At 36.7% G+C, this 144179-nt stretch overlaps 1 pseudogene; it reads right to left on the bottom strand.

Annotated features, from left to right (window-relative positions):
* Positions 1–41389: 41389 nt before the first annotated feature.
* Positions 41390–41507, bottom strand: LOC145049156 (5S ribosomal RNA; annotated as a pseudogene).
* Positions 41508–144179: the final 102672 nt, after the last annotated feature.

Raw genomic sequence — 144179 nt, 5'->3', positions numbered from 1 at the left:
TTAAGAAGATTACAGCAACAAATGTGAAAATTACGATCACATTAAACGTAAACTTGCTGCTGTAACCGAAGAACTTGACACTTTGAAAATTAAGTGTGGAAAAACAGATGTTAGTTTCAAAAATTATACTGCGTCAAGTAAGACAGTCGAGTCTTTAGTTAAAAAACAATTGAGTTTTAAAGATAATCAAACCAAGGGTTTAGGGTATCACAGTGTGCCCCCTCCTTTTAATCACAACTATAACCCACCCCTTGAGACCAATGATGAAGAGATGCCTGCTCAGTATGGCCAAACCCCTACTCCAGATTCAGTTAAGACTGAACAATCAAGGCCAACTGAAGGTGTTGAGATGAAAGATACTGATGCTTCTACTTCCTGTCCAGGCAAAGTAGTAGAAGAAGAGAACAACGAAAGAACACTTTTGAACAATCCAATGTCTCCTTGAACTCTGAATCTATTGCTTCGAACCTAGCTGCCTCTGATCAACCTGCGGTTGGTAAATACATGCCACCAATTCCAGCGAATTAGGGTGCCTGCTACAAGTGTGCATGTGCGAACAACAAGAGACAAGACATGGATATACCAAAAGGGACAGGAAGAAACAACTCCACAGTGAAGAAAAAGACATGTTTTCACTGTGGAACACCTGGACACATTGCCAAAAATTGTCCAACTCGTTCTTACGTTCCCTACTACGCACAAGGATGGCAAAATGCGCCAAGAGGGAGATAACCCAAAAGAAGCCCTTCGAGGTCACAATCATGAAATAGCGACTGGAATGCCAACAAGGACAAGAAATCAACCCCCAAGGGCAAGAAGGGAATGTCGGCCCAAAAGTCAAGCTCAATAGATGCTCCTATGAAGCCAAGACCGTTTAGGTCAAAGTCATCTCGACGATCGACTTCAAGTTCAAAATCAAGTACTGAGCCACCCATCAGATCGAAAAAGAAATGGGCTAACCCAACTACAAATGGGTTCCGAAGGCTCAATCCCAAATCTTCTAACGATTCTAATATTTATACATCTTATGTTTGTGATAAGCTGGATATGTCATGGGAGAGAGTATCGTGCAATGATGACAAAGGTCGACCCAGTTTCAAAATGGATTGGGTTCCAAAGACCAACTGATACCGCTCAGTGTCAGAGCAGCTATGGAGGCATATCATCAAACTTTGGTTTGTTAGTAGTGGCCGTTCCAGGCACTTGATATGGGACATCTCTCAGCTGTGCAAAACTAAGAACTTTGTTTGAGAGTACGTGTCCTTTGCGAGAGAAAAGAAGGAATGAGAGGATCACATGGGGTTTGTGCTTAACGAAGTGAAGAATTTTCGGATCTGTTCAGAGATTGTGCGTGCTATTCTCAGACCTTCTGGATGCAAATTCAATCGGTGACTTATGGTTTGAGTTTTCTTCTCTATACTCCTGAGTTTATCTTACTTTGATTCGTTTTAAAGACAATTCTTCATTATCTTAATATTTTTTCGTTAGTAGTTATTATTGGGAAGTGATATCAAAAGGTGATAACAGGCAATCTGGATCTGTGTAAAGTACCATAGCTGAATTGTCTAGGCTCAGTGTTCGATGCGCTGGTAGGCACGAAGAATTTAATGGACTTGACTAGGCAAAGATGAACCTAAGAAATCAAATGACTTGACAAATCTTGACCTAGATAGATCCGTTTAGCCTGACAATATGATGCTCGGATAGGTTGATCAGGGAGATATACATGAGAACCCACTAGTTACACTAAAGAACCCGTATCTAGAACTGTGGTTTAACTTTTCCTTGATGTACGGATTATGTCCTTAATTCCGACTGGGGAATTCCGATAAAGTAGGTATGTAGAAACTTATTTTCTTTCTTTCTTACTGTTAGTCGTATGTTGCCTCCTTTACGTGATTGGAAGAGATCCGACCTGGACTGCAACATATGCAAATCTATTTCTCTGCATCTAATATCTATGAAATTCTTCCTATCTGTTAGCCATATGTTGTCTCCTTCGTGTGATTAATAATCCGACCTGGTACACAGCATATGCAACCTTCTACTTCTCAATCCCTCTAAAAAAACTATAATTAATAATAATCTAAATCTATCCTCTCTATGAATAATAGTCTGCTCACCTAAAGTAAGGAGCATCTCGGAAGTTCTTGATTATTAGGGTATATCAGGAAGCGTGAAACATGTTCTAGTACACCTAAAATTGAACAATTCTAGATTGTCTGTAGATCTCGTTGCTCAATTTAGGTGGACAACAATATCATTGTTCGTCGTCAGATAAATGGTCGTTAGGAATTTTTATCTAGTAACTTAGGATCAATCTGTCCTGTCACTGATAGCATTCCTAAAATTTGTTACAATTTTTGGTGCTTAAGTGGACCACAATACCGGCGATCGACCAGATCTATTCATGAAAGGAGAGGTACTGACAAACGGATTAAGACTGTCTAATAACTTTGATCCAAAAATATTTTTGTTTTTGTTAAATTTGTTCATAGTTTTCCTCTATGCACAAATTTAGGGGGAGAATTAAAAAATATATTAAAAAATCAGACATAAATTAGAAAAATTCAAAAATCAAACAAAACTCAGAAAAACTCAAAAATCAAACAAAATAGTGTTATTTATGTTTTATTTTTTTCAGAAAATATCAAAAATCCAAAAATATTTTTGTGTGCTAATTTTTCTTTTAGTTTTGTTTTGTCTTGAAAAGTGATCTCAGGTGTAGATGAGACTCATGAAGTCTGTATCAAGATTTCTGAGCCGAAGCTTCATTCGTGAGCATCGAAGAATTTTCATTCGAAGGACCAAGAAATGAAGATTATTCTTTAAACATCCATTCCTTCAACCCCAGAAGCATGGTGAAGTTGTGCTTGAAGATTATGTGACAGATTGCATTGAAGCCTCCTCAACCAATCCGTTTCTATCTATAAACTTGCGGAAGTGATCCAGAAGATTCGTTCTCTTTGTTTTCTCTGAAGATTCTAAAGTTGAAAGCGCCATCTTTCATGAATCTCTGTAAGAAGCCTCCTCACCCAATGTGCGTTGAATGTCAAATTCTGCAGAAATCCCAACTACTCAAGATGAAGTCATTTATTGAAGATTCATATGTTCATCTTGATGCTGTGAAGAAATTTGAAGATTAATGCTGAAGCCAAGCTCCCAATGAAGATTAACAAGAAAAGCCAACTACTTTTTAAGGGGAGTTTTTTGGGCCAATTAGAAAAGAAAGTTATAAACCAAGGGGGAGATTGTTGGGTCAAAAATATGGTTTATACTTTGCTTCTCTAGGAAAATATATTTTTCTATAACGTAATATGTAATTTTGTGGTTGTGTACGGCTGCACATGTGTGTGCGGCCGCACACCTTGTGTACGGCTGCACATGCGTGTGCGGCCGCACACCTTGTGTACGGCCGTACACGCCTGTGCAACTGTACACTCATGTGTTGGTGGGAGTGCTATAAATAGAGGAGGGCATGTGAGAGTGTACGGCTAGAGAAAAAAGAGAAACTAGAGAGGAACTAGTATGTGAGAGAATCTATGTATATGGAGCATCACTCAATTTATTGAATACATCATTATATTCATCTTAATTCTTCTTCTCCTTCTCTTCTATTTGATCTGACATCATCCAATTGATTGGGATTCCGCACCATCAATTGGATCTGATTGATACACAAGCAATTTTGGTGGTCTTACAGGATACAAGTCAAAGTCTTGTGTAAATCTTTGTATATTTGCTTGTATGTACATGTGTTTTATGATATGTGTGTTAAATTTTGTGAAATCCATGCTAAAGTACTAAGAACTCGAGATTTTTGGTTAGATCTCAAGTTGTTGGGCTTAGTAAACTAAATATGTTGTTAAAAATGAAAAACTAGTTTCTACATGATATATATTTCCTTTGTTGCATGATAAACATCTCTAGGATTACTCCCAAAAAATATGTTTAAACAAATTATGACAAGAAAACATGGAAAAAGGTAAAATGGAAGTTTTCATTAACAAGGGACCATTTTTTTGGTCATTTTGGTAATGTGGGCTGAAACTAGGCCTTCTTAGTAAATATGGATCATTTTAGATCATTTTGATAAACTTGCACCTTTATTGAACATTTTAGAATAAAAAGGGCCGAAAAAGAACATTTTAATAAACTTGGGACATATTTGAGGATTTTAGTAAAAATGGGCCTTAAATTAATATTTTTGTGAAAATGGGTCATTTTTGACAACTTTAGTAAAAATGGGCCATTTTCGACATTCTGGTTATTAATGGGACATTATTGACATTTTGGATAATATCAGGACCATTTATGAATATTTTAGTAAAATTGGGCCTTAGGTGACAATTCCATTTTTATTGGGCCTTTAGTGAAAACAATTGTATCAATGTAATATTTTGACACTTCCGGTAAAAACGATTATATTTTCTTTATCAGCATTGGTTTCTAGTCAAAATATACTCTAGTAACATTATTTAAAACTTTCAATAATGAAACTCAATGTTAGCATAAATTCTGTTAAAGCTCTTGTGAGACATACATTCACCGTACCAATTTTAGTGTACACCGTAAGTCATGTAGTTGTAGTTATAACCAGAGTCTCCTAGAAGGAGAGCGGGAGTTTGCGTATAGATATATATGGGGTTGACACCCCACACCTGAGATGCTCGCTACAGCTAGACATGCCAGTCTAGGGTGACAAATATCTTCTTAGAAACCGACGCCTGAAGATCGTCAAGACAGGCGCTCCGTCACATTAGTATGGTTATAAGGAATCATATAGAGAATAACAATGCTATTATAAAATTTACGTTGAATATACTTACCTCTCATTTTTTTCAAAGTACGAACATTATGTCGAATATTTTGTAACTAGCCACATCACTCCGGTCTTAGGGTTTAATGCAACAATTTCTCATAAAAAAGAATATACAGGATTTTCTGGGAATCACCTTCTATACATTTTTAAACAAGATAAACAAAGAGTACATATACAATTATACATGATTTGAAACGAGACTTACAAACTATTTCTACAAGAAAATATTGGATTTTCTGGAGGTTTGCAAACTATTACAAAGTTTTCATACAAACATTCTTATGAACTCACCAACATTCTATGTTGATGCTTTTCAAAACGACTTGTATGCTTTTCAAGAAAATATTGGATTTTCTGGGAATCACACTAAGCAGTTTGGTAGCTATGTACTTTTTGGATATTTGATATATTTTTGTTGATTTATCATACATTATGTATTTGGATGTAATTTATGAACAAACACAATGATGTAACCTATGTATGTTGGTATCGTAATGTATGATCATGATGGTGTCTATATTTAAGTTATATACATTGTTATGATATTACAAGATGAACTCAATCTCCCTGTGATGTTTCTGCCATTCTGGTTCGGGGGTGTGACAGATTGCTATCACAACATTGTTTACAGTGAACTAGCATATCTAATCCTATAATATATGCAACTATAAATACAATGGGACTAAAACACTCTGAACAAAAATAAGAAAACAATTAAGAAGCGTTAAAGGAGTTGAACGTCGCGGTTAAACTCAGGCAGTTATGTAATCATATTGGGGATAACTATAGGATAATCAACTATATTTTCTTCAAAATACGACCAACATGTGTTTGGGAGTGATTGTGGTGGGAGACGAATCTAGGATTTACCAAATTTGTGTCCAAAAGTTTTAAGGAACCAAACATAACCAGATTAAAATACTATAGGAGTATTTTAGGATATCATATAATCATAAACCTTCTACACGTTTCTCACATCTCTATTCTCGCGCAGACAATATGGATGGCTTTCATCTCCATGGAGACCACTACTATCAGGCCCTAGTGGCCAATAGATGGATCTAAAGGGAGCTGTAAAAAGTTCAAGAGGAAAACACCGAAGCTTGTCCTGAAGAATACCAGGAAATGAACTACAAATGGGGAAATTCTGATGAGGAGTTAGACAAGTATAAAGGCACCAAAGGGATCCATAGCGATCCTTACCCATCACGAGCAATACCAAACTAGCACACAACACAGGAGGGCCCTACCGAACATCTATGCTCTTTAGAGGAGGAGGTGGCCACCCTAAAACAGCAGCTCTTTGCAGCCGAAGCTAGGGCAGTTCAAGCAGAGCATAAGGTAAATGAGACCACTCGTGAGATGAGTGAATTGGCTGAGCTCCTTGTGCGTTATTTTGACATATGAGTGTTTTTACACTACTCGCACTATGTCCTAGGTTTACTATGTATTTCATTATAACTAGTGGTAGTAGAATCAAGAGTGGTGCACCCTCCCAAAAACCCATGTAATCCAAATTCACTAAATTATATTGTTAGTAGTATTGTTCTATGAAAAACTTGGCATTTGTGCAATGTCTATTTTTACTCTTTATCATAAATACATCATCGGGATGTAGGTCGAAGCATTGAGCATTGTACAATCACACGTGAAATTTATATGTGAATATACATGGATGGGTACAACTAGAAGTAACCATGGTTACTCACGCGCTCGTTTCTCCTCATGCAACAGAATAATGCCTTCCTATGGAAACGATCAGCCAACCAGTGAAACACCGATCCTATGAATAGACTCCGCTACTTTCCAAGCTGCGGTGACAGCTGTTATGACACAACTCAACAACACAAATGGGAAGGGAAACAATGTCGACAATCTTACCCGCAACAAGGACCCAAGGCACCAGCAAGTTTCAACCTGCAGGACTACCCTGAACCACAAATCCAAGAACAAGAAGCAAAAGTGTTGTAACAAGAGAGGGAGCAGTTCAACCCCAGGACTTACCAAAAGGCAGCAAGCTGTAGCATCCCCTACCCCCACTGACTCTGCTACCTCAATGTCGAAAACCCCATATGTTGGGATTTGGCCAAAATGCAGCAAGTGCAGTTTCCATCACTATGGATCCTTTTGAAAGTTACACTACAAGAACTACATAGGTAGGGACACACTACCCCTTTCTGTAGGACACCAGTACGAATGATCTCCCAAACCCCCAGTATCAGTATAAACTTGACCTGTTATGAGTGTGAGGAATCTGGACACTTTAGGAGGAACTTTACAATAACAAGGAACACTGATAGGGAGGAAAGGATGCTGACAATAACTACAGGAGAGACCCTCCCGAAACCATCTGTGAGCAGTGGTATGTTTTTCCCAATAAAGATGTTTAAAGGCCTTAGGCAATAGTTATAAATTACTCTCGCATCCGAACTGAACATGCCATTCATTTATCAACTAACAGTCCTTACAGGTGAGCTATAATCGCTTTGTGAATACCTTAGGGTCATATATAATTTAGATTTTCAGGGCTTAGAGTGCGTGATTAGGCTTTGTTTCATGTTCCTTGTTTGGTTGTGGATTTAGGATAAAGTCCCTCAGTCGACGGTCTTACCAATCTTAATTGTACATGACTTGTATATACCAATCAATTATAGAGGGGCCTGGTGGGGTCCATACTATCAAATTTCATCACTAATACTCGAAGCAGTGATACTGCTAATACCCGCTAAACGTAGTACAAAAACGTTCATAATAGTGATAACAAGGACGACACTGGTAACATTATAAACGTGTACATAAAACACGCTATCATTTTGAACAATCATCCCTTTTCGATTAACCCAACATCTATTAAACATAATGAGCCCAATCGTGTCATTCGACATTGGCTGGCTTGATCCTCACGATACGAAATTCATGTACCGCATATAGACCCTTTGCCTTAACCAATCGATTAATGAAACCCTTACAACTCATAATGAAAAATCCTCGAATCATCCCTGGCATCTAGATTCCTAAGTACCTACGTAAGAAATACCACGCTCTTCTTAGTCGCAATACAATTTTGACACAAGAAGTGAAAAGAACCCAAGGTAACCTCAGAAATTCATAACCTCCCTAAGATGTTCCTGAACTCCCTTTAGGAATATCACCTATGTACCAAGATGGATTCAAAAATCAACCACAATTCATGGAGCCATTTCCATAACTAGACCACCAAGGCCAACGAGTACCAACATAAACCCGGAAAGAGTCTGATCGATAAAATGACCCAATGAGTGAAGGAATTATTAGACCAAGACTTGTACCTCTGAGAGCACCGATCCGACTAATAAAGAGGAAAGGCTAAGTGTCTATAGGACCAATGACTACTAAGAATCAAATAAACCCATCCTCAAGGATGGATATCCCCTATCACGAATCGAGGACTTACTCGACCTACCGTCAGAAACAAGCAATGATCGACATTCCATTAGTCAGAATCCCATAGTAAGAATCTAATAAAAATAGCCTAAGAGTTTTAAGACCGACCACATCACGCGACCTTAACCATAGTGGCAATAGTTTTGCCCTTGGGATAGAGGCACTACTTTTGGGGACGTCAGTAATCAATTCTCATTAACTGCAACCATCCACCTACCTCACCAAAGAAGACGTAAATGCAGACCGCCCCGTGTAGGCTGAGATAACTAACACACGAATAGCCAAAGGAGGAGTACCCAATGACATTTTTGCTGACCCTAAAATCACCGGAGAGACAACCGAAGAGATCATCCAAAATCCAAACACGACTAGAGGCATCTAGAAACTGGCCAAAGAGCCATGAATGTGAGCAATGGAAGCCCTTGGAATTCCCAAGTCAGTGATCGTGCACTGCTAAAAGTCCCAACTTGGAAAGAGATAATACGTTTTGGGGAAGAATATGAAATTGAACCCGAGATACATCAGACCTTTGAACGTCCTTGATAGGATTGGTCCAATGACTTATAAACTCCAACTACCGCTTGAACCCTGCATTGTATACCCTGTCATTCATGCATCCAATCTAAAGAAATTCTTATCCGACGAAACTTTCATTGTCCCGCTTAACGTAATAGAAGGGAATGAAGATCTCCATTCCATCGAAGAGCTCATAGAAGTAAGAGACCCAGGAAAACCATAAGAACCAGGCCAAATGCTAGAAGAAAGGGTCTGCTGAAACACTAAACAACTACCTAAATTATCCTAGGAACAAAGAGACTAGGCAAAACTGAGATGCCCATATCTTTTCCCTAGTGTTTGAAAGCTGCTTTAGAATGAATTTCAGGACGAAATTCCCTCTAACGAGGGGATGATGTCACAACTAGCAAATTAGGGTTAAGATGTTGCTCCTCGAACAAGATAATTTCCGTTGTGTAACATTGCATCATTTCATTTAGTAAAAATAAAACTTCAATGCTAATAAGTACCTACGTTCATGTAATGTGATTCTAGCCGAAACAACCTCGTACAAGTCCAAAACTCGATCCAATAAACCAAGTTCAATCAACTTTGGGCCTTAGCTCAAGCTTTCTCAGCCTAAAACTTTTATTAAAACAAGAATTTTTCATTGGGCCATATTAGGCCGATAATTTCTTCCTTTGGCTTTGTTGGGCCAAAAACCCACTTTTGGGCCATAGTTAGGCAGAAAATATTTATTTAATACCATATTTGGCCATAAGACCCTTATTGGGCCTTATTGGGCAGTGAAAATTCTTCTGAGGCTTTAATGAGCCTAAAACTTTATGGTTATCATTAATGGGCCGTATTTTATTATTAAACCTCCTAATGGGCCCTATTGGGCTGAAAACTCTTCCACATAACCGTGTTTGGGCCAAAACCATTCCTTTGGACCTAGTAATGGACCAAAATCATTCTTGGGCCCGATCCAAGCCCAAAATCTTGTGCAAACCGAAAACGGAAATGGGCTCAATGTGTACAACCATCCTTTAAAGTTTGAATGCATCTTCCCTCTCTTAATTAGCCCAATTCACTTTAAAAAAAAAGAATAAATGGTTTATAATTGTAACACCTCACAATTACACCACATATAAACATGTTAATTACCTCTCATGTAACCATGCATGAAAATTTTAACTAACATGCAAAAATCTACATTTCTCCTTTCTCCTCCTTATGTTTAGCCGATCCACCACCACCCTTTCTCCATTTTTAATTTCCAAATTACATTCCTATCTCATTCTCTCTCAAAACTCAAGAAAACTCTCTCATTCTCTCTTTAATTTTCGTGGTTTTTGTGGTGTGTTTCAATATGTTTTCTTCAAACATTGTACTCTTGGTAAGATTCCATCAAACTTAAGATGTTTTACTTACATAATCTATTAAGATCATCCTTTATACAACATAATTTTCCTGTTTTGCATCCTAGAACCACTTTGATCTCGAAAACTCTCTTCAAGGATACAAACTTGGAGCGAAAACCTCCTTCATCTTCCTCTCTAAAACCAAAAAGCCCCAAGGTGGGCTTCATAACCCTATATTCGAGTTTTTCTTTCTTTTAGGGGAGGATACAAGTCAAAGTCTTGTGTAAATCTTTGTATATATGCTTGTATGTACATATGTGGTATGATATGTGTGTTAAATGTTGTGAAATCCATTCTAAAATACTAAGAACTCAGGATTTTGGTTAGATCTTAAATTGTTGGGCTTAGTAAACTTAATATGTGGTTAAAAATGAAAAACTAGTTTATACATGATATATATTTCCTTTGTTTCATGATAAACATCTCAAGGATTAGTCCAAAAATTATGTTTAAACAAATTTTGACAAGAAAACATGGAAAAAGGTAAAAACGAAAGTTTTCATTAACACGGGACCATTTTTTTTGGCTATTTTAGTAAAGTGGGCTGAAAATGGGTATTCTTAGTAAATATGGATCATTTTGATAAACTTGGACCTTTATTAAATATTTTAGAATAAAAAGGTCCGAAAATAACATTTTAATAAACTTGGGCCATATTTGAGCATTTTAGTAAAAATGGGCCTTAAATGAATATTTTTGTGAAAACGGGTCATTTTTGACAACTTAAGTAAAAATGGGCCATTTTTCGACATTCTGGATATTAATGGGCCGTTATTGATATTTTTCAATATTGGGACCATTTATGAATATTTTAGTAAAATTTGGCCTTAAGTGACAATTCCATTTTTATTGGGCCTTTAGTGACAACAATTGAATCAATGTAATATTTTGACACTTTCAGTAAAAACGATTATATTTTCTTTATCACCATTAGTTTGTAGTCAAAATATACTCTAGTAACATTATTTAGTGTACACCGTAAGTCTTGTAGTTGTAGTTATAACCAGAGTCTCCTAGAGGGAGAGCAAGAGTTTTTGTATAGATCTATACGTGGTTCACACCCCACACATGAGTTGCTCGCTACAGCTAGACAGGCCAGTCTACACTCCTTTTATTCTAGCTAAAAGGTCGATTTTTAGGTAAAACAAGGCTAGGATCGAAGGTTTAGCATGTCCAATTAGATGATAGGGGCCAAACTGTCACTTTCGAGGGCCTTTAAGGTGTGTACGGCCAGCCTTATGAAGGTGTGCGATCGTACACCTTTAAGGGATGAAGAACAATGTTGAAACATGAAGAATCAAAAGGTCTTTCAAGTATAAAAAGATAAAGGATGAATTACTTATGTTTCTAAAGCCTTTGGAGGGTTCTTGGTTGAAGAATCTAGAGAGAGAAAGTAGTGGTGTGTAGCCAAGGGAAGAAAGGAATGAAGGAAGGGAGGTCTACTCATATATAGGGGTGGGTGGATCCACCACCTTGAGTGTGCGGCCATGAGGGGGGTGTTCGGCCGTACACCCATGTGTATGGTCGTACACTCCTCCTAAAGGAGTATATGGCCCGAAATGCTACTTTACGACTTTGTTAACTCATCCCTAATCTCAACCTTGGTTGTAATCAAGCTTAGAACACTTAAACGAACACTTAAACAATGTTAAAAGATAACATAAATGATTTTAGCATTGATTGAATTGAATAGTTATACAAGATAGAATTTTCGGGTTGTCACATTGCAGACCGCTCAAAGTCGGCAAAAGAGTTACGCTGATAGACGCCGAACAGATTTGGAGTTTCAGGTTGATGATATGGTGCTCTTGAAAGTCTCCCCATGGAAGGGCGTGATTCATTTCAGAAAAACGGGAAAGTTGGGTACCCGCTATATTGGACCGTTCAGGCTCGTCGCCAGGATTGGTAAAGTGGCATATAGGTTGGAATTACTGGATGAGCTCAGTCGAATTCACAACACCTTTCATGTTTCGTAATTGCGAAAGTAAATCATGGACACGAAGGTAGTGGTACCATTGGATGACATTCAGGTTGATGAGCACCTGAATTACGTTGAGAGGCCGATGGCTGTTTTCGAAAGAAAAGTGAAAGTCCTACAAAACAAGGAGGTCCCGTTGGTGAAGGTACAATGGGAGCATCTAAGGGGATCTGAGTGGACATGGGAGCCAGAGGCAGAGATTCAAGAGCATTACCCGGAGTTATTCACCACAGCATACTTTGAGGACGAAGTCTAAAATAAGTGGGGAAGAATTGTAACGTCCTAACTGTCAGGTATCATTATTATTAAATTTAGGTTTCATGTTTTAAGGCCTACTCGACGAGTGGATGATATGACTCGTCGAGTAGCAGCGGGATGGACACGTTATTTAATGATTTAACTCGGCGAGTCGGGAAGGGGACTCGGCGAGTAGGAGCTGGTGGGGGAAACCCTAAATTTCAGGGGTTTTGCACCTTATATAATGGACCATTAGTTCCTCCTACTGTCTTCTATCCCCCCCACCCCTTGAGAGCCAGAACCCGTGTGTGTGAGCCTTGTGAGCATTTTGGAGCTTTGGGAAGTGATTTAGTGAATGAAATTTGTAGACCAAGAGGCTACTTCAGTTTTGGCACATTTTGGAGGTAACCAGCTGATTACCTTGATCTCTTCCCTTTTAGAATCTCTCTTGTGTAAAGTTTAGGGTTTCTTTAGCTTATTTATGAAGGGATTATTATGTGGGAGCTAGATCTGAAGTGGAAACTTCAGATCTGAACCTCCCTTTGGTCCTAAGTTCATAAAGTTCTCAGTATTGTCATGAGAGAGCCCTTCCTTATGAGTAAATCTTCATTCCAAGCTTGGATTCGGATTTTGAGGCACACAAATACGTAAGGGTAGGAACTTTATGTTGCTAATACACTCTAGGGACCTAGATCTATTGTTTGGATCGGAGGAATAATTCAGAATCGCTTGATCATGGGAGTATTCGTATAGACTCGGCGAGTATGGGATATGACTCGGCGAGGCGGGTAGGGTTTTTGTTTGAGTTGGTCCCGCATGGACTCGGTTAGTCTGGGAGATGACTTAGCGAGTCAGTTTGCGTTTCCAAGCACTGGGTCGCATATTGACTCGGTGAGTCTGTTAGAAACTCGGCGAGTTGGGTCGAGTAACTCTTGAATCAAGAGGAACTCGATGGAGAGAAAGTTGCACTCAACATATAGGGCAACATGGACTATTGACCATTGACCAGTGACCTTGACTTTGACTAGGGAGTGTCTTGTGCCTTCCAAGGGCTTTTTGGTAATCTGAGTAATTATTGAGTGGACCACTTGTGGGTACAGGCGAGATGGTTGGAGCTATATCCGGAGGGGTGGACAGTATTATTCCGAGCTGCTAGCGAGGTGAGTTATCCTCACTACATGACAAGGGTCTAAGACACCAAGGCCGGCCCTTTAGGTTGTTATTCTGATTATAGTATGCTGTATGTGGTTATGATCTGTTAGATCGGTATCTGGATAGTCAGGATGTTATTATGCTTTATGATCCGTTAGGATCGGTATGTTAGTCACCTAGTTAGGTCGGTATTTTGGTTATAAGTGATTTCTATTAAAGATGATCTTTGAGATAGTCATATTTGATATATGTATGCCAGTTTATATCATTTATCTGCACATGATTATTTGTTTGATGATTAGGTTGAGGCGGTCCTGCTTTGTGATGAAGGCCAACACACCCGACGAGTGGTCCGGATAGACTGTGGGCCCTGCATGACGGTCCAGTCATACCGAAGGCTCGGGATAGATCTAGATAGACTATAGGCCTTGCAAGGCGGTCCAGTCAGGCTAAAGGTCAAGTATGCATGTTGTTGTTATCTGTTATTGATATGGTATTATTGTTGTAGTACTGGTATTTTGTGGGTATCTCACTAAGCTCTCGGGCTTACAGATCCAGTTTATTGTTTCAGGTACATCAGGAGATCGTTGAAAGGCAAAGGCGTGACCGTATGACTCCTTATCCTTATGATTTTGTTTCTGGGATACTCTGATGAATAATATTTTGAAAACAATTTGTATAATACTATTTGGTTTTAATGAATGGAAAAGTTAAAAATTTGGCTTAAATTTTTGGATGTTACAATCACAAACAAGGTGTAAATAACCAAGCAAATTTGCTTAGTACTCTTGAAGATGTATATCACCTAATAAATGTGCCGGTTAACCACACATGCTCCATTCATCTATGATAATCTAAGAACTACCCATAGTGATCCTTTATTGGACCCATATTAGTGTGTCGGTTAACCACACATGCTCCACTAATGACCAACAAGGTGTAATGTGCAATTTCATGGAGTAACACCAAATTCACATTTTTCCTAAGGTAACTAAGATTTAGGAATTTATAAAAGTGTTTAGTTACTTCGTATTACATTATACTTATAATGGAAAGTTGTGTCCTATCCTACCCGTTCGACTAATGAGCCTCCACTAGTCAAGGGTGTGATGGGTAAGAGTGGATACCCAATGACGGTCATTTTACATGCTGCTTCCTTAAACACCCCATATAGATCAGCTTCATGAATGAGGCCTACTAATGGTAAGACTGATATTTTAACTTATACATACATAATATCTTAGACTTTTAATTTTATATAGTATAAGGGTGCATTTTACACATTTAAAATACTAGGTGATTTAATCTATTAATAAATTAGACTTTTAATTTGATTAATTTTAAACCATATAATTTATGAATTTATTAATTATCTCTTTTAATTAAACACTTAATTAATTTATTAAAACCATAAGGGGGTGATTTGAATTATTCAAAATACAAGGGCTTTAGAATTTAATATTTGAACATTAAAACTTTTTAATCAAATTTTAAATTCCTAAACTTGAGGGAAAATTTTGAAACTTTTGAAAATATCTTTTAGATCAAATTTGAAAAATAATTAAATATCATATAATTAATAATTATAACATAATTTGACCTAATCTATTTTTTCTTACAAGATAATTCAAATCAAAATACAAATAATTAATCTTTATCTTATAAAACAAGTAGTTATCTTAAGTTGACAATTATCTATTTATTTGATTAGGATATCAATTACTATAATAGAATAATCTGATTTTTAATTTGAAAAAACAACTTATGGTAATTATCCAAATCAAATTAGTGCAAAATTTTTGAAATTCTGTTGTTAGACTGTGTTCACATCGTGAACAGACTATGTTCACGTCATGAGTCTGGTCCAAAAATGAAATTTGAAATTTTCCAGCTTTGAAAACATAACTTTTGCATCATATCACAAAAAACTACCCTAGGCTTAGATACCACTGATGGATTTTGAGCATATCATCATTCGTATGGTGTACATGCAACCTAATGTTTTGGATCTAAGTTTCCCTCAAGTTATACATGCAAACAATATTCCTAAGCATAAACCCTAATCTAACATGTATAAGAACGAAATTCATATGTAAATAAGGGTTTGAAATCTTACCTTACTTGTTATATAGCAATAACAAGACCAATCCGCAAAGACCTTGACTCTTGAAAGCTTTGGGAGCCTTTAGGGCTCCTTTTATAGTTGAGATTTCTAGGGTTATCAACTTGGAAACCCTATTTTCCTTGCTTAGGCCCTAAGCAACATATGGACTCCTCAATGGACAAGCCTTGGACGAAATCTTTATGGACTCTCATAGTGATTTCGTCCACCCTATACTAATACGGTCCATGAGCCCAAACTATAAATATTACTGATTTACATAATCAGTCCCGGTTAATTTAATCAGTCTCTTTTGATAACCAATTAATTCGAAATTAATTTCTGATCAATACTAATTAAATAATATGATTTCTCAATTAATATATTATTCTTATAATATATTAATAAACCATAATTAATCCTCTTTCTCCATAATTCACCCTATTAGTTGCTAAGGTGAAGGCAACCCAAAAGGACCATGCTCATAATCGGGTCAAGTACATACCAAAATAGTTATGGGCTTAGACACCTAATCCAACAATATTAACACTAGACAAGATTACAACTTTATATTTATATAAAAGGTTATATAAATAGTCTACACAAAAGCATACAAGGCAAACTATAATTGGTATAGTTTGGGAGTCACAAAACCACACTTTCATAATTTTTCAAAGGTATAATTATTTCATTATACAAGAAAAAGAAAGTCGTAGTTCACATAAATTTGCTAATGCTTTAGTGAGACATACTCTTTACCGTACCTACCTAGCGTACACTTTAAGTCCTGCATTATAACCAGAGTCTCCTGGAGGGAGAGCAAGATAGTTGTGTATAGATCTATACGGGATTGACATCCCCACACTTAAGTTGTTCGCTACAGTTAGATCGGCAAGTCTAGAGTGACAAATATCTATCGATTCCGATGCTTGAAGAACGTCGTTCAGGCATAACAGTCATGTTAAGCATAGTTTTAATAACTCACATAAGGATTAACAATACTACTTGGTTTATAGGAAGCTTACACTTCATTAGTTTCATAAAATAAGAAAACTACATACTATCTTTCAGTACAACATTTCTTACATTCTGGCCATAGGGTTTAAGACTGCAGTTCATATATAAGAAAATATTGGATTTATTGGAACATACATTATCATTTTACCAGGAAAAGATACAAAAGACATACATACATTTTTAGTCTTGGAGATAAGACTTACCACTCATTTTTATAAAAAATATCAGATTTTCTGAAAGTATACAAAACCATTTTAAACAAAACAGTTACAAACCCTTTTCATACAAAAATGTTTATGAACTCATCAACACTATTGTTGACACTTTTCAAAATCACTTGTATTCTCAGGAAACCATTAAACGTGTATCCAAATATTTGAGAACAGGAGTTGCAGAATCATAGGTTTCTAAATTTCGGTTATTTGTTGTTTATTTTTGAACAATCACAGTGTGTAGAAATAAGTAAACTTGTATTCTCAATGTATGATGTTTGAGTTGCTACGATTCATTTATATTCAACTTTTATGATACTATACAATGACGTCACCTGCCTCCGGACATTTCTGCAGTCCTGGTTCGGGATGCGAAATTTTTTTACCTTATAATCCACGTGCTTTAAGATCAAACGGGGACCTCGTCGTTTTATCGGACCCTTCTAATTCAACATCCAAAACATCGAATCTAATAAGCAGGTATCAGAGCACTTCTATCCACTTGGTTTACGTACTTTACTTCAACACCCTATTCACCATCTTTCCGATTAAGAAGCTACCTAAATTGGGGTGTGTTCAGGAGTGCTTCTTAATCTCTTATTGAATTTTTGGAAAACAATATATTTTTGGCTTTTTGAAAAAATTATTTTTGAGTTAGTCGTTATCACACTTTTTTAACTTACTGAGTTTTTGAAAAGTTAGCAAGTTAATAAGTCATTTTAAAATACACTTCTAAAAACCCATTGGACCACTCTCATTAACTTGTCAATGCCTCTTTGATCCAATAGCCAAGTTCTTTGACCTAATTTTGGAGAATTGAAGTTATTTTATTCACTTTTTAAGTTTTTATAAAATGACAACTCATTTTTAATACTTTTTCTCCAACACATATACATTTTACATTTTTAGAATGTTTTAAAAACCGGTTTTAACCGGCCGGTTGAACCGGTTAGACCGGAAACTAGGAGCGGTTCCACTATTACCGGTTTTACATCGATCTCTAAACCGAATTGAACCGACCGGTTTTTTGAAAAAACCGGTTGAACCGGTCAAAATAGACTGGTTAAACCGATTAAACCGAATAAAAACACTTGAAGAAGAATCATTTACATAATAAACTTTGATGATTTTTTTTTCAAATCTATTTAGTATTCTCTATATAAAAACATATGATAAATGTTATAAATTTTTTAGATGTGTTTGTGTTCATCTAAAACTATATTTTGTTTCCGTATTATACTTTATTTTATTTTTGACGTATATAGATTGATATAAAACACTAAAACTTATGGTTATCTGTTATTTTAATGTATTTGAATTCATCTACAACTTATTTTTATGTGTATTTTTAATATTTGAACTTTTAAAAATCAAATTCATGATTTATAAATGTATGTATGTGTTGAAAAATAGGAAAAAACATGAAAAATATAGAAACCGGTAGACCTGGTGGTCGAATTGGTTAAACCGGAAACCGATCACCATACCGGTTTAATTAAAAGAACGGGTTTTAAAACATTGTATTTTTACGGACAGATATATCATCCTCAAAACGCTAAAACTTGACTTTTCTCTAGTTTTAAAGATGCAATATATCCACAATAGAGGTCGATAATCAATTATAATTTGTTTGCTTGTGTCAATTATTTCATCTTTCCGCACTATGTTTGCTAGGTCTTTGAAAATCATTATCTTGATGCATTTTTAAATTCTTTAGCAGTGTTTTTGATAAGGTTATACGATGTTACGATGAACATACTTTGATTATTCGTTTTATTGTGAACAGTTTCTATTATTATTAAGTTTTAACAGTTAATTTTTTTTGTTTTCATTTGGTGTTTGCTATTTAAATTAAGATATCATAATGTCAATTCACTCACTTTTTATTTTATTTTAATTAATGTAGAAATTAAGACGGTTATTTGAATCAACATACAATATTTTTAAATTTTAATATCAAACGTGTAATAATATAATGATTTAATTGAAAATCAAGATATTTCCAAGCTACTGGTTGCGTCTAATCCAACAGACAAAGAGACTAGAACATTTAGATGTTTGTTTTTTGTCAGCGTATCATCTTGGCCTCTTTTATCTGCTTCATATATCCCATACGCAGATATTAGTATTCGCATACTGTTTGTTTTTCGAAAACTTCAGACCTAAAAATGTCCGTACGTCTTCTTCTTGGCACAGATGTGGACCAGAGTTTTTCAAATATTTTCAAACATCTTCTAGCCTAAAAATACAACAAATAACTTTATTTTTTAGTTGTTTTTAAAAATTTATATTTATTCCAACTTCATTAATGTTAAACAATTTAAAAAAAAAAAGTTACAATATTTAAAAAAAAGGATCGACGACACAAAAATGATATTTTTGATAAATTTATAAATAAGGTTTATTACAATAATGATCATTAAAGTTATTTATATAAATACGACAAAAAAAATTCATAATATATTCTTATATTTTTTGTGCCAAATTTATAAAATATTATTTAATATAATATCGCCAATTTCTTCGGAAAATATTTATAGTACGTTTTTAGTTGATTTAATTGAAAAAAATCGAAATTTATTCCCATCAATATATATGTCAAATACTTTTATTCGTAATTACAATATTTAGATATAAATTTGTGACCAAAATTATTGGTTTTTATCAAAAATATATGTTAATTCGTATCATTTTTATTTTTACTTTTTAGACAATAATATATAAAAGTTCACTAATTTGTTAATTATTTATAAGACCTTATAAAAATATTAAAAAATCACTTTAAAGTTTAAAAAAATCAATTTATTTAAATTTTAGTTTATTTTAGTAGTGTGTAATGTTAAAAAAAAAAACAAACAATTTTTTTTTCAGACGCCAAACGTTTGATCTACATCTTCTACTATAGATGTTTATAGCTGTAATTCGTAGACCGCAAACATTTTATCTTAGAGAAAACAAAAAACACCTTAATTAAATCAACATATATATATCTTTATATGCTAATTAACCATAATTAAGTAAAAATCTCTACCAGGATAAATATAGTAGTTATAATCATCTAAACAACCGTGTAAATAAGGATTTTATTTTCTCTTATAAATTAAATATGATATTCCTAGTAATTACAAATCTTGTATTTATTATTTTTATTTTTTTGAAAATAACTTAATGATATATTTACAACTCCTGTTTTTAACTAATTGATTATTTTAAATATATAGTTTAACGACGACTTACCCTACTATATCTCGGTTAAGACATATTGTTTAACCACGATTTACCCTACTACAATCGATCATTCAACTACAATGGTGATTTATATATTTTTTATTCAACACATGTAACATTATTTTATAAACTATTGTCATTCCATTCATACATGGGTGGTGTCCCACCGCAAATCCTCTCAACCTCTATAAATTGAACCCACCGCATCTTACTTCCAAATCACAACTAATTATCTACACTCAATCGAAATCGGATAACTCTGAATCTCCTAACCAATGGAAAACTCACTACGGCGCTTCATGGTAGTGGTGATCGTGCTACTAATTTCAACTGGACATGTTCAACTCGCACAGGCGACGTGTGATCCCGTGCAGCTCAGTTGGTGTCTGCAGGCCATAGTCTCATACCAGCCACCCTCCGCAGACTGTTGCCTGAAGCTCAAGAGTCAGGAGTCTTGTCTTTGCCAGGAAACGACTGACCCGACTTTTGGTGGCTATCTCTGTCTTCCCGGTGCAAAGATGGTCGCAACTGCATGTGGCGTAGCCTTCAACTGTTAATGAATCGCAAATGGTAGCCACTTTTGGAGAGCCTTGGTGCGTTGCTCCGCTGTTGAAAATAAATTTGTGGAACTTACTGCTACGTTCACAGATGGTTTTACTTCCACCTTTTCTCTTTCAAAGAAAATTATTGGTGCAAGTTTTGTTTTCTTATTACGTCTTTTGGATCTTGAGTCAACTTTGTTTAATTATAGTTTATCGTATCGATGTTTTTAAAGCATGAATCATCGCAACGGGTACGAAACTCAATGTATTTTGTAATATATTATACAACTAAAAGAAACATGAATCCATGGTTTGCTTCTCAACTATCAAAAGTAATCGAAAATGAGGGTTTTTTTTTTTTTTTTTTTTTTTTTTTTTTTTTTTTTTTTTTTTTTTTGTAGTGATAAGCTCTTCGGAATATTGATTTAATGTAACGTTTTATGTCTCTAAGTATCGTCCACACTTTCATTTTTTCAAATTCACCGTTTTATTTTAAGGAATTAAATATTTTTTTATATTTTCTTTCTACACATTTTCCTAAATTGATGACACGTTTCACATTAAATCAAAGAAATAATATTTTAATACACTACAAGAAGTTCAGGCAATAACGGCCACAATAGTCGTTGGAAAGAGTAAGCTAATCACCAGTAAAGACAATAGTGATAATACGTCGTTGGTAAAAAGTTGTCGCTACTGCTCTGTTACTATTGATCAGGTTATCATCGTTACAAAGAATTGTCGCCGTTCATGCTCCTGTCGCCGATAACACTTCGTATCGCCGCCAATAATGTCGTCGTCAGTTATAATGTCGCCGTTAATAACATTTTTCATTTTAAAATTTATTTTAATCAATGATTTAGGGTATAAAAAATCGATACATAACAATGTTAGAGAAAGAAAAAAATTACATAACAACATCCGATTAAATGTCAAATACTATTATAATTAATTCCATATCAAAATAGAACAACCAAAAGTTTTATAATTCTAACAAAAAACAAACTAACCTTTACAATTCTAACAAGTAGCAAAGCGTGACAATAAGTGTGACAAACAAATAAAACTCTTCCCTACATACCATCATCTCTGTTCCCATCGTTTCCTCATTGATTATACTATAGTTGAAATAATGAATAAAGCTCATCCCTAGATGTCGGGTCGTTGAGCATTGCCCGAAGGTTTTCAAACTACATAATAAATATCAACATATATAAATTTATAAGTTAAATTATCAAACATAAACATAAAACTACCAAATTACATTCCTATATCTTACACATAAATACAAGATATACCAAAAGTACATTGCTATTTCTTGTACTTGGGACAAAAACAAATTTACCACATCAACATGCATTTTATGATGCCCAAGTACATTGCTATTTTTAAACTAGAGACAAAAAACCAAAGTACTGTTGGGTTTTGAGCACTCTAACACTCCTAAGTGTACATGCAACCCTAAATACCTTGGATCTATGTTTTCTCTATTATACATGCAAATATGAATTTCCAAGGTATTGTTCTAACTAGCAGAATATAAAGTACAAATAATATAAAATCTAGTAGAATTACATACTTCTTTGTTGGTGCTTGATTCCATGTAGCTTGAGAGCCTAGTGCCTCAAGTGTGACACCTCAAATGGTTCACACAACACCATAAGCACTTGGAATAACTTAGAGAGAAATTCTACACTTCATGAAATTCGGCTTGCCCTCCATGTAATACAATAGTGCCGATTTTCCCAAGAAAGAGATCATTATATAGTGTGTTATAATTAGGGTAAACCCTAATTGTCATGCCTTTCCATTTCCTTGGATCCATGGGTTCAAATACACCATGGAGCATCTTATGGGTTTTATCCCAACTTGATAATCCATGGAGAATTAGCCCACTATATAAGTATGGATTATTTATACAATCAACCCATATATTTAATTAATCTTCTTTTGATCACTGAATTAATTTTAAATTAATTCTTGATCAATACTAATTAAATAATCTTATTAATATATTAGAACTTATAATATATTAATAAACCTTTAGTGTTATTTCTCTCATTTTAGTCTATCCAAGTGCATGATGCCATGCAACCCAAATGGACCATGCCGGGTCGAGTCAATTCTTACCAATTATAGTTATGGACTTAGACATTAATCCAACAGTCTCGCACTTGGATAATTCTAAAACTATTATTGCAAGTATGACTTCATAACCCGACTAGCAATCGTAGCTCTCAAAAGCCGCTGTCGAACTCTAAACAAATCAATGACGCGTCCATTAGATAAGTGATCATATATTCCTCCATTCTAGATATCATATGGACTGAGACATGGATTATAATCATTCTCTCTGTCCATTTGTTGTTTCCCGATTTCCGATTTATGACGACTGACTAATTAAACAAATCAAATCAGTCCAATCCCGACCGAGCACTTACGTTTTGTCATCACTAAACCATCGAGGGGCCCACAGATATCGCTTTTATCCCATTAAGGGTAAAAGGAATGGATAAACATTGACTCATATGCTTGTTGTACTAATTGTTGAATCATACACAAAGGCACGTTTTATAACATCGAGCTACCAATGCATTTACGTACAATCAATGTATAACCAACTCATATCTCTAGGTTTGAAGAATATAAGATATTATCGTCTCATGATTCACTCGTGATAAAATCCATGAAATGAATCCAAATGAGCATGGGTTGAAGCCAATACTTAGAACTTATGAGCACTCAAGAACATTGTAGCAACCATTTCTATGTCTAATGCACCTTAGACAAATCATACAAGCCAAATTCATGACAGTCTTAAATCAATACCTACTTCCAAAGTATGACTGACTATGGAGAGTTTAAATAACTTAGTCATTCAGGAAGAACGATCTAGTTATTCTGGAAGTCAAAACATTCAAAGTGAAACACAAGAAAAATACTTAATCCTATATGGCCCCAAATTCTTGAGTGTAAATAAAACCCTTTTATCTAAGCACCATATTGATTACTCATTATTCATGTTTCGATTAATCAACTTAATACTTGAATTAAAAACAATAGTCATGTCATGCTCCAAGCATGCACACTATGTTCATCCAAACAATAGCTATGCCATACTCCAAGTATGCACACTATGCTTACATGTGGTCCTCTCTTTGTGAAATAGATCGATTGACAACACTTCAATGATGCTCATTTCATAATCCCAAATCCTTTACAATAAATGTAAGAACATGTCACACCCCAAAACCAAGAACAACGGAAACATTCTGGGGCGGAGGACGTCATGTAAAGTATCACAACAATGCAAAGTAGTAAACAAGCAACAACATCATTGTCACACCCCAAAACCGAGAACGGCGGAAACGTTATGGGGCAGAGGACGTCATGTAAAGTATCACAACATAGTATAACAGTAAATAAGCAAACAACATCATCCATTACATTAAATATATAATTTTAATACAACTGTTCTATACAGTTATAGACACCAAAAAGTAAATCAAAATAATAAGATGAGTCTTGTATGCGCTCCATCTTCTCAAAAGCTGGCGTCGGTACCTGTCTACTGTCAACCTGAGAATACAAGTTATTTTGAAAGAGTTTATCAGCATTAAGCTGGTGAGTTCATAAGTATTTTAGTGTCGGTGTTTGTTATCAAAACATTTGAACATGGTTTTAAGTATGAGTTTGTAAAAGGTATGTAAATGTTTGTAAAAGTTTGAATCTCCTAGAGAAACCTATATTTTCTATTAAAGTAGCCTTCTACCAAGGCTTAACTATTCCGTATGTTTGTTTGTTGTAAAAGTGTGTAATTTCCCAAGTGTAACTATCATTAACAAAATATAGTTTGTACATTAATGTTTAATTGAAATGATCACTGAATGTATATAAAGGGTAAATTAATGTAGCACTGTAGTGTTGTATTATAGGAACTACTGCTGTACTAACTACCTTAAACCGGATTTATATTAAGGTATCATGTTATTAATTGTACCATACTATCGACTGGGTAAACAACGACAAATGTAGATCGTAAAAAGAAATGACGTTTGGCACCCTCAGACCTGCAGGTCAGGCTGTAGCTAGCAGTAAGGTGTAGGATAGTCAATCCAATATAGATCTATACGCAAACTGATGCTCTCCCTCCAAGAGACTCTGGCTACAACTCGGGCCATGACATTTAAGGCATGCTCCGATATAGTGGATCACAATTCTGTCAATGTATATATGTATATGTAATGTATTGTTACTCGTTCTAGTATAGTTGTATATGTTCTTCCTCTAGTATAGTTGTATATGTTCTTCCTCTAGTATAGTTGTATATGTTCTCTATCTAGTATAGTTGTATATGTTCTCTTTCTAGTATAGTTGTATATGTTCTCTTTCTAGTATAGTTGTATATGTTCTCTTTCTAGTACAGTTGTATATGTTCTCGTAGTAATGTAATGTATATGTTCTCATAGTAATATGTATTGACTCATGAATGAACTGACTCATTGATCTAGCAATAGTATAAGTATGATCCTGTGCTACCCCGATGGTAGTTTACTAATGATGTAACTAGTACGCATGAATATGGAAGCACTTTTATGTCTATATATGTACATATGATATATAATCACTATTGAAACGACCTTCGGACGACTACCCGATATCCCACCAGACCACATCCAAATCGAGGAAAAGGAAACAGGGAGGACGGCCTTCTTAAGCCTTTTAAACATTGCTTATATAACTATACATATACGGGCATGAAATTTATAATAAGTGTAACAAAGTTTAAGTAAAAGTATTTGATAAGTAAAAGAGTTTGTAAAGTAGTTTGAAGTAAAACAGTTTGATAAACAGTTTGAACAGTAATAAAATCGTTGGTTTTGTAGTTACTAATCACATGTGATTGATGTAATAACTATAAATATTCAACTTGTATTCCCCCCCCCCCCATAAAAGCATTTAAAACATTTAAAAGTATTTCAAAGGTTGATTAAAGGGGTATGAACCCACTTGTGGTGAGTGGATTGGATTGAAGTGTCGGGTACGGTGCTAGGTGACAAATGAAGACTTGTACACACGCACGAGCCTAGTTATCATATAATGAAGATATATATAACTAATTACCCAAATTATAACTAGCACAATAATTTGGGACACTCTACAACATGTAAACACTTTGATTCAAGTGTTAATGATCACAAGGATTGCATTCAAGTGTTAGCAAAGCAAAACTAGGGTGTTTAGGGTTCAAGGGTAAACTCCTTTGGAGTTTACGGTTTTGATGGTGAAGACCTAGGGAGTTTACGGCAGTAAACTCTAGAGTTTACGGTTGTAAACTCTAGTCTTAATGTCCAAGTGTTGTTTTGTGGTTTAGCAAGCCTTTTGAAGCAATTCTACTAAGTGGTTTGGTCTTTGGAAGGGACTAGGGCAACAAAACACCTCCTTTGAGGAGTTTACGGCCTAATGGCATTTTCCTTTGGGTTTACTGTCGTAAACCCTTATGGAGAAGTGTATTGCCATGTTTACATGTCCCTAAGTGTATGTGCTAGATTCTAAGCCTAAGGAAGGAAAATAACCCATTTAGACATACTTTAGAGTGTTTACGGTTTTGGGAGATCCCCAAACCGTAAACAACTATAAATGTTGGATTTTGGTGTTTTTCAAGGCTTAGATACATCAAAGGAAGGTTTAATCAATTCATGGAAGGCTTACACATCAAACTAGGGCTTAGATAAGGACTTAGGCACACTTTGGTGCACTTTATGGTGTTTACGGTCCAAGCATCTCCTTGGACCGTGAACACCTATATCTTTATGTTCTTGGCAAATTTCCTTGATATTCAAATGTAATACTAGCATAAAATCACTCAAGGATGAAAGCACTTACTATTAGAAGGCTTCATTTGAGCTAAAAGGCCAAGAACACTTAGTGTGTGTTCTTGGTGTTGGTGTTTTGGAAATCTAGTCAAAATACAAATATGGTTGGATGATTAGATGCACAAACACTAGATTAAGTGTTTTACTATGTGACAACCCGATATTTCAACTCTTTGTAATGGCCAAAATGGGTCAAGTATTGTAACTACTTTTGAGTAATAAAATTTACCTTCGTTATAAAATGTACAAATAATTCTATTTAATTTCCTTCTATGTTTAAATGTCTTGGAACCATGATCGTACGTGAAAAGAACGCCCAAATCCGACTTCATATAGCGAAGTTATAAAATTTTTTCCAAGTTCGGCTTAGCAACAGACAGCTAAAAACTCGAATCGGAGATCGAGCGACTTTTGGCCGGAATGACCTAAACGAGAATCGAAGGTCTCGTCAATGGTATTCCAGCGGTAAAAAGTCTGGCAAAAACCGACATCAGATAAAGAAGTTATGAATTTTCAAAGAAATTCCTTAAACACGATGAGTTTAAAATAAATATTAAAAAAATAATTTCGGAATTTGCCGACGGAGTCTAAACGAAAGCTGTAGAGCGTAGTCTCACCTACGCGTGGATATAAAGACCATCGAAAACGGAGTTCGTATGAAGAAGATACGAATTTTTGAAGTTTATTAAATAAATTAATTATTTATTTTAATCAAAATTCGGACATTATCCGAAGGGGAGTTAGCGTCCTCATCCGAGGTACGCGCTGCGTACCCCTGTACACCCAGCGTACCCGAGAGGATTGGCCTCTGATCGTCCACGTCGCCCTATCCGACCCGTCCGACCCGCTGTCCCGTCCGACCCGCCGTCCCATCCGACCCGTCTCCCCAGCAACCCATCCCATCCGACCCGCGTACCCAGCAACCCGTCCCATCCGAAGCCGAGGCAGTCGAGGCTTCGGTCATGCATGACGTATGCGTACGCGCTGCGTACGAGCGTACGCCCCGCGTACCGAGGCAGACCAGCCTTCCTATAAATAGGATGCGAGGGCTTCCGAGAAAAGGGCTCAATTCTCTCCTTTCTCTCACAATCTTGCCTCGTTTTCCGTGCCCGTTCAAACCCGAAGCTCTGGTCTTTTTGCTCAAGTCCTGAGGGTCAATTTTACTCCCGAGATTCCCGAGAATCCCGAGGAAAATCCGTTTCCCGAGACGAAACTCTGCCCGGTTTTCCATCTCGCTATCTTCAAACTTTCAAGTGAGTTTCATACCCCTTAATCAACCTTTTTAAATATTCTAAATGCTTTTATATGCTTTCAAGGGGGGGATTACAAGTAAAACACACGAGTATTATCATGTGTTACATAAAGAAACTCTTTTATATGCTGTTATATATCCAAATCACATGCGATTTATAAACCTTTAAGGAACTTTTATATATACATAATATATGATAAAATAGCATTCTATCTTTTGAAATATAAATTCGTTGTAATGCATGTATAAACTAAACTTTTCTTAGATTATTCTTGTCTATCTTAGACTCTACACCAAAAATCTATGCTTTCATAAACAAGTGATTCCTTTTCTAGGTATTTCTAAACAAACAAGACACACTTTTAGAAAACTATAATAGGTATAGTTTTACGAACAAATTTCTAACTCCTATGTACTAGAAACATGAATTTCAAGAAGTTTACTTTCGTATACAAGAACAAACGTAACATTTTAACAAGTAGATCTGTTTTTATACCACGGTTTTGTGAGACACTAACTTCATGTACGTTCGAGTACACATTTCAAGTCCTGTATTATATACCAGAATCCCTTGGAGGGGGAGCATGGTGTTTGTGTATAGATCTATACGGGCTTGACAACCCGCACCCTGACTGTTAGCTGCAGTCCACCGTTTGGGGTAACAAACGTCATAACATTCCAACGCCTGAAGAACGTTGTGTATAGGCATTCCGAGTCAATAGTATGGTTATAAAACTCACAAGGGGTATTAAAATGCATTGATTTACAAGGTTTTCAAACTCATTGGTTATTTTACACTTACATACATTTTGGAAACAAACATTGGTCTTGAGTGAAGGCTATTTTTATACTAGTAGAAAATATAGGATTTTCTAAACACAAACAAACAAAGATAAAACATTTCATTTCATTCAAACATTGTCACTTAAATACTTATGAAATTCACCAGCTTAAATGTTGATCTACTCTTTCAAAATTACTTGTATGTCCCAGGAAATCAGTAATTTCAGGTATTCAGTTCGCTTTTGATGAAGGGATGCTGCGGCGCCAGTTTAATCTCGTATTTTTGACATCATATTGTAATTGAGTTTTGAACATGTAACTTTTAACAAATGTAAACTTTCAGTTATATATATGATGGTTGTATTGCTTTCTTTACTATGTATTCATTTGTTACGTTACCACATGAAGTCATCCGCCCCCGAACGTTTCCGCCGTTCAGGTTTGGGGGTGTGACAGATTGGTATCAGAGCAATGTTTATAGTGAACTAAGTATATCGAACCACATAAGATATACAAACTATAAATGCTTAAGGGACTAATACTCTCTGACAAAACAAATTTTCTTTTTACGCTTAAGCAGCATTTCGTTCAACTTAAATTGATAGTTCATTTAAGTACAATTACATGCATACAACGAATTATTTTCATGTTATACAACTATACAAGTATTTAGACAAGTTGACACTACGATTGAGACTCGATATATGTAATCAGATTTTGGACAAATATAGCGTGATCAACTATATTTGCCCGAGATTGGACCAACGTATATCGAGGAATGATCGTAGTAAGCAACAAGTCAAAACTTACCAAACCATTACAAGAATCAAACACAAGAATTTAAATACTATAGGAGTATTTGCTATCTAAACTAGTTTAACTTACATGTTTTGCATGTTCCGACTTTATTCAATTCTTATAACCCTATTTCTCGTACAGTCAAATGGCTGGATTTCACCACCCTGGCGACCCCTACTTTCCCAACCAAGGCAACGGAGGATGGATCGAAGATGATCCCGAAGAGGACGAGGAACCCATAGAAGTGGGTGATGACTCCGGTACCGACTCAGAGCCGGAAGTTATCGATCCACCACCCATTCAACCTCCCGTCTTCGTAAGGAACTTTCAAGGACCGACTCCCGTCTGGGGAAGTCACCTCCACCATTGGAGCCAACAGCAAAACCTACGCCCTCCCTACGGCATGTGCCGGGACTTCTATGATGTCCGCGGTGGAGGTTCAGCTGATCGAGCACTCCTAGTAATGGTGGGTAAGTTAGCCAATCAGTCCTATCAGTCTGGAGTTCAAGCAAGTCGACTCCGGGATATCAACGTGGAAGTGCAGGTTCACACTTCTGACATCCGTAGGCTGGACAAGATGCAAGACAACGCTCAATTCCAAACCGAAGCATTTCAAGCGCAAATGATTGCAGCCCTCGCTGAACTGAGGGAACAACAAGCCGCTTTTGATAGGCGTCTAATGGAGTCAAAGCAATCAGATACGGAGTCAAGCTCCAAGCGCAACCTACGTCGCAAGTAGTGCTTGTCAAGGACTCAAATTTTGTTATAGCTTAGGACCTCGGCTAAAAGTCTTTAAATTTCTCGAACTTTGTAAACGGAGACCCTTATAGGGGTCAAATTTTCATGATCGTTGTAACAAATTTTATATTAATATAAGTGGCACTATTACTACTATGTTAAGTATTTCGTTCAAACCTTGAATGGTCTTTGAGAAACCAAATACTTGTTTCATACCTTCAGTCTTACAAATAACTTTCATTCTTCCATTTTAAGACTCATACTATCATCTGTTGTTGAACTATAGCGATTTAGTTCATGAGACACATACATTTTCTATTCTATGAAATTCTTATCCTTGTCTTTTCAACCTATAGTTGAAGGATGCCTCCACGTAGGAATCCAAGGCGAAACATTGGTGAGGAAACACCTGTACCACCACCTCCACCACCTCAATTTGATGCTGTTATGTTTCAAGCAGCAGTCACCACAGCGGTGGCCGCTGCCATGTCACAGATCAATAACTCGAGTACTCATGGCTCGGGATCTGGCACACACCCATCCAACCATGGCGAGAGTCATGGACCACCGCGAGAATGTACCTATAAGGACTTCACTAATGCCAAGCCCCGGATATTTTATGGAACTGGTGGTGTGATGGCCCTGAGGCAGTGGATTGAAAGGACGGAGGCAGTCTTTGAAATCTGCTCTTGTCTCGAGCACAGCAAAGTCAAATTTACAACTTTCACCTTAATTGATAAAGCTTTGACCTGGTGGAATGGCCACGTTAAAGTACTTACCCTCATCGTGGCAAACTCCATAAGCTGGGAGAGCCTGAAAGCCATGATGATGAGAGAATACTGCCCACGGGGAGAGATTCAAAAGCTTGAGCACGAGCTATGGACTCTCGGAATGGTTGGTACCGACATCGCTACTTATACCAACAGATTCTGTGAGCTGGCAATCCTTTGTCCAGATTTGATTGCTCTCGAGAGCAAGAAAATAGAAAGGTACATCTGGGGACTGACGCCCCAAATGCGATCAAGCGTGTTAGCTTCTAAACCTGACACCTTTGAAAGTGCTAAGGAACTGGCACAATCTCTGATTGACTACGGAGGTCATCAGAACTCAACCACTTTTGCACCAGCACCACAGAAAGGAAACAACAACAACAACAACAACAACAACAACAACAATGGCAGAAAGAGAGTGTGGAATAGAGGGAAGGGTGGGTCTTCCCAAGAATCCGCAAAGAAACAACTGGTTTCAGTGAATGCTACCACTGTATCTACTACAGCTCCTACAAATACCTACCCAACAAAGCCTTATATAGGTAACCTCCCAAAATGCACCAAATGCAATTACCACCACCATGGACCTTGTCGAGAAATGCAGTGCGCCAACTGCAACAGGAAAGGACACACAGCCCGTTTCTGCAAGGAACCCGCGAAGCCGATCACTCAAGTTCCCGGTGCGGGAGTAGGGCAGACTTGCTACGGTTGTGGCGAGGTGGGCCACTATAAGAGGAACTGTCCTAAGGCAGTAGGCACCGGAGGTGTGGGACGAGTTTTGGCGATAGGCCACGACGAAGTTGTAGCTGACCCAACTATAGTTGCTGGTACGTTCCTTCTCGATAATTCATATGCATGCATATTATTCGATAGTGGAGCGGAGAGAAGCTTCGTGAGTAAAAACTTTATTCATTTACTTAAACCTAAACCTAGCAAGTTAGAAAAATCATTCACTGTAGAGATGGCCAATGGAAAAACCGAAAACACTAATTGCATATACATGGGCTGTACGTTAACATTAGACGGCCATTCTTTCCCAATCAATCTCATGCCGGTTCAAATTAAAAGTTTCGACGTCATTGTCAGCATGGATTGGTTGAGTCTTCTTCGCGCCGACATCATGTGCTTTGAGAAAGCAGTCCGTCTCAATCTCCCTAACAACGAAACCTTAGTTATCTACGGCGACAAATCTAGTACAAACCTTCGCATCATTTCGTGCATCCAAGCTCGAAAGTGCTTGCGGAAGGATTGTCGAGCATTCCTAGCGCACATCGTTGATACAAGTCAAGAACTGAAGGACATCAAGAGCATCTCAGTAGTACGCGACTTTCCCGATATCTTTCCAGAAGAACTACCAGGATTACCACCGCAACGCCAAGTCGAGTTCAGAATCGACTTAGTTCTAGGAGCTACCCCAGTAGCGAAGTCGCCTTACCGTCTCGCACCAGCAGAGATGCAGGAACTTTCCAGTCAACTTAATGAACTCTTTCAAAAAGGATTTATAAGACCAAGTTTCTCACCTTGGGGAGCACCGGTCTTGTTTGTGAAGAAGAAAGACGGATCGTTCCGTATGTGCATCGACTACAGAGAACTGAACAAACTTACTGTCAAGAACCGCTATCCTCTACCCCGTATCGACGACCTATTCGATCAACTTCAAGGGGCGAAATACTTCTCCAAAATAGATCTACGATCCGGATATCACCAATTATGAGTCCTAGAGGGGGACATTCCAAAGACAGCTTTCCGAACTCGTTATGGACACTACGAATTTGTAGTGATGCCATTCGGATTAACCAATGCACCAGCAGTATTTATGGACCTAATGAATAGGGTATGCCGCCCTTACTTGGATCAGTTCGTCATCGTCTTTATCGATGATATACTTATCTACTCTCGAAGTGAGGAAGAGCATAGTCAGCACCTACGAAAAGTCCTAGAAACACTGCGAACGGAGAAACTCTATGCGAAGTTCTCTAAATGCGAATTTTGGATTCGAAGAGTCGAATTTTTAGGTCACGTTGTTAGCGAGGAAGGTATACACGTGGACCCCTCCAAAATTAAGGCTATTGAGAACTGGTCGGCACCAAAGACACCTACAGAAATTCGTCAATTTCTAGGTCTAGCTGGCTACTATCGCAGATTCATAATGAACTTTTCGAGCATTGCGAAACCTCTTACTACATTAACCCAGAAAGGTGTGGCCTTTGACTGGGAAGCGAAACAAGAGAAGGCATTCCAGACACTAAAGCAGGCCTTGTGCACCGCACCGATACTATCCCTCCCCGAAGGGATAGAAGACTTCGTAGTGTATTGCGATGCGTCAAATCAAGGACTTGGTTGTGTTCTTATGCAGAGAGGGAAGGTTATCGCTTATGCCTCCCGACAGCTTAAGACACACGAAGTGAACTATACGACACACGATCTCGAGTTAGGAGCAGTGGTATTTGCTCTGAAGATCTAGAGGCACTACTTATACTGAACAAAGAGTACTATTTTCACCGATCACAAGAGCCTTCAACACATTTTCGATCAGAAGGAACTCAACATGCGACAACGACGATGGGTTGAGTTACTGAATGACTACGAATGCGAAATTCGTTATCATCCTGGCAAGGCCAACGTAGTAGCTGACGCCCTCAGTCGAAAGGAATACACTGGTCGGAGGGTCAAATCTCTGACCATGACCATCCATTCCCACTTATCCACACAATTTAAGGAGGCACAAATGGAAGCTTTGCAACCTGAAAATGTGGCAGGTGAATGCCTGCGAGGAATGGAGAAGAATCTAGAAGTCAAGGGTGGCGGAGCCTACTATCTCATGGACCGAATCTGGACCCCGAATCATGGTGGTTTCAGAAATGTAGTCATGACCGAGGCTCACAACTCAAGATATTTCGTTCACCCGGGTTCAGATAAAATGTATCTGGATCTTAAGAAACTGTACTGGTGGCCTAACATGAAAGCAGAAATTGCTACCTTCGTGAGCAAATGTCTTACTTGCGCTAAGGTTAAGGTCGAGTATCAGAAACCGTCAGGATTACTACAACAACCAGAGATACCAGAATGGAAATGGGAGCGGATTACTATGGACTTCATAACCAAGTTACCCAAGACGACAAGTGGACTCGATACCATATGGGTCATTGTCGATAGATTGACCAAATCCGCGCATTTCCTACCCATCAAGGAGACTGGCAAAATGGAGAAGCTTACAAGAACTTACTTAAGGGAAGTAGTGCGACTGCATGGTGTTCCGATATCCATTATCTCCGATCGAGATAGTAGATTCACTTCAAGATTCTGGCAGTCACTACAAGGTTCCCTGGGAACTAGGCTAGACATGAGTACAGCCTACCACCCACAAACAGATGGACAAAGTGAGAGAACAATACAAACTTTAGAAGATATGCTGAGAGCCTGTGTGATTGACTTTGGAAAGGCATGGGATATTCATTTACCCCTTGTCGAATTTTCATACAACAATAGTTATCATACAAGCATAAAGGCTGCTCCGTTTGAAGCCCTCTATGGTCGAAAGTGCAGATCCCCTCTGTGCTGGACTGAAGTTGGCGATACCCAGTTAGCTAGAGGAAGAGTTCATGAAAGCACTCTCACCGGTCCGGAGATCATACGTGAAACGACAGAGAAGATCGTTCAGATTCGTGAACGATTGAAAGCCTCTAGGGACCGACAGAAAAGCTACGCTGACCAAAGGAGGAAACCTTTGGAATTCCAGGTAGGAGACCACGTCTTATTAAAGGTCTCACCTAGAAGGGTTTAATACGATTTGGAAAGCGTGGGAAACTAAATCCAAGATACATAGGGCCTTTCGAGATTCTTGCCAAAATCGGCCCTGTGGCTTACAAGCTTAACCTACCGCACGAACTTAGTAACATCCATCCAACCTTCCACGTCTCAAACTTGAAAAAGTGTCTATCCGACGAGACTCTTGTTATTCCACTCGACGAGATCGAGATCAACGAGAGCCTCAACTTTGTGGAAGAACCAGTAGAAATCATGGACCGAGAGGTCAAACAAACAAAACGAAGTCGCATACCCATCGTGAAGGTTCGCTGGAACGCCAAGCGGGGACCTGAATTCACATGGAAACGTGAAGATCAGATGAAACAAAAGTACCCTTATCTCTTTCATGTTCACTAGTATCTTTACTACTTTAAATTTCGGGACGAAATTCTCTCTAACGGGGGGATGATGTGACAACCCGATATTTCAACTCTTTGTAATGGCCAAAATGGGTCAAGTATTGTAACCACTTTTGAGTAATAAAATTTACCTTCGTAATAAAATGTACAAATAATTCTATTTAATTTCCTTCTATGTTTAAATGTCTTGGAACCATGATCGTACGTGAAAAGAACGCCCAAATCCGACTTCATATAGCGAAGTTATAAAATTTTTTCCAAGTTCGGCTTAGCAACAGACAGCTAAAAACTCGAATCGGAGATCGAGCGACTTTTGGCCGGAATGACCTAAACGAGAATCGAAGGTCTCGTCAATGGTATTCCAGCGGTAAAAAGTCTGGCAAAAACCGACATTAGATAAAGAAGTTATGAATTTTCAAAGAAATTCCTTAAACACGATGAGTTTAAAATAAATAATAAAAAAATAATTTCGGAATTTGCTGACGGAGTCTAAACGAAAGTTGTAGAGCGTAGTCTCACCTACGTGTGGATATAAAGACCATCGAAAACGGAGTTCGTATGAAGAAGATACGAATTTTTGAAGTTTATTAAATAAATTAATTATTTATTTTAATCAATATTCGGACATTATCCGAAGGGGAGTCAGCGTCCTCATCCGAGGAACACGCTGCGTACCCCTGTACGCCCAGCGTACCCGAGAGGATTGGCCTCTGATCGTCCACGTCGCCCTATCCGACCCGTCCGACCCGTCCGAAGCACCGACCCGTCCGACCCGCTGTCCCGTCCGACCCGCCGTCCCATCCGACCCGTCTCCCCAGCAACCCGTCCCATCCGACCCGCGTACCCAGCAACCCGTCCCATCCGAAGCCGAGGCAGTCGAGGCTTCGGTCATGCATGACGTACGCGTACGCGCTGCGTACGAGCGTACGCCCCGCATACCGAGGCAGACCAGCCTTCCTATAAATAGGATGCGAGGGCTTCCGAGAAAAGGGCTCAATTCTCTCCTTTCTCTCACAATCTTGCCTCGTTTTCTGTGCCCGTTCAAACCCGAAGCTCTGGTCTTTTTGGTCAAGTCCCGAGGGTCGATTTTACTCCCGAGATTCCCGAGAATCCCGAGGAAAATCCGTTTCCCGAGACAAAACTCTGCCCGGTTTTCCATCTCGCTATCTTCAAACTTTCAAGTGAGTTTCATACCCCTTAATCAACATTTTTAAATATTCTAAATGCTTTTATATGCTTTCAAGGGGGGGATTACAAGTAAAACACACGAGTATTATCGTGTGTTACATAAAGAAACTCTTTTATATGCTGTTATATATCCAAATCACATGCGATTTATAAACCTTTAAGGAACTTTTATATATACATAATATATGATAAAATAGCATTCTATCTTTTGAAATATAAATTCGTTGTAATGCATGTATAAACTAAACTTTTCTTAGATTATTCTTGTCTATCTTAGACTCTACACCAAAAATCTATGCTTTCATAAACAAGTGATTCCTTTTTTAGGTATTTCTAAACAAACAAGACACACTTTTAGAAAACTATAATAGGTATAGTTTTACGAACAAATTTCTAACTCCTATGTACTAGAAACATGAATTTCAAGAAGTTTACTTTCGTATACAAGAACAAACGTAACATTTTAACAAGTAGATCTGTTTTTATACCACGGTTTTGTGAGACACTAACTTCATGTACGTTCGAGTACACATTTCAAGTCCTGTATTATATACCAGAATCCCTTGGAGGGGGAGCATGGTGTTTGTGTATAGATCTATACGGGCTTGACAACCCGCGCCCTGACTGTTAGCTGCAATCCACCATTTGGGGTAACAAACGTCATAACATTCCAACGCCTGAAGAACGTTGTGTATAGGCATTCCGAGTCAATAGTATGGTTATAAAACTCACAAGGGGTATTAAAAATGCATTGATTTACAAGGTTTTCAAACTCATTGGTTATTTTACACTTACATACATTTTGGAAACAAACATTGGTCTTGAGTGAAGGCTACTTTTATACTAGTAGAAAATATAGGATTTTCTAAACACAAACAAACAAAGATAAAACATTTCATTTCATTCAAACATTGTCACTTAAATACTTATGAAATTCACCAACTTAAATGCTGATCTACTCTTTCAAAATTACTTGTATGTCCCAGGAAATCAGTAATTTCAGGTATTCAGTTCGCTTTTGATGAAGGGATGCTGCGGCGCCAGTTTAATCTCGTATTTTTGACATCATATTGTAATTGAGTTTTGAACATGTAACTTTTGACAAATGTAAACTTTCAGTTATATATATGATGGTTGTATTGCTTTCTTTACTATGTATTCATTTGTTACGTTACCACATGAAGTCATCCGCCCCCGAACGTTTCCGCCGTTCAGGTTTGGGGGTGTGACATACTAACTTGAAATGGTTAGAACACTTACAAGATTGAAGATTTGGAATTAAATCTTGGATGATACTTTAGAGAATATTTGGAGTTTAGTCTTTTGATATTTAGGGAGTAAACACAAATGACCTACTTCATAGGGAGTAAACTCATACATAGGTATGAGTTTACGGTTTTAGGTGATTTCCAAACCCAAAACATAAAAGTTTGGTTGGGTGTATCTAATACGCGAAATGTTTGCGGTTTTTAACATTCAAAACCCGAGACGACACTTTCTTTCACCCGTTCGTTTAAAAATAATATTAAAATCATCACGAACTTTATATTTCTTGAAAATAAGAAATAATGACATTAATTTATGATACGAAGTGGTTGACTTTTAGGGTTTGACCGAAAGGAAATTTCGGGTTGTCACAATGATCCATTGAATTAATAGTATAATTTTAATTACAAGTGTGTACCGTTCCGTCTTCACAAAACCTGGTCGTCGTACCTGTCTATTAGTGACCTGAGAATACAAGTTATTTTGAAAGCGAGTATCAGCCAAAAAGCTGGTGAATTCATAAGTATTAATGTGTCTTTGATTTGTAAAACTTGTAATGAAAGACTTGAAATTGTTTTGAAAGAAAGTTTGTATAAGTATGAAAATGTTTGTAATTAGTTGAAAACGTGTGAAAAACCCTAGAAATCCCTATGATTCCTATTAGTATAAAGGAGATCTTCTACCAAGACCTAACTGTTTTGAAAGTACTCTTCTACCAAGACCTAACTGTTTTGAAAGTAGTCTTCTACCAAGACCCGACTGTTTTGAAAGTAGCCTTCTACCAAGACCCGACTGTACGACTATTATTTTTATTATCTAACCTACCTCATCGATTATGTGAATAAGACACGTAGTAAAGGTATTAATAAAATATCGACTGGAGTTTTATATCCTTTTGTAATTGTCGTAAGTACTGTAGTATTTATTATAAGTGACTACTTTTGTACTATTTTACCTTAATTGAGGATTAAGGCATAATGTGATGGCTAGATCCCAGGCTAGACGCTCCCATGTCAAAGAGATTTTGGGACCCACACACGACCCCTACATGATTACAAGCCGCAAACATCCACATTACTATGATCATGTATACCCAATATAACTATCACAATGCGTTAGTGATTCATTGGTATAGTTAGATCCTGAAATCGTTCCATGCTATAGCACCTAGTTATGTCTGTTCTATTATCGTATATGTAAACGTACTCATGTAAGCGTATCTATGTAAACGTACTCATGTAAGTGTACTCATGTAAGCGTATTCATGTAAGCGTATCTATGTAAACGTATATATGTAAACATAATCATGTAAGCGTATTCACGGAAGCGTATCTATGTAAACGTATATATGTAAGTGTAATCATGGAAGCGTATTCATTTAAGCGTATCTATGTAAACGTATATATGTAAGCGTAATCATGTAAGCGTATCTATGTAAACGTATATATGTAAGCGTAATCATGTAAGTGTATCTATGTATTAGTATAGACTGATGAATGAACTGACTCTTGTGTGATTCCTTGTACTTGGAATGGTAAGTAGTATCTCGTAACTATACCTATAATAGTTACTAATAATGTACGTGTATAACTGAAAGTATGCCTTTGCTACCCAAAGGTACTGAACTGACTGAGGAAACTTTTATGTCTATATATGTATACATGGTATATAACTAATATTTAGACGACATTCAGACGACTAACCGATACCCTAAAGCCACATCCCAACGAGGAAAAGGAAATAAAGTGAACTAGCCTTCCTAAGTCCTTTAAACATTACTTATATAAGTATACATATAGGGGCATGCATTTGACAATATAAAAGCATAAAAGAAGTTTTGTAAAACCTTTGAAAAGTTTAACACTAAGAAACGATGACTTGATGTCAGTTTGTAAAACGATTTGAAATTATTTTGTTTGATAAGACAGTTTAAGTATAAGGAAAACCTTTGTTTGAAAACACATTTGTAACAGAGTTTGAAAGGAAACTTACAGTACGTATGACAGTTTGCTAAAGAGTTTTAGACATGTAAAAACTTTTAAGAAAGTCATTTGAAGAAATTTTTTTGGTAAGACAGTTAACGTATAGTAAATCCGTTTGCAGGCTAGTTATTAATCACATGTGATTGATATAATAACTAAACATGATTCAACTTGTATTCCCCCCATAAAGCATTTGTAAACATTTAAAAATTTAATTAAGGGGTATGAACTCACCTACAGTGAGTGGTTTGTTTGGAAGTGTCGGACAAGGTGCTAGGTCTCAAGGGAGGACTTGAACACACACAATGGTCCTAGTTATCATATAATAAACATATATTTAATCAAATTAGTCAATTAATAACTAAATAATCTAGTTAAGACACCCTAGGTCATGAAAACACATTGATTCAAGTGCTATAGGCACCAAAGGGTTGCACCTAAGGGTTGTATGACATGGCATTAGAGTTTATGGCCCATGAACCACCCCTTTATGGAGTTTACGGCCCATGACCATTTCCCCATGAGTTTAGGGCCGTAAACTCATGGTAATAAGTGCCAAATTGTGTTTTGAGGTCTTACAAGTCATGATTGGGCATCAAATGATCAAGTCCAAGCCTTAGGAAAGCATTAGGGGCATAATAAGACCACCTTGTGGAGTTTACGGCCAAATGACCATATTCTTATGTGTTAAAGGCTGTAAACTGTCTTAGGGACATGTTTTGATTGTTGTTTAAGGTCTTAAACACTTCTAGGAAGGTTCAAGGTTGGCATCCAAGGCTTAGGAAGGGACTAATGTCCATTTTACCACTTAAAAAGGGGTTTACGGCCCAAGAACATCCTTTGCCGTAAAATCCTTTGTTCTTGTGTTATTTGATGATTTTAAAGTGTTATCAAGTTCATATTAAGCACCCATGATGCTAGGGAAAGTGTACTTACAAGATAGAAGCTTGATTTGGGGTTTAAGGTCCAAGAACACTAGTGTGTGTTCTTGGTGTTTTGAAGATCTAAGTAAAACACAAAATTGAATGGATAAAATGATGTATAAACACTAGGTGTTATGTTATAAGAACAAATCAAGTCGAGAAACACTTACATTTTCGGGAGATCGGGTGAAAGATGGGATGATAGTTGAGAGAGAATAGAGGGTGTTCTTGAGAATGGAAGTGAAAAGTGAGGAGTTTGGGGAGTAAACTGATGCCTAAGGCATGAGTTCATGGCCACTAGGGAGTTTACGGCCCAAACTCTAAAAGTTTGGCCGTGAACTCCTTATTAAGGTGGTATGTGCGGTTTTGCAACTCCAAGACTCGAGACGGTACTTCCTTTCATTCGTACGTTTGAAGAATAAATACTAAAAACACTCAAACGGAGTTTAAATTGGCTAACAATTATTAGGAATGTAATTGAATTTTAATTTAAGTTCTTGACTTTAAAGTTTGAACAAATGAAAATTCCGGGTTGTCACATCATCCCCCCGTTAAAGGGAATTTCGTCCCGAAATTAAAGTCTAAGCAAATAAAGTAGTTACAGATAACTAAGCGAATACATGAGGATATTTCAATTTCATTTGATCCTCGCGCTCCCATGTGAATTTCGGTCCTTGCTTGGCATTCCAATAAACCTTCACAATCAGGATGCGACTTTGCTGCGTCTGCTTGACCTCACGGTCCATGATCTCTATAGGTTCTTCCACGAAGGCGAGGATCTCATTGATCTCGATCTCGTCGAGTGGGATTACGAGATTCCTGACGAAAATGTATGTTTTCAAGCTCGATACGTGAAGGGTAAAATGTACGTTACTGAGTTCACGGTGTAGGTTGGGTTTGTGAGTTACAGGGCTGATTCGGGGAAGAATCCCGAAGGTCCTAACTATCTTGGATTTAGCTTACTATGCTTTCTGAAGCGTATCAAGCCTTTCCAGTGTGAGGCCTCCAAAAGGATTTGGCCTCTCACTTGGATTTCCCAGGGGGTCACCTATCTTAGTACTACTCTCACCCAAGCACGCTTAACTATGGAGTTGTGATGGGATCCGGTGCATTAGTGCTGGTATGATCGCACCCGCTGAAGTCTGTCTTCTTGAAGAATAAGACTGGAGTTCTCAATGGTGAGGAGCTTGGTCTTCTCATTCTTTTGCTGAGTAGTCGTTAAGTTGTCCGGACGGTTCTCGTGTCTTCATTGGTGTGTGACTGTAGGGCGGTCGAGTTACAGGAGTCGTATTGGGTTCTAAGTTCGTTCGCATAACGATGCGAGCACTCGTAATCTTGGGCAGTCTCCGTCCTGAATTTCATACATGGTTCATCAATCGCAGTCTCGTGTATACGAGTCGTATATAATAAAGATTGAAAAGGTAGTCGAATAAATGATTCTTCTTTAACCTCACATCCCAACGAGGAAAAGAAGTTAAAGTGGAATCATCAATTCTAAACTTGTAGAACCTTGATTATATACCACTCCTATGTATACATTCTTTAGCGATAGATCCAATGTATGGGTCTTTGGATTGAACTTGACGTACTGTACGAGTGGTACTTTGGGGAGGTTTGCTGAGGTTTCTTCGGAAAAGATAAGAAACATGAGGTACTCTATGAATGAGCACTTCAGTGTTATGGAATGACAGCTTCGCTAGAAAGACGATTTCGGAGAAAGAGATGTGCGCACGAAACTGGTATTGTGTGAATCGAATTGACTCTAGTGGTATAATAATATCAGACATACTTGAAAGTAAAGACACTAGATTTGAACATAAGGCGTTACAGACAAAACACAACAGTGCAACTTTTAGCAGAGTTATTGTACTTTAGACTAACTACAGGAATGCTGCTGCGAACAAGGTATACTACAAAAGGCAAGTATACGCAGCATGAGGGTCCCTTTACTGATGGGATCTCGCAAAAGATAAGACTCGAGTTGTACTAATTTAAACGGTTTATAAGTCTGTTACAACGAAATGCCTTAATTACATTAACATTGGTTCGGAGTAGTTTCTCCTGCGGCAGTGATCCTTAGTATTTCCCCGTCTGCGCCAGAGTTCTTTGTTATTGGACAATCCTTCTTGAAGTGCCCAATTTCACCGCATTGGTGACATATCTGGCTGGTACTAGCATTAGTGGTGGAAGTGAAGTGTCGAGTCAGAATTATTTGGACATGGGTGCTTTCGTTGTTCTTTCCTTTTGGACAATTCCTATGATAATGTCCTGTCTCACCACAGCTATAACAAGCCTGGCTGGCTCCGGTGGTGGAGGTGGTTCTACAAAAATGAGCAACGTGCCCCAGTCTGTTGCAATTGATACATTGTAATACCCGACAGGCTCCATGATGATGGTAGCTACACTTGTTACACTTCGGGAGTGTTCCCTCATAACGCTTGACCGGTGCTGAAGTGGCAGGGGTCGTCACTAGTTGCTATCGCATGGCAAGCCTTTGAAATCGATTGCATTCCTTTTGGGCTTGACGCTTTCATTTCTTGAACTCTGAGTTGTTGTTTTGGGTGTTGGCGACTGTTATTATTTTTTGATTCCTCGGATCGTTACCACAATCGTGATGGTCAACCCCTTTGTCGGCATAGCTTGTGTTGATAGCGCTGTGGTTTGCAAGGATAGCTGCCACGACAGCCGTCATAGTAGTTGTGACTACGACTTGGAAAGTGGCGGCGTCCATAGGTAAGGCAGAGGTTTCGTTGTTCGGTTGTCTATTTCCGGGTGACGACATGATTCTGCAACACAAAGATAAGGTGTTCGTGAGCGATTATGGTTGAACCTAGATGTAGTTCAATCGTTCAAGTAAAGAATAGAAATATGTTGTCATGGGTTTGACCTACATCCCTATGATGCAGTCCTAGTAAGGAGTAGAAGTATGTTCGCGAAGGTTTAACCTACATCCCTATGATGCAGTCCTAGTACAGAGTAGAAGTATGTTTCTAAAATGGTCTCAAGACGTTTGACGTTCAAACCGGGTTATCATTGGCTGGTGAATAATGTGATCCAACCTTTGGAAGAGGCTTGAAGATGATTCCGGAGTTAAATTACTCTAGTCCAATAACTTGACTAGAGTGGGTTTCAGATAGACTCCTATGAAGGTATGATGAAAGTACTTGAACAAAGAGGGACATAGAATTTAGCCGACTGTTGATATCATTGATGTTTAAGATGTAATAAGTTCAGGAAAAATTGACCTTGTAGTAGGTCTTACATCACATCTGGAGTAGAAAAGTCTTTGACAACATAAAGACTTAACTAAAGTACTTACAATACAAGGTAGTCACATAGAAAAGTGCTACACAGAACATAGACAGGAACACGATTCTTTAAGACAAAGAAGGATGGTATAGTATCTCCTACTGACGACGGTCACCCCTATGGTGAACCCTTAGTTCAGCTAGTTGACGTTCCATATCAAACAAGTGTCTTTCGTACACTCTCTATAGTACTCGGAGCTCTGTGACTTCGGCTCGAGTTTCGGCTAGTCCTTGTAGCAGGGTCTCATGATCCCTCTCAGATCTCTCCTGAATGTCTTCAAGGCGATTGGTGCGGATGGTATGCATTCCTGCATTGGCATCAACTTTGGTGATACGATGAAGAGTCGTCCTGCCCTGAATCTCGTTTTGGGCAACTCTACGGACCAGGATTTGTAGAACTATGTCTGCTGAGCTTCTTTCACTTAAGTTGTAGAAGCTTCGATCTCCATTAACGACATAGGTTGATCTTGCTCTTCGCTCCATGTCTCCAAGAATTCTACCCAAGGAGGCTTCGGGCCATGAAAAGCCAGACGAGGGTTAGGATTTGGAATGGGAGCCACCGGGGGTAGGTTCTCAACTTCAGGTTCGGAGTTATCATCATCCGAAAGGTTTTCAGCATGGTGATCATTCAAAGGGATTGGATGATCATTCTCGGGTTCTTCTCCAAACCATCCAGCATTGCCTTCATTCGGAAGGCACGGTTTGCCGTGGGGATGGAGTCCGGCCAGGTTATCTACGCGAGAATTGCGGTCAAGAAGTAGTTATTTAGACGAACTAACTAGATAATTATAAGAAGATATTTATTCGTTACATCACTATTTGTAAAATGCATACCGATTATATGTAACCAAACAGGATAGGCCTTCGAATAAGTGACCTTAACTCCAAATTCACAAGGAATAGGGGTAAAGCAAAATTTCACAGATTCTGAGTCTATATCATCCTAGTTACATATAACCTTAATGTATTCAGTTAGCAATTATTGAACTAGTAATGAAGATCAATTTTAGTTCTCAAGAAAGTAATTATAGTAATACAAAATACTCCTATATTATTTTAGACTTATGTTTTGCTCTAATGTTTTCATTGTGATAGTGTTGGTAAGTTTTTAGACTTGTTGCCATATCACAACCATTCTTGGGCATGTGCTAATCACTCCTCGGACCATCATAGTTGATCAGGCTATGCCACTCCCAAGACTGACCATACATCCCCGAGCTTACCTGTGATATTCAACAATCGTAATACTTTTGTTCTTGTCATTGTGACACGGATTTTAGTATGAATACAGGCACGTATACTTAGTCAAATATTTTATTATTTAAAAGTATAAACTCTAGGTCAGAGTATTTTTTTTAATCCAATTGTATTTATATTTAGTATATCTTTTATGGGTTGATATACTTAATTCACTATAAATAATGCTCTGATACCAATCTGTCACACACCAAAACCAAGAACGGCGGAAACGTTCTGGGGTGGAGGACGTCATGTAAAGTATCACAACAATGCAAAGTAGTAAACAAGCAACAACATCATCCATTGCATTAATAGTATAATTTTAATTACAAGTGTGTTCTTTCATAGTATACAACAACATAATGAATAATCAAAATAAAAGACGAGTCTGGACCGCTCCGTCTTGACAAAACCTGGTTGTCATACCTGTCTATTTGTGACCTGAGAATAGAAGTTATATTGAAAGCGAGTATCAGCCAAAAAGCTGGTGAATTCATAAGTATTAATGTTTCTTTGATTTGTAAAACTTGTAATGAAAGACTTGAAATTGTTTTGAAAGAAAGTCTGTATAAGTATGAAAATGTTTGTAATTAGTTGAAAACGTTTGAAAAACCCTAGAAATCCCTATGATTCCTATTAGTATAAAGGAAATCTTCTACCAAGACCTAACTTTTTGAAAGTAGTCTTCTACCAAGACCTAACTGTTTTGATAGTAGTCTTCAACCAAGACCCGACTGTTTTGAAACTAGCCTTCTACCAAGACCCGATTGTACGACTATTATTATTATTATTATCTAACCTACCTCATCGATTATGTGAATAAGACACATAGTAAAGGTATTAATAAAATATTGACTGGAGTTTTATATCCTTTTGTAATTTTCGTAAGTACTGTAGTATTTATTATAAGTGACTACTTTTGTACTATTTTGCCTTAATTGAGGGTTAAGGCATAATGTGATGGCTAGATCCCAGGCTAGACGCTCCCCTGTCAAAGAGATTTTGGGACCCATACACGACCCCTGCATGATTGCAAGCTGCGAACATCCATATTACTATGATCATGTATACCCAATATAACTATCACAATGCGTTAGTGATTCATTGGTATGGTTAGATCCTGAGATCGTTCCATGCTATAGCACCTAGTTATGTCTGTTCTATTATCGTATATGTAAACGTACTCATGTAAGCGTATCTATGTAAACGTACTCATGTTAGCGTATCTATGTACATGTACTCATGTAAGTGTATTCATGTAAGCGTACTCATGTAAGCGTACTCATGTAAGCGTATTCATGTAAGCGTATCTATGTAAACGTATACATGTAAACGTAATCATGTAAGCGTATTCATGTAAGAGTATCTATGTAAACGTATATATCTAAGCATAATCATGTAAGCATATTCATGTAAGCGTATCTATGTAAACATATATATGTAAGCGTAATCATGTAAGCATATTCATGTAAGCGTATCTATGTAAACATATATATATGTAAGCGTAATCATGTAAGCGTATCTATGTATTAGTATAGACTCATGAATGAACTGACTCTTGTGTGATTCCTTGTACTTGGAATGGTAAGTAGTATCTCATAACTATACGTATAATAGTTACTAATAATGTACGTGTATAACTGAAAGTATGCCTTTGCTACCCAAAGGTACTGAACTGACTGATGAAACTTTTACGTCCATATATGTATACATGGTATATAACTAATATTTAGATGACATTCGAACGACTAACCGATACCCTAAAGCCACATCCCAACGAGGAAAAGGAAGTAAAGTGAACTAGCCTTCCTAAGACCTTTAAATATTACTTATATAACTATACATATATGGGTATGCATTTGAAAATATAAAAGTATAAAAGAATTTTTGTAAAACCTTTGAAAAGTTTAACACTAAGAAACGATGACTTGATGTCAGTTTGTAAAACGATTTGAAAGTATTTTATTTGATAAGACAGTTTAAGTATAAGGAAAACCTTTGTTTGAAAACACATTTTTAACAGGGTTTGAAAGGAAACTTACAGTACGTAAGACAGTTTGATAAAGATTTTTTAACATGAATTTTTTTTAAGAAAGTCATTTGAAGAAATCTTTTTGGTAAAACAGTTAATGTATAGTAAATCCATTTGCGGGCTAGTTATTAATCACATGTGATTGATATAACAACTAAACATGATTCAGCTTTTATTCCCCCCATAAAGCATTTATAAACATTTAAAAACATTTAAAAACATTTAAAAGGTTAATTAAGGGGTATGAACTCACCTACAGTGAGTGGTTTGTTCGGAAGTGTCGGGTAAGGTATTAGGTGTCAAGTGATGACTTGAACACACACAATGGTCCTAGTTATCGTATAATAAACATATATGTAATCAAATTAGTCAATTAATAACTAAGTAATCAAGTTAAGACACCCTAGGTCATGGAAACACTTTGATTCAAGTGCTATAGGCACCAAAGGGTTGCACCTAAGGGTTGTATGACATGGCATTGGAGTTTATGGCCCATGAACCACCCCTTTAAGGAGCTTACGGCCCATGACCATTTCCCCCATAAGTTTAGGGCCATAAAGTCATGATTGGGCATCAAATGATCAAGTCCAAGCCTTAGGAAAGCATTAGGGGCATAATATGACCACCTTGTGGAGTTTACGGCCAAATGACCATATTATTATCTGTTCAAGGCTGTAAAGTCTGTTAGGGACATGTTTTGATTGTTGTTTAAGGTCTTAAAAACTTCTAGGAAGGTTCAAGGTTGGCATCCAAGGCTTAGGAAGGGACTAATGTCCATTTTACCACTTAAAAAGGGGTTTACAGCCCAAGAACATCCTTGGCCGTAAAATCCTTTGTTCTTGTGTTATTTGATGATTTTCAAGTGTTATCAAGTTCATATTAAGCACCCAAGAAGCTAGGGCAAGTGTACTTACAAGATAGAAGCTTGATTTGGGGTTTAAGGTCCAAGAAAACTAGTGTGTGTTCTTGGTGTTTTGAAGATCTAAGTAAAACACAAAATTGAATGGATGAAATGATGTATAAACACTAGGTGTTATGTTATAAGAACAAATCAAGTCGAGAAACACTTACATTTTCGGGAGATCGGGTGAAAGATGGGATGATAGTTGAGAGAGAATAGAGGGTGTTCTTGAGAATGGAAGTGAAAAGTGAGGAGTTTGGGGAGTAAACTGATGTCTAAGGCATGAGTTCATGGCCACTAGGGATTTTACGGCCCAAACTCTAAAAGTTTGGCCGTGAACTCCTTATTAAGGTGGTATGTGCGGTTTTGCAACTCCAAGACTCGAGACGGTACTTCCTTTCATCCGTTCGTTTGATGAATAAATACTAAAAACACTCGAACGGACTTTAAATTGGCTAACAATTATTAGGAATGTAACTGACTTTTAATTTAAGTGCTTGACTTTGAAGTTTGAACAAATGAAAATTTCGGGTTGTCAAAGAACACTAAATTCTTGTCATTTACCGTAATCTTGTTAGATTCTGAACTTATATGCAATGATCCTCTAGTAATGAATATTCACACAAGTCACAAAGACTTGGCAACATACATTACAAAATATTTCAATGGAAAGCAATTCCATGGAGATGAAGTCTCAAATTCAAAGTACATTCCTTTGAACATCCTTCTTTGCATTAAGTTCTTTAATCTTACACCGATTCAAAGAATAACTTCCACCCATGGAATCAATTCCATATTGCCATTTTGACCATCACTTTTGAACAAGAGTTGCCTCTTTTCAAAATATGTCAGTATGGTCCTAACTCTATACTTCCAATTGTCCATGAGTAACCAACCTTTGGAGAACCCCAAATTGTTCTCGACAATTGCTTAATCATTTTATTCATATCCAGTTCTAATCCCTATTCCCTTCTTAATGCCCTAAGCATTAGAAAAATTTAGAATGGATGAATATTATAGCACATGCAATCGATCCTATATCCGAAGCATATGGGACACGACTCATGCTATAATTTTTTTTTTATTTTCCATGTTCTCACAATTCGAATTATGAAGAGGGATGTCGTAATCATAAACGAATTTGAGAACACAATTTATACAGAATTTCCTTATGTTGAACCATTCCAACATAACATTCATATATGTCCTTGACTAAAGTTGGTTAAAATCTCAATCTAAGCTTGTAGAAGTGGAATGAAGTATAAAATCTTCTCCCTTAATTATAAGAAAACAACTTTTCAAAGTGAATTGAAACTTTTGTTTTCTATAATTAACATTGCTAACTTGCAACATAATCATCATGCTCCCACTAGCATAATGATTATTATCTTACTAGCATAACACTTATTCTCCTACTAGCTTTGACATGTACTCAGAAATCAGCTGGACTTCTAGAAAACCAATACTTTATTGACTTTCTTACCAAAGTTCAGATTTCTGATTGCTTTGATAAGACTTTATCAAAATCATACACATTTCCTTATATAGCTCACATGTTTGTCTCGACCTTTTGCCATTCTCACTGGTTAGTGTGCCGGTTAACCACACACGCTCCACTAACGACATGAGAATGCAAATATCACAACTATTATCTACTAAAATCCATTTAGTGAAAGCGTTTCCTCACCATCTTTTTCATGAATCGAAGAGAAACCTTAGGACACTTAGATTTTTATGGTGTATGTGTTCCTATCCATGTGAGTTTGTCATAACCATAATCAAAAGACAAGGTTAGTGAAAAATCCAAACTCATATGGACTTGTTCAGTCTTAGCTTCTCGCCACCTGGCAGCTCAAGGGCCTGCCATTGTTTCTAAGTTGTTATGCAACCAGTTGACAACTCTCAGAACTCCTATTCAAAGCCAACTTTAACAAGAGTGGGCCCAAAATATGTCAACACGATAGGTTACAAACCTCAAATCGTGGGCTAGTGATTAACAAAACTCTTGATTAGTTCTTGAATCTATCTGAAGGTCCTTTAAAGACTCCCACTGACCTCTTGACATATAAGATTCACTTTGTCAAGAACCATTCCTTGACAAAACAAATATTCAAGAGTTAGTGCAGATTCTTATCAAGTTAAACACTTCTCACAATTGGTCTTAGTTGGTCTTTGTTTTATCCAAAACATCACAAGTTACCAATTTCAAATGTACAAGAGTAAGAACACATTTTACTCTACATTTAACAAGTATTTTAAACCTTTCTTAAGATTATGTCACTCAAGGCTCAATCATGGAGTATGACTCTAATATTTAATTTTGAAACGAAGTATGATTTATCTTTTGATCTAACCATTTCAACAATTCATGATTCCTCTACTTAGCCAAACAAAACGAACTAAGGTGTCCTTAGAGGATCAATTGTAACATGGTTTCATAATCACTAAGATAATCATAAAACAAGATACTCAAGTACTCTCCCATCTCTTCAGATTGGAGAAACTTTTATCTTTCTACCTTATTTGATTCTTCTTACTCATTCTGTCTATCATTGAACCTTCTCCAATGATCCAAAATTATACTTAAACTTTTAAGTATAACCATATTTACTAAACTTTAGTAAATCATAATGAATAATCTTATCAACTTTTGTGGTGGACCTGAGCAGCACACAACCAAGTGTACCCGATCACTTTATCCTTCACTTGACTCACATATACATGTGAACAAGGAATTAGACTTAATTTGCCAAAGATGAAAATTCTCATTCATCATACAATACAAGTTGCATGATTCCAAGTTTCTATCCAACTGAAACTTGGGTGATGAGAATCTTTCCTTATTTGGTAAATTATGAAACTACCACTAATGAAAGAATCAAATCCATTTACCCATACTGGTTGTCAATGGAAACATATAAGCAACAACCTTTTCACAAATGCCATTGTAAGGATACTTAAAATAAATAAAATCAAAACCATTTTCTTTTATTTTGAAACTTTGCGGAAAACTTCTCCTTACAATCCATATGGAAAACTTGTTGTTATCTATTCCTAAGCAATATATCATAACTCTTAAGTAACAACTCAAAATTCTGATCAACGAACCATGCGATCGAAATCCATCTTCACGATCAGAATCAACATATACTTCATTTAAGTTTCTTCACTCTTCTTTGATTCTTAAAACATCAATATGTGACCCAGTCACATCATGCAATAAGAATCTCAGAATAGAAACTTAATAAAGTTAGATAATGGACTTTACCTAAAGCAAAGTTTAATATTTGACTTTACTATCCTTATGGACTTTTAGGTAAATTTGGCAGCTTCGCAACCAATGCCCTTCCTTTGGCAACAGAAACATATGGACTCTTTGGAAGCAGTACACGGGACTATCAAAGACTTAGCCTTTCTCTTTACCATTTGGTCAACCGAGTTTACTATGGCCAATCCATTTCAATTGGGAAGAGAAAATTTTTCTGGACTTCCAATGTCTCCATTGTCAATGTCCAAATAGGTTTGGGAAGTAGATCTTCCAATCTAATTTGTTTTTCTAATGCTCCAAATCATTGCTGATTCAGCATCATCAAGCAAATAGGTAAGATCATTAAGGGTCATGTCGGGATCTGTTATTAGGAAGTGACCGAAGAACCAAGTCAACAGCTAGCTACCTCGAGACTTCGACACTCGACTCTCCCAGCTTGTCAATATATGACTTAATCCCCAAGATCTAAGAACATATAGACTTTGCTTGCCAGTAAGGATTGAGTAACTTAGAACTTATGAAGTCTTGAAACTTGTGGGATACGGAGATTTATTGGAGGGGTTGGAGGAAGTGAAGTATGATTTCCAGTCCCACAAATTCCCATCAAAGTGATTGATCTTTCACCTTGATTGACATTTGGGATATCATCTTCAAGAGGAAGCTTGTTCCTAAAGATTTAGGAAGACCATAGTTGTCTAAACTAGACATCTATAATTGGAGAAATTCAAGTTAGTTGATTTAAAGTCCTTAATATAACACCAAATATGAAATATTAAGGCTAGGACCCAACAACCTATTTATAACTGGAAGAGGGATGCCGTAATCCAAATTATAAAATAGTTGAAGGTAGGTAAATGACGATTTACCAATTTCCACCATGAAAAACAAAATGTAATTAAGTTTTAATTGGATTTGAAACTCCTAGATATTTTGAGATACATTGAACTTTTAATGGCATGTTTGAATCTCGATTGTGCCACATTAAGTTTGTGACTGGGATGCCGAGGATCACAAACAAGGTGTGAATAACCATGCAAATTGACTTGGTACCCTTAACTTTATCACCTAATCGATGTGCCGGTTAACCACACATGCTCCACCGATCTATAATAAAGTCAAGTTACCCCTTGCCACTCTTGCTAGTTCGTATTAGTGTGCCGGTTAACCACACACGCTCCACTAACGACTTGGTAAGGTACAATGTGTAATTTCATTGGTTAGCACCTATTTCACATTTTCCTAAGTAACTAAAATTGGGAATTTATAAGTGTTTAGTTACTTAGTATTCATCATTATACTTTTAGTGAAGGGAGAATTCGAGTCCTTTCCTACCCGTTCGGCAAACTACCCTCCACCAGTCAAGGAAGCGGTGGGTGAGAGTGGACACCCATTAAACTACCATTTTATAGGCAGTAACCTTATACCCCCTTATAGACCGGCTTCATGAATGTGGCCTACTAACGGTAAGAATGACTTTTATTATACATATTTATATAATTAAAAAATTATAATAATAGTATAAGGGTGTATTTTAAACATTTAAAATACTTGGTGGTTTAATCTATTAATTAAACTATACTATTAATTTAATTAAACTTAAACCATGTCTTTATGGAATTATTAACTCTTTTAATTAAACATTTTAATTAGTTTAATGAAGTCCATAAAGTTTGAATTTTAACTATTAAAATTGTAGAGTTTGGAATTGAAGCATTAATGTGTGTGAGACTTTACAAATTCCAAAACTTGAGGGCAAGTTTTGAAACTATTCAAAACCTTTCATTTCATAACTTAAGAGTTTAATGGTTCATTAAATATGAAGACTCTTCATTTTAATGTAACCCCTTATTCTTTAATAACAGTTTAACAAAGTGACTTTTCAATATCCATAACTTGAAGACAAGTTATGGAGTCATTAAGCAATTTAATGGAAAAACTCTTCATTTTTATGTAATCTACAACACTTTTATGAGTTTTAAGATTCATAAATATGACTTTTCACATAACTTGAAGTTACAAAAACATATTTTATGAACTTCTTTTAGATTAATATGGATTGAAATAAACAAAAACACAATTTTTTTTCATCAATCTAAACTAAATCATAAATCAAGGAAGCATAAAACACTTGGAAATTCATCACTTGAGGACAAGTTATGAACTGCATACAATTTTCATCAAGATCATGAATTATACTAACAAACAATTTGCACATAATTCCTATGATCTAACAAAACTCATAAGCATGGACATTCATAATCAACAATTTTCAAGAATAACATAAACACATATAAACTTGAAACTTTGATTATAGCATTGAAATTGGTTTAGCATAATCATTACCACATTAAAAATAGGTTTTATCAGTCCAAAACTGTTAAAGGTAATGATTCTAGATCAATTCCAGCACCAAAGCTCGAAAATCAGCACTCTAAGCTGCCAACTCGTCGAGTGCATGAACTGACTTGGCGAGTTGGTTGAAGAAAGGCATAGACTCGTCGAGTTCCATGATGGACTCGGTGAGTCAATTGGGCAGTGAGCAGAAAATCAACTTTTTTCAGCAATTCGCATCATGTATAAGTGAAAACAAGCCTAGGCTCTGATACCACTGTTGGGTTTTGAGCATTCTAACACTCCTAAGTGTACATGCAACCCTAAATACTTTGGATCTATGTTTTGCTCTATTATACATGCAAATATGAATTTCCAAGGTATTGTTCTAACTAGCAGAATATAAAGTACAAATATTATAAAATCTAGTAGAATTACATACCTCTTTGTTGGTGCTTGATTCCATGTAGCTTTAGAGCCTAGTGCCCCAAGTGCGACACCTCAAATGGTTCACACAACACCATAAGCACTTGGAATAACTTAGAGAGAAATTCTACACTTCATGAAAATTGGCTTGCCCTCCATGTAATACACTAGTGCCGATTTTCCCAAGAAAGAGATCATTATATAATGTGTTATAATTAGGGTAAACCCTAATTGTCATGCCTTTCCATTTCCTTGGATCCATGGGTTCAAATACACCATGGAGCATCCATGGAGAATCTTATGGGTTTTAGCCCAACTTGATAATCCATGGAGCATTAGCCCACTATATAAGTATGGATGATTTACACAATCAACCCATATATTTAATTAGTCTTCCTTTGATCACTTAATTAATTCAAAATTAATTCTTGATCAATACTAATTAAATAATCTTATTAATATATTAGAACTTATAATATATTTATAAACCTTAAGTGTTATTTCTCTCATTTTAGTCTATCCAAGTGCATGATGTCATGCAACCCAAATGGACCATGCCAGGTCGGGTCAAGTCTTACCAATTATAGTTATGGACTTAGACATTAATCCAACAAGTACATTTCTATTTCTTGCATCTGGGACAAAAACCCAATTAACAGAGATTTTAGCAAATAATCACCACAAACCAAAATTAACAAATCAACATGCATTTTATGATGTTTAAGTATTTTGTTATTTTTAAACTAGAGAAAATAAACCAAAGTACATTGTTATTTCTTGTACTTGGGACAGAAGCACAATTAACAAAGCTTTTTGCAAACAATCACTACAAACTTAAATTTCCTAATCAACATGCACTTTATGATGCCAAAGTACATTGATATTTTTAAACTAGAGACAAAAAACCAAAGTACATTGATATTTCTTGCACCTGGGACAAAAACCCAATTAACAGAGCTTTTAGCAAATAATCACCACAAACCAAAATTACCAAATCAACATGCATTTTTCGATGTTTAAGTACATTGCTATTTTTAAACTAGAGACAGTAAACCGAAGTACATTGTTATTTCTTGCACTTGGGACAGAAGCACAATTAACAAAGCTTCTAGAAAACAATCACTACAAACTGAAATTACCTAATCAACATGCACTTTCTGATGCCAAAGTACATTGCTATTTTTAAACTAGAGACAAAAAACCAAAGTACATTGCTATTTCATGCACTTGAGACAAAAACTAAAATTAACTAAGCTTTTAGCAAATAATCTCCACAAACCGAAATTTCCAAATCAACTTGCATTTTATGATGCCGAAGTACATTACTATATTTAAACTAGAGACAAAAAACCAAAGTACATTGTTATTTTTTGCATTTGGGACAAAAGCACAATTAACAAAGCTTTTAGCAAATAATCACCACAAACCAAAATTACCAAATCAACATGCATTTTATGATGCCAAAATACATTGCTATTTTTAAACTAGAGACAAAAAACCAAAGTACATTGCTATTTCTAGCACTTGAGAAAAAAACCCAATTAACAAAGCTTTTAGCAAATAATCACCACAAACTAAAATTACCAAATCAACATGCATTTTATGATGCCGAAATACATTTCTATTTTTAAACTAGAGATAAAAAACCGAAGTACATTATTATTTCCTGCATTTGGGAAAAAAGCACAATTAACAAAGCTTTTAGCAAATAATCACCACAAACCAAAATTACCAAATCAATATGCATTTTATGATGTCAAAGTATATTTCTGTTTTTAAATTAGAGACAAAAAAAACAAAGTACATTGTTATTTCTTCCACTAACACCCATACGTGTTGTGATCTATTAACGAGTTTTGGAATAACTAATTGGTTTTGTATTTCAAAACAGAACTTGCCAAAAAAAGTATTTTTATATAGAGGTAATTTTACAAGACTTCAAAGACATCAAAGGTCGACAAGTGCCATTTTTGTGATTGGTGTAAGATATTTCATATTAATTGTTTAGTTATTAAATTATGATATGCCATATCTTCGAATTAAATTAAAATTATGTCTGTGTATTTTGTTTTGGAGTTTGGGTTTCGGCCACATAATTGTACTACTTGTGTTTCGCCACTGTAAAGACCCCATAGTATTTTCTACATATGTTTATGTATTCTTAGTAATTTATCATTTTGTCTGATAACGTTAAACGTAATTTTTTGTTTTTGTGTATGGTTCCACATCAATATTTAGGGGTGGTGTTTCCACTCCTCGACTACATTCACCGCGTATGAATGGTTAGAAACAAGGAAGATAATACTTCATCTTTTAAAGACTAAGGGAATCACCAACGGAAAATGTAAAATCTTAACCAGTTCTAACAATTTCAACAAAACCAAACAAGTCATATAAACATTACATTTGGTACCTTTTATTGTATATACATAAGATTTTTATCATGCATAATATTACATCCCTCTTTTTGAAACTAAACCATTATTTGGTATCATTTTTCACATCAAGATCAAGGGTGAGCCTTATTATTACCATGAGCCATAAAAGTTGAAAGTGAAGGTGCAACGACTATCTTGCTACTCTAGTCTTCATCATAGGCTCTAGGAGGAATTAGGACATCACAACAGGAATAGTCAGGGACACAATAAACATCTTCTGGACGAACATCAAACTGAAACCGTCTTGAAATTGTTGTAGTAGTTCCCATAAGCACAAGTATGCTAATGCAAATTTTTATTATGTTTCTCATGACTCCCATGCTTGGTTCTCATTTTGATTTATACTCCACATTTATGGATGCCCGGTGAAGTTTTTTTATATATGAAATTATGTGAGATAAATGAGTCTACTTGTGAATGGCAAGACAACAGTAAAACTAAGTAACCATGTTGGATTTGTGGCTTGCTTGTGTTGTTTTTCTATCCAACAAATACATTCGATATAAGACAATTTTAGTTTTGTTGATATCATCTTCGATCGTGTGAAACATGATAACTAATTAACACACCATCAAAATTGTTCTTTTTGTAGTTCGTTTCAGTTCTGTTAAATCTGAAAACTATCTTGTGGAAAGTATTTACCGATTAGGGATGGAAGATTTTTTTGTAAAGTATTAACTCCATGGATCCTCGAGTATGAATTTTGTCCTATACCACCAACGGCCATTGCAATAAGAAACATGGCGACAAAAATTTTACATTTAGATTACTTAAAAGTTATAAAAATCAAGGGAAGAATTCATATATCATATGTAATGCAGTTCGGTTCCCAACTAAGGAACCGATTGGTATACTTTGTCCCCTTTTCAAGAGCGTTAATGTAAGAGAAAGTATTTTGATTTGGTTACTTTAATTAAAAAGGTAATGTACTTCTTTTTTCTGTTAAATTTGTCCCATTTTTTTAATCAGATTTATGATAAAATTAAGGGAAATTAAGTAATCTAACAATTTTTTTTGTGTTTATTAAAAAAAATAACCACCATAAAATCGATTTTGAAAAATAACCTTCGTGTCTGGAATGAGCCATTCCATAAAACCTTTGAGATTGTGTACTTGGCCCGACCCATTATAGATATTCCAGAATGCCTATTCCGGAGTACTCCGACATGTTCTAGAGAGCAATTTACAAAACGTGGTTCCAGATTTTATTACGACACATTTCATATAACAAACCACCAACCTTTTCGACACTTTATATCCCCTTCTACACATTTTAGACAAGAGAACCAAAGAAGATATGAAACACGATCTTGATGATTTGGTCGTTTACGGGTAAGTCATTCCCTCATACCATTGTTTTATTTTAAGATTACTGTTGTCATTAAGTAAGTTTGGAACACAATGAACATGTCTGAAATGCTAAAACACATTCTGGATCTATGGTAGATGTTTAATTTTGATTTATGAGCAACCCAAAAGTTTTATACTTATGTTAGGGTATTATACATTGAAATTTGGTATTTCGGAACAAAAAATAAACAGTTTTACAACATGTTCGAAATGTCCGAAATGCGAGGAACTAATTGGGAACACGAAGAACATGTTCAGAATGTGAAGAGTTGTGCCAGAGTATGCATCACATTTCGCTCCGGATCACAATTTAAAATTATGAATTACTTTAAAATTGTTTTTTTGCTTTAATTTGGAATATGCCAAAATTTTATGTGTTGACAGCTTTCAAGACAGATGCATATGATTGGAGTAACATGACTCATAGATCCATTTACCCACCTTGATCTGAGTGTTATATGGTATGATTGTGTTTCAATTACATTAGCTAGGTAATAGTCATTTATAGGAAAATGTTATTTGATGAGTACTTAATTCCAACCTATTTTGCACTTTACATCCCTATCAATATACCGATTACCTACTAGTCTTTTGGAGTTTTGGACTTGAAGACATTGACAATGACTATACACAATAGTCACTAAAAGAGCGGCCTTTTTTCGGAAGATGCATCTTGTTTGATAACTATGCGAGCCTGTATCCACAAAGTCATAGTGGATATCAATTATTGCGGTATGAAACCTACTGGTGTAATCTCTATTGAGAGTTTCAAAATCACTCTTGTAAATACCACAAACATACCATAACAGTCTAACATTCAAGGGATTATGGGTGTAAGATCCATTTTCAGGTATTAACCTTTTAGCATTAAATTTATTTAAGTTGTGATTTTGACTGGCCATGGCATGGCGGTTGAGGCATATCGCGGTGTAACCACGTTTATGCCTCTATTTCCATCTTGTTTTTGTTTTGTGCTCTCTTTTATGAAGATCCAAGAAGAATAAGCTTAAAGCAAGGTGTTGGTGTAAGATTCATTAGTGTTCTAGAAAAATTAATCATCTTCTAAACCTTTTGTGAGATTAAAGTTCTCACATTTATGCATTTTCATTATTTAATCTAGGTGTAGGTTGGTTTGAATATCATTTGTAGTGCCTTGTTCATGTATTCTTGGAGTTTGGAGAACTCCAGAACCTTGTGGTTACATTTTTTTGCTGTTGTACCTTGAACTTGGTAGTAATGAGTTTACATGTGATCTTGGTTAAACTTGTTGGATTAGATGTCTAAGCCCATAATTATTATTGGTATGTACTCGACCCAAGACTAGCATGGTCCATTCGGGTTGCATATCATCATGAGAATTTGTTAGAATGGAGTTTTAAGAAGAGGTTATATATGATTTATTAATATATTATAAGTTCTAGTATATTAATATGAAATCATATGATGTATTTAGTATTGATCAAGAATTAGTTTGGAATTAATTTAGTGATCAAAAGAGACTAATTAAATCTATAGGGACTAGTTATGGTAATTGGTTATATTTATATGTGTTGGGATGATGATCCATGTTGGACTAAGTTTATGTATGAATACATAAAGAGTTGGGCCACATGAATCGTGGATCATAAAACCAATGGGTATGGATTTGGGTTTTAACCATGACCTTTGGAATCCTACATATAAATATGTTACTTCATGATCAATTTCGTGTGTTGTGATTCCTTTTGAGGTGTAACACCTAGGGCACTAAGTTCTTAAAGGCCAAAGTCTTCCTAGCAACATCAACAACATCAAGAGGTATGTCTAAAGCTTGTTTTATTATACATATGTTATTTGTATGCTAGTTGTAGGTTTAAAGCTTTGGAAACTATATGCATGTATAATTACAGAAAACATAGATCCAAAGCTTTTAGGGTTGTATGTCATGATCAAACTGCTCACTCTACTCTTCTGACCGTCAAACACAACCAGAACATGATCATAGATCTGGAACCCTGTAAATATGAGCCCTATCTCATGCCGATTGTTGAGTGCCTCAAGTATTCTCCACCGGTTCACGCTCTAACAAAGATGGAGGATGTTCTGATGTCCGTACTGTCCAAGGCGTAATCTTCTACAAGTTATATGAAGGAGGAAAAAAATCATCTTTGACATTCATGATCAGAAAATCTCAATCAGAAAAACCAGATTTTGCTTACTTCTAGGGCTTCCTCAACCTAAAGGGATGTTCTATCAAATGGGGTTCAAGGAGACCTTATCTGCCGTCTCAAAATTCTAGAAACCTAATCTACCCCCACAATGGAATGCTCTCTTTACTCTTCTTTTCAAAGGGTTCTTAGAAAGGGTTACTGGTTTTGACGGTGCCAGTAAGTTGTTTTTGTCTATAATCTACGACATTTATTGTAACGCCCGCAGATCCGGGCTAGTCAATTTAGCGATAATAGGGGTCGAAAACGACTTTTCGACAAAAGATTATTTAGAATAAATAATCTTAACCAAGTTGTTGAATATGTCTCAAGGGTTCTGTACATATAGAGAACGCCGAAATCCAAGTTATAACAAAGAAGTTATGACCCGTCGAAGTTTCGCGATAGAACCGACACGACACCGGGATGCGTAAAAAGTGAGTTTACGATAGAAGACTTTTTAGCCTTATTAATCTAAACCAAAGTCGTAGAGTATGTTAAATCGAGAAAATCCATAAACAGAACGCCCAAATCTGACTTCGTATGAGGAAGTTACGATTTTTTTAAGATTTGACTTAGCAGTGCACGGCCCGAAACTCAAATTTTAGTTTGAGCGATTTTTGGCTTATGCGACCTAAATGAGAGTTGAAGATCTCATTAATAGGAACTAAATGGTAAAATTAAAGACAACAACGGAGTCCGTATGAAGGAGTTACGAATTCTTCGTGGTCATTTAACAGTCTAATCACCTCCTACTGTTAAATTTAAGATCGGTCGAGAATTAGCCAACGGAGTCTAAACAAAATTTGTAGATCATGATTTTACCTACGCGTGGATATAAAGAATGCCGAAAACGGAGCTCGTATGTGAGAGTTATAATTTTTCTAAGTCGGGAAGGTGCTGTGCGAAATCGAGTGACGTGGCACAATCCTGGCCGTTGCTTCCTCCCCATGGCTAGCCACCAGATGGTGACACCTGGCCATAAAACTCGACGAGTTTGAGATAAAATTGATGAGTTTTGGTGATTTCTAGCCTATAGAAAGGGTGCCAGGGCATCCTCATTTCTCACACCTTCCAACTTCTCTTTCTCTCTCTAGTTTCTCTCTCTAAGCCCCAAAACACCCCAAAAGTCTAGGATAATCCCCTAGCAACCGAAGGAAGCCCCGAGGATCCCGAAGCTCCGAGAAAAGAGCCTTTCGGCTCGGAAACTCTGCTCCAGCGATGCTCAATTTTGAGAACAATCTGCTGTAAGTGAGCTACGCCTAACCTATCTTTAGTATAACTTATGTTTTAATATAATAATGTTATTAGGACCTTATAATAAGTACTTGGGTTATTATTATGTGTTATACAAGGAAATCATTTAACGCTTATATAATAGTAATAATAGCTAGACGATTAATTAGTCTCGGTGAATATCAAACTAAAACCCAGTGGTAATGATACTAGGTTTTGCCGAACGAAAATTATGTTAAGAGTAACGAAGTGCGGTCCGAGTACCGAGTCACCATCTAATCAAGTGAGTGCATAGTTGCTTTCATCTTACACATAGATAGGAAGTATTTTATATAAATTACGTGCTATGTGTGCATATTATCTAAGTACTTGATGTCTATGCTGGATGAATGATTTTATATATGTTTTAAATGATTGAAACTTGTCACACCCCCAAACCTGAACGGCGGAAACGTTCGGGGGCGGATGACTTCATGTGGTAACGTAACAAATGAATACATAGTAAAGAAAGCAATACAACCATCATATATATAATTGAAAGTTTACATTGTTAAAAGGTACATGTTCAAAACCAATTACAATATGATGCCAAAATATGAATTTAAACTGGCGCCGCAGCGTCCCTTCTTCAAAAGTTGTTTGTTACCTGTAATTACTGAATCCCTGGGACATACAAGTAGTTTTGAAAGAGTAGATCAGCATTTAAGCTGGTGAGTTTCGTAAGTATTAAATGACAATGTTTGTATGAAATGAAATGTTTTGTTCTTGTTTGTTTGCTTCTAGAAAATCCTATATTTTCTACTAGAATAAATGTAGCCTTCTCTCAAGACCAATGTTTGTTTCTAAAAATGTATGTAAGTATAAAATTTCCAATACGTCTGAAAAACCCCGTAAATCAATGTGTTTTCAATACTCCATGTGAGTTTTATAACCATGCTATTGACTAGAAATGTCTATACACAACGTTCTTCAGGCGTTGGAATGTTCTGATGTTTGTCACCCCAAATGGTGGACTGTAGCTAACAGTCAGGGTGCGGGTTGTCAAGCCCGTATAGATCTATACACAAACACCATGCTCCCCCTCCAAGGGATTCTGGTATATAATATAGGACTTGAAATGCGTACTCGAGCGTACGTGAAGTTGATGTCTCACAAAACTTAGTATAAAACAGATTTACGTGAAAAAAATGTTCGTTTGTTCTTGTATATGAAAGTAAACTTCTTGAAATAGTGTTTCTAGTATGTAGAAGCTTGTAATGCTCTCGTAAAACTATACCTATTATAGTTTTCTAAAAATGTGTCTCGTTTGCATAGTAATCCCTAGTAAAATGTTCACTTGTTATGAAAAGTGTAATTTTTGATGTAGAAGACAAGTTTGTAAACAAAACAAATATATGTATATTTTCGATGTAGAAGACAAGTTTGTAAACAAAACATATATATGTATATGGTTATATATATGTATAAATTTTAAAAGATGATTTGGGATGTTTCGTAATTGTTGTTCATATTCTTACATTTTTATTAGAAACTTTGCATGAAATAATCCTTAAGTTTGATACTAAAGAACTTTTTGTACTTATCACTTTTGTAAAAATGGTAATTAAACATATTTAAATGATTGTGTTTTAACTTCCTTAATGTATAAACATTGCTCAAAAATGTTATAAGGTGTTAATAAATCTATAAACCACTTTTGACAGTTTTACCCTTTATTGTCCCTGTTTTTAGAAAACTCATAGAAAAATCCTCGTAAGTCAAAAACTGAATCCGTCACCTCTGAGAGTTATAAAATGAGTCCACTTTGTTCCTAATTTTTATTATGATTTTTAGTGGTCTCAAACTAGTGTGAAAATGAACATCTTCACAGACTGGTCCGAAATCACTTCTGAAATGACAGGCAGTTTTATAAAAATCGCCATAAATTGTAGAAAAATCGTATGAACGCGTGCGAGTAGTCATTAGAAAGGTATAAACTTGAACTATTTGCATATTGTACAGTTTTGAAAGATATTAAGTTTAAGATGGTCAAAACAGTCCGTGAACAGGACTCAACTTTTCTGTAGAAAGCTGCCATTTAAATTTAAGTTATGTTTAGTGTTCTAACTTGTATTCCCCCCCTTAAAACTTGAATAAAACATGAAAATGTAGGGGTATGAACTCACCTTATGTGAATACTTGAAGAATGGAAGGTTGAAGATGAACTTTTGGTTGTTGGTTTGATGCTCCAAAACAGCCACTCTTTTGGCTATGTTGCTGTCACGAAAATTTCACAGCAAAAGAGCAAGAAAAAGGGTAGTTACTCACTGTTTTGAATCAATAATTTTGAGTATCAAAACAAGTAACTTCCAGGGGTATTTAGTGGTAAAAATATCAAGCAAAAGGAAGGTGTAGATGGGTGAAATGGTGGCTGAAACACAAAAGGGACAGCAGCCCTTTAGTTCATGGTTTTGATGGCTTTGGAAGGAAGTTCTTGTGCTTGAAAATGAGATGAAGGTTGAGAGTAATTCCCTGGAGTATTTGCTGGTCAAATGAGGGTAAAATGAAGATGAAATTTCGTGATTATGAAGGAGAAAAGAGTGGAAGAGGATAAGGGGACAAAACCTAGACTAGCTTGTGATGGGATGTGAGTTTAAGTGATGTGATCTTGTCTAGCCACTTGCTTGGGTGGTTGCTTAGAGATAGAGTTAGTTAAATAACTAACTACTAGTTATTTAGTTAGTTAGGAGTTTTAGTTAAGGAGAGGGAAGGTCTTAATCTTGAAAATTAGAAGAGGGATTAAGAAGCATTCTTAGTAAAATGTCTTAAGTGATTAAGCACTTATTAGTTAAGTTGACACTTATCTCCACCAATTCTCTTATCTTAATTGATTTAGAGATCATAAAACTTACATGAAATCACTTTAATTCATGACTCATAACTAGTCATTCACTAGATAATAATACATATATACAAATACATACATGTATACTTAGTATAAAATAACAATGTAGTTTTTGTGTATTTGAACTTTAATGTTTATGTTTTATTCTTTTTATTCAAAAACACTTAAATACATTTTAATTATACCTTATAATAATTCATTTTATATTTTAATTTATTTAAATATAAAATTTATTGAGCAATGTATAATTTCGTGACATTTAACCGGTTAACCATATCGTTAAACATGTTTTGTCACTTTGGTTCGTATATTTGTCAAATTTAGATCCTTCACATCTATTAAGCAAACGTTTTACATAGAACCTAACTTACTTATCAACTAGAGACATGTTGATACAAAAATTAAGTTTGTTGCGTTTAAATGATGTTATATGCTAATTTCACAAACCGGTGATGGTTCGTAGTCATACATCATAACGAAATTTATCAATAGTTACTTGTTTTATATTTCACAATAACTTATTTAAATAAAAGAGGTTAAATTCTTTCAACCATTCTTGATAAAATACTCATATTGTTTAATAATCAAAACATAGCATCGTACGATCGTTCCTATTTTTACCAATTGTTACATTCTCCCCCCGTTAAAAGAATTTCGCCCCGAAATTCAACTTGTAGACGGGATATCACTAAACAATTGGGGGTGTTTTTTTTTCCATTTGATTCTCGCGTTCCCTAATGAATTCAGGTCCTCGCTTGGCGTTCCAATGGGCCTTCACTATGGGTATGCAGCTTTGTTTCATCCTTTTGACCTCCTGGTCCATGATTTCCACCGGTTCTTTGATGAAGTTTAGACTCTCGTTGTCTTCAATTTCGTTAAGTGGAATAACAAGAGTCTCATCAGACAAGCTCTTCTTCGGATCCTAGGATGCCTTCAATTGTTCACGGGTTTGAACAATTTTCTCTATAGTTTCTCATATGATCTGGGGGCTGGTGAGAGTGTTATTAGGAACTTGCCTGTTAGCTATTTGTGTGTCACCTACCTCATCCCATCAAAGAGGTGATCTACACTTGCTTCTGTAGAGATCTTCGAATGACGCGACCTTGATGTTAATGTAATAGTTGATGTTGTATAAGGATTCGATGAATGGTTCTTCCGCTTTGTCTGTCAGTTTGAGGGTGATATTAAGGACTTCTTTAACGAATATCGAAAACACGAGGCGAATCACCTGTCCCTTATCCAAAATGATAGATAGTAGTATACTCTGCAGTCTCGCAATCTTCTTGTGATATGCTCGTGTCAGCTTTTCTATTTTTTTTTGTAGCCTTGGTCGGTAGAAAGTGTGTGGGTTTGGTTGATTTGTCTACGATTGCTCAAGTGGTAGCATGTCCATCCATTGTCCTGGGTAACTTGTCATGGAGTTCATGGTATGACTCATAACTAATTCATCTATCATCTCTTTGTGTTTATAAGTCATATATAATTAAGATTGAAAAGACAATCGAATCGGTGATTCTATTCTAAGCCCACATCCAAACAAGGAAAAGGATTTAAAGCGGAATTACCAACCCTAAGTCCGTAGAATCTTAATTATATAGGGCTCCAATATATACACTTAGTAATCATAGATTCACTAGTATGGGTTCATAGTCTCTACTTGAGTGGGGTGATTAACTTGGGTGAGATGGCATTTACAACAACCCTTTTCCACAACTACTGCACTTAGGTTGATTTTTGAACTCGGGTTGCCGTACGGATGGGATTCCCAGGAGATCTTCTCGGAATATATCGAGAAGGTTACGGGATTTTTCAACATCCATAATGTCTTTCTCTTCTTGTTTCTTATCCACAGCACGGGATAGGACGTCGTGGTACCTCTTGTGTAAGTACTTCTGAGTCTTGTTGTAAAAGGTGAGTCGGGGGATTGTGTCCGGTTCGTCGCCATAGACAACGAGGGTTCTATTACTCGATGGGTTTAGGCGAATGGACTTTTCGTAATATATGATATCGGTATGGTGAGGAAACTAACTAATACGTTGTTAAAATGAAAATGTCGTAAATTTTTATTGTGACCGGTTTTAGGAAGATTTGAATGAATTGGTTGATTTAGTGTTAGAGTGCACCCTATGTACACGTTTCTAGTGCTTTTGATTATTCCAATTCTACTGTAAATATTTTGTTTAATTTTTTTGAGGTTTTTGGTTGAGAAATTGATTAAATCTACGACTCACAATACTCCTCTCCGCGTTGCTATTATATAGTATCCATGCATATGTGCTATCGGGAATGAACGTACCGGAATCTCAGCGGGGTCTATTACTGCTTTCCCACGCTCTGTTGCTAAAACACTTCCGACGCTCCTGACATCTTTGTTTTTAGTCTCCGGGGACTCCTTTATGAAATGCCCTACTTCTCCACATCTGTAGCAAGTCCGACTCATCCCAGCTTTTGTGTTCTGGGCGGTCTGTTGAGCCAGCACCCTACAGAAATCTGTGGTATGCCCTTTTCATTGCAGTCCTTGCAGTGCATTTCCCTGCACTTTCCTTTGTGATGAAAGCTACACTTGGTGCATTTTGGTAGGTTTCCAACATATGGTCTTGTCGGCACTGAGGTAGTAGGGATGGTGGTGGTATGGAATGTCACTGTTTGTTGTCTTTTTGGTAGGTCCTTGATTTGGGGCGTCGTTGTAGGAACATACTCGGGGTGTCCCTGGTTGTTATTACAATTGGAACATTCGGCGCCGTTCCCGCTTTTGTTTTTGTTGTTAGTGCCGAGTTGTGCCATGACTGCTGTCACGGCGGCTGTTACCGCAATTTGAAATGTTGTAGGGTCTATTTATAGAACTAGTGTTGCACCAGTATGCTGATTACCTTCATGTGTCGGCATGATTCTATTTCGCGAGTGGCCTCCTCTGTTCTCAGTTCTATGATGACTGTCCAGGTTGTAGCTGTAAGGGTTCTTTGTCCTATAACGACTATCTCCTTTTCTAAGGAGTGTAGGTGATCTGTATTGTTCTCTTGATCTGCTTTCCGGTCTATGGGTGCTATGGCCCTAAGTACGGTGCAGTGAGTTTATGTCGATTGTGGATCATCGTTTGTCCTCTCCAGTCTATATGTGTGGCTAGGTAGTTACTTATGGGTTACTTCCTGAAATGAGAGGTGGAGGTTCTCGCACTCCTCTTGATAGGGTAAGGTTTATTGAAGGTATCTCCCGAACTTCTTTCTCCATCTGGTCCCTTCTTGGAAATCTACTTACTCGTATTTCATCTATTGGTACTCTTCGAAATCTTCTTCTGGATCCTTGTTGATCCATTTATTGGCTTCGGTGGCAGGATAGTAGGGGTCTATGTGGAGATGAAGTCTAGCTGATATGCCTATGCGAGAATAGGGGTAAGAAGCATATGAAGAATCTAAGTGTGTGGTTCTATTGTAACGCAAAATACTCCTATAGTATTTTAAATTCTTGTGTTTGATTCTAGTAACAGTTTGGTAAGTTTTGACTTGTTGCTTACTACGATCATTCCTCGATATACGTTGGTCCAATCTCGGGCAAATATAGTTGATCACGCTATATTTGTCCAAAATTTGATTACATATATAGAGTCTTAATCGTAGTGTCAACTTGTCTAAATACTTGTTGTATAGTTAGATATCATGAAAATAATTTGTTGTATGCATGTAGTTGTACTTAAATGAGCTATCAATTTAATTCAAGCGTAACGCTGTTTAAGCGTAAAAAGAAAAATGTTTTGTCAGAGATTATTAGTCCCTTAAGCATTTATAGTTTGTATATCTTATGTGGTTCGATATACTTAGTTCACTATAAACAATGCTCTGATACCAATCTGTCACACCCCGAAACCTGAACGGCGGAAACGTTCGGGGGCGGATGACTTCATGTGGTAACGTAACAAATGAATACATAGTAAAGAAAGCAATACAACCATCATATATATAATTGAAAGTTTACATTGCTAAAAGGTACATGTTCAAAACCAATTACAATATGATGCCAAAATATGAATTTAAACTGGCGCCGCAGCGTCCCTTCTTCAAAAGTTGTTTGTTACCTGTAATTACTGAATCCCTGGGACATACAAGTAGTTTTGAAAGAGTAGATCAGCATTTAAGCTGGTGAGTTTCATAAGTATTAAATGACAATGTTTGTATGAAATGAAATGTTTTGTTCTTGTTTGTTTGCTTCTAGAAAATCCTATATTTTCTACTAGTATAAATGTAGCCTTCTCTCAAGACCAATGTTTGTTTCTAAAAATGAATGTAAGTATAAAATTTCCAATACGTCTGAAAAACCCCGTAAATCAATGTGTTTTCAATACTCCATGTGAGTTTTATAACCATGCTATTGACTAGAAATGTCTATACACAACGTTCTTCAGGCGTTAGAATGTTCTGATGTTTGTCACCCCAAATGGTGGACTGTAGCTAACAGTCAGGGTGCGGGTTGTCAAGCCCGTATAGATCTATACACAAACACCATGCTCCCCCTCCAAGGGATTCTGGTATATAATATAGGACTTGAAATGCGTAGTCGAACGTACGTGAAGTTGATGTCTCACAAAACTTAGTATAAAACAAATTTACGTGAAAAAAATGTTCGTTTGTTCTTGTATATGAAAGTAAACTTCCTGAAATAGTGTTTCTAGTATGTAGAAGCTTGTAATGCTCTCGTAAAACTATACCTATTATTGTTTTCTAAAAATGTGTCTCGTTTGCATAGTAATCCCTAGTAAAATGTTCACTTGTTATGAAAAGTGTAATTTTTGATGTAGAAGACAAGTTTGTAAACAAAACATATATATGTATATTTTCGATGTAGAAGACAAGTTTGTAAACAAAACATATATATGTATATGGTTATATATATGTATAAATTTTAAAAGATGATTTGGGATGTTTCGTAATTGTTGTTCATATTCTTACGTTTTTATTAGAAACTTTGCATGAAATAATCCTTAAGTTTGATACTAAAGAACTTTTTGTACTTATCACTTTTGTAAAAATGGTAATTAAACATATTTAAATGATTGTGTTTTAACTTCCTTAATGTATAAACATTGCTCAAAAATGTTAGAAGGTGTAAATAATTCTATAAACCACTTTTGACAGTTTTACCCTTTATTGTCCCTGTTTTTAGAAAACTCATAGAAAAATCCTCGTAAGTCAAAAACTGAATCCGTCACCTCTGAGAGTTATAAAATGAGTCTACTTTGTTCCTAATTTTTATTATGATTTTTCGTGGTCTCAAAGTAGTGTGAAAATGAACATCTTCACAGACTGGTTCGAAATCACTTCTGAAATGACAGGCAGTTTTATAAAAATCGCCATAAATTGTAGAAAAATCGTATGAACGCGTGCGAGTAGTCATTAGAAAGGTATAAACTTGAATTATTTGCATACTGTACAGTTTTGAAAGATATTAAGTTTAAGATGGTCAAAACAGTCCGTGAACAGGACTCAACTTTTCTGTAGAAAGCTGCCATTTAAATTTAAGTTATGTTTAGTGTTCTAACTTGTATTCCCCCCCTTAAAACTTGAATAAAACATGAAAATGTAGGGGTATGAACTCACCTTATGTGAATACTTGAATAATGGAAGGTTGAAGATGAACTTTTGGTTGTTGGTTTGATGCTCCAAAACAGCCACTCTTTTGGCTATGTTGCTGTCACGAAAATTTCACAGCAAAAGAGCAAGAAAAAGGGTAGTTTACTCACTGTTTTGAATCAATAATTTTGAGTATCAAAACAAGTAACTTCCAGGGGTATTTAGTGGTAAAAATATCAAGCAAAAGGAAGGTGTAGATGGGTGAAATGGTGGCTGAAACACAAAAGGGAAAGCAGCCCTTTAGTTCATGGTTTTGATGGCTTTGGAAGGAAGTTCTTGTGCTTGAAAATGAGATGAAGGTTGAGAGTAATTCCCTGGAGTATTTGCTGGTCAAATGAGGGTAAAATGAAGATGAAATTTCGTGATTATGAAGGAGAAAAGAGTGGAAGAGGATAAGGGGACAAAACCTAGACTAGCTTGTGATGGGATGTGAGTTTAAGTGATGTGATCTTGTCTAGCCACTTGCTTGGGTGGTTGCTTAGAGATAGAGTTAGTTAAATAACTAACTACTAGTTATTTAGTTAGTTAGGAGTTTTAGTTAAGGAGAGGGAAGGTCTTAATCTTGAAAATTAGAAGAGGGATTAAGAAGCATTCTTAGTAAAATGTCTTAAGTGATTAAGCACTTATTAGTTAAGTTGGCACTTATCTCCACCAATTCTCTTATCTTAATTGATTTAGACATCATAAAACTTACATGAAATCACTTTAATTCATGACTCATAACTAGTAATTCACTAGATAATAATACATATATACAAATACATACATGTATACTTAGTATAAAATAACAATGTAGTTTTTGTGTATTTGAACTTTAATGTTTATGTTTTATTCTTTTTATTCAAAAACACTTAAATACATTTTAATTATACCTTATAATAATTCATTTTATATTTTAATTTATTTAAATATAAAATTTATTGAGCAATGTATAATTTCGTGACATTTAACCGGTTAACCATATCGTTAAACATGTTTTGTCACTTTGGTTCGTATATTTGTCAAATTTAGATCCTTCACATCTATTAAGCAAACGTTTTACATAGAACCTAACTTACTTATCAACTAGAGACATGTTGATACAAAAATTATGTTTGTTGCGTTTAAATGATGTTATATGCTAATTTCACAAACCGGTGATGGTTCGTAGTCATACATCATAACGAAATTTATCAATAGTTACTTGTTTTATATTTCACAATAACTTATTTAAATAAAAGAGGTTAAATTCTTTCAACCATTCTTGATAAAATACTCATATTGTTTAATAATCAAAACATAGCATCGTACGATCGTTCCTATTTTTACCAATTGTTACAAAACCGTATATGTATTTTATTTCTACGATAATGTTGGGGTAAAACATGGGTAGATGTAATAGACGGAATATGAGTTGGATGATGAGTTGAGAGGTGTTATAGACCACGAGGTGAGGGTGATAGGTGGACGATGTGAGAAGCCTTTTCCCAAACGATGGCCCCGTCAATCAGCAGAGTACGGATGACAACCACAGACTATTCTAGACAGTCCAGTGGAACACTAGCAGGCTCGCAACTTGTAAATGTTGTGAACGATGTGTTCACCCGGTGTACTCGAAACCTTGGTGACCGTGCACACTTGGTGCCTAAACCTTGGTGATCATACAGACTTGATGCCTAAACCTTGGTGATCATGCAAACTTGATGCCTAAACCTTGGTGATCATGCATACTTGATGCCTAAACCTTGGTGATCATGCAGACTTAATGCCTAAACCCTGGTGACTATGCAGACTTAGTGCTCGTTGTGTAAACCGTGGCAAAGATGGATTTCTTGCCGATTCCTTAGGATAATCCTCAGGAATGAATGAACGAGGAATAACTGATTCTTAGGGTAGTTCCTTAAGAGGTAAGAAGATAATGGGGATGGGTACTTGGGTGGATTGTTAAACATAATATTTATATTATTGTGGGTTGAAAACCCTATGTACTCACCTAGTTTCCCAACCTGACCCACTCAATTTGTTTATATTATAGGTGTTGATATGACGTCACATTACATTGAGAGATTAAAGAGATGTGGATCACTAATGTAAATAAATGTAAGTTCTGTTTATACTTATGTTTCTGTATTGATGATGACATCCCAAATGTTTTAAAATGAATAAAATACTTTTCTTCGAAAATGCTTTGATAACGTATTTATCATGTTTTACTAGGAACAAATTCCACAACATTTTTATTAGAAGAGGTACTCTGATTTTTATAAAGCATAAACAAAATTGGTCTTTTTTGGCCATAAAAATGGGGATGTCACAGTTGGTATCAAAGCCTTAGTTTAAGTGAACTAGGAATTTGTATGAAATTTCTAGACTTAAACTTAGAATGCTAAGAAATGATTGTGAGGAGTGTGTCTAATAAATTTAGGTAATACACCTAAATAGACACAAGCACTATCTTATTTAGGGAAAATGCCTAACATGCTTTTATGTGCTAAATGATTTATGATGCTAGATCAGATCTACAGTTTGTTGCCAACCGGATCTGGAAACCTTATGTTTTTAGGATTCTAAACGTACGAATACGATATTAGAACTAACATATATAAGTTTCGGAGGGATAAGGATGATTTAAAACGTCAATCCTAAATTAAGATCTAGATTCACCCTTATTCGGTGTATAGACCAAAATGGCAAGAACCCGCAGTGGAGTTGGGAATACAAATGGGAATATGAATCAACCTCTGGTGATTCAGAAAATACCTGTTGTAGTAGATGATGTACCCGAGCCAATCACCATGGCTGGAGTACAAGCCATGATTCGGGCTATGTTAGCTGAACAAAAGGAAGAAATGAGGCGGATGCTGAATAGGGACGAACCTACTATGCCCATTGAGCAACCTGAGCTGATTCCCGAGCAATCGGAGGGAGGGAACTACAGCCGCCAAGTGAGTCAAGTGGGGACTCAAGGTGAATGAAGGGATTACCCAGAGAGGAGAAACGACAAGGATGGGTGAATGTACAAGAATTTCTTGGGTGCGAAACCACCGAGTCTCTCAGGAAGCCCAAAGCCAATTGAGATTATGGATTGTATCTCCGAGATGGAGATGGTGTTTGAGAGCTGCAGCTATAGCGAGAAACAGAAGACTGTCTTCACAGTAAGACATCTGAAAACTGGAGTCTTGAGCTAGTGGAAGCTATTGGCAGATACAATGCCATGAAGAGAAGCCCTAAGGATGTCATGGGAAGAGTTCTTGGGAAAGTTGAAAATGCAGTACTGCTCAGAGATAGACCTGATAGACCTAAACAATGAGTTTCAGAACCTGAAGAAAAGGAAGATGAGTGTTGATGAGTATGCCACCGCATTCACCGAGAGGATGAAGCTATTTTCCTACTTGGTTCCTACTAAACTCTCCAATATTGATAGGCTTGCTAACGGACTAGCCACAGACTTTGGCCAAATGGTCAAAATGGCAACTACTTTGAAAACAGCCGTTAGAGCAGCTAAGAACGTAGAGACCCAGATAAGGGAAAAAAGGTCTAGAAAAAGATAAGGCAGGAGAAAAGCGGAAGTTTGAAGGATCTTCAAGGTCCAACAAGGAGATCAAATTCTCAAAGCTTGGAGGAGGAGAGAGAGGTGAAGTGAGATGGTGTGATAAATGCAAGAAGAATCAATGTGGGAAGTGCAACGAAGAAGTGACTTGTTACAAGTGTGGAAGGAGTGGTCACTATTCCAAGGATTGTACACATAATGATAAGGTATGCTACGGATGTGGAGGCAAGGGGCACCTGTCTAGAAATTGCCCAAAGAAAAACAAAGCTGCAAGGCCAAACACACCATCAAGGCCAAGGGCATTCCACATGATCCTCGACGAAGCGGAAAACAACACGAGGAACCAAGGATGAGGAATTCATACCTGAAGATCGAGTTATGAGGTAGCCAAAGAGACAGAACCATATGATGTAGCCTATTAGAGACATAGTCTAGGGTGAACTTGAACACCAATGTAATAGTTTCAAGAAATAATAAAGCATTCATTTTGTTATCTGATGTGTTAAACTGTTATGTGATTTTCTTGCATGATGAGTTAGAAAACTGTAAGACAACACTTGGGACGAGTATGAGTAGGTGTGAAAGGTAGTAGATGCATATACTACCGGAAGCACAAGACTCACGCTTGGATCAGGGAAAGTCTCAAGGTTACCAAGGAGCCAATAATTGATTCCGTTTTATTCAAGTATGTCGTTACCATCATTTCAATAATGACTAAGAAGATTGTTGATATTCCGACCCTAGTGATCATATCAAATCGAGTCCGACTAAGACAAGTATGTTACGTGGTTTGGAGAACCAGGTCCGATGTAGCATCTGACTTAAGATAGAATCTTGAAGTGGAAGATAATCAAAGCAACTAGTAGAGGTATCATGATAGTTTCTTGTAGCTAGAAATACTACGTTTTAAGATGTGATTAGAACATGAAGGAAGGTATAACCTGTTCTGGAATTTCACTCTAAAAGACCTGAGTCCAAGCATTGCAACATACGATGATAGGTCATTAGAATATGACACATCGTTCCATTGTAGTAATAAAAGAACTTATCTTAAGCTTGTATCCATTGAAGATCGAAATTGTGACTTGAACGTCATAATTTGGAGTCTAACCTGAGATAAAGAGCAGGTGTAAGATCGAGTACTGCTTGCAGTCAAAAAGTCTAAGAGATAGACCCAAAGGAATATAGAAGTTATAATTATTACCTAGGATGAAGATATAACATATGGAGTCATTATATGAGCCTTGTTTCGTTGATGATTCCGGGACGTAATCATCCTAAGAGAGAGATAATTGTAACGCCCGCGGATCCGGGCTAGTCAATTTAGAGATAATAGGCGTCGAAAACGACTTTTCAACAAAAGATTATTTATAATAAATAATCTTAACCAAGTTTTAGAATATCTCTCAAGGTTTCCGTACATATAAAGAACGCTGAAATCTGAGTTATAACGAAGAAGTTATGACCCGTCGAAGTTTCACGACAGAACTGACATGACACCGAGAAGCGTAAAAAGTGAATTTACAATAGAATAATTTTTAGCGTTAGTAATCTAAACCAAATTCGTAGAGTGTGTTAAACCGAGAAAATCCATAAAAAGAACGCCCATATCTAACTTCGTATTATGAAGTTATGATTTCTCTAAGATTCGGCTTAACAGTGCACGACCCGAAACTCGAATTTTAGTTTGAGCGGTTTTCGGCTTACGCGACCTAAATGAGAGTTGAAGATCTCATTAACAGGAACTCAACGGTAAAAATAAGATGAAAAAGGAGTCCGTATGAAGGAGTCACGAATTCTTCGTGGTCATTTAACCGTCTAATATCCTCCTACTGTTAAATTTAAGATCGGTCGAGAATTAGCCAACAGAGTCTAACTTCGTGGTCATTTAACCGTCTAATATCCTCCTATAGAATGGGTGCCAGGGCATCCTCATTTCTCACACCTTCTAACTTCTATTTCTTTCTCTAGTTTCTCTCTTTGAGCCCCAAAACCCCCCCTAGGGTCTAGGAAAACCCCCTAGCACTCAAAGGAAGCCCCGAGGCTCCCGAGGCCTCAATAAAAGATCCTTTCGGCTCGGAAATGTTGCTCCAGCAAAGCCCGGTTTGAGAAAAACCTGTTGTAAGTGAGCTACGCCTAACCTATCTTTAGTATAGCTTATGTTTTAATATAGTAATGTTATTAGGACCTTATAATAAGTAGTTGGGCTATTATTATGTGTTATATAAGTATTGTTTAACGCTTATATAATAGTAATAATATCTAGACAATTAATTAGTCTCAGTGAATATCAAACTAAACCCTAGTGGTAATGATACTAGGTTTTGCCGAAGGAAAATTTTGTTAAGAGTAACGAAGTGCGGTCCGAGTACCGAGTCACCATCTAATCAAGTGAGTGCATAGTTACTTTCATCTTACACATAGATATGAAGTATTTTATATAAATTACGTGTTATGTGTGCATATTATCTGAGTACTTCCTGTCTATGTTGGATTAATGGTTTTATACATGTTTTAAATGATTTAAACTATATATGTATTTTGTATCTACGATAATGTTGGGGTAAAACATTGGTAGATGTAATAGATGGAATATGATTTGGATGATGAGTTGAGAGGTGTTATAGACCACGAGGTGAGGGTGAGAGGTGGACGATATGAGAAGCCTTTTCCCAAACGATGGCCCCGACATTAAGCAGAGTATGGATGAAAACCACAGACTATTTTAGACAGTCTAGTGGAACACTAGCAGGCTCACAACCTGTAAGTGTTGTGAACGATGTGTTCACCCGGACTACTCTAAACCTTGGTGACCATGCAAACTTGGCGCCTAAACCTTGGTGATCATGCAGACTTGATGCCTAAACCTTGGTGATCATGCATACTTGATGCCTAAACCTTGGTGATCATGGAGACTTGATGCCTAAACCCTGGTGACTATGCAGACTTAGTGCTCGTTGTGTAAACCGTGGTAATGACGGATTTCTTGCCGATTCCTTAGGATAATCCTTAGGAATGAATGAACGAGGAATAACTGATTCTTAGGGCAGTTCCGTAAGAGTAAAGAAGATAATGGGGATGGGTAATTGGGTTGGTTGTTTGATTGTTAAACATAATGATTATATTATTGTGGGTTGAAAACCATATGTACTCACCAGGTTTCCTAAACTGACCCACTCAGTTTGTTTATATCACAGGTGTTGATATGACGTCACATTACACTGAGAGTTAAAGAGATGTAGATCACTAATGTAAATAAATGTAAGTTCTTTTTATGCTTATGTTTCTGTATTGACGATGACATCCCAAATGTTTTAAAATGAATAAAATACTTTTCTTTGGAAATGCTTTGATAACGTATTTATCATGTTTTACTGGGAACAAATTCAGCAACATGTTTATTAAAATAGGCACGATGATTTTTATAAAGCATAAACAAAATCGGTCTTTTCTTGCCGTAAAAATGGGGATGTCACATTTATACAGGTTTGAATGTCGATTTTGGAGTGGTACTCTAGGCTTAGGTGATTTAGGGCACACACTCAACGACTCGTCACAACAAAATTTCATGTGCACGGTTCTGGTCTCTTATTGTTTGAAGTGACATCGTCAAGCTCAACATTCCAGTGATGTAGGATGCTCTGACTTTTACTGTGTTAAAATCCCATACAACAGGCATCATTGTGGTTGATAACTTAAAATTTTCGTTCATCAGTTCCAATCGAGAGGCTATGTTTCATGACGTACTTGCCTCCAGCAAGATTCTAAAAGGTTATCACAAGCTTACTCCTTCTGGGTTTCGTCCTCTTACTTCAAAAATCCATGCAATAATTGATGAGACTGACAAACATAAGAAAGGGGGAAAGGGTTCAAAGAAAAGGGAAAAGAAAACTACTGTGAAGGAAGGTACATCTGTCACTGTCAAACCACCACCCAAACGAAAGGCACCAATAGGAACCTCAACTGCTGCTCCTAAAATGAGAAAGCAGCCCGCTCGCAAGCGAAAGATCCCTACACCGAATGAAAGTGAAGATGAGTCCGATACTTCATCGAATATTCCCATAGAGGAGGATCATCACATTCGCAACGAAGAAGTTCACAATGAGCAAGTTCAAAACAAGGAAGTTCACAAAGAGGAAGTTCACAATGAGGATGTTTGCAATGAGGATGATAACACAACGAACAACAAATATCAAATCCTTAGGTAACTCAACATCTTAACAATTATGTTCCTTTTCCTCCTCCTTCACCCAAAACCACTACAACCCCAATCACTATTTCACCTTGTCCCCCACCAGTTTCTTCACAACAACAAACCAATATTCCTCCTTCTACTCCTTTCTTCACAGATTCTACTGTCCCAACAGCCACCTCCATCGAACCTCTTGTTTCGGTCAACATATCTGATAGGGGGGCTAAAACATCAGGTTTCTCAACCCATGTCTCATCTCCAATTTCACCAATTTTCCATGATGATCCAGATATGGTCTTCGGGGATGATGATCATACTGATGAAGCTCTCGGAGGATTCACCTACAGTCCCTTCCAAATTAGGACTGAAAGTGAGGACGAGCCATCTGCTACGAAAGAGCAACTGAAGTCCCTGCATGAAAAGATAGACCAATAGCTTCTTGCTTCCAAGGCATCATCTTCTGATGCTTATTCTAAAGCAGCAATAGAGTCTCTATTTGAATGCATAACGAAAGAGCATGCAGCTAAGGCAGAAAAGATGAATAAGGCTGTTAATGATTCTGCTAAAGTTTGCAAGCTGACGATCGGAAAAGTCGGTAATATAATTTTTGAGACCACTTCGTTCATGGAGAACTTCCAGAATACCTTCGACAACAATACAAAGAATGCCAATGAATCGCTGTAAAGTCTGGGTTCTCTTTTTAAAATCGAGAATGCTAAGTTACAAGAGATTCGCACTGGTCTCTAGTCTGATCACAAATCCTTTCAAACCTCCATCTCTTCTCAGATTTCCCACCTTCAAAAATAATTGCCAATGGAGAGTAACATTATGGACTCTCTTCCCATCAAAATTGAAAGAGTGAAGGTTCACTCTGTTAAGCTTGAAAATGCTGAGAAACAGGTTAAAGATTTGCTCACTGAGAGGGCTATAATGAAAAGTTGTATATCAGATATTACAGGCTTACTCTTAGATTTTATTGAAACAAGAGACTCCATGATCACCATCTCTATCCGAAATCATCTAAATGAGAAGCTGAGGCTGGTCTTTGCAATGCTTCACAGACTGCAGGGTGTTTCCGATCAAACCATTGTTCCAAAACAAGGGGGAGAAGGTGGGTCAACTGATATGACAAGAAAAGAAGGCCCTAAAGCTCCAACAAAAACAGTTTTCAAAGAAGAACCTAAGGGCAAGAAAAAACTGTTTGGTAATGAGACCATCGTTGAAAATAGTGAAGTTGAAGATGAGCTAGATGAAGATGAGCTCAATAGACAAAAGGCTCGTGAAACTGAATTGGATGAGAACAACCGAATCATCTGTGAAGGTGAAGAAAAAGAAAGGATTGATAATGAAGCTCATGTCCACTTCAGAGCAGAAAGCTTTTATTTCCTAAGTGGACCTTGAAGCAAAACCAACATGATGCTGTTGATCTACCTAACTAGTATTGGTTAGAGCCAGTTGTGTCATTTGATCTTCAAAACACACATGATTCGCAACTGGATCTACCAATCACTCCCAAGGCCTTCAGGTTTCGTGCTTTTGTGAAAATTGTGAAAGCTATGAAACTTGGTGTGCTATCAAAATAACTACTGCGAAGATCATAGGGCCGATCATGACTGATAGATTTCCTAGTGCAAACTTTAAAATGGTGAGAGGTTCAACGAGTCAGGTCTATGAATTCACACATGAAGACTTGCCTTGTCTGAATCCTTATGACTGGATCGTACTCTATAACTTGTTGTTGAAGGAGAATGAGAAGTATGAACCTGTCATGTCCCATCTCCAAATCAGTTTGCAGTATTACATTCAATAGATTGGTGACATGGATGTCGAGATAGTTGTGGTACTGCGAAAGAAACCTTCTACTATTCCTAAAGAAGCTACGAAGGATTTTGAAAAGTTGAAGCTAGGAAAGATTTATAAAGAAGGATGGTTCGTGGTATATTAGTCTAGGGAACGAATTGGAGCTCACTTTTGCAAGTCTTGCTTATTTCTTCCTGAAAAGCATATGTATACTACTTCTTTTTCTTGATTTTATTTTGGACTTGGTGACAAAATTCAAGGGCAACAGTAAGGAGGATCTCAAGTGCATCTCTAACATGGTCTTATGGTACATTTACATTCGTAAGCTGCTGTTGAGCTTTATTCCATAAATTTATGAATTGCAGAAGCGAATTCAAGGATAATGAACTTTTGCCTAAATTAACGCAAAGGGGGAGATTGTTGAATATTATATGTTGCGACATTGGGCCCTTTTTGTATATGTCTATTATGTAAAAGGGTTGGGCATGTTCTCCCGTATTTAATTCTAGGGTTAGAGTATTTATGGTGCTTACATGCATCTTATTTTAGTTAACTCTGATAATTACGATGTAACCTTAATCACGCCTCTACAGTTGAAATTATTCATCGAGTTCTTTTGAGGCGTGACACTTAATCATTCAACACTCTTGATTCATCATTGTCTTATTTCGTTTACTTGTTCTGAATCTGATCGATCCTTAAGGATTTTAATCCTAACATTGAGAAAAGTGAAAAATAAAGGAATTAGTTTATTAGCACATTAAATTTACGGTGAGATAATTTGAAACTAACAAAGCTTCAAGAGTTAACGGTAAATATCTATTGTTAGTCATTATCTTCTATTTTGGGAATAATGATAAATTTCCCACCATGTTAAGGTTAATTACCAAAGTTAAAAAGGATTAATTCTAGAGATATAACTGACTCCATAAGGTGTCGGCATTCCTTCTCCTCTTGTTTACTGTTGTTCGAACACTATCTCCCTCTTGGTTTTGTGGTAAAATCTGACATCCCCCTCCCCTTGGTTGAGGCTCACGGTATTGGCATCCAAAGACGAAGGAGCATCACTTTCAAGTTTGTTCCTCATACTCTTAGGTGTGACTTCATCAGATGAACTTTGGTTTGGGTTCTAGTTCATCCAAGCGACACGAACAAGAGGTTTTAATCAAATTGTAGAAGGTCATGTATTCTATGTCTTTCTGGTTGAACATTTGTTGAAAGGACATTATAAGAATATCATTGGTGGAATATGATGATTAGTTTTTGTTTGCAGTCTGTTTATATTGCTTTGGGCTCAAGAATCATCATAATCCAACAGTGGATGGAGATGAAGACATGAAATTATAAGGAGAATGACATAATGATGGTTGAAGCGCTGGAGTCGATGATGATGCAGGGGGCGAGAATGGTGTTGGAGGAGAAGGTGGTGACCGATGGTGTGATAAAGACGTTCGAATCATGAAGATAATATGATATAACGACATTTTAGGGTTCTTTGGTTTCAGTTTGATGTTTTTACAAAATTGATTTGGTGTTAGGGAATAATAGCCTTTTTACAAACATTTAATGGAGTATCTAAGACATAGTTGACTAGGTGACCTGAGGTGCAAGATTAACGATAAAGATCACCCATATCAATTTTTAAAAGTTTGGAGTAATAATGCAAATTTAAACAATCTGTGGTGACCAAAACTGTAATTTACTCTATAAGATTTTAGTAAATCGGAGAGAGAGTGGTGCATGTTAGTCAACCGCCGACGTGATTAAATAAACAGCGCGTGAGCCACCGTGAATAATTAAATAGTGCGTGGGCCGTAGCCTTTGATTTTAAAAACTCTCTTGTACGGCTCAAAGTCATAACCATGAAACCAAGCATAGCCGTTCCCACCACACTACGTACCTCTATAAATTCGTCCAACCCGACCTCATTTCAAAATCACATCTCTCTCAACTCCATCTAAATCTCATATAATCTCATCTTAATTCCATCATGAAAAACTCACCATCACTTGTAGGACTAAAGTGGTTCACGGTGGCAGTGATGGCGCTGCTACTTTCCACTGGATACCTGCAACACACCGAAGCCCAACGTGTCAGATGCGATCCGGTGGAGCTCAGTTGGTGTCTGCAAGCCATAGTTTCAAACATGCCACCGTCATCAACCTGTTGCCAGAGGCTTAAGGGCCAGGAACCTTGTCTTTGCAGGGAAACAACTGACCCGACTTTTGGTGGCTATCTGAGACTTCCGGGAGCTAGGAGGGTCGCTGCCGCATGTGGGGTAAGCTTTCCTAACTGTAGGTGATCAGTGGGGCGGCTGATGGTGGTTGTTCTGGTGGTTTAGTGCGTGTAAAGAACTGAAAGTATTTTCTGTGTTGTTTTGATATCACTTTTGGTCTCTTTGTTGTGAAGAGATCGATCACATGTCTTATATTCTTGTAAAAAGTAATTTGAGCTTAAAGTTTGTATGAATACTCTTCGAGTTATTTCAATGGTCTTTTGTTGCAATAAGTTGATTTGCTGAATCCATGGTTTTTCATATATTTTTTTCTTCATTCTTAATTTTTTTAATTTGATTTATCATACACTGTTTGAAATAAACAAAACTTAATTTGGTCGTAATTCTATTTTTATATTAATATATTATGAAAATTTACGAAGAACATGTTCCTAAAGTAATAATGTTTGGTCTTTATCTGGGTCATTTGGAGCTTTAGAAACAAAATGGCTTATTCAGAAAAGCGCATCTCTCCTTCGTGTCTCATAAATGATATTCACACCTTATCGTATCTTTGGATAAATGTTAGACACAAAACTAAGAAGCTCAGTTGGTTAGAATGGTGCTGTAACCCAATTCAAGAGGCTGGCCTGATTTAAAATTCAAATGGGGGGGGGGGGATGGTTGGGCTCCTTTTCAATCCTTTGGTGTCTTGGTGTATGTCAAGCTGTAGTTTAAGTGTGTGTTTGGTGTGCGTTTCTTTTTTCTTTTTCCTGGGTAGACATCTTATAGGCATAAACTATACCTGGCATTTCTTTCGTGTATTCTTTCTAGTGTGGGTCGATTTAAAATGGGATGTGGGGGTAAGCTTTATTGGTGTGTGTTTTTCTCTATTCGTGTTCGATTTCTCCTGCAGGTTCCTTTCAATTTTCACTTATGTTTTAGTAGTAGTCGCCCTCCATCTTGCAGGTCATCTCAACTGCTTTCTTCGGAGTTGGAGAAATCCCATGTAGGAGAAGAGGTTATCAAATTTGCACCTGGAGGATAGTCAAGGAACAAATAGTCCAAAAGAACCTAGTCTCTTGGAGGGGTAGTTTTGCTTTGAAACACAACCAAATGGTCGGTGATACCACAAAAAAAATGTCGCTGATGCCTCAAGCATCCTAGGCGGAGATTTTGGGTGTAATCAAGTTTTGATCTCCAATGTAACTCCCTAGTTTCATCATTAAATTAGTATAGGTTGTCTTATCCGCATCTGTGTGTTCTCTTTTCGTAACATAAATGTACTTTATTGCCAGCGTCCTGCTGGTTTTAATGAATATATTAACCTTGCCGTTCAAAAAAAAAAAAATACTGTTTGGTTTGTCACAAAAAGTCTCGTGACGTGCAATAAACGGACGTTTCTTATTCTTTGATTTCTTCTGTGGTGTTCTTGTTCTTTCTTTTTTTCTGAAGTGTTTGACCTACTTTGTATATTTTATGGTTTTAACTTCGACTCGTATTGATTACCCACGTCTTAGATTATTATTATTTTTTATTATTAGTAGTAAAACTGACCATATTTGAAGAATATTTATAAACAGAAGACTTTTATTTTTAGTTAGCAAAAGATGACCATTAAGTATTCAAATTTCTATCGCCAATTAGCGATGCATGCACATTATGTAACAAACTTGATGTAAAGATTGCTAGTCCTGTAGAAACAAACAAAAGTGCCATACTCTCTCTTTCCCTGTCTATTCTTGAAGAAAAAGAAAGCATACCTTGTATATTTTGTTAATAAGTTTATAAAAGAAAGAAAATAACTATTGAGGGTAACTAACTGTTGCGTTTATTTTCATTTGGTCACTTTCTTTTTTTTGTACTCAATATACAATCGAACTTGTTGTTTGTGTTCTCCATAATCCTTTTGACCGGCTTTTGACATGTGATAGCCGGTCAAAGGGTTTTGGTGAACACAAATAACAATTTCGATGGTATATTGAGTACAAAAAAGGGACCAAATGAGAATAAACTCAACAGTTGGCTACTCTCCTGAGTCATTGTAACGAATGGTTCCTGATACGCATTTAAATAAAAAATTCTCTCATTTTTATAAAGCAACTCGACAAGTTGGTAGCCCAAACTCGTCGAGTAGAGACTAAAAAGGGACGCGGGTTTTGAAGTCTACTAGACGAGTTGGAAGCCTTAACTCGACGAGTAGGCTACCAGAATGAAACCCTAATTTCGGGGTTTTGCACCCAATTTAAGCATCTTAATCCCCACTTGTTGGCCTCATTTCCAGCCTCCAACTTCGGTCCCATGTCGGGTTAGCGCGATGTAGATTATATGTTTCCGAACTTCGGTTCGATGCCGGGGCAAGCCCGATGAATGTTTGTATGCTTGATGTATTCATGATTCTTTCATGTTATGTGTTATGTGTTACGGGCTTCGACCCGATGCCGGGGCAAGACCGATGAATGTTTTGCTTTTATGTCCTTGTTATTTGTTTACGTTATATGCTTGTTGGTATGTTATATGTATACCAGACATCGGTCCGATGCCGGGCGGAGCCCGATGCCAGACTTCGGTTCGATGCTAGATTCGTCTGATGTCGGGCGGGGCCCGATGTAGTGGACAAGGCCCAATGTATGCTATTATGTCATTATGTGTACGGTATGTGGTAGTTTGGGAGACTCCCTAAGTTTCGTGCTTACGGTTTTCAATTTTGGTTTCGGATACTTCCACCAGCAAAGGGAAGAACTCGGGATGACTACATGGCACACACTACAACTTTTAGCTTGGGAGGATTTACTCTGATATTTGGACATGCGATTTTGATATATTATCACGTATGTTTTGATAAATGATTTTTAGTAACTCTGGTTTAATTAATGATTTAAAATTGAAAATTTTGGACTGTATTTTTGGGATATTTCAATCATTTTCCCCGAAAAGTAAAATGAAATTAAAGTTGCAAAATTTTCAAAGACTGCAACCTTCTTTGGCCATGACATATATGAAGAGAGTTTAGAAGGGGTAAATTTTTAAAACATGGTCTATACTATGCGTACTGTGATTAACTGTCAACACATCTCTACAAAAGGATATGACTGTGTATGAGAGGTATATATATCAGCATAAACGTTTACGTCAAGGTATATTATGGTGATGTGTATGCAAAAGCTGCAAGATATTATACATATTGATGTTGTATCTTATCCCATGAATTGGATCTTAAAGCTATGTAAACTCAAAAATCACAACACTTTTGATTCCACTCATTTGTTAACTTGTCTAGAATCCATGATACAATAAATCGTTTGATTAGAAATAGAAATGTAGTTATGAAATTCACCTTCTTAGTAAAGATTCCCCTAATAAATATCCATGTGCATTACAAAGTTGTACATGAATGAATAATGCTCTTTCATGGGTTATGTTTTGAAGAGAAGCAAGAATGAATATCATCAATTCATTAAATCAGCAGGAGATGACATGAGATTTGCTGTAAATGAGTAAAGAGAAAATGAATTTTGGGGTAACTAACTGTTGCATTTGTTCTCATTTGGTCCCTTTCATTTTTTGTACTCAATATACCATCGAACTTGTTGTTTGTGTTCACCATAACCATTTAACCGACTATCACATGTCAAAAGCTGGTTAGAAGGGTTATGATGAACACAAACAATAAGTTCGATCGTATATTGATTATAGAAAAAAGGAAAGGGACCAAATGAGAACAAATGCAACAGTTAGTTACCCTCAAAATTCATTTTCCTTATAAAATATGACATTTAACTTTCTAATAAAAACAAAAAGATTTATCTAGTCCAAAATGTTTTGCATAATTTATTACTTCAGTCCATATGAATTAATATGTTACATGTTATTGTAATTATTATTTCATTGAAATCAATATTGTCCTAATTTATTCATAAGAGTTTATGAATATTCATTAAAATCAATTATTAATAAATAATCAATTGTATTATGGTCATATTTGTGTGACCCTTACAATCATATGTTAATTAGCAATATTATCTTAATATGTATCTTGGGCATACAAGATCTTTCAATCTTCTAGTTGCATAGGACTCATATTAGATTGATATAGAGAGTGGTGAACGTCTAACAACATTTCATGTAACATCCGGATTTCCAGGTATGGAAGTTTGAGTATTTTATTTTTGGGATGCGACAAGACTCGGCGAGTTGACGCCCCAACTCGTCGAGTAGGATCGGGATTTGGTGACTTATTTAATGAAGAGACTCGACGAGTCGGGTATCTGGACTCGCCGAGTCAGCGCTGTTAAGAAAAACCCTAGATGTTCGGGTTTGGGACCTATTTAAAGGTCCTTATGGCCTTCATTAGCGGCCATTACACCCTGAGAAACTCTAGAGAGCAGAGAGGAAGCTTGTGGTGCAAGAGGAAGGCTAATTCGTCATCTTTTGGTGTGCTTTAGCAAAGGGAAAGAAGGATTTCGAGTTCGGCTATCTTGTGGTACTCAAATCTTCCATCATTTGATTCAGAGCTGCTGCGAGAGGTAAGGATTCATGTCCATCTTCGTTTGTTTAGTAGATTTCATGATCTAGGGTTTGTTCATGCTTTATTTAGCTTGAATCTAGAGTATGAGAGGTCCCATGGTAAAATGATTCCTAGATCTAGACCTTAAGAGGTCCAGAGAGTCCCTTCGATTCTGCTTTATGCCTTTTCCTTGGAGTTATGAGCTAGGGTTGTCATGATATGAAGGATTTCACCAAAATAAGCATAGAGAGCCTTGCATGTGTACCAAGATTCGACCTTTACGTGGTTATTGGTCATAGGGAAGTTAGATCTATGGATTAGAGGAACAGATCTGACCTCAGAAGGTTAGATGAGTGTTGTCATGGGAGCAACTCGCTGAGTCCATAGGCAGACTCGACGAGTCGAGTCGGGGTTGCCCTGCGATTCGTTGCTGAGTAACTCGATGAGTAGATAGGGAGCTCATTGTGCCTGAGAGGTTCAAAGAGGGATTTACAGAACCAGCCTAAACTCGCCGAGTCACTTGTGTGCACTTGACGTGTCTGGTCAAAGTTTGACTGCTCACTAGAGTTGACTTCGTTGACTTTTAGGATTCGGTCAATGATTTGGTCTTATGAGCCATTAGAGGGGTAGAATGGTCTTTTACCCTTCTTAGAGGACTTATTGAGGTGGATTAGCCTGGCCTTTAGAAGTTGAATTAATTAGAGAAATTATTTATGTGATTAGGCGGAGGCTAGCACAGTATTTCAGAGTACGAGGTTTACCGAGTATCCGAGGTGAGTCTTTTGACTATACTTTACATTGAGTAGTAATTAAAGTTATGTGACAGAGTTGCTGTATGCTATTTATGTGATGTGTTGCACTGCATTATTTCTATGTGATTTATGTCGTTTGTATATCAGAGTATGTGACAACCCGATATTTCGAGATAATATGATGGATCACAAGTCAAATTTAGTTAAAAATTTAACTTTCCTAAAATATTATTTGGGTTAAATAAAGTAGTAGGAATCATATCAAGGTTTTCGTACATATAAAGAACCCTAAAATCCGAGTTATAATGAAGAAGTTATGACCAACCGAAGATTCTCGGCAAAACCGGCAACACCGATTAAACGAAAAACACGAAGTCTCAATACAATAGTTTTTAACCTTAAGTATCTAAATGAAAGTTGTAGATAACATTAAACCGTAAATGTACATAAAAAGAACGTCCAAATCTGACTTCGTATGAGGAAGTTATGATTTTTCTAAGTTACGGATATAGAGTAGACAGCTAAAAAAACTCGAAATAGAGATCGAGAGACTTTTTGCTGACACAAAATAAATGAGAATCGAAGGTCTCAACAATGGTAGCGCAACGGTAAAAAGTCTGACGAAAACGGACGGCGGATGAAGAAGTTATGGATTTATGATGGAGTTTTCGTCTCCCGGCCTACTAAAAATAATATAAAGATAATATATAAATAATATACTAAAAATAAAGTAAAAATTAGCCAATGGAGTCTAAACGAGAGTTATATAGCATAATCTCACCTACGCGTGCATATAAAGAACGTCAAAAACGGAGCTCAGATGCGAAAGTTATGAATTTCTGAAGTTCGGGCACGAATCCCGAATCTGTGTCAGAACTCACGACGTGAGTTTTGTAAAACTCACGACGTGATCCCCTTGAATGACCCTTCCAGAGCCACTTGACATGTGATGCATGCCATGACGATTTGGGACGAAACTCACGACGTGAATTATGAAAAACTCATGACGTGAGACCCAAAATTCTCCCTATAAATAGGAATCAAGGGCAGCCGGCTTTGGTTGTTCATTTCTATCATTTCTCCTACTTCTACACCCTATTAAGCCCCTCTAAACTACCCCGAAGCCCCGGTAACACCTCCAACTCACGACGCAAGTCCCGAAGTCCCGAGTTTTCCAAGAAATCGACTTCTTTCCAATCGAATTTCTGCTCGACTTTCGTCTCACCTTCTTCAATCTATCAAGTGAGTTCATACCCCTATAATCCACTCTTTTAAATGTTTTATAAATGTTTTTATATGCTTTTAAGGGGGGGAATACAAGTAAAATACACGATAATTATCGTATGTTATATAAAGTTTCATTATACACTTTTTATCAACGGAATCACATGTGATTTATAACTATTATAAGGAAACTTTCATATGCAAAATGTATCACGATAACATCATATCTTTTGAAATGAAAAGTTTTGTTATTATTGTATAGATCAAACACACTGCTTATACTGTATGTATATGTGTCCATCTTAGGCATTACAAAAATTATATCTTTCATAACAAGTGGGCATTTCACTAGGGATTTCTATACAAACGAGACACACTTTTAGAAAACTATAATAGGTATAGTTTTATGAGAACATCATGAACTTTTATATACCAGAAATACTATTGCAAGGAGATACATTCATATACAAGAACAAACGAACACTTTCATAGATACTTCAATTAGTTTTCACAAACGTTTTTACATGTTGAAACACTTTTAGAAACTGTCTTACAAACTGTAGGTTTCCTTTTGAGTCTGTTATATTTGTGCTAAAAAGAAAGGTTTTCTCACACTTAAACTGTATTGTCAAACAGTCTTTCTAACCGATTTCTAAACTGACATCAAGTCATAAATTCTTATTTATTAAACTTTTAAAAAGTTTTACAAAACTTCTTTTATTCTTTTATATTATAAATTGCATGCCTCTATATGTATAGTTATATAAGAAATGTTTAAAATACTTAGGAAGGCTATCCACCCTGTTTCCTTTTCCTCGATTTGGATGTGGTCTGGTGGGATATCGGGTACTCTTCCGAAGGTCGTTTAAATATTAGTTATATATCATGTGTACATATATGGTCATAAATGTTCCATCAGTTAATTCAGTTCTGATACTCTTGGGTAGCAAGGGTATATAATCCTACTTGGACACTCATCAATTACATTCTTGTAAACTATTATAGGAATAGTTTAGGGTATACAAAACATTATCCCTATTACAAGAAATTACACCAGAGTTAGTTCATTCATGAGTCTAGACTACATGCTATATGAAGGGATACTCTTACAGAGATTCCGCTTATATGAATACGTTTACATAGATACGCTTAGATGAGTACATTTACGTAGATAATATATGATAAGTTACTATTACATATGATATGTGTAGATACTGTTATATAGATCACCTTCTTATCTTTACCTTGTGATACAGTCACATAATCGACGAGATGAATTGGACTTTATATCCTAGTACCAAAGGATACTTTGAGGGACTAACCATTCCTATAGCCACTGTTAACTACAGAGGATAAATGACACATCTACGGATGTCTACGGTTGATACCATTACAGGTATACTTAAGGGACTAACTATTCCTAAACCAATTGTTAGCAACAGAGGTAAATGCACATCTACGGATGTCTACGGTTGATCTGTTTATGACGAGTTTCCACGCTGTGTGTATCGTTACTTGAGGGACTAACTATTCCTAAACCCAACTGTTAGCAACAGAGGTAAATGCACACCTACGGATGTCTACGGTTGATCTGTTTACGGCGAGTTTCCACGCCGTGTGTATCTTAGTACCAAAGGATACAACATAAGTTATTATATTATTACTTTTATGTTTTTATAATAATAGTTAAACAGGGAAAAATCCTCACATTTTCAAGTGATGCGTACTTTCAAAACATTCGGGTCTTGGTAGAAGACTACTTTTATACTAGTAGGAAATATGAGATTTTCTAGAGTTTTCATACTTATACTAAATGTTTCATCAATCATTCACCAATCTTTCATAACAACTAATCAAAGCAATGACATTAAATACTTATGAACTCACCAGCTTAAATGCTGACCTACACTTTGAAAATAACTTGTATTCTCAGGTTACAAATAGACAGGTGCCGATGCAAGGTTTAGAGAAGACGGAGCAGTCACTCGTCTTTTGTTTTGATAAGTTATCATGTTGTCTTGTACTATGAAAGAAAACACTTGTAATTAAAATTATACAATTAATGCAATGGATGATGTTGTTGCTTGTTTACTACTTTACATTTGTTGTGATGCATACATGACGTCCTCCGCCCCAGAACGTTTCCACCGTTCTCGGTTCTGGGGTGTGACAGAGTATATCAGAGTTAGAACCGGAAGGTTCGTAGAGTTAGGACTAGAAGGTCCACAGAGTTAGGGCCCAAGGTCCCATAAAGTTATAGCCTCGAGTGGCTAGTATGTGTTATGTGTGGTATATGGGGAACTCACTAAGCATCGTGCTTACAGTGTTTGTGTTATGTGTTTCAGGTACTAGTGAGGATCGCGGGAAGGCGCCGACATGATTAGTACACACACACTCGGAGTTTTATTTATATGTTATCTTCGGATTTTTACTTATGTTTTAATATATCAAACAATGAGTTTTATAATATTGTGAAATTAAGTGTTTTTAAAATGTGAAAATTTGTTTGAAATTTTACGATGTTACAAGTTGGTATCAGAGCCTTGGTTTGAGGGATTCGGACTCACCTTCGGGCGTATCTGAACCCAAACTGAGATGTGAGGAAATTTTTTGATAATAAAATAATTTTCAAAGTGTAAAGGTGTTTTGAGACAAACAGAGCAGAGCCATGTGTACGATCAGCCAGCGCCCGAACGGTGATTTCCCAAAATACCCTTACTTTTGTGTTATGAGACATTTATGATACATTTTATGAGATATTATGCATGCTAGAGACAGGCTAGGTATTTCATATCTTAGGACTAGAGTGGCCTGATTTGTGATGCCTTAGCCTAGGAGTTGCTATTATATGTGATGCGCTTTTGAGTATATGATGAGTAAGAGTATTCAGCTAGAATCTTTTTAGGGGATTTGAGTAGAGGAGTCATCTAGGAGAGATGCTTAGATGAGTATTGTGATGCTTATTGGGAGAATAGTTAGAACCCGCGAGGGGTAGAGCTGCAGAGTTCGGTGGTATTTTTTAGAATGAGCAGAGCAAGCAGAGTTATCACCCAGAGTGAGTTCTATGTATTATTCGATGCCCGAATGCTGCTTGCTTTGTGCTTTGTGGCACTCTCGATGATAGGAGTCAGCTACCAAGTGAATATGACGATATTCAGGAGGTAGATGGCTGACATCATTAGGAGCTCTTCAGCAGCTGATGGCAGAGAAGTGGGAGGACCATGGAAGAGCCTAGGGAGTAACCTTAACCAGATGAGCACGCTGGCAGAGTAGAGCATTTTGTTGAGAAGCGAGCACGTGTGACAGAATTGGTGAACGAGAAGATTGAGCAGCTACTTAGGAGCTCTGGGATAGTCTGTGTGGAGAGTATGGGTAGATGTGGCAGGTAGTATAGGCCCGTACTACCGAAAGCAGAGGACCCATACTCGATATAGGGAGTATTCTGAAGGTTCTAAGTAGCAGAGTGAGGAGTGATGTTATGGTTCGAATACCATGCATCGTAGCGGATTGAGGAGTGAAGTTATGGTCCGAGTACCATACATCGGAGCAGATTAAAGAGTGATGTTATGGTTCGAGTACCATGCATCGTAGCAGATTGAGGAGTGATGTTATGCTTTGAGTACCATACATCGAAGCAGATTGAGGAGTGATGTTATGGTTCGAGTACCTTGCATCATAGCAGATTGAATATTGATGTTATGGTTCGAGTACCATGCATCGTAGCGGATTGAGGAGTGATGTTATGGACCGAGTATCGTACATCGGAGCAGATTGAGGAGTGATGTTATGGTTCGAGTACCATGCATCGTAGCAGATCGAGGATTGATGTTATGGTTCGAGTACCATGCATAGGAGCAGATTGAGGAGTGATGTTATGGTTCGAGTACCATACATCGGATCAGACTGAGGAGTGATGTTATGGTTCGAGTACCATACATTGGAGTGGATTGAGAAGTGATGTTATGGTTCGGGTACCATACGTTGTAGCAGGTTGAGAAGAGATGTCATTGGCTGAGTATCATGGTTTGTAGCGAATGACGCTTGTGGTTCTTCGGTTATCCGGTCACAGTTAATTAGGTGGCAATGGGACGCGATGGGGTTTTAGGCCTGAGGGCCATGATTGATTTCGAAGAGGCATCCCTTGAGAGGGAGGTCGAGAGCATTTCAGAGTATTTATAGTAAGATGTCAGATGTAGTCTCAAGACTCAGGGATTAGTAGAGAAGGCGTTTATGGGGGATTGCGGTCCGAGTGAGCAATCAGCCGATAGAGGAGATGTTACCTTCTGTGACCTGAGGGGTGCTATTTACGTTTCCTGTGGGAAACAGGAGAGCTGTGAGATTTTATTTTGAGGTTTAGGAGTAAACCCTGCGGGTTGACATTGATGACGATTTTTCCCACCAGAGTATCAGGCAACATGTCTGCCGTGAGGAAATGATTTACCATGAGCAGGCAGTCAGTGGGGACTGAGATGGTCAAGGACCACATTACACCCTAATTGAGTATGGTAGGGCGTGTGGTAGCGGGATCAGCGGGTAATCCAGACGAGTATATCTGGGCGGTGGCTCTTCTGCCTTGATGGGTATTGAGGGTGGGAGTAGAGTTCCTGTTCTTGTGATGATTCATGTGTTGGAACGTGAGTTAAGAAGTCGAGATTCAGGAGTATGATGACTTATTGTTTCAGTCTAAGAGTTAGTAATATTACTGTACAGTTGACACGTTCGGTATTGGGGATGGTATGAGCCTTTGAACGACTAGAGGCAACCGTGATGAGAAGTTCCTGAGGATTTCATCTGAGATTCAGAACAATTGAGGTTGCTTGATCTCTTTTAAAGAGATTATCGAGCGTTGCATAGCACCTTCCAAGGGCAGGTGCAATGTTGCTAGTGGAAACGGTTGGTGGGATGGCTTGTGCGCCAATTGGTGATGGTTCGGACCTTAAGTGGGGGAGAACCGGGTACTGTATTGAAGGTAGAAAAGATTTATTCCAGACCTATTATAAAAGTGGTTGTTAGAGACCTACGGTACGAATTCATGAGACCAGAGTTATTGGTGATCGAGGAGAAGTGCAGAGCGAGATGATGAATGTGGACGAGTGTCTCCACGACAGGTGGCCAATGGTCAGGAACCTGGTGGTGGTCAGGGCCGTTCCAAGTGGAAGGCTCGTAAGGATGGTATTAGCAGATGAGAACTCCCGAGTCAAAGTATTGATTGTGTATGTCCTTTTTGGGGGTAAATAGAGGGGATCGAGCAGCCAACTCCTGGGCCGGTATGTGTATTCTTGCTTGGATTTTGAGCAGCAGAGGGAAGAGTTTCGGAAGATCATCAGCGTGTCCTAAACAGTTAGCACTTTCTCTGTATTCCAATTGAGTGTTTGAATACACCGAAGTTGCGCGTTGGGTAAAATGAAGAATTAATTATGGGGTTCAAAGTGAGTGTGTTGTTGTATCTGTATGATGCTGGAGTAGGAGATCAGTGGTTGAGGCAGGACATTGTGACATTCTGTGTTAGTGCTCCGAGGAATCCAGGTATAATGTCCTGATTTCTGAATTATTTTGGAATCTTGAGTTGGAGATGGCAAGTGGTGTATCAAGTATCTACAGTTCCAGTGGGAGCCCTACAAGTATTGTCATCAAGAGGGATTACTTAAGAATGTGGATCTCATCAGGGGAAGGTATTGTTATGGAGGTTTCCGTCAGATTCTGTGATGCATATTTGGGTCAAGTGTGTGTAGCTATATTTGATAGTTTGCCGAGCATGAGTTAGTGGACGTAGTGTGGTGTTGTAGTAAGAATGAGATTATGGGGTGATGAGAGAGGGAGTCGTGATACTACGAGGAGCCGTAGTATTCACTAGTCAGATGGTGTTGTGATGCTACGGGGAGCCGTAGTACTCACATGTCAGAGAGAGGGAGTCGTGATACTACGAGGAGCCGTAGTATTCACTAGTCATAGGGTGTTATGATGCTACGAGGAGCCGTAGTACTCAAAAGTCAGAGAGAGGGAGTCGTGATACTACGGGGAGCCGGAGTACTCACTAGTCAGAGGATGTTGTGATGCTATGGGGAGCCGTAGTACTCACTAGTCAGAGGATGACGTGATGTCGTGGGGAGCCATACTACTCGCTAGACGACAAAAGAGGGTGATGTTGAAGTACTCTCTGATCAGAGTAGGATGCAGAAGAGTTTTGCGCTTGAGTAGCCCTAGTATTGAGTTTTTGGAGCCTGGTGATTGAACCAGGGGCGAGAATGGGGTCTCCGTCTTTGACGGGAATCATTATATTTTGACTTCAGTGGTGATTGTCGCAACATAAGGGGATTGGAAAGGTGGTATTTGCGCGAGGCACAGGTTGAGCCATGAGATGAATGTTTCATTGGGACACGAGGTTCCAACTTTTGGACGGACCAAACTCTTGAGTTGAGTTTGGCATTGATGGTGTATGGGTAAACGAAATGAGATTCTAGAATTCTGAGGTAAATTCTTGGATGAGGGGTATTGTTGTCGTCGGACGTCTAAAACCTGTATAGGTCAGTACCCGGGTACGGGGGATACCGCGAGTTGCGCAGGTGATATGTGTAGCAGACATCAGAGGTCAGGGTGGAGTTGATCCTCGGTTGGATGGTAGTTTTTGTATGAGGAAAAGAGAATTCCGTGACTTGTGTGTTACTGGGCCGAGATAGTTGACATGGGAAGTAAGTTAGTGAGCATTTTGGATCATGTTATGGGTGACCTTCGGAGGTTCAGTTGTGGAGTCAAAAGTTGACCTGGTGCTCAGTATCAATGAGGGATATGAGAAATGAACTAGAGCAAATTATGGTGATGCCTGAAGACACTTCCGAGCAAGCGTGGTTATTTCTTTTATGTCGAAGGGCAGATTGTTGAGGTTTCTTTGTTCGGGTGGGTTCTGATAAAAGTTTAGTGAATATGCCTCGGTTTCGTTTCAGGGGCATGATTCGGATGATTTATCATGACCAGTGGGGAAAGCAATAGCCAGTTATTGGATTTGATCTGATGAGAATCAGAGAGCTAGTGAGTGGACATGGTTGATATTCGAGGAGTGAATATCAGGGTGATCGCTCGAGTGAGCGGTCTGGCAGCGGGTCAGGCCACTAGAGTTTCCGAGTATTGGGAGGAGTATTTTAGCAACGAAAGAGTTGGTTATAATTTTAGTTTTGGAAGTTTTATGTGGTTTCGGGTGTCCACAGAGAAAAATGTCAGTGTAATATCAAGATAATTTCAGTGGTGCCTATCGGGTTGATAATTTCAATCTATAATGGTTAACGAGTGATTACGATAGTGAAATCTAACTCAAGTGGGGGAGATTTGTAACATCCGAATATCCAGGTATGGAAATTTGAGTATTTTATTTTTGGGATGTGAAGAGACTCGGCGATTTGATACCCCAACTCGTCGAGTAGGATCGCGATTTGGTGACTTGTTTAATGAAGGGTCTCGACGAGTCGGGTATCTAGACTCGCCGATTCAACGCTGTTAAGAAAAACCCTAGTTGTCCGGGTTTGGGACCTATTTAAAGGTCCTTATGGCCTTTATTAGCGGCGATTACACCCTGAGAAACTCTAGAGAGCAGAGAGGAAGCTTGTGGTGCAAGAGGAAGGCTAATTCATCATCTTTGGTGTGCTTTAGCAAAGGGAAGGAAGGATTTTGAGTTGCGCTGTCTTGTGGTACTCAAATCTTCCATCATTTCGTTCAGAGCTGCTGTGAAAGGTAACGATTCATGTCCATCTTCATTTGTTTAGTAGATTTCATGATCTAGGGTTTCTTCATGCTTTATTTAGCTTGAATCTAGAGTATGAGAGGTCCCATGGTGAAATGATTCCTAGATCTGGACCTTAAGAGTGTTAGAGAGTCCCTTCCATTATGCTGTAAGCCTTTTCCTTGGAGTTATGAGTTAGGGTTGTCATGATATGAAGGATTTCACCAAAATAAGCATAGAGAGCCTTGCATGTGTACCATGATTCGACCTTTACGTGGTTATTGGTCATAGGGAAGTTAGATCTATGGATTAGAGGAAAGGATCTGACCTCAGAAGGTCAGATGAGTGTTTTCATGGGAGCAACTCGCTGAGTCCATAGGCAGACTCGATGAGTCGAGTCGGGGATGCCCCGCGATTCATTGCTGAGTAACTCGACGAGTAGATAGGGAACTCGTCGTGCCTGAGAGGTTCAACAAGGGATTCAGAGAACCAGCATGGACTCGCTGAGTCACTCGTGTGCACTCAACGAGTCTGGTCAAAGTTTGACCGCTCACTAGAGTTGATTTCGTTGACTTTTAGGGTTCGGTCAATGATTTGGTCTTATGAGCCATTAGATGGGTAGAATTGTCTTTTACCCTACTTGGAGGACTTATTGAGGAGGATTAGTCTGGCCTTTAAAAGTTGTATTAATTAGAGTAATTATTTATGTGATTTGCCAGAGGCTAGCGTAGTATTTCAGAGTACCTGAGGTGAGTCTTCTCACTATACTTTACCTTGAGTAGTAATTAAACTTATGTGACAGAGTTATTGTATGGTATTTATGTGAAGTGTTGCACTGCATTATTTCTATGTGATTTATGCCGTGTGTATATCAGAGTTAGAACCGGAAGGTTTGTAGAGTTAGGACCAGAAGGTCTACAGAGTTAAGGCCCAATGGCCCACATAGTTATAGCCTCGAGTGGCTAGTATGTGTTATGTGTGGTATATTGGGGAACTCACTTAGCTTCGTGCTTACAGTGTTTGTTTTATGTGTTTGAGGTACTAGTGAGGATCGCGGGAAGGCGCCGACATGATCAGTACACACACGCGGAGTTTTATTATATGTTATGATCTTGGGATTTTTACTTATGTTCGAATATATGAAACAATGAGTTTTATAATATTGTGAAATAAAGTGTTTTTAAAATGTGAAAATTTGTTTGAAATTTTACGGTGTTACATTTCACTACCCCCAACAATATACGACTTTGTGTCATTCTGTCAACGCCCAATTCCCCAGAAGCTGAAAGCTAAAATTGGTGTATAAGGTAAGTTTATCAGTTATCCCTGTGCTACAAACATCATGTTTAACATGAGATATACACCGCAATCAATCTTATATGAGTGTTCAACTTTACATCAGACCTTAGATGTCTAACTCTCACCGAATAAGAGGAGGAAATCACATCTTGACTACATATTTCTTTTTCATGGTTCATATCATACCTGAAAATAGCTTTTATAACAGCCTCTTTAAAGAACATCATGTGACTATATAAAATCATAACATTTCATACACTGAATTATATATATATATATATATATATATATATATATATATATATATTAGTATTAAGGATATACAAATATTAATAACAAGTATTATTCATGAAAATGATTCATGAAGTGATCTTGAACGGGTCTATCCATTACATATTCTCTATCAAGTACCTATGAAAGTGGTTACAACCCTTTGTCATCCATTCAAATTCATATTAGTCTATCTTGAATATTGTTTCCATAATAATAAACAGACTGTAGATTTTAGAATGGATAAATTTAATCAAGGATTAATCATGTTAACAAAAAAAACACAACAAATATTTAATGAAATGATTATATGCCATATATATATATATATATATATATATATATATATCATAGTTATTACAATAGATGATGTTATATAATGTTCCAACATTCAATACTAATACATAAATCAAATCCAATCATTAGAAAAGTGAAGTCCAATCCCTCAAGCATGTTCTTCAAACATTTCTCAAAGAAGGGGCTTCGTGAAAGGGTCAGCCAAATTTTGATATGTGAGTACTTTGTGAATACTAACTTCACCATTTTCAACTTCATGTCGAATGTAGTTGAACCTCCGACTAGTGTGACTGTTCTTATTATGTGATCGGAGTTCTTTAGCCTAAGCAATAGCACCCTCATTGTCATAGAGATTTCTAAATGATCCTAAATGGAAGGAACAACACCTAGATATCCAATTGATTTCTTCATCCAAGCAGCTTCTTCTGCAGCTTGTAAAGCAATGATGTATTTGACACCGTAGTGGACTGTGCTACAACACTTTTCTTGGAGCTTTTCCTAGAAACTACATCCCCATTGATGATGAAGAATCATTGTAAAACTATAAACTTAAGCTTTCTTCAACTCCCCAATAAACGAGGAACATGTCCTTAGTTCGAAGCAAATACTTACAGAAGTTCTTCACAACTATCTAATGACTCTCCCATGGATTTTATAGGTATTTTATTACCATTTTCATAGCACAAGGAAGATCAATTTTAGTAAAATTCATGGCATATATGATGGATCCAACTGCCGAAGCATTTGGATCATTTTTCATCTTGTCTAGCTCAGCCTCTGTGCTAGAACACTAGGATGAACTTAGGATTGCGCCATGTGCCAGTTGTACAAATCTACTCTTAGATTTTTACATTTTGAACCATTTCAAGACTTTATAAATATATATACTTTGGGTTAAACCTATTAACCGTTTTTCTCTGTCTCTATAGATTTCAATACCAAGAAAGTATTGCGCCTCAACAAGATCATTCATTGAGAAGCACTATACAAGCCAAGCCTTTACACCTCCCAAATTTGGAATGTGATTTCCCATGATAGTTATGTCATTCACATATAGAACAAAGAAGGTGACCAAGCTCTCACTAGTTTTCTTGTAAACACAATATTCATATTCATTTCTAACAAAACCAGATTTTGTGATTTCATCATTGAAACTATGATTCCAGTTTTGAGATGCTTCCTTTAATCTATAAATGTGTCTCATGAGCTTACACAGTTTATTCGGATGTTTTTGGTCGACAAAACCACAAGGTTGGACCATGTAAAAATTTTCATCCAAGTGTCCATTTAGAAAACTGGTTTTGAAATCCATTTGCCATATCTCATAGTCGTGATACGTAGCTATGGCAATTAGTATCCTAGTAGATTTAATCATTGCGACCAGTGAGAAGGTTTCATCATAATAAACATGTTGAGTTTGTGTGAATCCCTTAGAAAATAGTCTTGCTCTGAATGTGTGTAAATTGCCATCCTTGTCAGTCTTCTTCTTGAAGACCCACATACTCCCAACAATTTTGTAGTGGGGAGGAAGTTCAAGCAAGTGCCAAACTTAATTTTCTCTCATGGATTTTATCTATGCGTTCATGGCTGCAATCCATTTGTTAGATTTGATATCTAATATTTCATATCAGTAACTAAAAGGATTCATTATCATTGATTTTATCTATGCGTTCATGGCTGCAATCCATTTGTTAGATTTGATATCTAATATTTCATATCAGTAACTAGAAGGATTCATTATCATTGATCATCATGATGAAATAATCAATTAAAAATCCATATCTCTCAAGTTATTGATGGATTCTATCGTATCTATGATAGTCTTGTGTTTCAAAAGATTGAAGGATAATGATCTCTTCATTTGGTAGACCAAGGCTTGAGTTTCCTTGAAGTCTCTTGTCTAACAAATGCTTCACAAACCAAAACATTCATATAAGATAGGGATGGAAATTTTATATACCACGTCTTATAAGGTGCATTGTCTATGTTTTTAGTATGTGCCATATTCAACATACAGGCTATGGTGAGTATGGCATATCTCCAAAACAATAAAGTAAGAGAACTCCGGCTCATCATAGATCGAACCATATAAAGTAAGTTTCGATTCGTCCTCTTAGATGCACCGTTACGCTTTGGTCTTCTAGGTGCTATAATTTTTTAGATAATCCCACGACTTCTTAAATGTTCCTGGAACTCTTGGCTCAATTGTTAGCCCCTTTTATCCGAACGAAGGATTTTGATTGTCTTGTCGAGTTGATTTTCAACTTGACATTGAAACAATTTAAACTTTTCAAATTCTTCATGTTTACGTTTCATCAAATACATATAACCAAAATGACTATAGTCAAAAGTTAAGGTGATGAAATATCTTTCACAATATTTTGACATTGTTTTCAAAGGACTACATACATTAGTGTGTATGGTTCCTAAAAAAAATAGTTGCTCTTTAACTAGTCACATAGAAATGGGACATTGTCATCTTACCACATAAAAAAGATTCACATATATCAAATGAGTCAATTTATTCCCCCCCCCCCCAAAGTCCACTCTTTTGGAGTTAGGATATGCGTTTCTTGTTAATGTGACCAAGGCGACAATGCCTTAAATATGTTTGGTTCAAATCTTCTCTGATCCTTTTGGTGTTAACATAATAAAGTGACTTCTTGTTTAAAGTTTCATCTAGGTTTAATTAGTAAATTCCATTTATTGGTCAAGCCTTAAAATAGAATATTACATTCAAGCACACATTTTTTCTCAACAAATTTGAAACCATAAAAAAAATTTCTCAAACATAAAACTGAAATAATATTTCTAATGATAGAAGTAATCAAACACACATTTTTTAATGTCAAATACATACCAAATGAGAAACATGAATCAAAATATTATAAATCTTGGACTACAACTACTGCTCCATTTTGATGGTAGAAAGCAAGTGATCCCTTGGCAATTTGATAGCCCAGTCTGAGCTATCAACAAATTTTGACCTGATGCAAAAGTGAATGTTTCTGAAATTGATAAGTTGTCCGAAATTTTTCTATTTCTGATGTAATAGAATGATAGGTGTCATTTGAAAAGGACTATTTTGTTTGTATGTTAGTTGTTTGTTAGCATAGTACAACTGACAACATCAACAACAATGACTGTATCAGACAGTTGATCTCCAGTCCATGTGTCTTTTTGTATTTTTCCTTAGTTCCTCCTTATGATATATATGAAGTGTCAATCTTGAATCAATGTAACATTTATCACTTCATTCTTATCAGTTAAGAAATATTCAGTTAACATTTTCTCTAACATTCTTATTGTTCTTGTTCTTGTCTATTTTTCATACATTATTTATTTATCTTGAACACTTTGTTGAATTATGATCTTCAAGGATTGACAGGTGTATCTAGACTTTAATGGAATCATTATTAGAAATTATTGTTGTTTTTTAATTCAAGGTTTGAGTTTTTAAACCTTCTCCATTTAATACTTTCTCTGTTAATTGCTATCAAATCCTAATTCCTTGTCCCTTGAATCCATAAGATCATATTATAGTTTGTTGAAGATTAGCTTATTATCTAAATTATTTTTGTGTTCAGTATAAAATTGCTTCTATATACCACTTCCGATTTAATATTTAAACAATAATGGTTTCTTCTAATTAATCTCAACAAATGTATTAAATGCAAATTGGAAATAGTGTGGGTTTCCCTTCAAGAGCCCCATTTCTAGTTATAAAAGAGCATGATCATTGGAAAGTTAGAATGGAGATATTTGTGGTTGGCAAAGAAAAAGGTGATGAAATATGGATATCTATAAAAGAATCTCCTCATGTCCCGATTAGGAAAATGGTTAGAGATGTTTCTGGTGCTCTAATAGGTCAGGACGAGCTCATAATTGCACGTCTAACTACCAATGACATCAAGAAACTCAATGTTGATCAAATTGTGTTTTCCAAAATGTTGTTTGGTGTTCCACCATATCTATTTGAGTATATCAAGCTGTGCAAATATAAAAAAGTGGTAAGAGACACACTTCAAGATCTGTTTGATGATTCGAAAAAAAAGACAAGTGTCTAGCTTCTGTGGTGAACAACTTTGATACATTCACTACTACTCCTGGTGAGTATGTTGTCTCTACATCAAATCAATACATAATAGTATTGAACAAGTTGACCACTCATGGTGTAGTCCACACACTTCTTGAGTATAATCTTAAGTGTTGGGTTTTAGTATACTACAACATCCTAATGGTGCACATACAAACCTAAAAGCTTTGGATCTATGTTTTCTCTGATTATACATGCAATATTGTTTCCAAAGCTTGAAGCCTACAACTAACATACAATTGATATAAACAACATAAAATTGAGTTATAGAGTTACGTCTTTATTTTAGCTTATAGTTTTGGCCATTAAGAACTTAGTGCCCCAAATGTTGCACCTTAAACGATTCACAACACACCTAGGGCATTGGAGAACTTGAAAGAGAGATTGCTTGCACACACAAACTGCTTCCACTCTTCTTGGAATACATGGGGTCGCTTTTGGTGACTAATGGGTTCCTTTTATGATGTACCAAGGTCTAGGGATACATTCATGAAAACCCTAATGCCCATGACCTTTCATATTACTTAGGCTCCATGGGTTAAACCTCCATGGACTACCGTATTAGTTTAGCCCATCATAAATAACCAATGGACCACACTATAAGAATAAATGATTTATCGACTCAATTGCCATATATTTAATTAGTCTATGTTAATCATAAAATTTAATTCCAAAGTAATTATTGATCACCACTAATTAAACAATATGATTTCATATTAATATATTAGAACTTATAATATATTAATAAATCATAAGTAACCTCTTACTCAAGTATCCATCCTATCAAATTGTTCTGATGATATGCAACCCGAATGGACCATGGTACTCTCGGGTCAAGTACATAACAATTATAGTTTTGGGCTTACACACCTAATCCAACAGTCTCCAACATGGATAAGTCTAATAACTATTATTGCAAGTACGACTCCATAATCTCGACAAGCAAGCGTAGCTCTTAAAAGCCGCTGTCGAACTCTGACCTAGTCAATGGCACGTCCATTAGATAAGGGATCATATATTCCTCTATTCTAGATATCATATGGAATGAGAAATGGATTATAATCATTCTCTCTGTCCATATGTTGTTTCCTGATTTCTGATTTATGACGACCGACTAATTGAACAAATCAAATCAGTCCAGGATTGGCCAAGCACTTAGGTGTGTCATCACTAAATCATTGAGGACCTACAGATATCGCTTTTATCCCTCAACGGGTAAATGGAATGGATAAAATTCGACTCAAAGGCTTTCTTGTACTTACTCATCAAATCACACACAACAATATGTCTTATAACACCAAGTTATTAATGCGTTTACATATGTTAATGTGCAATAGATTGGTAAACAACAACTCACATGTCTTGGTTTCAAGAATACCAGATATTATTGTCACACAATCACTCGTCGTAAAATCCATGGAATGATTAAGATGAGCGTTGGTTGAATCCAAAACTCAAATCTTACTATAGGAGTACTCATGAACACTGCAAGCAAACTTGTGATATGTCTAAATGTCTTTAGAGAAACAACAAACCAATTCATGACAGTCTTTCCTCAATACCTACTTCTAAAGTATGATCGATTGTGGATGGTTTAAATAACCTAGTTATTCGGGAAGTCAAAACATGAAAAGTGAAACACAAGAATGATACTAATCCTATATGGCCGCAAAAATTTTGAGTGCCATATTGATTACTCATTATTCATTGTATAATGTTTCGTATAAACAACTTAATTCTTGAATTAAAACAGAAGTTTTCCCATACTCACACGATGTTTATCTATGATCCTTACTTTGTGAAATAGATCAGTTGACTAAATTTCATTGATGCTCATTTCACAATTCCAAATCCTTACCGTAAATGTAAGAATATCAAATTCTTGTCATTTACTATCATTTGTTGGATTCTAAACTTATATGCAATGATCCTCTTGTAATGACTATGCACAAAAGTCACAGAGACTTGGCAATAGACATTACAAGGTATTCCAATGGAGAGCAATTCCATGGAAACGAAGTCTCAAATTGAAAGTACATTCCTTTGAACATGCTTTCTGCATTAAATTTCCTAATCTTACACGGATTTAAAGAATAACATCCACTTATGGAAACGTTTCCATGTTCCCATTTTGACTATCACTTCTGAACAAGGGTTACATCTTCTTAGAGTGTGACAATATGGTCCATTTATTTTCATACTTCCAACTACAAGTGACCAATCCTTGGTGAACCTTAGATTGTCCTTAACAGTTGTTAACCAGTTTAGTCATATCCGGTTCTAGTCCTTTTTCCTTCTTAATGTCCTAGGCATTTAGAAAATTAAGAACGAATGAATATTATACCACATGTAATCGATCCTATACTTGAAGCATATTGGACACGATTCATAAATACATGATACTTGACTAGTCTTTTACTACAATATTTCTATTTTCTATGTTCTCATAATTCGAATTATGAAGAGGAATGCTATAATCATAATTAAATTTTGAGAACGCAATTAACATTTCCATGTATAGAATTTCGTTATGTTGAACCATTCCATCAAAACTTTCATATATATTTGACTAAATTTGATTAAAAACTCAATCTATGCTTTTAGATTTTCAAATGAAGTATAATTTCATCTCCCTTAAATATAGCAAAACAACTTTTCAAACCCTGAAACTTTGCGTTTTGAATCCCTTTGTTTTTCCTATAATTAACATTGCTAACTTCCAACACTTTCCATAATAATTATGCTCCCACTAGCATAATATAAATTATCTTGGTAGCATAACACTTATGCTCCCACTAGCTTTGACATGTATGCAGAAACCAGCTGGAATTCTAGAACTGAATACTTATTGACTTTCATTACCAAAGTTCAGATTTCTGACACGAGATGCTTTGATAAGATTTTATCTAGGCTTCTCAAAGTCGTACACCTTTCTTTAGACAACTTACATGTGTGTCTAAACAATTTTAGAACTTATAACAATAAGTCTCAAATGTTTAGACCTTTTACCATTTCTCATAATTCAAACTACGAAGAGGGATGTCGTAATCATAATAAAATTTGAGAATGCAAATACCACAATTGCTATCTCTTTAGAATGTACTTAGTGAAAGCATTTCCTCACAATCATTTTCATGAAGGGGAGACAAACCTTATGACACTTATATTTTATGGTGTATGTGTTCCTATTCATGTGAATTTTTAAAACCAGAATCATAAGAAAGGGTTAGTGACAAATCCAAACTCATATGGACCGAACTTGTTCAATCTTAATTTCTTGTCACTTGGTAGCACAAGGGCCTACGATGTGTTCCAAGTTTTTAAGCAGCTCACCCATACTAATCAATGAAACATTCATTGATCTAGATGCTTTGCTTTATCCAAACAATTGAGAACTTATAGAACTCACATGCATAGCCAACTTTTACTGGAACGGGCAAAGAAACAAGTATATTTCAGCACGATAGGTTACAAACTCAAGTCGTGTGCTAGTGATTAACAATAGGTTTATTCTTGATTAGTTCTTGATACATGTCAATATCTTTAAGACTCCCACAGACCTCTTGACCTATAAGATTTTCTTGTCATGAACCATTCCTTGACAAATAAATATTCAATAGTTAGTGCAGATTCTTATCAAGACAAACACTTCATATAATTGGTCTTAGTTATCCTTTGTCTTATCCAAGACATCACAACTTACCAATTTCTAATGTACAAGAGTAAGAAACATTTTACTCTACATTTGATGAGTGTTTTAACCCTTCCTTAAGATTATGTCACTCAAGTTTACAATATTGGAGTATGACTCCAAGACTTGTTTTTGGAACAAAGTATGACTCATCTTCTTGATTTAACCATTTAACCATTTCAGCAATTCATGATTCCTCTTCTCAGCCATAGAAATGCACTAATATGACTTTATAGGATCAATTGTGATATGATTTTTCATAATCATTAAGATGATCATAAAACACGATATTGAATTACTCTTCCATCTTTTTAGATTGGAGAAACTATTATCTTTCTGCCTAATTTGATTCTCCTCATTCGTTCTGTCACATATTGAAACTTTTTCAATGATTTAGAATTATACTTAATCTTGTAAGCATAACCAAATTTACTAAACTTTAGTAAATTATAATGAATAGTTTTATCGTTCCTTGTGGTGAACCTGACCAGCGCACAACCAAGTGTACCAGATCCCTTAGTCCTTCACTTGACTCACATATACTTGTGAAAAAGGGATTAGTCTTAATTTCCCAAAGATGAAGGTTCTCATTCATCACACAATACAAGTTGCATGATTTCAAGTTTCTGTCCAATTGAAACTTGGGTGATGAGAATCTTTCCTTATTTGTTAAATTTTGACATTACCACAAATAAAAGAATCAAATCCATTATCCAATATTGCTATCAATGGAAACATATAATCAACAATTTACACAAATGTCATTGTAAGGATACTTAAAATAAAATCAAATAACTTTTCTTTATTTATAAAAACTTGTAGAAAACTTGTCCTTACAATGCAACTACAAATGAAAACTATGTTACTACATATTTCTAAACAATCTATCATAATTCCTAAGCAACAACTCAAAAATCCGATCTTCGATCCATGCGATCGAAATCCATCTCTTCGCGATCAGATTCAGCATGCTCTTACTTTTAAGCTTCCTTCCTTTTGCACAAAACATCAAAATGCAACCTTCTCACATCATGTATTAAGAATCAACAATTAAGAAATTAATAGAGTTAGATAGTGGATTTACTTGAAGTATAGTCAAATATTTTGACTTTTACCAACCTTATGATCTTTCTGATAAATTGGGCAGCTTCGCAAACAATGTTTCTTCTCTTAACAATAGAAACATATGGAATCTTTAGGAATGGTGCATGGGACTATCTCAAACTTAGCCTTTCTCTTTACCATTTGGTCAAATGACTTCACCATGGCCGATCCCTTTCCATTGGAAAGAAAAAACTTTTATGAACTCATTATACGACTCAGGGAGTGACTGAAGAACCCAGTCAACAGCCAAGTTCCTCGACATCGACTCCTAACATTCCCAGCTTGTCAATATGTGACTTCATCTCCAAGACATGTGCACACACAGACTTTCCATTTTGCTGTGTTTTATCCAATAGGGTTTGAGTGGCCTTGAATTTTTTTTTCATGTCTTTGAACCTGTGGGTTAGAGAGAATTATTGGAGGAGGTGGAGGAATTAACACATGATTTCATTTCCACGATTCAATCGTGGAACATAATCTTCAAGAGGAAAGCTTATTCCAAAAGATTTGGGAAGACCATAGTTGTATGAACTAGACATCTACATGGGAGAAATTCAAGTTAGTTGATTTATGTCCTTAATATAACACCCAAATGAAACATTAAGGCTAGGACCAAACACAATATTCTACAATTACTACAAGAAAAACAACCTTTTACGACGCGCAATCAATGACACGCATTGATAGAGGACACGCATTTGAGCATGCCCTAAAAGTTGATGTCAGTTTTCTAAAATATGAAGCATAGAGGGCATGCATTTTTGCGTGCCCTAAAATTAGTGTCTAATAAAAAAAACGGAGGGCACCTTAAATAAAATGTGCGTCGTCTAACCATGTCGCCTTATAAATTTTAATGAAACGCGCATTTCATTCGAGGGGGAAATGAAATCCAAAAATTAAAAAGTCCGCTTTGTTTCCACTGGCTGAAAACCCTAGCTCATCCCCGCCGAAAACCCCCTTTCTTCCACCCACTTCATAAGTTCATTTCTATGGTTATCTTGATTGTAATCTGGTTTTTCATCTTGCCCATGAGCTAACGAGCTCCATAGCTCTCCAACTGCAAAATTGGGAGAGGTGTCGGTCATGTAGATCTTGGTGAAACTCGAGGAATACCCTTTTACGTAATCAAATTGCCACCCATCAAACCCTATTTCAATCTTGAGCCAGTTCATCCAATCCAATAACTCCTTTTGGACTATAGGTTTTACATGATCGATGTCTGGGGAAACTGTAATGGGATCTCCTGTGTCGATATTTCCATTTCCAACGCAATAGTCGTCGTCTTTGCAAACCAAGGAAGATCCCCAATTAAGGTGTTTATCTGGAGTTCCACCCTCGAAGATATAGTATTTCCCGCTTCCATCTTGCTTTTCCCCTATTCTGTGATTTATAACTATGTCTGCAATGGCTTTGATTCCCTTGTTGTACTCGGTAGTAGAAAGGGGAAAAAGCAAAATCTCAATTTTTTTGAAAACCCTGTCTCGTTCTCTTTTTCCTTTGATCTCGATATTTTGTCTGAACATTTCCATATCACCCACTTTAAACACGATTTAGGTTTCAAATTCAAGCAGAAGGATGGGAGAATTAACGGTTGACTTTCACAATAATCCCTGGTCTATCTCTTCCGAGTTTTCCTCGATTCGATCTTTATCACTCCTCACAAAAATCTCCATCGATCGTTTTAGGTTTTCTCCACTGAGTAATCCTCTCGAAGATTCTATGTTAATATTGGCATATCTGTTCACACGCCATGAATTGCCTCTCTTCTTCTCTACATATCTAAATAACGACATCTACAGGTACGATTTACTCCTTTGCTAACTGGAATTCCTTTAACTTCTTTTGAATATACTCATTTTGCATCTCTATTATTTTTGATTTCATGGTTCTGTAAGTTAGGGTTTGATTGTGTTGGGAATTTTTCATGCTCAGGGAATATTCCAGATGTTATGTAGCTTAACTGTTATGCAAAGGTTTGTGTTCTTTTGTTCTTTCTCCTAATTCCAAAGTTCAATTGATTTCTTATTATATCTGAAGTCTCCAAACAACAGTCTCATTATAGAGTACATATCATTAAGCATTTTTAATGTTGTTTGTCAGGGAGACTATTCATAGCTGATGCGAACAACAGTCTCATTGGATATTTGGATCTGAACAAAGAAGATGCATAAGTTGTTACACTTGAGCTAAAAGGAGTTTAGCTTCCTGTACCAAAATCAAGATCTCCAATTTGCCTTAGAAATCGAAATTCAGCTGACACACAAACAATTGTAGTTGATGGTGGCTCTTCCAATGAGGGCAACTTAATCCTTCAAATATTTGTGCCTAAAGGTTATTATTTCTCAAAGGTTCTCTCTTTCTCTCTCTCTCTCTCTCTCTCTCTCTCTCTCTGCTAGGTGTTGTTTTTTGACTTAATAGTCACTATTGATGTACTATATATATAATTGAATTTCATTTCCTCATAAAAAAAAAGCTTACTTTATGTACTTGATAGAAAATTGAATTTATTGTGTAAGTGATGAAAAACACATCATTCATATGATCAGCTAAAATTGATCTTCACTAGATGAAAGTTTATAAGAGGAAACTATAAAGTTTTCGACTGTAGTTGGCTATCTATCATTAGTAATAAATAAAGAACCACAAATGATATAAAATTTTCTTAGATAAGCTATGAAAAGTCCTATGTGATTTACATTTACTTTTGGGTGGATCTAACATCAATGTCTCTGCTTCAGGTCTTACCTTCTTGAGAGAGAAACATGGTGAATTCATTCACAGAGATCTTGTGGTTGGCTTGCAGGAACAGGTAAATTTTTAAAAAATTAAACTTTCACAATTTTTTTTTAACAAAATTAACTATTTAATAATAATAATACAATTGATCGTGGTATGGTTTCCAAGTTTTTATTAGAAAAGTGACTGAGCTACATGACAAGTATACGACTTATGTAAATGACTACTTTATGAACCACACCCTATTTCATAAGGTTTGTACATTTGCATTATTAATTCACTGAATTATAACTTGTTATTTACTGTATTGACCACTGGTTTATGGCCAAGTTATTATCTATTATCTTAGCTTATGGAGTTCTTGATGTGTAAATTGACCAGGTTGCCCCCACATTAGTACCCCTTCTTAAATTCTACTTTCATGAAGAAGTTCGAAAAGCAGCTATTTCAAGTTTTTATTATTTATTGTCTATCCTGTTCACAATCAACATTACAAATTTTAATAAAAAAATACTTTTTTAGCAATGCCTGAGCTTTTAAGGTCTGCTAAATTAGCTATAGAGAAAGGACTTACACAGGGTCATGGTGGATCTTATATAATACAACTTCCTGACTACATAGTTCCAGCTTTAGTTGAAGCTTTACATAAGGTGATAATTATTTTATTATACTATAAATAAATTAATTCCATTTATATCCTTTCAACTACTTTATATCGACTGTTTTTAGTTTTTTACAAACTTTACTTGATTTTTTTCAGGAGCCTGATACAAAAATTTGTGCAAATATGTTGGATGCTTTGAAGGAATGTCTACAGGTTGGGTCAATACTCATTTTCTTTATTTTGTTTACACATTAGATTTATGTTTTTTTTCAAATTTTTGACATTTGTTTTTTTTTTTTTCAGATTTCTGGACAAGTTTTAGATGAAAATCAAGTGAGAAGCATTGTTGATGAAATAAAACAGGTGATTACAGCAAGTTCAAGTAGAAAAAAAAAAAAAAGAGTTGAAAGGACAAATGTTGAAGATTTTGATGTAGAAGAAGGAGAGCTTCTTAAAGAAGAAAAAGAGCAAGAAGAAGAAGTCTTTGACTAAGTTTGTTGACTTTTCTTTTTTCCCAACAAATAACCATTTTTTTTTACTATTGACATGAATCTTATAAACCTTATCTGTTTGACTATTTTTTGTTAACAGTTTGGTGAAATTTTGAGAACTTTAGTGGAAACATTTAAAGCTTCCTTTTACCTTTCTTTGATGAGCTATCATCTTAAATAATGCCCATGTGGGTAAGTATTGAGTATTCTAATCCAAATTTCCTTTTTTATTTTCTTATTTTGATTATACAATTTTTTAAAGCAATTAGATTTATTATTTTTAATGTTTTGAAGGGCATGGATAAGACAACAGAAGAGAGACGAATTGCTATTTGCATCTTTGATAACATGGCAGAGCAGTGTCGCAAAGCAGATTTAAAGTACATTACCTTGCATAGTACTTACCATAATTACCTTTTTAACGTTCATATTTTTTTTAATATTTTTTTAATTACAAACCAGATATTATGATACATATATCCCTTTCCTTGTTGATGCATGCAATGATGAGAATCTAGATATCCGACAGGTCAGAATTTGTATATATAATTTCATATTTACGATTTTACACTTGTTAACTTGTTAACTTTTTTAGGCAACTGTATATGGACTTGGCGTGTGTGCAGAACATCGCGGCTCTGTAATTAAACCTCTTGTTGGAGGTAAATTAGATCTTGCAAATCCTTTCTCTTTCCATTCTATATTGACTTTTTATTGACTTGTTGACTTTTTTATTGATTTTTTCTGAGGTTCTTTCAAGGCTAAATTTTGTAATAAGACACCTAAATGCCCTCCAGCCTGATAATATAATGGCATACGATAATGCGGTTTGTGCTTTAGGAAAAGTATGTCAGTTTCATCGCGACTCTATCAATTCAGCTTAGGTATTTCTGGTATTTGGCTACCCGTTGGTGGTGAACTCGTTGTTTACAGGCTTGCATGGGTGGGGTGTTTGAGTTTTAGTATGGTAATCCTCTTGGTTGCTGAAAACCCTGTATTATATGCTTAATATCAATTTATTTAAAAAAAAATAGTAAAATGATTTTTTTCATTTACTAAAAAATTGAATACCCTCTTTCAGGTCTATAAGATTTTAGTTGTGTGATTTCTCGTCGATCCGACATGTCTTTTTTCATTGCAAGTGATTTAGGGACTATCAATTTCTTGGTTTCATCATGGTATGAATTATATATAAAGTGGACATCTTGTGGCAAGATTATCCAAAAACATCAAAATCTAGCGGAGATTCTTCAGGTGAACTTTATCTGCGTGTTTTCATGTCTGAAAATTGTGAATGAAGGAATTTTTGGAGGTTTTTAGTGGACGATTGTATCCAAATCATGGACATGATTGATTGGGAAAGAAGCCATCCAGATAGCATTGAAGATGTGATTTTGTCTTAGGAATTGATGCTACAAGAAACCATTTTCTCTCTGTATGTTTCACCAAATTCTTTTCAATTTCACAAGACATCGTGTTCCTTTTGATGTCCATGAAGTACTCCAACTCTATTAAAGATTAAAATTAATTGCAAGAAATAACAATTTTACTTTCATTTCATTGTTTATTACATTAAAATACTTGTTCAGGTGAATGCTCTGTTATCTTCTTTAGAGATCGATAATCATGGGGGGCTGGTTAGGGAGCACATGCCTGGTAGATATGCAGAGCTGGATCAGTATTGTTGGGCTGATGAATTTTCCCAACAACACGGTGGGGACCTGAATGCTTGGGCTTTATCCTTTGAGCGAGAACATGGTACTGGGGGTTGGGCTTTTAAATTCCAGCATGTCAGTGAGCTCTTTCACATCAATAATTAAAATAATAGTTAAATGTTGAATTACTATTAATTCTTATGTAATTGATTTCAGGAGCAAACGCAGATGATGTTTGTGGACCGAATGACAAGTGCAAACATTCCATCTTTGGCTGCTATGAGCAGACCCGAATGCTAGCACACACTTTAGCTCAGAACACCAATCCAAAGTTTCAGGTTACTTTACTTACTTTGAATTAAAATGTTTTTTTTTAATTTTATTTTATAATCAGTATATTATTTATTTGGTTTGGCAAATAATATGCAGAACTGCAAGTTCCTTCAGTTTGTTTCAAAGATGAGTCATAGGGAATTGACTATTGAGGATAACTAGGTCAGGCCTGCAAGTGGGGACTGGGCAAATGAATATCAACATCAATAAAATGCAGGCCCCTCCTCTACCTCTTGGGAAGATCAGTATGTCCGTGAAGAGGCAAGTAAAACTTTTATCCTCTTAATATTATCAACAGGTATCCAATGACCAATAATCAATGTGTATGAATGTGTTGGACAAAAAGATTTCATCTTCAACCAGTGCTTATGTGCTAGGGCAGTCTTCCAAGTCTGGTGGTATGTTTTCCGCTGATTAATTGTCACTCTGGATAAAAAGGAAAGTAAATCTAATTTTTATAAGTTTTTGACTGATAATTCTTCTGGTTCTAATGTAACTTAGTCTAACATACATTTTTATAAATTTTTCATGAAAATACGATGAAATATATTATATAAATCTGATTTGCATGATTTTGATTATATGATTATTCACTCAGATTACTCTCAAAGAATGTTGTAATGAGGATGCACAATGTTCATTTGTTGTTGACAAAATATTAGAACTCACTTCTTCATCTGTCAAAGGCACTTTTGGAGAGATTGCTGCCTCTTTTTTTTTAATCTATGCTCCTAGACCTTTATGTGATGCTGTTAATCATGCATCCCTTTCCTCTACAAGCCAATTCTCTTTTTCACATAATTGACAAGGAGCTGTTGTATCTATTCAGACTAGGCTTAGAGCAATGGTTGCAAGAGATGAGTTCAGAAGAAGAAGAAGAAATAAGGCTGCAACTATAGTTCAGGTATTATGGATGAATTATGTTTGTAAAGTATTTCAGTAAATGATTAGAAACAAAGGTGAATTTGTAGAGATTAGTTAGCTACTTATAGGTTGATCTTGAATAAGCAAAGGGGCAATGGATTGTATAATTCGTTTGTAAATATTTGTTACAACTTCTATTTATTTGTTTTATCTTTCCATGGAACGATTATTTGTATGACATTAAATTTATGCAATGGATTCTATTTTTTTGTATATGATATTTTATTTTCTATTATGAAACATTAAATACAAATTTAATTTGTAAATAAGTAAATCTATAAATAATATTTTTTTAAACATTTAAAATTATGATACGCAAAAATGTGTGTCGTCTTCATTTATGACATGGCCTTTCGTGACAGGGGCTTTCTTGATATGCATTGCGTGTCATTAACACGCATGTCGAAAGGTTACGGCACGCGAATGCGTGTCCTCTTCCTTTATGACAGGGCCTTCCTTGATATGCATTGTGTGTCGTAAATGCGCGTCGTAATTGCGCGTCGTAAATGAGCGTCGTAAATGCGCGTCGTCTCTCTTTATGATAGGGCCTTCCTTGACGCGCATATGTGCGTCGTCTGAGCCTTTTATGACGCGCAATGAGCGTCGTAAAAGGCTGTTTTTCTAGTAGTGAATTTGGAAGAGGGATGTTGTAATCCAATTGTAAAATATTTGAATGCAGGTAAATGATGATTTACCAATTTCCACCATGAAAAACGAAATTGATTATTAAATTTTAATTGGTCTGAAATTCCTAGATCCTTCGAGATTCAGTGAACTTTTTAATGGCATGTTTAAATCTCGATTGTGCCCTTCAAGTTTGGTACTCTCGAAGTCATTTCTCACCTATCTATTGTATCGGTTAACCACACACGCTCCATTGATCTATGACAAACATCGAGCTAACCTTTGCCACCATTACTAATACAAGTTAGTGTGTCGGTTAACCACACATTCTCCACTATCAACTTGGCAAGGTGCAAAGTGCAATTCCAAGGGTTAGCACCAAATTCACATTTTTTCTAAAGTAACTAAGATTGGGAATTTAATAATAGTTTACTGACTTTATAATTATCATTATACTTATAATGAGAATTAGTGTCCTATCATAACCGTTCGACTAACGACCCTCCAACAGTCAAGGAAGCGGTGGGTGAGAGTGGACACCCATTAAACTGCCATTTTATAGGAAGTGTCCTTATACCCTTCCCCCATTTATAGACCGGCTTGGTGAATGACACCTACTAACGGTAAGACTAACTTATCTTTTACATATATATATATATATATATATATATATATATATATATATATATATATATATATATGATTATTAAACTTACAATAATATAATAGTATAAGGGGTCGACTTTTTACTTTTAAAACTCTAGGGTTTAATTTGGAATTGATGTATTCATAAGTGAAACTTTACAAATACCAAAACTTGAGGGCAATTTTTGAAACTTGTCAAAAACTTTTGGTTTCCATAACTTATGAGTTTAATTTGGTTTTTATGAAAACTTTTCAAGTTCCATAACTTGAGGACAAAATATGGAATTCATAAAGGGCATTTAGATCATATTTTTTAACTAACATAAATTATCAAATAACATGTCTCTAATCTAATTAAACTCATAAACCAAGATAAATCATATCAACCATTTGCAAGAAATTAGCCTATCATATAAACTAAAAGAAATCTTGAAACTATGAAAATTATATTTTATTTGGATGCGGATAATCATTACCATAGCAAGAAAATCAAATTTTATGAACAAAAACATTGTGTCGTAATGATCCTAATCCAAAACAGGCTAAAAAACTGAAAATTTTGGCCACTGAACAGTCACCACCTCGTGGTGATCCGGCAGATTCCAAAAAAATGATTTTTCTTGCTTTGAACAATTAACAAAGCATCAATATAATAGAAAAGTAACCATCTCTTTGATACCACTGTTGGGTTTTAGTATACTGCAACATCCTATGGTACACATACAACCCTAAAAGCTTTGGTTCTATGTTTTCTCTAAATATACATGCAATATTGTTTATAAAGATTGAAGCCTACAACTAACATACAATTGATATAAACAACATAAAATTGAGTTGTAGAGTTACGTCTTTGTTATAGCTTGTAGTTTTGGCCTTTAAGAACTTAGTTCCACAAATGTTGCACCTCAAATGGTTCACAACACACCTAGGACAATGGTGAACTTGAGAGAGAGTCTACTTGCACACAAAAATGGCTACCACTCTTCTTGGAATGCATGGGGCCGATTTTGGTGACTAATGGGTTCCCTTTATAGTGTGGCAAGGTCTAGGGTTACATTCATGAAAACCCTAATTCCCATGACCTTTCATATTGCTTAGGCTACATGGGTTAAAACCTCCATGGGCTATCCATGAACTAAATCAATCCCTATATATTTAATTATTCTCTTTTGATCACAAAATTTAATTCCAAATTAATTATTGATCAATACTAATTATATAATATAATTTCATATTAATATATCAGAACTTATAATATATTAATAAGTCATAAGTAACCTCTTACTCAAGTATCCATCCTATCAGATCGTCCTGATGATATGCAACCCGAATGGACCATGCTACTCTCGGGTCAAGTACATACAAATTATAGTTATGGGCTTAGACACCTAATCCGACATTAAGTTCATCAACAGTCTCCAAAAAGGATGGGGCAATGTCAATTATTGTCTTCAGAATAATGGATCTCTGAACCTAATTGTCTCATGAGTCTAATGTTGCTCAAACCTTGAGAGAACTCTTTGGAGGTCCTCTCTCTCTCTCTCTCTCGTTAGTTTGGTCAATCCACTTCTTCCGAACCTAATTGTCTCAGATTCATTTTGAACTATCCCACCTGTTTAATCTGTTCCACCAGTTTCGAATTTCCCATATTAAGAAAACTTTAATCCATAAGTTGAGGATACCAAGCTTAATTACTAACAAGAATTAGCTTTCCTTTCTATAAAGTAAAGGAGACGCTAGAACAACAATAAAAAAACTCCTCTGAACATATTTCAAGATCCTCACCAAAATAATTCTCAACCTAACCTTTGAAAGAAAACCTCAAAACCTCAAGAAATTTCGACAACAGTTATACCAAGGATCAACTGTCACAAGTGTGGTCTCGGAAACCACTATGAAAAGAATTGCTTGGATAAAATTCCTCAGAAACCTAAGGTAAAGCACACTTCTTGCTATGCTTGTCATGCACAAGAACTATAGGGAGTGAAAAAGCATTTGTCAATACAGTGTCTCAGAATGTAGATGTGTATTCGTCATCTAGTGATGAGAAAGATAGAAATTTTGTGTGAAATTTGTGTCTTATGGCTAAAGAAACTGTTGAATTTGATGAAGGGTACTGGTCATTTGGTTCTAAATATGGAGATGAGGATGTTAAGCCTGACTAGTGCTACATGGTAACAAACGAACCACCAAGTGGAAGCATCATTCAACAGATAAAATATATGATTATTCAAAATAACTTTGATTTACCTTTTTGTGAACCTTATGTAACTCATATTGAATTAGATATGACAGTTATTCTTAAAGCTTATGAGTCTGCCATTGATGTGAATGAGAAGTTGGACAGACTTAGATTACATTTTAAAGATCGCAAGCTTAGGATAGGTTCATCACAACGTGGACTTGTAATAGCTAAGGATGAGTATATTCTCTTGAATGAAAAATGAGCCCTTTTAGTTAGTGAAAGAAAATTTGATAGGCTACATAAATCCATTGAAATGTTTGAATCAAATGGACATATGACTCACAGTTACCATCATCCCTGGTCCAGATCACCTAGTCTTGGAAGTTTATTTCCAAAACCAATTGACAGTCCCTTGAAGGAACTTCAAAGTCTAACTTTTATAGGGTACTTTCCAAATCATACTTATTCAAATACTCCTTTCCTTCCATTTTCGTCCATTCAAGAACCTACATGTGACAACCCGATATTTCGAGTCAATGTAATGTAAAACCGATCAAATTTAGGTCAAAATGTAACCTTCCTAAAATCTTATTCGGATTAAATAAAGTAGTAGGAATCATATCAAGGTTTGCGTACATAAAAAGAACGTCCAAATCTGACTCCGGATGAGGAAGTTATGAATTTTTGAAGAAATTCCTTAATCACGTCATTTTAATAAATAAATAATAAAAATAATTTTGGAATTTGCCAACGGAATCTAAACGAAAGTTGTAGATCATGGTCTCACCTTCGCGTGGATATAAAGAACGTCAAAAACGGAGTTCGTATGAGGGAGATATGAATTTTTGAAGTTTATTTATAATAAATATAAATTTAATTATAAATTCCCGGTAATATCCGAAGGGGAGTCATCGGATTGGACCGAAGTACGCCCTGCGTACCTTCGTACGCCCCGCGTACTGAGATCGAGGGTCTCGGATCATCCACGTCGCACTATCCGAAGAATTCTAAACAGTCCGACCCGTCCGAAGCTCCGACCCGTCCGACCCGTTGTCCCGTCCGACCCGCCGTCCCATCCGAACCGAGGCAGTCGAGGCTTCGGTCATGCATGACGTACGTGTACGCACTGCGTACGAGCGTACGCCCCGCCTACGGAGGCGGTTCAGCCTTCCTATAAATAGGATGCGAGGCTTTCCAAAAATGTGGCTCATTTCTCTCCTCTCTCTCACAACCTTGCCTCGTTTTCCGTCCCCGTTATAACCCGAAGCTATGGTCTTTTGGCTCAAGTCCCGAGGGTCGATTTTACTCCCGAGATTCCCGAGAATCCCGAGAAAAATCCGTTTTCCGAGACGAAACTCTGCCCGGTTCTCCATCTCGCTTTCTTCAATCAATCAAGTGAGTTTCATACCCCTTAATCAACCTGTTAAATATTCTGAATGCTTTTATATGCTTTCAAAGGGGGGGAATACAAGTTAAATACTTATAGTTATTGTTTCAATCACATGTGATTGCACTAATCACATGTGATTAATAACTAGGGAAATAGTGATTTTATCACTATTCAAACTATCTATCAAACTGTTTTACTTCTAAATGTTTTCCAAACCCATTTACTTTTCGAATTTACACCGCAACTGTGATTTAAACAAATGTTCCTTATACTTAATCTGTTTTAATCAAATCTACGCCTTCAAATTGTTTTATAGATTGACATCAAGTCAATATTTCTTTAAAAATAATACTTATGTTTCAAATGTCTTATAAATACTTATTTATGTTTTTATATTATAAATTGCATGCCCATATATGTATAGACGTATAAATAATGTTTAAAGGGCTTAGGAAGGCCATCCACCCTATTTCCTTTTCCTCGATTTGGATGTGGTCTGGTGGGATTTTGGGTGACCATCCGAAGGTCGTTTCCATGTTAATTATATATCAAATATACATATATAGACAGAAAAGTACTTCCATAACCATACGTACTAGACGCACCGTTAACAAGTTACCATCGGGGTAACTCAGAACCATACTATTACAACTGCTAGATCAATGAGTCAGTTCATTCATGAGTCTATACTAGGAAGAGAATATATACAACTATACTACGAGAACATATACAACTATACTAGAACAAGAAACATTTCATCACATATGCAAGAATACGATAACAAATGTGATCCACTGTATCGGAGCATGCCTTAAATGTCATGGCCCGAGTTGTAGCCAGAATTCTCTTGGAGGGAGAGCGTTGAGTTTGCGTATAGATCTATACTGGATTGACTATCCTACACCTTGCTGCTAGCTACAGCCGGACCTGCAGGTCTGCGGGTGCCAAACGTCATTCCGTTATTACGACCGTTCTTTATGTCGTTGTTATCAGTCGATAGTATGGTGCAATTATCACATTATACCTTAATATAAATCCGGTTTAAGGTAGTAGTAATTAGTACAACAGTAGTTCTTATTATACAAAGCTACAGTACTACAATGATTTACCCATTACATATTTTGGTGATAAACTCACTTAAGCATTAATGTACAAACTATATTTTATCAAATGATAATTATACTTGGGTAATTACACACTTTTACAACAGACGAGTTTACAAAACAGTTAAGCCTTGGTAGAAGGTTACTTTTATAGAAAATATAGGATTTTCTGAGAGATTCAAACTTTTGCAAACACTTTTAAACATTTACTTACATTTTTACAAACTTATACATTGAGACAGGTTCAAAACGTTTTTGACAACGAACATTGACACTAAAATACTTATGAACTCACCAGCTTAATGCTGATAAACTCTTTCAAAATAACTTGTATTCTCAGGTCATCAGTAGACAGGTACCGATGCCAGCTTTTGAGATGATGGAGCGTACTCAAGACTCATCATTTTATTATTTTGATTTACGTTATATTTTTGGTGTCTAAAACTGTACAGAACACGCATGTATTAAATTTATATATTTAATGCAATGGATGATGTTGTTTGCCTATTTACATTTACTGTGTTGTGATTACCTTACATGACGTCCTCCGCCCCAGAACGTTTCCGCCGTTCTTGGTTTTGGGGTGTGACACTACAGATGAATATCAATCTTTAATTCCTGAATTCAAACCCATCAATGACACATTTCCTTATTCCGTGCAACTTCTACCCTGATATCCCTAGACCTATCTCAATCTCTGGATATTCCACATGACACAGGTGGCACTGGATCTTTTTTTCTGAACTCTGGTCCTCAAATTTTTTTTGTTATAGATGAAACTATACATATGACATCTGGACATGACTCAGACTGACCTACCGAAAATGCTAACTCTTATTGGGTATCCCTCGATAGTGATTGTAACATCCAAAAATTTTCAACCAATTTAAACTTTTAAAAAAGAACCCATATTCATTAATTTATTACAAAATGGTTTTTAATTCATTTATATTCAGAGTATTTCCTAGAACCACGTCATAAATACATAAAACATGAGGAGTGGTACGATCACGCCTTCGCCTAGCCACGATCTCCTGAAGTACCTGAAACAATACACTGAAAACTGTAAGCCCAGAAGATTAGTGAGTTACCCCCAAAATACCAACCACATATACCATACACATAACATATCATATCATAAACATAACAGCCATGCACTTCGGGTCTACTGTGTGACTGGTCCACCGCACCGGGACTTCAGTCCACTTGGTCCACCCTCTGAGTCTAGCAACATACATCGAGTCTGCAGTGTGGTTGGTCCGCATGCACCGGGCATTCAACCCACCTGGTCGACTCTCTGAGTCTAAAGTATGACTAGTCCGCCCTCGTGGGGCCTACAGCCTATCCGGACCGCTCGTTAGGCCTTTAGAATATCCGGTCCGCCCTGGGTATGTTTGCCTACAACACAAAGCAGGATCCGCCTCAACCCAACCCCCGTCAATCAACCATGTGCACATAAACATATAATCATATAGCAATTCATCACTAATCAACCGATCTAGCAGATCACATATATAGCACACTCTAACTAGGATACTGACCTAACCGGTCACTAACATAGCATCATCCTATATACCAGAATTCTGACCTTAACCAGCTCTCTAACATATACCATCCTAACTACCAGGATGCAAACATATATCAAAGCAATAAAGTAACGACTACCCGGATTTCCATCCGATAAAGGGCCGGCCTTGGTGCCTTAGACCCTGTCGATATTGTAAAAATAACTCACCTCCAACTACCGACTTGAAGAAATAAAACCATGCTGCTCCGACCACCAACACGAACTCCACCACTGATCATTATCAAATAACCAAACGAATAAACACCATTAATTACCAACTTACCCTTGGAAGTCAAACTGATCAACCCTTGGTCCAAGTCAAAGTCAAACTCCCTCACTGACTCTACTCACCGAGTCAACCCGCTGACTCGTCGAGTCCCTATGCTCTGAAAACTCCCATATCGCGACTCAACTCGCCGAGTCATCCCTCGACTCACCGATTCACCGTTCAACCAGAAAAGGTTAGGACTCCACGACCAGACTCGCCGAGTCCAAGAACAGACTCGCCGAGTCCAAGGCAATATTCAATAGACTCGTCGAGTTGTTCTTCCAACTCATCGAGTTCTTGCCCATCTTCATTCAACTCGCCGAGTCTACCCATGTGACTTGCCGAGTTACTATGTGACTCAAGACTGATATCAAGCCCGACTCGCCGAGTCTGTACGTAATATCTTCATTCAGACGAACTCAGGCCATTCTATTGCTTCCAATACATAGATCTGGACTCCTAGGGCCATATTCAGACGTAAAGTTCCTAGCTTTACGTGCATGCAAGGCTCAACAAGCTCTAATCTAACTAAAATGGAGGTTTAAGGCAAGGACACTCTCTATCAAGCCCCAAAGCTATCACTTTCCAAGTTCATGAGTCAAGAAAAATCTAGATGTGTAGTAGCAATCAAAGATTTGAGCCCAACACTCGAAAAGAGACTCATATATGATAATTTGTCCCTAAACTTCATGCATGAACAATCTAAACACAACAAGGTGAAGGAAACAACTTTTTACCTTCAATCTGATGCCAACAAGCAAGGAAATTAGATCCACTTCGCTCCTCTAAGATTCCACCAATGCTTGATTCAAATTTCCTTCTTCTCCATGCGCCAAAACACACTTAGATCCTTCTCACTCTCAAATTAGGGTTTGAAATCGATAGGGAAAGCTTCTGGACGTCAAAGGGAGTGCAAAAAATGTTGGGGTGGGTTATAAGGTGATTTATATAGGGCACAACCCCCGGATTACAGTTTTCTTCCTTCAGCACCAACTCGCCGAGTCCATCCGCCGACTCGCCGAGTCGGTCACTTAACACCTGACCAGAATCGCGACTCAACATGCCGAGTCTATCCATTGACTCGCCGAGTCGACCTTCTTTATTTAGACTAAGAACCCTAAACTTTCACTTCTGAACTCGGGTGTTACAATTCTCTCCCACATAATATACGCTTCGTCCTCGAAGCCTGCTGTGGCACACAATTCCAGATAATACACCCACAATGCACCTCCTGGTATTAATTGACCCAGGTTCCTCCAAACACTACTATCATGTCACACCCACGAACCAGACGGCGGAAACGTCCGGGGGCTGTCGTGACTCAATTGAATACCATAACATTGAATATATATGAAACATAACAACATTCGTCACCATGCATTAATATAGTACAACCAGTAGAGTTTACATGAAGTACATTGTTTAAACATTACATTCCCCAAAAATAAATCGTTCGATTCGTACACAAATAAACTGCAAGCCATCACTGAATATGATTTCCTTTGATTCACTGGTTCCCTGAGAATACAAGTATTTTGAAAAACGTCAACATTTGAAATGTTGGTGAGTTCATAAGCGGTATTTTAAAAAAAAAACAATGTTTCGTGTCGTTTGAAAACCACCAGAAAATCCGATATTTTCTGAAAAGAAAAGCTTTTGAAAACGTTTGTGAAGATCCATAGGTATGCTTGTTTGTTTCTATACTTGTAAAAATTGTTCATTGAATTTGTATGCATTTCGAATCTGTATGTATTGAAAAAAAACCCTAGGAAAACCCGATGTTTTCCTAATTCCTTGAATTCCATGAAGTTACATTGAAACCATTGCATAGCGTGTAGTGTCAGTCCCAGGCGACGTTGGATTATTTTTGAGCATGATTAATTGCTACAAACACGCGTTACACAAACGACCAGTTTATAGCTATACTAACGATCCCGTAGGCGTCGTCCGTACTAATCACGTTATCCAACCGCCCTGACTATGTGTAGTCCCACATCCGAAGAGAAAGAGGGCACGAAGACCTCGATGACTCCATTAACCGGTTGGGGATAAAAAAAATGTACGAGGGGTCCCAGACCCGCCTCGCATGAAATGTAGACTTTACTAGCAATACCAAAGGACCCTTGGGGACCAGTAGTATACAAGCCATTGAAAGTCCTTTTACGTTGTGTTAGATCGGTAAAACCCAACACTTCGTAAGATAGATGTCTTCGGGCCTTAAGATCAGGTCATTGGGCTAGCTAGGCTCAACGAACAAGATTTTACACTTTTGGGGCCCAAAGATGGTGCGTAGACGTCTGTGCACACTCGCATGTATATTGAATTCCCAAACGTTACTTGTATGAATCGTAGTGTCGTAGTGTCGTCGTGTTAGTAGTTTCGGATTTTATTGGTTCGAGACCGAACCAATTCGTTTAACAACGACTGTTGGTATTGTAGTGTATTGTATTTCGTCGATAGTCGCGGTGCCATCATTTGGTCAAATTGCGTGTATCGAATTAGCCTTGAAATTTTTCTGTTTTCAGCCCCTCATTGTTTGTAAAATTTACTTTTTCAACCCTTTAATTAAATACTTTCCGGTTTGGTCCTTAAATCAATTTTCTTGACATTTTAACACCAAAAATTATTGAAATTAATATTTTTCAGCCTATTTTTCATAGAAAACAGTTTTAGTCTTCGAAATTTCAGTCTTCTCGGTAATAGCCCTTCTTTTTCGCAACTTTGACAATTTTGGCCCAAATTGTAAATTTTTTGCAACTTTGGTCCTTTTTAAATTTAAAAAGCGTTTTAAACCTTTGAAAAGGACTTGGAACACTTATAGTCCACTGTTTTACAGAAAAACACAGTTTTGGCCCTCCAAAACAGAAAATCTCGCATAATGGGCCTCATTGGGCCGAAAATGTCATTTTTAGCCCATTAAGCTTGAAATTTATGTTTTTAATCCTCTAAATGAGTATATTTCCAGAAATTGTTTTATTGAAACTGTTTTGACACACCTCATCCATCAGAATTCGTGATATGTCAATTTGGGCCTTTGATTTTGTATTTTTCACACTTTAGGTCCAAAATTTGTGTTTTTAGCCCAAAAAAATTGTTACTAAACCACTTAGCTATTTTTCTAGAAACACTTTGTATGTAGAAATATATTTGATGTTAAAATCATTTAACATAAGGTATATCTCGGTTTTGAGGGGTTTTATGGCTAGATCCAACATTATAACACACAAAAGCATACATATAAGCATGGAAATCATACAAAGCATACAAACACATATAGATCTACACTTTCACTTGTATTCCCCCCCCACAAAACTCATAAAAACAGAAAATAGGGGGTATGAAGCTCACCTTAGGGTGTGATTTCGGTTCTTGAAGAAAAGATGGAAGAAAACTTGGTGATTTTTGGCCTTAGCACCCTTTTCTTGGAGATCTCGAGTTTGAGATGGTTCTAGGATGCAAGATCATGATTTTTGCATAGATTAGGAAAGGATTTTGATAAAACAAAGAATTTAATTCATAGATCCAAGCATAACCTTACCTTGGATGAAGAGTTGGTGGAAATATCCTCTTGAAAGCCTCCTAATTTTCGAGATTTTTGAGTGGAGAGGGAGGGATGTTCTTGAGAGAGTTTGAGAGATTTTTGTGAGTGTGTGTGTGTGAGTATGGCCGAGAGCGAGAGATATAGGAAGAAGAAATGATCTTTGAGGTGATGTTTGCATGGAGATATGGGTTTCTTGCATGGAAGTCCTTTGGTTAATAGTGAGGTGGCATGAGAAAGTCAAACCTTTCTCTTGGGCTTGATTTGGGCCGAAAACATGGAAGGAAAAAGGAAAATTTGGGCTTTTTCCCTTAAGCCCAAAATTAGAGTTAGTTAGGGTGTGTTTTATACCTAAAAGAATGTAGTATGATTTTTTTTTCCATTTTTGTTGGACTAGTTTAGGGTATTCATGGATCAAAGCTTTAATTCATTTCATTCTAGGCCCAATATGGCCCATAATATTGAAATAAATGAATGTGGGTCCAATTAGAGCCCAATTAGGGTTCTAAGCCCATGATAGTCTAATTGGAAGCTTATTGGTCCATTTGGATCCAATAAGGAAGTCCTAGTCCAAAGTGGACTTAAACAAGGACTTCTAGGGTCTCCAATTGTTTGATGACTAGATGTATTTGATTGAAGGTTTTTGATGTCATAATAGTAGGTGTCAACCATGTTCTTAAGTTTTTGATTCACATTAGCTAGAGTGTATAGATTACATGACACAAAATTTCCAGTTGTGACATATCAAACCTCTATAAAGTCCAACTCTTCCCTCACAGAGTTATGACAACCGATCCAAGCCGGCCACCGGCTTCTTTCTCGGATAACAACCCTTATTAACCAATGTTCACCCAATGATACTTTCATCACTCCAATTCACAAAAATAACTTGACCCTTACCAAGCTAGATATCACCCTGAACCACCGGGTCCTGACCCGGTACCAAGCTGCTAGCTCTTTCCTCGACTGGCATATCCTTTATCGAATTCACATCTGGGACTCATCCCACTTTCCTTTCCAAATCCAACTCGTTTCTTTTTGAGCTGACATGATGACACTGTTGGATTAATGTCTAAGTCCATAACTATTTGGTATGTACTTGACCCGATGGTGCATGGTCCTTTTGGGTTGCCTTCACCAAAGCAACTTGATTGGAGAAATAAATAAAGAGAGAGAGGTTATTATGATTTATTAATATGTTATAAGAATAATATATTAAAGAAGAAATCATATTTGTTTAATTAATATTGGTCAATAATTAATTAAGAATTAATTTTGTGATCAAGTGTAATTAATTAAACTAGAGGGGCTGAATTGTAATTATGTGATAGTTACAAAATAAGGTAAGGATTATCTTATATATATGGTGAACGAATTTGAGGTGTAAATCCATTATAATTCGAGTATGATAAGGATTCAAGGATTATCTTATAAGTTGCTTGGTGGATAAGCAACTAGATAAGGATAATGACTGAAACCCTATCTCTACACCTATATAAACACCCCTAGGGTCATGAATTCGTGTATCCCTTCCCAAGAAGTCTTAGAGACGAATTCTAACCTCCCTCCTCTCTCTTTATACCTTCTCCACTTGCTTATGGTGTTTGTAAGCCATTAGAGGAGTGACACTTGTGACTCTCAGCTTTCCAAGGTCAATTCAAGGAGGAATTGGATTGTTATTTCTATATAACAATCAAGGTATGTTCTTAAACCTATTTACATGTGAATTCTGATTTCCATATGCTAGAATTAGGGTTTATAGTCTTGGATTCATAGCATGTACAATAGAGAAACCTAGATCCAAGCTTTAGGGTTTGTATGAGCACATAGGATGTCTTATGACCAAAACCCATCAGACACATCCTTCAGCCCCTGAGCAACTCCCATGAGCTCTCCTTTGCAATCACATACACATGTTGTACCTGATCCCACATCCTCGGGCTGGAAAACCCGACACACTGACGATACCTTCAACATCCCCAGAATGAATCTCTGCTACATCCATAAGTTCCTGATCACAAGCATACTAAAAATCCAAGGCTCCCTCCTTGCATCCACTTCGAACTCCTTTGGTTCTACACTATTGGAAATCCTTCCGCAACCTCAACAGACACCCAATCCGGATGTGCTTACATACCACTGGTACAATCCCAGTACCTACAACCAATAGCTGAAGCACTATCGATAATCCACATACTCCACTTCCTCTTCTTGGAGTACCCACGCTCCTTTCGGAGCTACATGCCTTTCCTTTCCAGGAAATCCACTCAACATCCCTTACTGCTCCTGCACGTGCCACTGAGGTACACTTCACTCTGCATTATCCATGTAGAGCAACTCCTATTCTCGAATTTCCATATACCCCGAATCTGCTCGCAAGGACTCTCGGGTCCATGCATTGCTTTCCACTAACATGATCAATACTTGGGGCCACACCATATCAATTATCATTCCCTGGTGACGCTTTTCCTTATTTTCCTCGTACCGACCCCCTAACACATACAGAGTCTTCAGCAGGACTGGACCGCCTTACCAGGCCTTCAGCCTATCTGGACCACTCTCGGAACCTTCAGCATATCTGGACCGCCCTCCTGGGCCTTCAGCCTGTCTGGACCGTTCCCCGAGCCTTCAGTCTGACTAGTACACCTTCCGGCCTTTAGTTTGTCCGGACCGCTCAAGACTGTCTTACGTCACCCTGAACCATTCTTCCGGGAATCTCTCCCGTACATACTGTTCTAGCCCACTTAGGGTTCCGAACTTTAACTCCATTCCATATCCTCAATCCCGACCTAACCCTAGGCCCAACCCTAGGCCCAACCTTGGTCTATATCCCACCCTACTCATCTGACGTACTCATACAAGCCCACGCTCTTGGCTGACTGAAATACTGCTGAAACCCAAACAACTAGTTGACTTCTCATGCTATCAATCCTCCTGAGAATTTTCCAATTCTCCCCACTTAGAGCATTGACTATCAACCACCAGTGACTGAACAGGCATAATCAATCATTTCTACTCAACATGATCCTCTTACCCATGAACTGATCCTTCAACAAGCAACTTCAACGAAATCACGTTCCGACCGCGCACATATCGTACTCTAAGGGAGTTCAACCCTCAGCTGAGTACTCCTCAACTTGCAAATGGTATACGCGACACTCATACCAAAAAGCCTAATCCCCCACCAACAATTCCCATGGATGATAACCAACTAAGACTCCCAATACCAAAACCTTCAATCATACGATAAACCCGACGAAACGATGAATGAATACCATACCATGAATCAGGCGAACGAGACTAATAGATATAAAATACTCCATAACAACCATAAGACAACAAGATATCAAGAAAGAAACATACCCGCAGCTATATCCGGTTCTGCCCTGACCTCCTCTGCTATAAGCTAAAAAGCATGTCCCTGAGCCCTCGGGGGCTCTGCTCCACCCTGACCTCCACCCGTAATTCTCAAAGTGGTCGGTGCTGGAGCCTGCACCGGTCCGGAAGTAAGCTGTGGATAGTTGGCCCTCATGTGACCAACCTGACGACACTGATAACAAATACTCATATCCTGAAGTAGGGTTGACTGACGTCAATCCCTAGCATAATGCCCCTCTCTCTCGCACTTGTGGCACGCACCATCGGACCTACAAACTTCGGTATGACTCTTCCCGCACTTCCCACAAGTGCGGCTACACTGATCTCCCAACCTAGAATCAACGGTCTTGGACCGTTTCGGCGCCGACTGCGACTACGCCGGGGCCTGCCTCTGCTCTCTCAATGGTAACTCAATCTCCAACTCACGCCGGCTGGCGGCCTCCTGCAACTCTAACAAGATACATCTCTGCGTGGACACAAACTGGGTGATGTCCCTCTTGAGCATACTCAGATATCGGGACATCTGAGCCTGCTGTGAAGCAAACTCCGGGAAAAACATTGCCCTCTTAGTGAACATCCTGGTGATCTCTGTCACCGACTCGGTATCCAGCTTTAGCTCGAGGAACTCCTGAGCCAACCTCTCTCTCTCAACCCGTAGAACATAACGAGTGTCGAACATCTCCCGGAACTGATCCCATGTAACCGCAGCCCGCTGCGCATCAGAATAAGACCCCGTAGTCAACCTCCACCAATCCTTCGCCCCGAGCGTCAATAGGTTCAGAGCACACCTCACCCTCTGATCAGTAGAACATAACGAGTGTCGAACATCTCCCGGAACTGATCCCATGTAACCGCAGCCCGCTGCGCATCAGAATAAGACCCCGTAGTCAACCTACACCAATCCTTCGCCCCGAGCCTCAATAGGTTCAGAGCACACCTCACCCTCTGATCAGCAGGACATGAACATGTGAAGACATATTCCTCCATATATGAGAACCATCACATAGCAACAATCGGATACTGAACCCCATCAAAAGTACGGGGCTTCATATTACCGATGTCTCGATACTGAAAACCTCTACCGGCTCCTCCTCTTGTCGTTGTTATAGCTGTTGTAGCCGCTGCGGCAGCCGTCTCCGTAAGAGCTGCATAGCACTCATCAAAGTACTCAATCATGGTGGTCTTGATCGACCGAAATAGTTCCGGCAACTCAGTTGGAAACATAGCAGCAACCTCATCATGCAAGATCTCTCGAATCCTGGCTTTCAACTCGTCCGTACTCCTCTGGCTAATGACCCCGGGTGGTGCTAACCCCTCTTGACCACCCTCTCCCGCTCCCGATCCCGAACCGGATCCTGCCTCGAAACGCCTCGTAATCGTCATTTTGCAATACACCATGAGATCCTCAGAAACCTCGCATAACCACCCATAATGACTCTTTAATCAACCGCCCAGGGGTTGTGAATTCCTCGCATAACCACCATTTTTAATTTCTCTTTGAAAACTCTCCTTGATTTGAGACTAGATTCACACGAATGTTCGTCCAAGTCACTCAAACCAAGGCTCTGATACCAACTTATTGTTGGATTAATGTTTAAGTCCATAACTATAATTGGTAAGACTTGACCCGACCCGGCATGGTGCATTTGGGTTGCATGGCATCATGCACTTGGATAGACTATAATGAGAGAAATAAGACACTTATGGTTATTAATATATTATAAGTTCTAGTATATTAATAATAAGAATAATAAGATTATTTAATTAGTATTGATCAAGAATTAATCTAGGATTAATTAAGTGACCAAAAGAAGACTAATTAAATATATGGGTTGATTGTGTAAATCATCCATACTTGTATAGTGGGCTAATGCTCCATGGATAATCAAGTTAGGCTAAAACCCATAGGATGGTCCATGGATGCTCCATGGTGTATGTGAACCCATGGATCCAAGGAAATGGAAAGTCATGACAATTAGGGTTTACCCTAATTGTAACACTATATAAAGATCAAATTCTTGACAAAATCGGCGACTAGAGAGAGTAAGAAAGGGCTAGCCGATTTTCATGAAGTGTAGAATTCTCTCAAGTTATTCCAAGTGTATTTGGTGTTGTGTGAACCATTTGAGGTGTCACACTTGGGGCACTAGGCACTCAAGCTTCATGAAGACTTTCTACATCAAAGAGGTATGTATTCTATCTTGTTACACTCATTGTTTTGTATGCTAGATTAGGATAATACCTTGGAAGTTCTTATTTGTAGGTATAATAGAGAAAACATAGATCCAAGGTATTTAGGGTTGCATGTACACGTAAGGAGTGTTAGAATGCTCAAAACCCAACAGTGGTATCAGAGCCTAGGCTTGTTTTCTTGTTATACTTGCAAATGGAGCTGAACAATCGAGTTTTGATGTTGTCTGCCCAGCAGAATCGCCGAGTCCAAGGCAAAATGCATCCAACTCGCCGAGTTGGTTCGTGCACTCGACGAGTTGGACCCCCAGACAGCATAAATTCGACTTTTTTGGCTGGAATTGGACTAGGAACATTACCCTAAGATGTTTTTGAACTTATAAACTTGTTTTTGATGTGGTAATGTTCATGCTAATCCAATTTCAAAGATAATTGTCAATAGATTCATGTTTTGTATTAGTTTAAGGTTTAGACTAATTACATGAAAAAGTTTGATTTGAATTATCTTGTTCTTATGAGTTGCTTAGATTAATAGAAAAGTTGAGTGAAATAGTTGTTTCCAATCCAAATTAATCTAAGAGTTGATTCTAAAATGTGTTTTTGTAACTTGTCCTCAAGTTATATGAAAACTCACATTTAAGTGTCATAAAACTCATAATAGTTGGCAAAGGTTACAAAAAATGAAGAGTCTAGTTCTAACTAAATGGTTTTATGACTCCATAACTTGTCCTCAGGTTATGGAGGACCAAGAGTCTCTTCATTAAATAATAATAAAAAAAAAGAGTGTAACCTTAATTAATTCCATAAGTTATAAAATAAAGAAAATTTAATTCTTTTATTAGTTCAAAGTCTTCCATAACTTGTCCTCAAGTTATGGAACTTGAAGAGTTTTTGGATTAAAACTACTTTAAACACATAAGTTATGGAATTAATTAGTTTTGAATAGTTTCAAAACTTGCCCTGAAGTTTTGGAATTTGTAAATTTTTCTCTTATAAATAATTTAATTCCAAGTTAGCCCTTAGAATTTTAAAAGTTAAAATTCAACCCTTATACTTTATAATATTATAAGTTAATAATATATATATGTATATAAGAGTAAAGTCAGTCTTACCGCTAGTATGCCTCATTCACGAAGCCGGTCTATAAGGTAGGTATAAGGTTGTTGCCTATAAAATGGAAACTTAATGGGTGTCCACTCTCACCCACCGCTTGCTTGACTGGTGGAGGGTCGTTAGCCGAACGGGTTTGACAGGACTATAATTCACCCTTCATTAAAAGTATTAATGATAAATACTAAGTAACTATACTCTTAATAATATCCAATCTTAGTTACTTAGAAAAATGTGAATAAGGTGCTAATCCATGAAATTACACTTTGCACCTTGTTGAAGTCGGTTAGTGGAGCGTGTGTGGTTAACCGGCACACTAACTCGTATTTAACAAGGTAGGCAAAGGGTAATTTAATGTTTTTCATAGTATCGATGGAGCGTGTGTGGTTAACCGGCACATCGATTGAGGGGTAAACACTTAATGGTACCATGTAATTTGCATGGTTACTTCACACCTTGTTTTATGATCCTCGGCATCCCAGTCACAAAACCTGAAGGGCACACTCGAGATTGAAACATGCCATTGAACAGTTCAATGAATCTCAAAGATCTAGGAGTTTCAAATCCAGTTAAAACCTAATAATACATTTCGTTTATCTTGGTGGAAATTGGTGAATCGTCATTCACCTACCTTCAAATATTTTATAGCTTGGATTACGGCATACCTCTTCTAAGTTATGAAATAGTTTGTTGGGTCCTAGCCTTAATATTTCATATTGGGTGTCATATTAAGGACTTAAGATCAACTATCTTGAATATCTCCTAAAAGATGTCTAGTTTAGACATTTATGATCTTCCCAAATCTCTTGAAACAAGCTTTCCTAAATGAAGATGATTTCCCATGAAAATCATACTTCTTTCACCTCCTCCAGTTATTCTCCCCAACCCACAAGTTCAAGGTCACTCAAGCCCTATTGGCAAGGCAAGGTCTAGGTGTGATCACATCTTGGAGATGTAGTCACATATTGACAAGCCGGGAGAGTTGGGTGTCAAAGTCTTGAGAAAGTTGGTAGTTCAACTACTTTCTAAGTCACATAGTGAGTTCTTTTGGAACACCTATGAAACAGACTATGACAAGACCCTGAATGATCTTATCTATTTGATAAGATCAACTTCCTAAAACTTTATCGACATTGACAATGATGACATTGGATATCTAGTAAAGCTCTCTCTTCCCAGTGGAAAGGGATCGACCATAGTCAACTGGGTTGACCAAATGGTAAAGAGAAAAGCTAAGTCTGTGATAATCCCATGTACCATTATTAAAGGGTCCATATGTTTATATTGCCAAAGAAAGGGGCATTGGTTGCGAAGCTGCCAAATTTACCTAAGGATGTTAAAGTCAATAAGTTTGACTCTACTTCAGGTAAAGTCCACTATCTAACTCTGTTAAGTTTCAATTATGAGATTATTGATACATGATGTGACTGGGTCACATGGTGATGTTTTATGAATCAAAGAAAAGTGAAGAAACTTAAAGAAAGAGTATGCTGAATCTGATCGCATAGATGGATTTCTATCGCATAGTTTGAAGATCGAATTCTTAAGCTACTTCTTAGGAGTTATGAGATATTGCTTAGGAATAGATAACAACAAGTTTTCATATGGATTTTAAGGGTAAGTTTTTCCGCAAAGTTTTAAAATAAAAGAAAAGTTTTTGATTTTATTTATTTTAAAATATTATTACAATGGCATCTGAGGAAAAATTGTTGCTTATATGATTCCATTAATAGTTAGAGTGGAAATATGAAATTGATTCTTTCATTTGTGGTAGTGTCTAAATTTACCAAATAAGGAAAGATTCTCATCACCCAAGTTTCAATTGGACCAGGACTTGGAATCATGCAAGTTGTATTGCATGATGAATGAGAACTTTCTAGTATTGGAAAAATTAAGACTAAATACTTGTTCACATGGATGTGTGAGTCATGTAAAGGAATAAGGGATCGAGTACACATTCTTGTGCACTGATTAAGTCCACCACAAAAGAATGATAAGACTATTCATCATAGTTTACTAAAGCTCAGTAAATATGATTATACTTACAAGCTTAAGTGTAACTCTAAGACATTGGAAAAGGTTCTAGTGTATGGCAGAGCGAATAAGAAGAATCAAATTAGGCAGAAAGATAAAAGTTTCTCAAATCTGAAAAGACGGGAGAGTACTTTAGTATCAGTTTTGTGATCATCTTAATGATTTAGAGACCTTATCACAATTCATCCTCTAAGAGTCGTCTTATGACTAAGAAGAGGAACTTGATTTGTTGAAGTGGTTAAATCAAGAAGATGAGTCATACTTCGTTCCAATACAAGTCTTAGAGTCATACTCCAAGATTGTAACTTGAGTGACATGTCTCAAAGAAGGTTTAAAACACTTGTCAAATGTAAGAGTAAAAGTTTTCTACTCTTGTACATTTGAAATGGTAAGTTGTGATGTTTTGGATAAAACAAAGACCAACTTAGGCCAATTGTGTGAAGTGTTTGTCTTGGTTAGAATCTACACTATCTCTTGGATGTTTGAAAAGGGAGTCTTATAGGTCAAGAGGACAGTGGGAGTCTTAAAGGTTTTGAAAGTCTCAAGAACTAATCAAGAATAGAATATGAAGTTCTTCACTAGCACACGACTTGAGGTTTATAACCTATCGTGTTAACATATTTTGTGCCCATTCCAGTTAAAGTTGGCTTTGCATATGAGCTCTTAGAGTTCTCAATGTGTTGCACAAAAACTTGGAAGCAATGGCAGGCCCTTGAGCTGCCAGGTGGCAAGAAGTTAAGATTAAGTTCAATCCATATGAGTTTGGATTTGTCATTTGACTATGGTTTTGACAATTCACAAGGATAAGAACACATACACCATAAAAATCTAAGTGTCATAAGGTTTCACTCCGATTCGTGAAAATGATGGTGAGGAAACACTTTCACTAAGTAGATTTTAGCTAGATAGCAATTGTGATATTTGCATTCTCAAAGTCGTTAGTGGAGCGTGTGTGGTTTACCGGCACACTAACCTGGACTTGTGAGAAGTGGCAAAAAGGTCTAACCATTATGATTACGGCATCCCTCTTCATAATTGTTTAGACACACAAGTGTGCTATCTAAGGAAAGGTGTATGATTTTGATAAAGTCTTATAAAAACAATCTAATATCAGAAATCTGAACTTTGGTAAGAAAGTCAGCTGATTTCTAAGTACATGTCAAACTTAGTGGGAGCATAAGTGTTATGCTAATAATCATCATGTTAGTGGAGCATGATAATTATGACAAGTATTGCAAGCTAGCAATGTTAATTATAGAAAAAAAAAGTTTCAATTGGGAAAGAGTTGTTTTGCTATAATTAAAGGAGAGGAAATTATACTTCATCTCAAATCTATAAGCTTAGATCGTGAGGTTTTAATCATTTAGTCAAGGAAATATATATGAATTTCATACACCAAGAATAGAATATGAAGTTCTTCACTAGCACACGACTTGAGGTTTATAACGTATCGTGTTAACATATTTTGTGCCCATTCCAGTTAAAGTTGGCTTTGCATATGAGCTCTTAGAGTTCTCAATGTGTTGCACAAAAACTTGGAAGCAATGGCAGGCCCTTGAGCTGTCAGGTGGCAAGAAGTTAAGATTAAGTTCAATCCATATGAGTTTGGATTTGTCATTTGACTATGGTTTTGACAATTCACAAGGATAAGAGCACATACACCATAAAAATCTAAGTGTCATAAGGTTTCTCTCCGATTCATGAAAATGATGGTGAGGAAACACTTTCACTAAGTAGATTTTAGCTAGATAGCAATTGTGATATTTGCATTCTCAAAGTCGTTAGTGGAGCGTGTGTGGTTTACCGGCACACTAACCTGGACTTGTGAGAAGTGGCAAAAAGGTCTAACCATTATGATTACGGCATCCCTCTTCATAATTGTTTAGACACACAAGTGTGCTATCTAAGGAAAGGTGTATGATTTTGATAAAGTCTTATAAAAACAACCTAGTATCAGAAATCTGAACTTTGGTAAGAAAGTCAGCTGATTTCTGAGTACATGTCAAAGCTAGTGGGAGCATAAGTGTTATGCTAATAATCATCATGTTAGTGGAGCATGATAATTATGATAAGTATTGCAAGCTAGCAATGTTAATTATAGAAAAAAAAAAGTTTCAATTGGGAAAGAGTTGTTTTGCTATAATTAAAGGACAGGAAATTATACTTCATCTCAAATCTATAAGCTTAGATCGTGAGGTTTTAATCATTTAGTCAAGGAAATATATATGAATTTCATACACCAAGAATAGAATATGAAGTTCTTCACTAGCACACGACTTGAGGTTTATAACGTATCGTGTTAACATATTTTGTGCCCATTCCAGTTAAAGTTGGCTTTGCATATGAGCTCTTCGAGTTCTCAATGTGTTGCACAAAAACTTGGAAGCAATGGCAGGCCCTTGAGCTGTTAGGTGGCAAGAAGTTAAGATTAAGTTCAATCCATATGAGTTTGGATTTGTCATTTGACTATGGTTTTGACAATTCACAAGGATAAGAACACATACACCATAAAAATCTAAGTGTCATAAGGTTTCTCTCCGATTCATGAAAATGATGGTGAGGAAACACTTTCACTAAGTAGATTTTAGCTAGATAGCAATTGTGATATTTGCATTCTGAAAGTCGTTAGTGGAGCGTGTGTGGTTTACCGGCACACTAACCTGGACTTGTGAGAAGTGGCAAAAAGGTCTAACCATTATGATTACGGCATCCCTCTTCATAATTGTTTAGACACACAAGTGTGCTATCTAAGGAAAGGTGTATGATTTTGATAAAGTCTTATAAAAACAATCTAGTATCAGAAATCTGAACTTTGGTAAGAAAGTCAGCTGATTTCTGAGTACATGTCAAAGCTAGTGGGAGCATAAGTGTTATGCTAATAATCATCATGTTAGTGGAGCATGATAATTATGATAAGTATTGCAAGCTAGCAATGTTAATTATAGAAAACAAAAGTTTCAATTGGGAAAGAGTTGTTTTGCTATAATTAAAGGACAGGAAATTATACTTCATCTCAAATCTATAAGCTTAGATCGTGAGGTTTTAATCATTTAGTCAAGGAAATATATATGAATTTCATACACCAAGAATAGAATATGAAGTTCTTCACTAGCACACGACTTGAGGTTTATAACGTATCGTGTTAACATATTTTGTGCCCATTCCAGTTAAAGTTGGCTTTCCATATGAGCTCTTAGAGTTCTCAATGTGTTGCACAAAAACTTGGAAGCAATGGCAGGCCCTTGAGCTGTCAGGTGGCAAGAAGTTAAGATTAAGTTCAATCCATATGAGTTTGGATTTGTCATTTGACTATGGTTTTGACAATTCACAAGGATAAGAACACATACACCATAAAAATCTAAGTGTCATAAGGTTTCTCTCCGATTCATGAAAATGATGGTGAGGAAACACTTTCACTAAGTAGATTTTAGCTAGATAGCAATTGTGATATTTGCATTCTCAAAGTCGTTAGTGTAGCGTGTGTGGTTTACCGGCACACTAACCTGGACTTGTGAGAAGTGGCAAAAAGGTCTAACCATTATGATTACGGCATCCCTCTTCATAATTGTTTAGACACACAAGTGTGCTATCTAAGGAAAGGTGTATGATTTTGATAAAGTCTTATAAAAACAATCTAATATCAGAAATCTGAACTTTGGTAAGAAAGTCAGCTGATTTCTAAGTACATGTCAAAGCTAGTGGGAGCATAAGTGTTATGCTAATAATCATCATGTTAGTGGAGCATGATAATTATGACAAGTATTGCAAGCTAGCAATGTTAATTATAGAAAAAAAAAGTTTCAATTGGGAAAGAGTTGTTTTGCTATAATTAAAGGAGAGGAAATTATACTTCATCTCAAATCTATAAGCTTAGATCGTGAGGTTTTAATCATTTAGTCAAGGAAATATATATGAATTTCATACACCAAGAATAGAATATGAAGTTCTTCACTAGCACACGACTTGAGGTTTATAACGTATCGTGTTAACATATTTTGTGCCCATTCCAGTTAAAGTTGGCTTTGCATATGAGCTCTTAGAGTTCTCAATGTGTTGCACAAAAACTTGGAAGCAATGGCAGGCCCTTGAGCTGTCAGGTGGCAAGAAGTTAAGATTAAGTTCAATCCATATGAGTTTGGATTTGTCATTTGACTATGGTTTTGACAATTCACAAGGATAAGAGCACATACACCATAAAAATCTAAGTGTCATAAGGTTTCTCTCCGATTCATGAAAATGATGGTGAGGAAACACTTTCACTAAGTAGATTTTAGCTAGATAGCAATTGTGATATTTGCATTCTCAAAGTCGTTAGTGGAGCGTGTGTGGTTTACCGGCACACTAACCTGGACTTGTGAGAAGTGGCAAAAAGGTCTAACCATTATGATTACGGCATCCCTCTTCATAATTGTTTAGACACACAAGTGTGCTATCTAAGGAAAGGTGTATGATTTTGATAAAGTCTTATAAAAACAACCTAGTATCAGAAATCTGAACTTTGGTAAGAAAGTCAGCTGATTTCTGAGTACATGTCAAAGCTAGTGGGAGCATAAGTGTTATGCTAATAATCATCATGTTAGTGGAGCATGATAATTATGATAAGTATTGCAAGCTAGCAATGTTAATTATAGAAAAAAAAGTTTCAATTGGGAAAGAGTTGTTTTGCTATAATTAAAGGACAGGAAATTATACTTCATCTCAAATCTATAAGCTTAGATCGTGAGGTTTTAATCATTTAGTCAAGGAAATATATATGAATTTCATACACCAAGAATAGAATATGAAGTTCTTCACTAGCACACGACTTGAGGTTTATAACGTATCGTGTTAACATATTTTGTGCCCATTCCAGTTAAAGTTGGCTTTGCATATGAGCTCTTAGAGTTCTCAATGTGTTGCACAAAAACTTGGAAGCAATGGCAGGCCCTTGAGCTGTTAGGTGGCAAGAAGTTAAGATTAAGTTCAATCCATATGAGTTTGGATTTGTCATTTGACTATGGTTTTGACAATTCACAAGGATAAGAACACATACACCATAAAAATCTAAGTGTCATAAGGTTTCTCTCCGATTCATGAAAATGATGGTGAGGAAACACTTTCACTAAGTAGATTTTAGCTAGATAGCAATTGTGATATTTGCATTCTGAAAGTCGTTAGTGGAGCGTGTGTGGTTTACCGGCACACTAACCTGGACTTGTGAGAAGTGGCAAAAAGGTCTAACCATTATGATTACGGCATCCCTCTTCATAATTGTTTAGACACACAAGTGTGCTATCTAAGGAAAGGTGTATGATTTTGATAAAGTCTTATAAAAACAATCTAGTATCAGAAATCTGAACTTTGGTAAGAAAGTCAGCTGATTTCTGAGTACATGTCAAAGCTACTGGGAGCATAAGTGTTATGCTAATAATCATCATGTTAGTGGAGCATGATAATTATGATAAGTATTGCAAGCTAGCAATGTTAATTATAGAAAACAAAAGTTTCAATTGGGAAAGAGTTGTTTTGCTATAATTAAAGGACAGGAAATTATACTTCATCTCAAATCTATAAGCTTAGATCGTGAGGTTTTAATCATTTAGTCAAGGAAATATATATGAATTTCATACACCAAGAATAGAATATGAAGTTCTTCACTAGCACACGACTTGAGGTTTATAACGTATCGTGTTAACATATTTTGTGCCCATTCCAGTTAAAGTTGGCTTTCCATATGAGCTCTTAGAGTTCTCAATGTGTTGCACAAAAACTTGGAAGCAATGGCAGGCCCTTGAGCTGTCAGGTGGCAAGAAGTTAAGATTAAGTTCAATCCATATGAGTTTGGATTTGTCATTTGACTATGGTTTTGACAATTCACAAGGATAAGAACACATACACCATAAAAATCTAAGTGTCATAAGGTTTCTCTCCGATTCATGAAAATGATGGTGAGGAAACACTTTCACTAAGTAGATTTTAGCTAGATAGCAATTGTGATATTTGCATTCTCAAAGTCGTTAGTGGAGCGTGTGTGGTTTACCGGCACACTAACCTGGACTTGTGAGAAGTGGCAAAAAGGTCTAACCATTATGATTACGGCATCCCTCTTCATAATTGTTTAGACACACAAGTGTGCTATCTAAGGAAAGGTGTATGATTTTGATAAAGTCTTATAATAACAATCTAGTATCAGAAATCTGAACTTTGGTAAGAAAGTCAGCTGATTTCTGAGTACATGTCAAAGCTAGTGGGAGCATAAGTGTTATGCTAATAATCATCATGTTAGTGGAGCATGATAATTATGATAAGTATTGCAAGCTAGCAATGTTAATTATAGAAAAAAAAAGTTTCAATTGGGAAAGAGTTGTTTTGCTATAATTAAAGGAGAGGAAATTATACTTCATCTCAAATCTATAAGCTTAGATCGTGAGGTTTTAATCATTTAGTCAAGGAAATATATATGAATTTCATACACCAAGAATAGAATATGAAGTTCTTCACTAGCACACGACTTGAGGTTTATAACGTATCGTGTTAACATATTTTGTGCCCATTCCAGTTAAAGTTGGCTTTGCATATGAGCTCTTAGAGTTCTCAATGTGTTGCACAAAAACTTGGAAGCAATGGCAGGCCCTTGAGCTGTTAGGTGGCAAGAAGTTAAGATTAAGTTCAATCCATATGAGTTTGGATTTGTCATTTGACTATGGTTTTGACAATTCACAAGGATAAGAACACATACACCATAAAAATCTAAGTGTCATAAGGTTTCTCTCCGATTCATGAAAATGATGGTGAGGAAACACTTTCACTAAGTAGATTTTAGCTAGATAGCAATTGTGATATTTGCATTCTGAAAGTCGTTAGTGGAGCGTGTGTGGTTTACCGGCACACTAACCTGGACTTGTGAGAAGTGGCAAAAAGGTCTAACCATTATGATTACGGCATCCCTCTTCATAATTGTTTAGACACACAAGTGTGCTATCTAAGGAAAGGTGTATGATTTTGATAAAGTCTTATAAAAACAATCTAGTATCAGAAATCTGAACTTTGGTAAGAAAGTCAGCTGATTTCTGAGTACATGTCAAAGCTAGTGGGAGCATAAGTGTTATGCTAATAATCATCATGTTAGTGGAGCATGATAATTATGATAAGTATTGCAAGCTAGCAATGTTAATTATAGAAAACAAAAGTTTCAATTGGGAAAGAGTTGTTTTGCTATAATTAAAGGACAGGAAATTATACTTCATCTCAAATCTATAAGCTTAGATCGTGAGGTTTTAATCATTTAGTGAAGGAAATATATATGAATTTCATACACCAAGAATAGAATATGAAGTTCTTCACTAGCACACGACTTGAGGTTTATAACGTATCGTGTTAACATATTTTGAGCCCATTCCAGTTAAAGTTGGCTTTCCATATGAGCTCTTAGAGTTCTCAATGTGTTGCACAAAAACTTGGAAGCAATGGCAGGCCCTTGAGCTGTCAGGTGGCAAGAAGTTAAGATTAAGTTCAATCCATATGAGTTTGGATTTGTCATTTGACTATGGTTTTGACAATTCACAAGGATAAGAACACATACACCATAAAAATCTAAGTGTCATAAGGTTTCTCTCTGATTCATGAAAATGATGGTGAGGAAACACTTTCACTAAGTAGATTTTAGCTAGATAGCAATTGTGATATTTGCATTCTCAAAGTCGTTAGTGGAGCGTGTGTGGTTTACCGGCACACTAACCTGGACTTGTGAGAAGTGGCAAAAAGGTCTAACCATTATGATTACGGCATCCCTCTTCATAATTGTTTAGACACACAAGTGTGCTATCTAAGGAAAGGTGTATGATTTTGATAAAGTCTTATAATAACAATCTAGTATCAGAAATCTGAACTTTGGTAAGAAAGTCAGCTGATTTCTGAGTACATGTCAAAGCTAGTGGGAGCATAAGTGTTATGCTAATAATCATCATGTTAGTGGAGCATGATAATTATGATAAGTATTGCAAGCTAGCAATGTTAATTATAGAAAACAAAAGTTTCAATTGGGAAAGAGTTGTTTTGCTATAATTAAAGGAGAGGAAATTATACTTCATCTCAAATCTATAAGCTTAGATCGTGAGGTTTTAATCATTTAGTCAAGGAAATATATATGAATTTCATGTTGGTATGGCTCAACATAAGGAAATTCTGTATATGGGTCCATTATTTGCGTTCAAAAATTCGATTATGATTACGGCATCCCTTTTTCATAATATGAATTATGAGAACTTGGCAAATTGAAATGGACATATTATAGCAAAAGACTGGTTTAGTCTTTATGTGAGACATCATGAATCTTGTCCCATATGCTTCGGATATAGGATCGATTACATGTGCTATATTCATCCTTTCTAAAATTTTCCAAATGCTTGGGGCATTAAGAAGGGAAAAGGTTTAGAACTGGATATGACTAAAAGGATTAAACAATTGTCGAGGACAATCTAAGGTTTACCAAAGAATGGTTGCTCAAGGATAGTTGGAAGTATAGTGATAATTCTGGAAGGACCATATTGACATAATCTGGAAGGAGGCAACTCTTGTTCAGAAGTGATAGTCAAAATGGAATCTGGAAATGTTTCAAAGTTAGAAATTATTCAATCTTTGTAAGATTAGGAAACTTAATGCGAGAAGGATGTTTCTAAGGAGCTGGTCTCCTTTGGAATGCTCTGTAATGGTTGTTGTGAAGTGTTTCTGACTTCGTGCATAATCTTTACAAGAGGATCAATGCATATAAGTTTAGAATCTAACAGATTTCAGTAAATCGCATGAATTTAGAATTCTTGCATTTCCAGTAAGGATTTGGGTCTGTGAAAAGAGAATCATTGAAGTTATGTTCAATTGATCTAGTTCACAAAGTACAGATCATAGAGAAACATAGTATGCATACTTGGTGTGTGGCATGACTAGTGTTCAGAAAACATAGTGTACATGCTTGGAGCATGGGACAACTATTGTTTTTAAATTCAAGAATAAAGTTGATAGCTGAAACAGTATACAATGAATAATGTGTAATCATATGGTGATAAATAAAAGGTGTTTTATTTATGTTCATAGGTTTTGATACCATATTAGATTCAATTATTATTGTGTTTCACTTTGCATGTTTTGACTTCCCGAATAAACTAGGTTATTCTTCCGGAATGACTAAGTTATTCAAACCATCCACAGTCGGTCATATGTTGGAAGTAGATATCAATTAAGACTGTCATGGGTTGGCTTGTAGAGGTCTAAGGTGTTGGACAAAGGGCTACAACACTCATGAGTGCTCATAAGTTCTGAGTATTGGATTCAACCCGCGCTCATTGGAATCGCTTCATGGATTTTATCACGAGTGATCATGAGACGATAATATCTTATATTCTTCAAACCTAGAGATATGAGTTGTTACTATGAGTTGATAGTACATTGATTGCACGAAAACGCATTTGGTAACTCGGTGCTATAAAACGTGTCTTTGTGTATGATTCAACAAGTAGTAGAACAAGCCATATGAGTCGAAGTTTATCCATTCCTTTTACCTTCGGGATAAAAGCGATATCTGTGGGCCCCTCTATGATTTGATGATGACAAATGGAAGTTCTCAGCCGGGCCAGGACTGATTTGATTTGTTTAATTAGTCAGTCGTCATAAATCGGAAATCGGGAAACAACAAATGGACAGAGAGAATGATTATAATCCATGTCTCAGTCCATATGATATCTAGAATGGAGGAATATATGATCCCTTATCTAATGGACAAGTCACTGACAAAGGTCAGACTTCATCTACAAGGTCAGAGTTCGACAGAAGCTTTTGAGAGCCACGATTGCTGATCGGTTCCTGAAGTCATACGCAATAATAGTTTTAGACTTATCCAAGTAGGAGACTGTTGGATTAATGTCTAAGTCCATAACTATAATTGGTAAGACTTGACCCGACCCGACATGGTCCATTTGGGTTGCATGGCATCATGCACTTGGATAGACTATAATGAGAGAAATAAGACACTTATGGTTATTAATATATTATAAGTTCTAGTATATTAATAATAAGAATAATAAGATGATTAATTAGTATTGATCAAGAATTAATCTAGGATTAATTAAGTGATCAAAAGAAGACTAATTAAATATATGGGTTGATTGTGTAAATTATCCATACTTGTATAGTGGGCTAATGCTCCATGGATAATCAAGTTGGGCTAAAACCCATAGGATGGTCCATGGATGCTCCATGTTGTATGTGAACCCATGGATCCAAGGAAATGGAAAGTCATGACAATTAGGGTTTACCCTAATTGTAACACTATATAAAGATCTTATTCTTGACAAAATCGGCGACTAGTGAGAGTAAGAAAGGGCTAGCCGATTTTCCTGAAGTGTTTAATTCTCTCAAGTTATTCCAAGTGTATTTGGTGTTGTGTGAACCATTTGAGGTATTACACTTGGGGCACTAGGCACTCAAGCTTCATGAAGACTTTCTACATCAAAGAGGTATGTATTCTATCTTGTTACACTCATTGTTTTGTAGGCTAGATTAGGATAATACCTTGGAAGTTCTTATTTGTATGTATAATAGAGAAAACATAGATCCAAGGTATTTAGGGTTGCATGTACACGTAAGGAGTGTTAGAATGCTCAAAACCCATCACTTATAACATCCAAAAATTTTCAACCAATTTAAACTTTTCAAAAACAACCCATATTCATTAATTTATTACAAAAAGGTTTTCAATTCATTTATATTCAGAGTATTTCCCAGAACCACATCATAAATACATAAAATATGAGGAGCGGTACGATCACGCCTTCGCCTTGCCACGATCTCCTGAAGTACCTGAAGCAATACATTGGAAATTGTGTGCCCGAAAGCTTAGTGAGTTACCCCCAAAATACCAACCACATATACCATACACATAACATCTCAGATCATAAACGGAACAACCATGCACTTCGGGTCTACTGTGTGACTGGTCCGCCGCACTGGGCCATCAGTCCACCTGGTCCACCCTCCGAGTCTAGCAACATACATTGAGTCTCCAGTGTGGTTGGTCCGCCCGCACGGGGCCTTCAACCCACCTGGTCCACTCTGTGAGTCTATAGTATGACTGGTCCGCCCGTGCCGGGCCTT

Source organism: Lactuca serriola, chromosome 4 (assembly GCF_051521515.1).
Source record: "Lactuca serriola cultivar US96UC23 chromosome 4, Lser_US96UC23_V15, whole genome shotgun sequence".
NCBI classification, from domain to species: domain Eukaryota; kingdom Viridiplantae; phylum Streptophyta; class Magnoliopsida; order Asterales; family Asteraceae; genus Lactuca; species Lactuca serriola.
The sequence above is the reverse complement of the archived record's forward strand: the minus strand, read 5'-3'. Positions and strand labels throughout refer to the sequence as shown.